Here is a 144179-nt window from a genome sequence, read left to right as displayed (position 1 = left end):
TAAATAAGTGTTAAGATCATAAAGCATGACCATTCATGGCATTACGATAAGCGGCGGCGGTTGGTTTGGGGGCTGGAAAACCCTTTTCCTGATCGTCCTGTGTGTCCGTTCACAGAGTCTCTCGCGATTCACGATGCCATGCAACTTCATTGACAGCAGTTATGAGAAACGTGGCCAAATGTAATTCTACCTTGGAGTATAAATATTCTCTTGAACATTCATGAACAGGTCAGCCCAGTTTAATTACTCGACGCAGCGCAATCAGACACAACATTGTGGAGCTGTGTATTGCGACGTTGTCAATACATTTGTGACATATTCCCTATCCGGTTGTTGTTGAACATTGAATTCTGTTTGAACGGGATAAACCTCCTGTTCTATGAACACGGGAACAACATCCCGATATTAATACTATTTACTGTATTATTGACCAGCGAAATGTTTGATCCTGTCCTGGGGCTTGTAATTTACTAATTTAAAATTAATGCATCTTATTTTATTGCTATGAAATTACTGTACGCCTTCGCATATGTTAGTATTATACAATATAGGATTATGTCACTCCTCGTGTAGCGTAAAAGACTAAGCTGAGATTCCAGGCAAGAATTTAGGTTTATAGCTACATGTTAAAAAATGTCATAACTGTAGGTAAGTGTCATACTATTGTACTCAGTTTATGTTAGAATTGATTTATTCTGTTGTTTTTAATTAGTCTTATGGTTACCCATATGACTGATGAAACATATTCACAAATACTCAGTCAAATTCCATTGCACCACTTGCACCATCATCGAACTCTTTGTTACGATTAATTCGTTCTTAAGAAATATCGTGTACATAAATTAAAATTTTCTAGTCCCTCGAGTTATATACTTAAAAAACGCTCATCCAATGAATTGTACAGAACATTGAGGAAATAAACAGTCGGTGTGTATTCTTGTTATTTGTTTGAGTTTTAAGAGTACAAGGAATTGTGTGGACACAATTTATAAATAAGGCAAGAGTTACAAAGAATGTTGCTTTACATTATAAATATGTAAATTTTTGCAACCTCATAAGATCACGTCCTATAATTAAGATTTGCAATCTGGAGGTGTTGCAGGTCCAGTCCAAGCCAAGCTTTGTAGCCGCCTTGGGAAATATACATGCAAATGTCTCGTGTTGGAGAAGAGACTACCCGAGCTTTAAGTTTCGAATTTGGGTGAAGTAGAACACAATCCTCAACTTATCGTGGTTTATTTATAACTGTTCCTTTTACTTAATTAGGCTTCTGTAAATAATAGTGAGACATAGTTGTAATTAACTTCTAAAATGTAAAAATGTGAATTATCTATAATTTGAGTTCGAATTAGTAACTATTTGTTATATTAACGCTTTTACGAATGTTAAAAGAAGATTCTTATTATTTATATTTATAAATATAAAGTTAGGTCCATGCTGGTTAAAATTCATCATTTTGTTATATTCACGAGACTTTATATAAATTAATAATGAAAATATCTGTTTATTGAACGTAAATATAATTTGAATACTTAGAAGAAGTTGTATTTCCAATTATTTTGTTACATTTTTATGGATCTTTAGTGTCACACACTTTACAGACTCAAATATCAAACTTTTATTATCTGACCCAAAAGAAATCCTTATTCGCTGAAGGGTGGAAAACTAGAATTTTACATCCATATCCAGTTGTTTTTTTCTATTATGCCTTCGTACTCAGGCGATGATGTCCAAGTGCATCTATTAGCTATAATCAGTTGTACAACGTTACCGTGTTGTAGTCAACGAAAGTCTCAAGAAGTACATTGGAGACTAAAAATATTGATGGACTGAAAATGGATACAAAATATGAATTAAATATATAATTTTTAAATTGATGTTTATAACTATATATTGTAAAGGTGTATTTAGGACTTTGGAATGGGGAGGGTCAAAAACATGTATTGGTTTGGGTTTAGAACATTTTTATCGCAATAATGGAGAATATAGGGAAATTATTTTTTAAAGAATATAATTTATATTCTTTACAAATAATAGCTTTCCATACTTATTAGTTCAATTGGGAATGGTTTTTGTAGTTACTTGTATTTGCATACATTTTTAATGATATATAACAAATTCTGTGGGTTACCTGATGACTTATGAGTCGTTTCTTTCTGTGAACAAGCGAAGATTCACTGAAATGCCTGAACAATAATCAGGCAATCTAATATACAATGAGCACATTTTGTAACGTACTTTAAACGCTAAGTATTTTATTTATACGCATTTCAAACCAAACAATTAAAATTAGTCAATGCCGATTTCAATAATGGTTTCATCAACAGAATTAGAAGCCACTAACTATTGCAGGTGGCCGATGCTCTCTTAAAGGGCATTATGGGACAACGTGTCATGTTTAACACCTGAGCGTCCAATAATGTGGTCTCTGTGTCCATCATCCGCACTGCACCAAGTTCATATCCATGTAACTGTACTTCTGTTCTACACTGACTATACCTTAATAGTTTTTATCAACAAGGCATTAGCAGTTCTAATCACAACCTGACATTTGTATTTACAAACATCAGTAGATCTCTTCATAATTGACATTATTCAGTATATGATTTGACTTTCTTTGTAAATGTTGTTAACATAATGTGGCTAGGGAGCTGGGCAAAAAGTTGAATTTTACTCTACACCATGTGACAGAATGTTACGAATGCTGGGATTTCTTACAACATTAGATGCACGTCAGACTTCGGACTGAGCGTGAGACTTGGTCCGAGAGTAACTCCCAATGGTTTGATGTTTCCAATTTTCAATTTTGACTATAGTGAAGTGTCAAACCCAATTTCAACTCTTCAATGTAACTAATTCAAATTTTGTTATGTATATAGATACACCACAAACATAAACATAGGAATTTAACTTCATAACATGGAAAGTGAGACTACGCTAAATGCTCAATCAATTAAACCTTGCGGTTATTAATTTTAAATACAGTTTATTAATGCATTTTAAAGATCCAATCTTAGTTTTTAATTATTCTATACACATGTAGACACAGATTTTTACGTACGTCTGCAAACCCGTAATAATAAATAAAACCATGTTGATTTTTAAATGGCAAAATGTATTCCTTTTATTTTATGGGCACTAAATTAGGAATACGTGATAACTTATAAAAGTATATAAGAGCATTTACTATGTAAGCTGTTCATTACAGACTAAAAACTGCCGTGAAGTTCTGAGATGTCTTACAAATTCAAGGGTTCAGGAGCTCGCAGAGTTAATGTAACATTAGTAACATATTTGTATTTAACAGTTACACAAGATGGTAACGTATAGAAATTTTGGAACTACAATATATGAGATCCATGTTCCTTAACCCTATTTTTTCATAACTGATCCCAGGCAACATAACAAAGTATAAAACTCTTTACTGTACAGATTTTTTATGAAAATTATTTGCGGGTTAAGCGTATAAATAATTACGTTAAAGCGTATAGACAGACAATACGTTACAGGAATTTTAAAATACCTTATATTCTACCACATAACTGTGAGTTTAAAGCTTTAATTATTATCAAAGTGGAGCTACAGATAGTATTATCTATAAAGTGAAAACTTAATGATTGCATCACCATTAACACGAACTTCATTGTGAAATGACAAATTGTGGGTTAAAATGGTGAACCTACAGTTTTCTTAAACGCTAATTCATTGAGTAAATTTAAAGATAACAACGTCACAGCCATTATTTCAAGAAACATAATAAACATTTTTAAAGTAATCCACAAATATAAAAAATAAAACAATACAGGAAGTGACGGTTTTATAACATCAGTTAAATTTACACGCAGCCACTGTACAATACGAGTATATAAAACTCCCCTGATTGGTCAGTTTCCGAGAAGCTGTCCCTCATTGGCGGAAGAGTAAACAATCAGTTGCCGTTTTATGGCTACTGGTGTTGTAAAACCTCGGTTCTGACGTGGTCATGAAAACAAAGCGCCACTTATGATAAACCTGCATCTTGCCATGCCATAAAACTTAAGTGCAGTTCTGCCGATATTGCATAACATTAGCCTTCGTCTACACTGTCTCATGTCAAGCCGCTGTTCATAATTGTAACTTTTAAATAATTATAATGTTTTCTACTGACTTTACCAATACTTCATTTATTATTTTACATTATATGTCAATAGGAATAAAAAGTGGATTTAGCAGGATTTAAAATTATATAACTCGCGACTAATATTTATAGAATAACTACTGATAAATAAAAAGCATCGTTCAAAGGTGATTTCTAAAAGGACTTACTTTTTTAATAGGTTACTTCTATTCTAATGAAAATTTTAGTTTAGGTGTATTAATATTAAAAAAGAAAAAAACTTTCTAAAAATATTTTAAAAATTTGTATTTGGTACCTCCTGTTTATAGTTCATTAGGAGCATCTATGTCACCTTGGATAAATGGAGGTCAGCTTTGTTCTATCCTCAATATTCATATAAAGAAATTTAACAATATGTAAAAAATATAATCTATGTTTAATTTTATTTTCTCAATTTATTTTTAGTAAAGCCAAATACTGCGTACATGTCTTTGTTAATATTTAATAAAAACAATAATCATAAAATCAATGTCAATCATTTTTTAACCACAGAAGCCGATGATCCTGTTGGCCACACTATGGAGCCGTATTGTTCACATAATTGGACACTCAGGTGTTTAATAAATGTGCCTTTGTCCCTGATTACTACCTGCAATTTAATGTTAGTGCACTCCGCTGATTAGACCATACTGTACATCATTTACGGTGCAGCTCTCAATAACTCAATGTGTTTATTGACAGGACATGTAATAGGCAGGTACATTTACACATTTATTTTGCTAAAAGGAAACATTTTCTTGCGTTTAAATAATGCATAGATGTGGTCGTGTAGTAAATATCACAATACGTTTTTTACTGTCATTATAAATATTTTTACAAATTATTGACCTAACTGTAAAGCTATCAATTTCCACAGATGTACCAAACATTTATTTTTAATTACTGGTATAAATTGTAATCAATTTGATTTAAATAAAGAAAACTATTTTTGTTACTTGATAACTTTACAGTGTTTATGTTCCATTACTATGGGAAGATTAAGTTCTAATCTTGACACCTACAGCGCACTTATTTATGTAATTGGTCGTAATCCTCAGAATTTTCTGCAAAATCTGTTGATACGAAAAGACAACAGTGATATTTAGTTTCTGTTTTGATGTCTTCTCGATTAATATACATAAACATTATTGTTTTGTTTGTATCAAACACTTAATGTGGTTTTATTACATCTTACATGTACTGATAAATCGCGACTAATATTTATAGAAAAACTACAGATAAATACAAAGTGTTAAGTAAAAAAATACACTTCATAAAAGTGTGTTTATGACGTACAAACTATAACCTAACCAAACAAATACATTAATTAATAATCTATTTATTTATTTAAGTTTACACACCTTTTGTGATGTCTACTTGAATTTCAAAAGTAATATGTAAATCTTAAAACACTGTTTCTCGACAAGTATTTTCTCGACATAATTCTGTGCTAGACAAGTTGTCCTGGATACTGCTAAATATTATAAACGAAATCTGGGTAAGCTGCACATCGGTGTACGTTACGGTGCATTAAGGCTGGAGTTTATTTTCACTTACTATTATTAGCTTACTGATCACTAATAAATATAATAAACTGAATCATTAAATTATCTGAACATTGAATGTAATTAGAATTTATTTATTTGTACATTTTGTCAGCCTATGAGGCTAAATAGGAATATAGGAAAGGAATAGTTTTCTGAGATAAGGAACCATTAGGCAATTAGGATAATAGTTCCTACGTTTCCATTTTTCTTCATCACTTAAGTAAGTAAGAATAACTTCTGTAATACGTGTAAAACTTGTCTATATGCCGTTGTAGTCATATGATGACTGCGATACTAGGCAGTGTACAAGAGTGTTTATTCCTTATGTTTCAACCACGAGATATACAACACACAGAAATCTTATTGGATAACAGTCGACAGTACGAAACTATAGCCAGACCTAGTAAATACCCCTTACTCGATGCAAAATTAGCAAATTCTGTTTATTGACCCTAATATAAACTTGAGTGAGGCATTGAGGTTTGATTGCCATATTTGTACAATAATGCGTGGATGTAATTGATTTCAATTGTAAGTAATATTTTTTATAGATATAGACTCAACCAGATATTAAAATTATACCAGATGACATTTAAACACTGTATATTAAATAAGCATTCGAACTCCCAGTTTCTAGGCTAGGACAACCACACTAGTATAACAGCTGAGCATTGTAACTCATTAACAGCTTGTGACGTAATATTACAACCATAGCGATTGCGTGAAAGTTTGCTACTGACGTGATATTACGTATTCTTACGTTGTTTTTGTTTTATTCCATTCTGCTGCATACTGCGCGTCACACAAGTAGTTCTAGAGACTTATACTAGATGTCAGCACTTCCATGTGTTTTTGCATCTTGAATCTCACCCTTTATACGCACAGTGCAGACAGCTACCGCGTTTTGTTGCACGTCACCTGTCCTGGATTATTTTATGGTTTCATTCCTTGTATTTATTGTGCCATGGAAATATCCAACGTAAAAATAGGCGTTTTGCTTCGTTTACGTAATGATTACACGGGTAGTCAAAATGAGTTAGAGAACAAAATGTTCAAAGTAACACAAATTAAAAGAAATACACCAAATTAAATTTTTTGATACAAAAGTACGTATCTAAACTCCAAAAACCTGACTTTAAGGTAAAATACACAATTGTTAAGGTGTTAGAAATATGGCAGTGAATTAATTTTCCCCGTTGTTAGTTTGTTTTTCTTATTGTTACTTAAAGTAAACTAACTTTAACCACATGAGATGAGTAGAAATTCGTGTTTTCGTGAGTAATTGCCTCGGAGTGGTGTTATACAACCAATAGTAACAGAACAGGAAGTTTATCTCATTTCGGACTGAATTCAATGTTCATTAATTACAGAGGCCATGACACAAATGTATTATCTGTCTATTACCACAACGTCACAATACACAATTGTGTATCATCTGATCACTGTAGCTCGAGTTATTAACTAGACTGCACTCTCCATGATTGCGCTGAAACGGTATGGTTATAGATCCCTCATCTCTATATTTTAGCCATTAATAAAAGAAAACTAAAGACAATTATTTAATAACCAAATACACAATTTAATTGAATTGAGGACTGTTGAAGCTTTATAATTGTAAAATTACCATAATAAAATGACATGGATACCGATGGAAAATGGTGATTTTTAAACATTGTTATTACTTTCCTAAATCGTAAGGCAAATTATTAAGACCCGTAATTTGAGTGAGAAGTTGGATTTTGTTCCTGCTTGAATAGTAGTTATAATTTTACTGCACAAAATGTGATCAGGTAACGCAATGAAATGAAAATGATTTTCACTAATGTGTTTTACTTGCTATAATAAGACTTGATGACGACATATATCAATAATAAACATTTTTTTAAAAGAAAAATAGGTGAGCCATAAAGAGCACTCGGTGACAAGTGAAATGTTTGAGAACACGGGGTAAAATTCCAAACTTGGCCACAGATAGCGTTTCTTTTTTTTATAGTACAATATTGGAAACTCAAGTGTCCTCTGCAACACTGTATCACATTATATCCTTTAACTATGTATTGCCTAGGCTAAACATGCAGTTCTCTAAATGTAAGGATTAAAGTTGGCCATATGATCGACTCATATAGAGTACAATATTGGAAACTCAGGTGTCCTCTGCAACACTGTATCACATTATATCCTTTAACTATGTATTGACTAGGCTAAACATGCAGTTCTCTAAATGTAAGGATTAAAGTTGGCCATATGATCGACTCATATAGAGTACAATATTGGAAACTCAGGTGTCCTCTGCAAAACTGTATCACATTATATCCTTTAACTTATGTATTGACTAGGCTAAAGATGCAGTTCTCTAAATTTAAGGATTAAAGTTTGCCGTATTATCAAATCATATAGAGTACAATATTGGAAAACTCGGGTGTCCTCTGCAAAACTGTATCACGTTATACCCTTTAACTATGTATTGACTAGGCTAAACATGCAGTTCTCTAAATGTAAGGATTTTTTTTTTTTTTTTTTTTTTTTTTTTTTGCTTTGGGGTATTGGGGTGGATTCACAGATCCTCACACGTCAACCTGAGCTTATTGTGTGCCCCTTTGATGTTAGAGGGGTAAGCCTATCTTTGTGCCCTTAATTAGGCTAAGAAGCTTTTCCCCGATACTAGCATCTGGTTCGTCGCCTGGTTGTTTATCACCGAAAAGAGCCCTTCTCCTTGCTCCCAGTCTCTCACAGTCCAGTATTATGTGTTTTGCAGTCTCTTCAGACTTATTGCAGAGTCTGCACTCCAAGTCCTCATGTCATAAACCTAGAGTGTTTTAGGTGTTTCCTGAAGTGGCCGTGTCCAGTGATCAAGGCAATCACTTGCTTAACCCGATCCCTGCCCAGCCCCATCAGCCATCTGGTGAAGCCGGAGCTAGAATCAGCAAGCAGTCTTTTGCCGAGTGCTTGTCCTTGGTGACTCTGCCACCGCAAGCGGTGTGTCTTCCTGGACCATTTGTTTATACTTTGGTAAGCGGCTGACTTGCTTATACCACAACTCGGTTCTGGACCGGTGTATGGCATGCTTGCTCCGCTTTTGGCAAGCCTGTCGGCGCATTCGTTACCACCTATGCCTGTGTGGCCCGGTACCCAACCAAGACGCACAAAGTTGCGTGATCCAAGCTTGCAGAGAGTGTTAAAGCACTCCCACACAAGCATGGATGAGATGCTGTTGGAGTCAAGAGCTTTAAGAGCTGCCTGACTGTCTGACATTATACAGATGTTCATTCCCTGGTACCCTCTAGTGAGGCCTAGGTTGGCACAGGCTAGGATACCATAGTTTTCGGCTTGAAATATGGAGCAGTTCCGACCCAAACTGCCGCAAAGGGCAGTTCTAGGGATTGATTAAACACTCCATATCCAGTTCTACCCTTAATAAGCGAGCCATCCGTGTACCAGACAAAGCTCTTTCTTATTGTTGGGATGTTATCTTGCGATTTCCACTCATCTCTGGAGTAGAAGTCAACAGAGAATGGCTTATTAAATACGAACTCCGTTCTCATTATGTCGGAGACCATTTCGAGAATAGCGCTTGGGTTTACAGCTTCAGTGATGGCGCCATGGCTCGCGTTAGACGCGCCATTCCTCCACAAGCCAGCAACCACCAGCCGATAAGCTGACTTACGCGCTTCAGCTTTTATATGGACATCAAGAGGTAGAAGTCCTAAAGCCACCTCGAGGGTCGCTGAGGGACTGCTCCTGAATGCTCCGGTTGCAAAGATTGTACCAAGCCTTTGTAAGCTTTCAAGCTTGGCTTTGGCAGTTACCTGATTCACCTTTGTCCACCAGACTAATGAACCATAAGTGATTTGAGGCCTTACAACTGCTTTGTAAAGCCATAGTGCTATATGGGGTTTTACGCCCCATGAGATTCCTGCAAGTCTCCTGGACGTCATGAGCGCCCACTTTGCTTTGTGCAGGATATTGTTAAGATGATCATTCCACGTAAGCTTATGGTCTAGAGTCAGTCCTAAATATTTGACTGTCTTTGACCACTCAAGCTGTGTGGATGCGAGTTTCAGCCTAGAAAGAGACTCTAGTTTCTTTTTCCTAGTGAATGGTACAACTACTGTCTTAGAGGGATTTATTTTCAGTCCCTCTCCCTGACACCAGTTGTATACATGTTGAAGATTGGTATTCATGATATCAACAACAACATTTGTATATTTTCCCTGTACCATAAGGACTATGTCGTCTGCATATCCTTGGACATAGATTCCATTGTTAGTAAGGCCCTCAAGTAGACCATCTACTACTAGATTCCACAGTAGAGGTGACAGGATGCCTCCTTGAGGACATCCCCTTGTGGGTGCGATCACGAGCGATTCTTCATTGAGATCGGCCCTGATCCGTCTGGAGCACAGCATGGCCCTAAGCCACCGGCACAGAGCTGGCTCGAGGCCACGTCGCTGTGCTCCACTTACCATTGCAGTGAATTTAGCATTGTCAAAAGCTCCTTCAATGTCTATGAAGGTGCACAATGCCAATTCCTTGGCGGACAGGCTATCCTCAATCCTACTGACTAGTTGGTGCAGTGCTGATTCACAGGATTTGCCTGGCTGGTATGCATGTTGGTTGCGATGAAGGGGAGTGTCTGAGAGAACTCCCTTTCTCAGGTGCCTCTCCACCAGTCTTTCTAATGTTTTCAGTAGAAACGAAGATAAACTGATGGGACGAAAAGATTTAGGGACAGAATAGTCCGCTCTCCCTTTTTTTAGGGATGAAGACCACCCTGTTGAGACGCCAGGCTTGTGGTATGTACCCATAAGCTAGGCTCGCCCTGAATAGTTCACATAGAAGGGTAAGGAGATTCTCCGGCCCTTGTTGAAGCAGGGCCGGAAAGATTCCATCCCCTCCTGCAGATTTCAAAGGGGCAAATTTAGAAATTGCCCATTTGGCTTTAGAGAGAGTGACAATCCTTCTGGCAATGGCCCAGCTACCACGATAAGCTCTTGGTCGTGAGCCTGCCTCATGGTTACCTGACGTTCCAGTGTTGTCATTCTCAAAGATACAATCAGGGAAGTGAGTCTCAAGGAGAAGTTTGAGGCTATCACTAGACCCGGAAGTGTGTTGACCTCCCTGGGACCTTAAAGATCCCAAGTGACCGGTTGGACCTGAGGCTAGTAAACGTTGCAGTCTAGCTGCCGCGCTTAACTCATTTACCTTCTGTGTAAACTGCCTCCAGGAACTTTGTTTTGCCTTTTTAATTGCTAGGCTGTATTCTGTTAGAGCTCTATGATAGGACTCCCAGATACGGCTCCTTTTGCATTGATTGTACAGCTTCCTAACATTAGCCCTTTTGCGAGCGAGGTCCGCAGTCCACCACTTAGTATTGGTTCGACTCTTCCCCCGTCGCAATGGACAATTGTCGTGGAAGCTATTGATTATAGCATTCTGCAGGTCAGAAGCTATCTGATCTATATTTGTGAAGCATCGCACCCTTCCGCCTACCGATCCCAACTGTGACTGAAGGTCAGACTTATATCCCAACCAGTCAGTCCTCCTGGGATTGCGATAGAGGACCTCTGCAGCCTCATCTTGCAAGTTGAAGCGGATATACCTGTGATCCGATAATGAGGCCTCTTCGCTTACGTGCCACTTATCAACCATTCCAAGTATACCTTGTGTGCAGATTGTTATATCAATAACTTCTTGTCTAGTTCGTGTTGCGAACGTGGGGCGGTTACCTTTATTACATATAAATAGGTCCCTGCTTAGAAGAAATTGTAAAAGTGCCTCACCTCTGGGGTTAGTGTTGGTGCTGCCCCATCCAGCAGAGTGATGGGCGTTGGCGTCACAACCTAGAAGAAGTTGTTGACGTCTAGCTTGTGCTTCTTCCACCAGGAGCTCTAGGTCTCTTGATGGAGGGAGTTCCCTGGCATCATATGGCAAGTATACGGAGCCTACAATTGTGCTCTGTACTATGCCTCCATTCTTCCAGGTCAGTGTGCCCACAGTGAGATCTCTGGAGCAGAATTCGTTGAGGGTTAGAAAATCCAAGCCTCTCTTCAACAGGATGCAGGTCCTGACATTCCTTAGAGAGGTACAGTAAATTAACTTACATTTGGTTTCATTTAGGCCCGCCACTCTCCCTTGGTGAAGCCATGGTTCTTGAATCAATGCCAGATCGAATCCCTCCTGGAGGAAGAACTGGCAGAAGGCTGCCGAAGCAGCCCTACTGTGCTGGAGGTTGATTTGTAGAACTCGTGGCATTGTCCTTGACTGTCGAGGAGACAATTGAGACCTGCCAGAGTCCTAGGTTGGCTCTACAGTTGGAAGCCTTCACAGCCTTGTAGCAGACCTCGTCCAGGAAACAGACGTAACCTTTCGGATCTGGCTTGGATGGAAGGATTTTCCACTCGTTTACATTTAGGTTGGGATTCTGCTTTTTGAACATTTCAAGTACCTTTTCAGGTGTCTTCTTCAGAAGCTTCGGGTGAGCTCTGAAAAACACCCTAGTGGACCTCAAGATGTCCTTACGCAGACCCACTCTCAGAGAGATGTCATCTCCCAGAGGTTTTATTCTTTGAATAACTTCTTCCAGCCAACGTTTGGTGTGCTCGTTGATGCAGGAAGCAATTAAAACACCTTTCTCTAGGTAGGTGCCCGCAAACGATGGAACGGAACCATCCTCCAGGGGTTGGAATTCTTCCATAATTGCGTCCTCGATGGCTTCTCCTTGCTCTGCACTAAGCTTCGCCTCTGGGTAGCCTTCGAGGGCTATGGCTATTTTGATCGCCGCGACCTCTCTGTAGGTAGCCTTGGGTGTGCTACCAGAGGCCTCGGGATCGTGGGTTTCGGGCTTTTGGGTTTCCCTCCTAGCCTTCTTTGCGGGCCCCTCAGCGGAGGGTGGGGTGACCGAGGTGCCTCTGGGGCGTTTGGCCGACCCCTCCCCCGCCTTGGTACCCGCAGTTGGGCCCGGAGTTGAGACCTCCTGCCGTTCTGGGTTCTTTTTCTTCTTTTTCCCCCTCCTCCACTTGGAAGGGTCAAAAGCTTCACCCTTTTCAAGAAGTTTAGCCTTTAGTGCTTCTCTCCTTTGAGCAGTGGTGAGATTAGGCCTCTTCATTCTGAGGTTGCCGAGTTGCTCTGTGGCATCATCCAGCGTACCTGTAGACATGGGAGTGCTTGGGCTGTTGAGGAGCTGATCTTCTACATCTTGAAGGGCTTTTGCTTCCTCAGCGCTTGTACTACCTTCCTCAGATAAAGCCTTGCCATGTATGGGAGCTTCAGTGTGCAATGGAACCTCCTGTGTTCCTAAGGCACTTTGTTGAGGAGAAGGTAGGGATGTTGGCATAACAACCTCTTGAGTTGTTTTACCAGGTGATGGTGTGTGCGAGGTAGCTTCAGGAGCTAACTCAGCAGGAAGAGGTAGGTTAGAAACAGCTTCAGGAACTGTTTCAAGGGTTGGTTGGTTTTGGTTTTTGTTTTTGTTTTTTTTTTCCATGATGTTCCCACGAGTAGCTAGGGAATGGAAGGTCGACCCAGACAGAGCCCCGCATGCCTGGGTAATCTGCTTTTAAACTGGAGGGTCGCCGGTGTCCAGAGTCCGCATAGTAAAGACTGGTTTGCCACCAGCCATTCAGCCCTGGCCTATGCTGTTCCACCGTGGCTTGGCCCCTAGTGGGAGAAATGAAAGGAAAACTAAATCGAAGGGTTGAGGAAGTTTACCTCAAATAGAAGAGAGTGAAGAAGAGAGATAGGCTGACACATAGAAAAGTGTGCCAGCCATAGGCCTCCAGAACAAGAAGAGAAGGGATCTGGAGCATTAGCTAGGGTACCTCGGGGTCGCCACTACCCGTACGGCCTCGAAAGTTAGACCGCCCCAATATTGGAAACTCAGGTGTCCTCTGCAACACTGTATCACATTATATCCTTTAACTATGTATGGACTAGGCTAAAGATGCAGTTCTCTAAATTTAGGGATTAAAGTTTGCCGTATTATCAAATCATATAGACATAGAGTACAATATTGGAAACTCAGGTGCCCTCTGCAAAACTGTATCACATTATATCCTTTAACTATGTATTCACTAGGCTAAAGATGCAGTTCTCTAAATTTAAGGATTAAAGTTTGCCGTATTATCTAATCATATAGAGTACAATATTGGAAACTCAGGTGTCCTCTGCAAAACTGTATCACATTATATCCTTTAACTATGTATTGACTAGGCTAATATGCAGTTCTCTAAATGTAAGGATTAAAGATGTCCATATTATCGTCTCATATAGAGTACAATTTTGGAAACTCAGGTGTCCTCTGCAACACTGTATCACATTATATCCTTTAACTGTGTATTGACTAGGCTAAACCTGCAGTTCTCTAAATTTAAGGATTAAAGTTGGCCATATGATCGACTCATATAGAGTACAATATTGGAAACTCAGGTGTCCTCTGCAACAATGTATCACATTATATCCTTTAACTATGCATTGACTAGGCTAAAGATGCAGTTCTCTAAATTTAAGGATTAAAGTTTGCCGTATTATCAAATCATATAGAGTACAATATTGGAAACTCAGGTGTCCTCTGCAACACTGTATCACATTATATCGTTTAACTATGTATTGACTAGGCTAAACATGCAGTTCTCTAAATGTAAGGATTAAAGTTAGCCATATGATTGACTCATATAGAGTACAATATTGGAAACTCAGGTGTCCTCTGCAAAATTGTATCACATTATATCCTTTAACTATGTATTGACTAGGCTAATATGCAGTTCTCTAAATGTAAGGATTAAAGTTGGCCATATTATCGACTCATATAGATTACAATATCGGAAACTCAGGTGTCCTCTGCAACACTGTATCACATTATATCCTTTAACTATGTATTGACTAGGCTAAACATGCAGTTCTATAAATTTAAGGATTAAAGTTTGCCGTATTATCAAATCATATAGAGTACAATATTGGAAACTCAGGTGTCCTCTGCAACACTGTATCACATTATATCCTTTAACTGTGTATTGACTAGGCTAAACATGCAGTTCTCTAAATTTAAGGATTAAAGTTGGCCATATGATCGACTCATATAGAGTACAATATTGGAAACTCAGGTGTCCTCTGCAACACTGTATCACATTATATCCTTTAACTATGTATTGACTAGGCTAAAGATGCAGTTCTCTAAATTTAAGGATTAAAGTTTGCCGTATTATCAAATCATATAGAGTACAATATTGGAAACTCAGGTGTCCTCTGCAACACTGTATCACATTATATCCTTTAACTATGTATTGACTAGGCTAAACATGCAGTTCTCTAAATGTAAGGATTAAAGTTGGCCATATGATTGACTCATATAGAGTAGAATATTGGAAACTCAGGTGTCCTCTGCAAAACTGTATCACATTATATCCTTTAACTATGTATTGACTAGGCTAATATGCAGTTCTCTAAATGTAAGGATTAAAGTTGGCCATATTATCGACTCATATAGATTACAATATCGGAAACTCAGGTGTCCTCTGCAACACTGTATCACATTATATCCTTTAACTATGTATTGACTAGGCTAAACATGCAGTTCTCTAAATTTAAGGATTAAAGTTTGCCGTATTATCAAATCATATAGAGTACAATATTGGAAACTCAGGTGTCCTCTGCAACACTGTATCACATTATATCCTTTAACTGTGTATTGACTAGGCTAAACATGCAGTTCTCTAAATTTAAGGATTAAAGTTGGCCATATGATCGACTCATATAGAGTAGAATATTGGAAACTCAGGTGTCCTCTGCAAAACTGTATCACAGTATATCCTTTAACTATGTATTGACTAGGCTAATATGCAGTTCTCTAAATGTAAGGATTAAAGTTGGCCATATGATCGACTCATATAGAGTACAATATTGGAAACTCAGGTGTCCTCTGCAAAACTGTATCACATTATATCCTTTAACTATGTATTGACTAGGCTAAACATGCAGTTCTCTAAATGTAAGGATTAAAGTTGGCCATATGATTGACTCATATAGAGTACAATATTGGAAACTCAGGTGTCCTCTGCAAAACTGTATCACATTATATCCTTTAACTATGTATTGACTAGGCTAATATGCAGTTCTCTAAATGTAAGGATTAAAGTTGGCCATATTATCGACTCATATAGAGTACAATATCGGAAACTCAGGTGTCCTCTGCAACACTGTATCACATTATATCCTTTAACTATGTATTGACTAGGCTAAACATGCAGTTCTCTAAATTTAAGGATTAAAGTTTGCCGTATTATCAAATCATATAGAGTACAATATTGGAAACTCAGGTGTCCTCTGCAACACTGTCTCACATTATATCCTTTAACTGTGTATTGACTAGGCTAAACATGCAGTTCTCTAAATTTAAGGATTAAAGTTGGCCATATGATCGACTCATATAGAGTACAATATTGGAAACTCAGGTGTCCTCTGCAACACTGTATCACATTATATCCTTTAACTATGTATTGACTAGGCTAAGGATGCAGTTCTCTAAATTTAAGGATTAAAGTTTGCCGTATTATCAAATCATATAGAGTACAATATTGGAAACTCAGGTGTCCTCTGCAACACTGTATCACATTATATCCTTTAACTATGTATTGACTAGGCTAAACATGCAGTTCTATAAATTTAAGGATTAAAGTTTGCCGTATTATCAAATCATATAGAGTACAATATTGGAAACTCAGGTGTCCTCTGCAACACTGTATCACATTATATCCTTTAACTGTGTATTGACTAGGCTAAACATGCAGTTCTCTAAATTTAAGGATTAAAGTTGGCCATATGATCGACTCATATAGAGTACAATATTGGAAACTCAGGTGTCCTCTGCAACACTGTATCACATTATATCCTTTAACTATGTATTGACTAGGCTAAAGATGCAGTTTCTCTAAATTTAAGGATTAAAGTTTGCCGTATTATCAAATCATATAGAGTACAATATTGGAAACTCAGGTGTCCTCTGCAACACTGTATCACATTATATCCTTTAACTATGTATTGACTAGGCTAAACATGCATGTTCTCTAAATTTAAGGATTTAAAGTTGGCCATAATGGAATCGACTCATATAGAGTAACAATATTGGAAACTCAGTTGTCCCTCTGCAACACTGGTATCACATTATATCCGCTTTTTTATTTTTTTTTTTTTATTTTTTTAACTATTTAATTGACTAGGCTTACAAAGAATAGCAGTTCTCTAAATTTAAGGATTAAAGTTTGCCGTATTATCAAATCATATAGAGTACAATATTGGAAACTCAGGTGTCCTCTGCAACACTGTATCACATTATATCCTTTAACTATGTATTGACTAGGCTAAACATGCAGTTCTCTAAATGTAAGGATTAAAGTTGGCCATATGATTGACTCATATAGAGTAGAATATTGGAAACTCAGGTGTCCTCTGCAAAACTGTATCACATTATATCCTTTAACTATGTATTGACTAGGCTAATATGCAGTTCTCTAAATGTAAGGATTAAAGTTGGCCATATGATCGACTCATATAGAGTACAATATTGGAAACTCAGGTGTCCTCTGCAAAACTGTATCACATTATATCCTTCAACTATGTATTGACTAGGCTAAACATGCAGTTCTCTAAATGTAAGGATTAAAGTTGGCCATATGATTGACTCATATAGAGTACAATATTGGAAACTCAGGTGTCCTCTGCAAAACTGTATCACATTATATCCTTTAACTATGTATTGACTAGGCTAATATGCAGTTCTCTAAATGTAAGGATTAAAGTTGGCCATATTATCGACTCATATAGAGTACAATATCGGAAACTCAGGTGTCCTCTGCAACACTGTATCACATTATATCCTTTAACTATGTATTGACTAGGCTAAACATGCAGTTCTCTAAATTTAAGGATTAAAGTTTGCCGTATTATCAAATCATATAGAGTACAATATTGGAAACTCAGGTGTCCTCTGCAACACTGTCTCACATTATATCCTTTAACTGTGTATTGACTAGGCTAAACATGCAGTTCTCTAAATTTAAGGATTAAAGTTGGCCATATGATCGACTCATATAGAGTACAATATTGGAAACTCAGGTGTCCTCTGCAACACTGTATCACATTATATCCTTTAACTATGTATTGACTAGGCTAAGGATGCAGTTCTCTAAATTTAAGGATTAAAGTTTGCCGTATTATCAAATCATATAGAGTACAATATTGGAAACTCAGGTGTCCTCTGCAACACTGTATCACATTATATCCTTTAACTATGTATTGACTAGGCTAAACATGCAGTTCTCTAAATGTAAGGATTAAAGTTGGCCATATGATTGACTCATATAGAGTACAATATTGGAAACTCAGGTGTCCTCTGCAAAACTGTATCACATTATATCCTTTAACTATGTATTGACTAGGCTAAACATGCAGTTCTCTAAATGTAAGGATTAAAGCTAGCCATATGATAGCCTCATAGAGAGCACAATACTGGAAACTCAGGTGTCCTCTGCAACACTGTATCACATTATATCCTTTAACTATGTATTGACTAGGCTAAACATGCAGTTCTCTAAATTTAAGGATTAAAGTTTGCCGTATTATCAAATCATATAGAGTACAATATTGGAAACTCAGGTGTCCTCTGCAACACTGTATCACATTATATCCTTTAACTATGTATTGACTAGGCTAAACATGCAGTTCTCTAAATGTAAGGATTAAAGTTGGCCATATGATTGACTCATATAGAGTAGAATATTGGAAACTCAGGTGTCCTCTGCAAAACTGTATCACAGTATATCCTTTAACTATGTATTGACTAGGCTAATATGCAGTTCTCTAAATGTAAGGATTAAAGTTGGCCATATGATCGACTCATATAGAGTACAATATTGGAAACTCAGGTGTCCTCTGCAAAACTGTATCACATTATATCCTTTAACTATGTATTGACTAGGCTAAACATGCAGTTCTCTAAATGTAAGGATTAAAGTTGGCCATATGATTGACTCATATAGAGTACAATATTGGAAACTCAGGTGTCCTCTGCAAAACTGTATCACATTATATCCTTTAACTATGTATTGACTAGGCTAATATGCAGTTCTCTAAATGTAAGGATTAAAGTTGGCCATATTATCGACTCATATAGAGTACAATATCGGAAACTCAGGTGTCCTCTGCAACACTGTATCACATTATATCCTTTAACTATGTATTGACTAGGCTAAACATGCAGTTCTCTAAATTTAAGGATTAAAGTTTGCCGTATTATCAAATCATATAGAGTACAATATTGGAAACTCAGGTGTCCTCTGCAACACTGTATCACTTTATATCCTTTAACTGTGTATTGACTAGGCTAAACATGCAGTTCTCTAAATTTATGGATTAAAGTTGGCCATATGATCGACTCATATAGAGTACAATATTGGAAACTCAGGTGTCCTCTGCAACACTGTATCACATTATATCCTTTAACTATGTATTGACTAGGCTAAAGATGCAGTTCTCTAAATTTAAGGATTAAAGTTTGCCGTATTATCAAATCATATAGAGTACAATATTGGAAACTCAGGTGTCCTCTGCAACACTGTATCACATTATATCCTTTAACTATGTATTGACTAGGCTAAACATGCAGTTCTCTAAATGTAAGAATTAAAGTTGGCCATATGATTGACTCATATAGAGTACAATATTGGAAACTCAGGTGTCCTCTGCAAAATTGTATCACATTATATCCATTAACTATGTATTGACTAGGCTAATATGCAGTTCTCTAAATGTAAGGATTAAAGTTGGCCATATTATCGACTCATATAGAGTACAATATTGGAAACTCAGGTGTCCTCTGCAACACTGTATCACATTATATCCGTTTAACTATGTATTTACCAGGCTAGAGATGCAGTTCTCTAAATGTAAGGATTAAAACCGGCCATATGATGGCCTCATAGAGAGCACAATGTTGAAACTCAGGTGTCCTCTGCAACACTGTATCATATTATATCCTTTAAATATGTATTGACTAGGCTAAAGATGCAGTTCTCTAAATTTAAGGATTAAATTTGGAAATATGATCGACTCATATAAAGTACAATATTGGAAACTCAGGTGTCCTCTGCAACACTGTATCATATTATATCCGTTTAACTATGTATTTACCAGGCTAGAGATGCAGTTCTCTAAATGTAAGGATTAAAACCGGCCATATGATGGCCTCATAGAGAGCACAATGTTGAAACTCAGGTGTCCTCTGCAACACTGTATCATATTATATCCTTTAAATATGTATTGACTAGGCTAAAGATGCAGTTCTCTAAATTTAAGGTTTAAATTTGGAAATATGATCGACTCATATAAAGTACAATATTGGAAACTCAGGTGTCCTCTGCAACACTGTATCATATTATATCCGTTTAACTATGTATTTACCAGGCTAGAGATACAGTTCTCTAAATGTAAAGATTAAAGCTGGCCAAATGATGATTCACACAGGGCACAATATTGAAACTCAGGTATCTTCTGCTACACTGCATTCCATATTGTACGTTAACAGCGTATTGTCTGACAGTTTGATAATAGTAGTACTCTCTGTGTATTGTACCAGAGTGTACATAACTCATTAAATTGATCAAAACGCATATCAGAACCAACAAAATGTAATGATCTTGTTTAAAAATAAACAACATATTCAAATTATTTCTTATAATATTTTACAACTTTTGATACTATACATAAGTAGTGAAGTTATGATTTAAGTCTACAAAACATTTTATCGATTCACAAAAAGTTCTGGTTTGGTATAGCCAATTATTTTTTATCAAAACGTTTAAGCTCGTTTAATTGAAAAATATTTCTTCTGCCGTATTATTAATCTTTGTATAGGTTTGTTTGTGAAAGCAAAAGCTTCAAACAAAACAAAACGATGCAGTTATGAAGTTCTGATAACTAATTAATGCATGTATTTATTCCGGAGTTGTTGATGTACATCCAGGTATAATCAGCAGAGAGCACTAACATTAACTGCAGGTGGTCGATACTCAGTTAATGGGCATTATGGGACATTGCGTCGATGTAAAACACCTGAGTGGCTAATAAAGTGGTGGATACAGTCCATCATCCTTATCGCATTTGTTTTATGAGTTTTATCCTTACCAATTAGCTAGATAACCGTGCTAAACCCCTTTGCGCAATTTAACACATAAAGTGTAAACAACTGTTACCATACCATAAATTCATACTATTAGCATAACTATAAAAGCCGATGATGCATATTTTTTTGAATTATCACACTTAAATATATTCTTCTTTACATAACCATAATTCTACGTGTGAGAATGATTATAGGAAATGCCAAAACTGTTATTCCTGTCCAATTTTACTATATAAGAGTTAAAACAAGGTTTTTATTTGCCTGTCATTTAGTTAATTAAGTCTCAGAGTTACACTGCATAGTTTAATTTAATAATTGAATGATTTTTACCAATAAAACATGTAATATTATAACATATTTAAGTTTATTTTTCTACTAATATTCTACTAACGCTCTTCTGTTGAGCACTAATTTTAATTCCACGGTAATCGATTTTCTACTTTGGTTTTCTTGTTTTATATATAATGCAGGAACTATTAGATTAATGCTGGAAAACAAGTTTAAGGATTTTATGTATCTTTTACAAAATATATTATTAATATTAATGATACAATATATAATATAATACTATTTGTATATATGATATGTTTAAAGTTCTATTTATAAAAAGATAACCTTTGTAAATTCACTTAATACGTATTGAATATGATTAGTAGAAATTTATTCCTCAGTTATACGTAAACCCTAAAAATATGATATGATTACTAATGATGTTGAAATCTAAAACATTCTACCGATAATTAGGTTCTGTAATGATAATTCGATTTCATTACAAACAAATTAGAAACAGTTGTGTGAAAATGATTATTTACTCAGTGTTTTACATCATAATGGTATTACTTGAACTATTGGAAGCCCTGGGTATTCATTGACATATTAAATTACCTTCGTTTAATTCGATAAGCGTGTTAATGATGGATGGCCTGGAAAGTGGCATTGAGCAGTTTCAAGAGCGTGCTCTAAAATGCAGCTGAAATGTTGTCTCTTTCTAATAATCATACAAAAATTAAATTATGAGCACAAGATGATTAACTGCCCGAGTCATGTGCTCAGAGAACAAGGGCATTGTGCAATGCAATTAATGTTCTGAGAATACTCACGCAATTAATTATAAAGAACTCTTGTTCACAATTCTGAGGTCAATCATAGAGACTGTACTGTAAAATTAAGTGATGAGCTGAAAATATAATTCTGAAATATATGGATATTAAATAGTATAACATGCAATGTGAGTTTTTTATTCTTTATTACTTTTCTGTACATACTATGGGTTTTTTGTTTAAATTAACTTGAAGGTCTTAGACTCTATACTCAGCAAAGTAAAACGATGTAGGTAGGACTTTGAATAAATGGCAATTGTTAAAAAGAAAATTATTTGTTTTGTTTTATCAAATTAATTTAAAACTCTGTTTAACAACATATGTTTTATAGCTTATATCGTAAAATTTATGTCAAAAATACCCCTTCGTCTATGGATCACATAATGACGTTTTTCCAGAGTTTATTTTCAATGTACAGCATAGTAATTTTACTCAATAGTTGATGAAGTTAGTTAACCAGCTGATTGTAGCTCATGTGCTTCGTGCTACACAACAGGATATTACATGGCTGTGACAAACAAGTTGTAGATAAAGGCTATAAACAATAGACCACGCCGTATGAGGAACACTATGTATTGTAGTTCATGTGCTTCGTGCTACACAACAGGATATTACATGGATGTGACAAACAAGTTGTAGATAAAGGCTATAAACAATAGACCACGCCGTATGAGGAACACTATGTATTGTAGTTCATGTGCTTCGTGCTACACAACAGGATATTACATGGCTGTGACAAACAAGTTGTAGATAAAGGCTATAAACAATAGACCACACCGTATGAGGAACACTATGTATTGTAGTTCATGTGCTTCGTGCTACACAACAGGATATTACATGGCTGTGACAAACAAGTTGTAGGTAAAGGCTATAAGCAATAGACCACGCCGTATGAGGAACACTATGTATTGTAGTTTTGAACAAAATTAAACAACACCTGTATTTGTGCTTGTTGTTTAGGTTACATTATAACATAGGTTTGTTCTGCCAGTTGTCACAGAGAATTCCAATTATCATTGTAAACTATTGAATTAAACTATAATAAACTGTTAAACTGTTAACGTAAAGAGCTTTAGTAGACGATAAAGTGGACTATTAATTGTACATGTTAGAAATTGCGGGATTTTTTCGTTCTGAAATCTGGAAAAAATATTACAGAACTGTAGGTGATATAATTAGTTTATTACCATTATTTACTTCTTTCTTACCTTTTTTTAAGAAAGAATATTGATAAATAATTAATTTAATTACAATTACTACCTACTAACTATAGTTAAACATAAATTATTCATATGTCCATTAAATAAATAATCAATACCAAATTAAAGTTTGTTGTACACTAACTTATAGATTCGTTATTTATAGTATATTTTATTTTAATTTAGATATAAATTTAACTTCAATCATTTTTTAAGGTACATATTAATTTAACTTTATAACTTACATTATTGCTTACTGTTTATCATAACTATTAATTCAAACTTCTTTCTTTATTTGCTTAAGAAAGAAGGTTGATACATTAATAATTAAATTATAATTACTTCTATTTTTAAATAGCACATTATCACATAGGTTAACTGGAGAAAGCTTTTCCAAAGCCATAGATATGCACATTTTTTATTCGGAAATTAATAATGTATTAGTACCTGGTAGGATGTTTGATTTAAATAAAAAAAACTCTATTTTCATTTCACAAATATATATATATATATATATATATATATATATATATATATATATATATATATATATGTACCAAGATAGCAAACATACAAGGCTTTAAATGTGGTTGCATAGAGCAATATGGTAAAAAATATTACTTTAATCTTGATAGATATAGAATTTTAGAATAAAATACTTTATCGACGAACCGGAAGGGGAAAATAATTCAGCAATACATGCAGAATAATGTAATGTTGTGTAATAAGTTACTACAAAAATATCGTCCTTAGGACAACTATGTAATGCTCTAGCCTAACGCGTTCAACTTACAACAAGTACTATACTTGCACACAAAGTGGTACAATAATAAAAATTAGTCAGTATTATGGGTATAACTGTGTAAGTAAGGTATAAGCATGCCTTAACTTCTCAATATGGTAATTAAGTTACTATAACTAAGTAAGAAGAAAATTTCAAACAACAGAGGTTCAAATTCAGATGCTGCATTGATTTTCGTCCCAGCATCTTCTCCATCACTTTTCCTCACAGATTGAACTTTCAAGTAACATGAATCACTACCTCCTTGCTTGAATTTAATGTTAATTTATTCAACAGAAAATTGATTAACTAAATTTTTATATAATTTATATACTTTTTTTAAACTAAATTTCATTACAACCATATTAAAATCTGTTTGTCGAGTTTTCATTTTATATTATTCTTGAAAAGGTAACTAACTTAGATATTGCTACTGGTTGACACGTCTACCCGTTTCTTATTCAGATGTAAAGAAAAACGAATATCCCTTCCGGCTTAGTCGTGGGAATAGTAGATTTCACACAACTAAGACGTGGGGCAAAAACCCTCATTGTTGGCACATTGATATAACTTCAACACTCAAATATTCGGCAACTCTATCATCTTAAACCTTATAAAAGAAAACTTTTTATGAGGATATGAAAAAGTTGTGAGCACTTTTGAAACCTTACGCGTAAGGAAAGTGGGTAAGAAGAATAAATATTACTAGCAAGGTTCATAAAAGGTTCAACTTTGATTTATACTTTACAATACCTGAGAGAAAAATTGTGCATAAACGTGAATATCCGCCACCTTCTAAACAATTATTGTTTCAGACTAGCTAAATTAACGAACTTATTCGAGGAATGTATAAGTACTGCCTGAGTACCAAGTTGAGATTTAATCGGCTGGAAACTACGGTAGTTAAAGTGTTTGCCCTTGTTTCCACATTGCTACCAATGTGTTTCCCTAACGCCAAGTGTGGGCGTTGTGTGAATTATAAAGGGTCTGTATATTGGTAACACCAGCATTTGTATTGTTTAATTTATTTCCGATTATTCCACTAGTTTCCATTTATATTTCAGAAAATTTAATAACCTTGGTAAATCATGAGTTATATGAGTGATAAATTAGATCCTACTAAACTGTATGCAATGGTCCATTAATGATTAAGCTAAATGTGATGTTTTAGTTATCATCACACATATTTATCGAAAGAAGGGGCTGAATTGGAACACACCACATGTCACGTAACGGGCTTTGCTTAAGTTACATGAACAATTTCAAGTCTATTATCTCAATTCATTCTTGAGATGTCCTGCAGAAAAACGGAAAGTCAATTATACAGAAAATATATCTCTACATCCCCCTGTAGGCAAAATTAAAATCGTGTAAGCCTGCTGAGTTATTTTCTCCAATAACGCTCAACCAAATCCCATGGATTGCATCATCATAACACTCATCATATTTTCAGCTATGTAGACAAGACATTTCATGCACAAATTAAAGTCTAGAGATAATATCTTTCTTGAGATATCTTGCTGGCAGTTAGACTGCATTTGTTACTGTGTCATATGTTAAATCGTCATATGAGTTTACTCTGTTTGTGTAAACATTTATGCATTCTACAATTTGAAAAAAATGTTCGCTAAACTCTCAGTTTCATCCCATGAAGTGACATTTATAAGGCAATGAATTATTTCTGGACTGGAGGCGAAGTTAGAAAGTTGGTCACAGGCAGCGCTGCGGTCGCCTATTGTGTTAACGAATTATTCTGTATTACGTAAATCTTTTACCTCATACATCGCTCTGTAATCGCCAAACTTTCATTAATCACAGAGTATTAGAAATAAATTCTAATAAAACAAACAGAGATAAACTATCATTTGTGGGGCTGGAAATATTTCATTGCCATCTATCTACCTCATATATAGCAAACGAAGTCACCTTTAGACTGTTAATTTCCATGAAGCTTCGTTTCTATATTGGGAGTTCGACTACGATGAATGTCACTCAAAAGAAATTGGCTGACAATTAGGAATTTCTTATATGAAGTAGATCTTAAAGTGTATTGATTCATGATAAGTGAATGAAAATATACATATTAATATGGCATTTCTAATAATATAAACTTTATAGTTTCCATTTTTCCTAACAGGAATCACTCAACTATACAAATATAACAAAGTAATTTCAAAGAGCACCTTATATAAGTCTTCATAGTTAAATTTGTTTAATTATATTAAGTTATGTTTAATGCGCTTGAAGTATAAATACTTTAATTACGGTTAATACAAATTTATTTTTACTACTGTCACACAACAAAATTTTTGAAATGCAGATAATCGGATAAATTGTAATGTAATATTGGTTAATGGAAAGTAATAATTACATTAACGAGACCTATGTTTCTTTTTTGTACCCATTCAAAACTGTTTGATTCCATCATAACAAAAGCAGTTATACAGTTATAAATACTGCACGATAAACATAAGATCGTCATTTACTCCACCCAGGTTCGAGACTTAAAGCTCGGGTAGTCTCTACTCCAACACGAGACATTTGCATGTTTATTTCCCAAGGCGGCTACAGAGCGTGGCTTGGACTTCACCTACAACACCTGCATTTATAATCCTAACTATAGAACCTGATGTTTGAAGATAAGTTCAAAGTAGAAAATCTTATAGCTAATTTACTACCTTTTTCAGTTTTTTCAACGGTTTTCTTAATGGATAATAATACTTATACAAATACCTTGTTACTGATAAAATAATAATTTTTATGTGGTACTAAAACTACTAGGAGTAAACGCAATGTATTTGTTTTTTGTTTCGTGTGTTTTACCACAAAGGCGACAGGAATAGATTATCTAGCTAATAACAATATATTTTTAAACGTTGAAATTCAAATTGTTATTGTTATGTGAATATTGAACCTTAATAATAAATTATAACACAAATAACTGATAATATAGCCTTGAACCGCCTTGGGACCATCTTCATTGGCGAGCTCCTTAACCGCTGCCTGGATGGCTGTCAACCGTGTTTTATAACAGCTGTTGACCGTTCAAAGGTTCATGGCTAATACCCTTTATTGTTTTACTAGCCATGATAAATTGCGAAAATCAAAACAAAATTTATGTAGGAATTATAACACAACAAGCTTATAGAATAGAAATCAATTGAACGTACAATAAGGGGGGCGAGCACGATTTACAAAAATTGATATAATATGTATCTACTTATCAATTATTAAGTGTGTCGAAATTTGGATCCAATTATACTAAATAGAGAGCCGATAGTTAACCAAAGAAAACAATAGACATTATTTAGTCTTAAACAAAATTACAGGAGTTGACAAATTAAGTGTGTACAATTTATTAAAGCGATTTGAAACAACGCGTTAACATGTATTATTACCGTTTAAATAAGAGAATTAAATTTGATATGAGAAATGTTATTGAAGCAATGAATAGAACAAATTAATAGATTGTAGTAAACCAATTATACATCAAAACTGTTCAGTATAAACTGTTTGCTTTTGATGCGATTAGTGTCAACAATACAAGGGTCAATGCCCCGATAACCTGAGACAACAAGTATACGCCGTTTTAAAATTCCAATTCGAGTTCAGGGGTAACTAAATCTATTCCTTGTGAGGAATGCCACTGCCGACTCTAGACGGCTCGCTTGAGGCGGATTGTAGCGCCCTTGTTATTGAGATTTAACTAATAGTCTATTACTAATTACTTATTAAAGAAAGTGCATACTAACATACTGTTCAAACAATAAGTTTGTGAGAGAAAGAGAAAACGAAAGGAAGAGAGCAATAGCACATTATAGTCATATATTAACATTACATTACATTAGTTACATTATAGTCAGCTTATGTGAGTGACAATAAAATGACCTTACATCCTTAGCGGACTGGTATCGTTTTATAGTAGCTGTCAGAGACTCGATCCTATTCATTACAACAAGTAAATGTAAAACTTATTACATCACAATGAACTTGGAAAATGAACTTGGATAAGAATAAATCCAGATCCTGATTCTATGGCACCCGGCTGGGAGTTCTAAGCAATGTCATATGAGAGATTGCAATAATATTAAAAACTAAAGATACTCCGGAGGACTAAACGATGACGTTTAGAGAAAAAATAAAATGAGGACCAGGCAGAGTCTCCAGCTTCCGACTATTTTAAAGGCTACAATTTGAATAAGATTGAATGTGCAAAAGAAGTCACTCACCAAGAGAAGTTGTCTTCCCTGAGCACCACCACTAGAGGAGCAAGAGGGGCCCTTGGACCAGGTGCACGATATCACAGGTAGGCAAAACTAGAGAGAGTTCCGGGGGTTCCAGAGGTCCTCACTGACGGATAGCCCACATTTGCAGGAGAACGTACATTTTAGCATGCATAACGGGGCTCGTAAGTGGTAAACAAGAGATACAAAAATAGGTCAAATAATAAAGGACAATGGGGAGCTAGAGATGGTGACAAAGACCATACTAGTACAAGGGATGCAGCCCCACTGGGCCGAGCTATGCGGACACAGGGAGGTTCGACCGTGATAATTAAGATTAGGTATTTGAGGTACAGAAGCTGATCTTTCTCGCTCACTCGCTCATTGATTACACTTAACTAAATAACAATACTTTAAATAAATAATTAAAACTAAACTACACCAATATATTATATGTATTGACAATTTATTCTAGTAATGATTTATTTTTATTTTTCCTAGAACTCCACACGGGATAAATTAATATTAAAATCACTTTCGTCTAACTAATATTAAAAATTAACAAATTTACTTTCTGTTATTGCTTTCGTGCTGTGTCTGATAAATATAGCTTTTCTATCGATAGGCCTCACAAATAAAAATGTATCGGTTGATGTGGTTCTCAATGTAATGATTGAATTAAAATATCAATTGAAGTAATAAAATTAATTATGTATATATTGTAACCACCTTTGGACTTGACGCACTCACCTCGAAGCGTGTACTTTTTAGATTCTAAGTTCTTCTACATCCCTGCCGTAGTCTCCTGAATGCTTGCTTCCGTGTCCATTTCTGGAGTGATGACGTCAGTTGCTGTCCACAACCAAGGGTAATGTTCTTACTTAGCTGTAAGATATATGTTTCTTCATATTCGCTGTAATTCTGGTTTTTCCTCTTTCTTGGCTTGGTTCATGAAACCCTTTACAATATTTTTTGTTATTGTTTATAAATAATATTTCTGCAAAAAAGGTTGTTAAGTTTCATTAACCATGTGTTACTTTCAGCGAAGACAAAGTATAACAAAGCCGGGAAATTTTTACATTTAATGTCACAACACCTAGAAGTGATAATTGATCAATTTTCATCTTATAGCAGCATTTGGGAAATAATGTATAAAAATTTCACAACTCCAAACAATTGGAACAGGTGAGTATAATTTAATTACTCTATGCAGCGTTATCAGATACAACATGGCGGGGCTGTGTATTTCGACGTTGTATTGCTGAGGGAATACACTGGCAATACATTTGTGACATGGTATCCGACCGGTGGTTAGTGAACAGCGAATTCAGTTTCAGCGAGACAACCCGTCCATTTTTATATAATCACGTAGGCAGCATACACGAGTAAATACTCTGTGGGTGAATATCGACCCTCAAAATGAGTGTCCCTGTTGGGTGAATAATTAATGTCAAAATAACAGTTTTTTTCCAGCTTCACTTGATTTTTATTTCTTCCATGAAAACCTGGAAGATATTAGTCCAGAATCCGAGAGCCATTTTGAAATCGATAGACAAATTCGCTTCAAGGAAAAATCGACCGTCAGCTGCACTAATATTTACTGAAATAAAAATGGGAGTGTATCATAATGTTTTAAATTATAAAATAAAATATGTTTCTCAAATTAAACGTATTTTCTTACATTTACACAATTAAAACCAAATGTCACAAATTAAAACCCGAGTTATATAACTACATATATAGAACCCTGAAAGAGCTGAGCTTATTCGATGGTATACTATTTCCATTTTAGACGGTTGATTGTATGTGCCTTAAGCTATGCAATTTTTATAATATGAGATATATTCTTGTAATATGAGAAAATTATCATTTCACATTTTTTTACACTTTTGAAACCCACATATTTCGACTTTTACCAAAATCACCGTCGCTGATTAACCAAAACCGGGTTGTAATAGTGTACATTAGCTCTCGGTTCCTAAATTAAAAGTTATGAGCGAGTAATATATAAAATATGTATCAAAAGTCGTATCAACGTCAACAAATCATTTGCAGACCGACTATTGGGTTGAAAATGAAGAATATAAGATTTAGGAATTTTGTTATATGTTTATTTTCTTTTTGACAACCAAAAAATGAGTGGTTAATAAAAAGTTGGCAATTATTAGAATGCCGTGTGAGATGAAAAAACGAGATAAAACAGAATAACTTCATAAATCGTGATACGGTTGGCAACCGAAACGCTGTCTGTGGCCAAGTTTGGAATTTCACCCCGTGTTCTCAAACATTTCACTTGTCACCGAGTGCCCTTTATGGCTCTCTTAATATAATTTTCAAAAATTTATTATTTATATATAATAGTAAAAATATTATTTTCATTTCATTACGCCACTTGGTCACATTTAATCGAGTAACTTTTGAGTTAAAAATTAACAACCTCACATAGTACAAAAATCCAGATTCTCACCCAAATTACGAATCTTACTGTGTTTTACGTTTTTTTAAAAGTAATTACAGTTTAAAAATCACCACTTTCCATAGGTAATTTCATTTTCATATGTTCATGTTACAATTATAAAAGTTCAACAGCTCTCAAACCAATTTTATTATATATTTGGTTATTATTTAATTGTTTTTACTTTCCTTTTTTATTGAGTAACATATAGAGATGAGGGACCTATAATCATACCGTTCAGCGCAATCATGGAAAGCACAGTCCAATTACAGTGATCACGTGACATAAACTTTGTATTGCGATGTTGTGGTAATGGACAGATAATACATTTGTGACATTGCCTCTGTAATTAATGAACACTGAATTCAATCCAAATGAGATAACCTTCCTGTTCTGTTACTATTGTATGAGTAACACCACTCAGAGGCAATTACTCACTCTAAACACGAATTTCTACTCATCTAATGTGGGTAACGTTAGTTTACGTTAAGTAACATTAAGAAAACAAACACGAACAACGGGGAAAGTAATTCACTGCCATAATTTAACACCTGAACAGTTTTGTTTTATTTACCTTAAAGTCACGTTTGTGGAGTTTAGATACATATAAAAAAAGTTAATTTGATGGATTTTTTTTTAATTTGTGTTACTTTGATCATTTTGACCTCTAACTCATTTTCACTATTTGTTTCATCATTACGCAAAGCAAAGCGCCTATTTGTACGTCGGATATTTCCATGGCACAATAAACACAAGGAATGAAACCATAAAATACTCCAGGACAGGTGACGTGCAACAAAACACGGTAGCTGTCTGCACTGTGCGTATAAAGGGTGAGATTCAAGATGCAAAAACACAAGGAAGTGCTGACATCTAGTAAAGTCTCTAGAACTACTTGTGTGACGCGCAGTATGCAGCAGAATGGAATAAAACAAAAACAATATAAGAATACGTAATATCACGTCAGTAGCAAACTTTCACGCAATCGCTATGAATGTAATATTACGTCACAAGCTGTTAAGGGATTACTAGGCTCAGCTGTTATACTAGTGTGGTTGTTCTAGCCCAGCCTCCTCCAACATCTATAGCGATTATCTTTTTTCAAGTAATGGAATTAATGTGACTACCTCAGAGAACTCTAGTAGTAATTCTCACAAGCAACCAAAATGTGAGATTCTGACTTTGCCCTCAGAGAAGACCAGATTGCACGATTGATCGTGCACGACAAAAACGATGTTTTTTAAAATGAACAAGTTACGTTCTTTTGTTGCCGTGTGAGCCAAGCATGACTTTTACTAAGAAACAGAAAATGTTTATTTGATTTTTAGAGACATAGATTAAGCATGGCCTTACAGGTAAACGAGATTTTACAATTAATTAAGGCCTTTATGTTCCGTATTTATCAAATTTAAGATACAATAAACTGCCTAAAAGTGTTTATAACTGCCGCAAGAAAAATAACTTATATTAAACATTCGATTTTTTTTATTGTAAGTCTGCAAGACGATCATGCAAACACCTACTCAAGGAATAGATGCCACACCTGCTTAGAAGGAAAAAGCTTAGAAAAATCATTTTAAAGATTTTGGAATTATAAAACTTTATAAAATCATTATTTTAATTAACGACTTATGTGAAATATATATCTATATAATTTTCCACTCGGAACTAAATAATATTAAGAATACGAGTAATTTTGTTAGTTTCTAATCGTATTCTAAGAATTTTAGAGGAATTTGTGTGTGTGTGTGTTTCTTAAATGCAATTTTTTATACATTCATAATTATACATTTTAGTTAATTGCCTCATATATATATATATATATATATATATATATATATATATATATATATATATATGTTTCTCTATTAATTAGTAACCAATATAATAAAACATTTTGTAAAATCTTAATATTATTTCCATTAGCCTAAAATGTCAAGATAATATTGTCATTATATAAAAAATATTTGTAAAATAGATGATTTAAAGTCTTCAATATATTAGTCTTTTATGTATATTTAAACATTGTATGTATTTAAACAATGTAGCAAAATAATATTTACTATAGTTTAAATTAATTAAGTTGTGCTCTTATCAACGTTAATGTATTTTTTTTAAGGTTAATTTTAGTTAAATGTAGTGAGACACTTTCAATATTACCGCAGTGATCTGCACATAAACCCTTTTTAGAGAAGACCGGACTGTTATCAGACCTTTCCTTGTCTATTGTTTAGTTTGATCTAACCACGAAACTTGTTAATGTGGTTAAATTATATTCCATAATAATCTTGTTTGTAAAGTCTATATTTTTTCGGAATAAATCTTATTATCTCATTTAGCCGAAAATTTTGAGGATCTTCCAAGTTCTAATCAAGATTAGAACTTAATCTTCCAATACTAATGGAACATAAACACCGTAAAGTTATCAAGAAACAAAAATAGTTTTTTTTTAATTAAATCAAATTGATTACAATTTATACCAGTCATTAAAAACAAATTTTTGGTACATCTATGAAAATTGATAGCTTTACAGCTAGCTAGGTCAATAATTTGTAAAAATATGTATAACGACAGTAAAAAAGTATTGTGTATTGTTGTATTTACTACACGACCACATCTATGCATTATTTAAACGCAAGAAACTTTTTCCTTTTAGCAAAATAAATGTGTAAATGTACCTGGTTATTAGATGTCGTGTCAATAAACACATTGAGTTATTGAGAGCCGAACCGTAAATGATGTACAGTCAGCACTAATCAGCGGAGTGCACTAACATTAAATTGCAGGTAGTAATCAGGTACAAAGGCATATTTATTAAACACCTGAGTGTCCAATTATGTGATCAATACGGCTCCATAGTGTGGCCAACAGGATCATCGGCTTCTGTGGTTATAAATTGGTGACTTTAATTTTATGATTATTGTTTATATTACATATTAACAAAGATTTGTACGCAACCATTTGGTTTTACTAAAAAACAAATCAATAAAATAAAATAAACAATCGGTTATATTTTCTCAATAATGTTAAATTTGTTTTATGTGAATATTGAGGATAGAACAAAGCTAACCTCCATTTACCCAAGGTGACATGAATGTACCTAATGAACTCTCAACACGAGGGACATCACGGATATTAAATACAAATATTTAAAAAGTTTTTAGAACGTTTTGTCTTTTTTAAGATGAATACACCTAAACTAAAAATGTTTATTAGAGTAGAAGAAACCTCTTAAAAAGGTAAATCCTTTTAGAAAGTAAATCACTTTTGGACGGCTTTGTATTAATCAGTAGTTATCCTATGGACTTAAGTAACGATTTATGCAATTTTTAAATCCTGCTAAATCCACTTTTTATTCCTATCAACATATAATGTAAGATGATAAATAAAGTATTGGAAAAGGCAACAGAAAACATTATATATATGCATGTGAAGTAAAGTTACAATAATTATGAACAGCGGCTTGACATGAGACAGTGTAGATGAAGGCTAATGTTATGCAATATCGGCAGAACTGCACTTAAGTTTTATGGCATGGCAAGATGCAGGTTTATCATAAGTGGCGCTTTGTTTTTCATGACCACGTCAGAACCGAGATTTTACAACGCCAGTAGCCATAAAACGGCAACTGATTGTTTACTCTTCCGTCAATGAGGGACGGCTTCTCGGAAACTGACCAATCAGGGGAGTTTTATATATTTTGTAGTGGCCGCGTGTAAATTTAACTGATGTTATAAAACCGTCACTTCCTGTATTGTATTATTTTTAATTTGTGGATTACTTTAAAATGTTTATTATGTTTCTTGAAATTACGACCGTGACGTTGTTAACTTTAATTTACTCAATGAATTAGCGTTTGAGAAAACTGTGGGTTCACCATTTCAACCCGCAATTTGTCATTTCATAATGAAGTTCGTGTTAATGGTGATGCAATCATTAAGTTTTCACTTTATAGATAATACTCTCCATTGAGTTATAAATGCGCTTTCTATATTAACCTTGGTAAGAATACGAATGATTTTTACTTTTATAAACCGCACTTAAATTAAAGTTAAAAAGACCAAGTGTACCAAGTGAAACACCAGTACCCACTATTAGGATTCCATTGTAAAGTAGCTGCACTTTGATTGTAATTAAAGCTTTAAACTCACAGTTATGTGGTAGAATATGAGGTATTTTTCAATCCCTGTAACATATTGTCTGTCTGTACGCTTAAACGTAATTATTTATACGCTTAACCCACAAATAATTTTCAAAAAAAGCTGAACAGTAAAGAGTTTTATACTTTGTTATGTTGCCTGGGATCAGTTATGAAAAATAGGGTTAAAGGAACATGAATCTCATATATTGTAGTTCCAAAATGTCTATACCTTACCTTCTTTTCTAACTACTAAATACAAATATGTTATCAATGTTAAATTAACTCTGCGAGCTCCTTGTATCTCCCTTGAATTGGTAAGACAATACAGAATTTCACGACAGTTTGTTAATCTGTAATGACCAGCTTTACATAGTAAATGCTCTTATATACTTATATAAGTTATCACGTATTCCTAGTCTAGTGCCCATAAAATAAAGGGAATAACTTTTGCCATTTTAAAATCAACGTGGTTTCATTTATTTTTATGGGTTTAACGTAAGTGAACTTAATTTGTGTGCACATGTGTATAGAATAATAAACATCTAGGATTGGGTCCTTAAAATGCATTAATAAAACTGTATTTAAATTAATAACCGCAAGGTTTAATTGATTAACAATTTTGCGTAGTCTCACTTTCCAAGTTATTAGTAAAGTAAAATTCCTGTCTTTGTGTTTGTGGTGTATCGTCGGGCCAAGTCTCACGCTCAGTCCGAAGTCTGGCGTGCATCTAATCTTGTAAGAAACCCCAGTGTTTGTAACATTCTGTCACATGGTCTAGAGTAAAATTCAACTTTTTGCACAGCTATCTCGCCACATTGTGCTTACAACATTTACAAAGAAAGTCAAGTCATATACTGAATAATGTCAATTATGAAGAGATCTTATTGATGGTTCTAAATACAAGACAAATGTGAGGTTGCGGTTATAGCTGCTACAGCGATAAAATAATTCAGCTGCTAATACCTTGTGGAAAGAAACAATAAGGGTATAGTCAGTGTAGAACAGAAGTACAGTTAAATGGATATGAACTTGGTGCAGTGCGGTTGATGGACACAGAGACCACATTATTGGACGCTCAGGTGTTAAACATGACACATTGTCCCATAATGTCCTTTAACAGAGCATCGACCACCTGCAATTGTTAGTGGCTTCTAATTCTGTTGATGAAATCATAATTGAAATCGGAATTGACTCATTTTAATTGTTTGGTTTGAAATTCGTATAAATAAAATACGTAGCGTTTAAAGTACGTTACAAAATGTGCTCATTGTATTTTAGATTGCCTGATTATTGTTCAGGTTTTTCAGTGACTCTTCGCTTGTTCACAGAAATGACTCATGAGTCATCAGGTAAGCCGCAGAATTTGTTATACATCATTAATAAGCGTGATTCAAAATGTATGCAAATACAAGTAACTAAAAAACCCATTCCCAATTGAACTAATAAATAAGGAAGGCTTTTATTTGTAAACATTATAAATTCTATTTCTTAAAATATAATTTCCCTATATTCTCCATTATTGCGATAAAAATGTTCTAAACCCAAACCAATACATGTTTTTTGATCCTCCCCATTCCAAAGTCCTAAATACACCTTTACAATATATAGTTATAAACCTCAATTTAAAAATTAAATGTTTAATTCATATTTGGTATCCATTTTCATAATAATGTTTGATTTCATTTATTGTTTACAACAATTATAACACTTAATTAACATTATAGTGTTTAATTTACGTTAGCTTATGAATCCAAACAGACTGTTCTCCCCAGTAGCTGAAAAATTAGTGGTTTAGAAATGTTCTTTGCCAGAAGTTATTTAATAAGTTATACAATAATGAGAAACAGAAACAAACATGGAATGTCGTAATTTAAAGTTTCTATTTATGATCTTCAGGTTATAAAATAATAAACAACAGTGTATGATTGTATTTAGTAATTTTAAGTTTCGAGTTGTTTGGCATACGCTATACGTTATAAACGGTAGAAATATGAGTACGTTTACTACTAACAAGTGTCATGTTTGAATTGATGTTCTAAATTTTGTATCGACTAAAAATTGTGTCGCTAGGCAACATTTGCGATCTAAAATACTTCCGAATGGTGTAAGAAATATTTATTGTCTTTATCTAAATCTCCATCTTTTTAGTCACTATTGAGGAAGTAATCAATTTAAAATAGCACTTTTTTGGTAATTATTACCTCTTAGTGATACACAATTTTTCCTTATTGCGAGTTACTTGAGTTACTTAAGTATTTATGTTATTTCCTATTGTCCGATGTTTTAGTTTATATTTTTTTAGATAACCACTTCCGGTTAAAGACAACATGGGTTCATGACGAGTTAAACTATACACGTGCAGTTGGCAGTGTAATACATAATATTAATACGTGTCCGAGTTATTAATTAACAGTTCAAACATTAGTATGGCAGAGATAATGTTGGTTCTGCAGTCTGCTCTTGTCAGTTACAACCATATTGTCCACGTTTACCTGCAATACGTGGACGGTCCCAAACTGTCTATATAGATTCTGAATGTAGTCATTAACTCTTCCTTATCTTAGTCAGAATCATAATGAGTTAAAATCTTTATATAATTAAACCATTGCTGTCTTGGAAGATTTTATTTCACACATTTTATTTTTAAAAGCGCACCAAGATGCTGTTTTGTGTTAAACGACTCATCCCTAATACAAAGAGGAAAGAATGAGACAGTAATAATTACTCGTATAAAAGGAAGAAAAGAAGGTGAGCATCTTCGTCGCTGATATTTTACCTCTTTAAACAGACTTGGACTCAGGATTCTTAAATGTGTTTGAGAAGTTGTTTACGGGTAACGTTATTTAACTGGATTCTCCGCTCATTAACCACGTAATCTCAAGGGAAAATCAACGTCAGAAATGTATTATCTGTGTATTCACACCAACTCAATACAGGAGAACACTTTTCTTTATTTAATTAATGTTTATTAAGGTCTTACGCATAGTACCTAATTCACAATTATAGTTAGAAAGTGTAGAGACATTTTCGTCATTATTTCATATATTTTACAATTCTGGCTATTTGGCTATAGTGGCTATTATCCTGACAACACTGCACTGTATTCAGTGATTAACAACTACAAGGCACAATATTATAAGCATAAAGCTCAGCCGTCTACATTAATTTGTAGTGTTTCAGGACAGGATACGAAGTTTCAAGCTTAGCCACAGACAGCTCTGCGGTCACCAATTTGTCACGAGTTATTTTGTACTCTCTTGTTCATTAACCCTAACAACCGTTCACTTTATCGCCAGGTCTTTTATAAATCGCTTTAAAATATTTCTTATCTGTTGAAAATTGTATAAGTCTGGACATGTCAAATATTAATACGCAAAACCCCTATGCAAAGGGTAGATTAAATTGTAAATACATCTAAGTCCGAATAAAACGTATAGTACATTTCTATCCGAAAAACATAGTCTGCAATATTTATATGCTTAGTTTATGATAAAAATGCAAGTATTTAAATACCTTAGTTGCTATAATGATTATAATATAGTATTTTATTTCATTGCAGTATAGGTCAGTTCTTCCCAAATATTAAAGATTATCTCGGACTGATGCTCGTTTGGTCTGATTAACTTATCCTTCTTTTTATGTATTTGTGGGCTGTTTTAAAGAAGTCGGTCGGCGTATTTTCCCTCCGTTTTCGGATGATAATTGGTCACTGAAGCCAATGGGTACGCAAGCCACGTGGAACCTGGCTGCTGCTTGGATGGATGATCGCTGAGCGATCGTGTCCTTGCAAGCAGCTCGTCTGTTGGTGAATGGATACTTAACTGTTGAGTCTGTGAGAGAGGCTTCTTAGTCCTAACTTCGTCTGGTAAAATAAAATTCTTTATTTTGCTTTTACTGATCTTTACTTTACTTTATTTTTTATGGATATAGTATCGTGGCTCGGAGACGAGTTTCTAACTTTAAAGTGAACTAGTTTTCTTTTCATTCACACTAACTTCTGAAAACAATTCAAAACTTTTATACAGTGATTTCTCTTTTAGTAAGTTGTTGTTAATTATAATAAAAGTAAAATAAAATTATAATAAAATATGCTTACAGAATCCTGTGGTATTACGGAATGCAATATTAAAATGGCATATAAATCTCGGGTAAAGTAGTAAAATCAGATCTCAATAAATCAAAATTTGGGTATATTACAGTTAATTCACTGTTTTTTCAAAGTTATTGAGGTATGTAAAAAATGTTACCAATGTTTCACCTTTCAAATACATTATTTTTTACCTAAGTAGCACACAAACTCAGTTTTTAGTCTTTTATGTAAAGTGCATAATACCGGGTACGGCATTTTCATGTATTTTAAACTTTTTTATGAACGCCTGCCAAAAATTCTACATAATTTTTAATTAATTATGTCAGAATCTTCCATTAATTTGTTAGTCTCCAATGTACTTCTTGAGCCTTTCGCTGACTACAACACAGTGACGTTGTACAACTGATTATAGCTAATAGATGCACTTGGACATCATCGCCTGAGTACGAAGGCATAAGAGAAAAAACAACTGGATATGGATGTAAACTTCTAGTTCCCACCCTCCAGCGGATAAGGATTTCTTTTGGGTAAGATAATACACGTTTTATATTTTTCTCAAGTATGTAGAGTGTGTGAAACTACAGATCCATAAAAATGTAACAAAATAATTGTAAATACAACTTCTTTTAAGAATTCAATTTATATTTACGTTCGATAAACAGATATTTTCATTATTAATTTATATAAAGTCTCGTGAATATAACAAAATGATAAATTTTAACCAGCATGGACCTAACTTTATATTTATAAATATAAATAATAAAAATCTTGCCTTACACATCCGTAAAAGCGTTAATATAACAAATAGTTACTAATTCGAACTCATATTATAGATTATTCAATTTTTTTTATTTTAGAAGTTAATTAAAACTATGTCTCACTATTATTTACAGAAGCCTAATTAAGTAAAAGTAACAGTTATAAATAAACCACGATAAGTTGAGGATTGCGTTCTACTTCACGCAAATTCGAAACTTAAAGCTCGGGTAGTCTCTTCTCCAACACGAGACATTTGCATGTATATTTCCCAAGGCGGCTACAAAGCGTGGCTTGGACTTGACCTACAACACCTGCAAATTGCAAATCTTAATTATATAGGACATGAACTTCTGAAGGTGCAAAATTTACATATTTATAATGTAAAGCAACATTCTTTGTAACTCTTGCCTTATTTATAAATTGTGTCCACACAATTCTTTATACTCTTAAAACTCAAAAAAGTAACAAGAATACACACCGACTGTTTATTCCCTCTATGTTCTGTATAATTCATTGGATGAGCGTTTTTGAAGTCTATAAGTCGAGGGACTGTAAAAATTTAATTTATTTACAAGATATTTCTTAAAAACGAACTAATCGCAACAACGAGTTCGATGATGGTGCAAGTCGTTCAATGGAATTTGACTGAATATTAGTGAATATGTTTCATCGGTTATATGGGTAACCATAAGGCTAATTAAAAACAACAGAATAAATAAATTATAACATAAACTGAGTACAATAGTATGACACTTACCTACATGTTTATGACATTTTTAACATGTAGCTATGGACTTAAAATTTTGCCTGGAATCTCAGCGTAACCTTTTACGCTACATGAGGAGTGACATAATCCTATCTCGTATAATACTAACACATGTCAAGGCGTACAGTAATTTCATAGTAATAAAATAAGACGCAATTATTTGAAACTAGTAAATTACTAGCCCCAGGACAGGAGCAATCAATTCGTTGGTCAATAATACACTCAATAGTATTAATATCGGGATGTTGTTCCCATGTTCATAGAAGAACAGGAGGTTTATCCCGTTCAAACAGAATTCAATGTTCAACAACAACCGGGTAGGGAACATGTCACAAATGTATTGCCTGTGTATTTCCCCCACAATACAACGTCGCAATACACAGCTCCACAATGTTGTGTCTGATTGCGCTGCGTCGAGTAATTAAACTGGGCCGGACTGTTCTTGATTGTTTAAGCGAATTTTTATGCTCCAAGGTAGAATTACATTTGGCCACGTTTCGCATAACTGCTGTCAATGAAGTTGCATGTCATCGTGAATCACAAAAGAAACTGTGAACAGACACACAGGACGATCAGGAAAAAGTTTTTCCAGCCCCCAAACCAACCGCCGCGGCGCCGCCGCTTATCGTAATGCCATGAATGGTCATGCTTTATGATCAAACTAAATATTTCTTATATAGACATTAAGTTTTATGCAAACATTAAATTTACATATCAAATCATCCACAAAATATTCTGTAGGTAGTTAATTAACCTACTCTAACGCTCAGACATCCCCTCCATTGATAAACATCGTAGAGGGAGGTTAAAGGGAAGTTCTGTGCACCCAAATAAAACAGTTACAGTTATTGGAAACAGCCTACAGTTACAGTTATAGAATCAGGATCTGGATTTGTACTTATTTTCCAAGTTTATTGTGATGTAATAAGTTTTACATTTACTTGTTGTAATGAATAGGACCGAGTCTCTGACAGCTACTATAAAACGATACCAGTCCGCTAAGGATGTAAGGTCATTTTATTGTCACTCACATAAGTTAATATATGACTCTATTGTGCTATTGGCCTCTCCCTTTCGTTTTCTATCGCTCTCTCACACTCATTGTTTGAACAGTATGTTAGTATGCACTCTCTATAATAAGTAATTAGTAATAGACTATTAGTTAAATCTCGGTAACAAGGGCGCTACAATCGGCCTCAAGCGAGCCGTCTATAGTCGGTAGTGGCATTCCTCGCTAGGGATAGATTTAACTACCCTTGCACCCATCATTAAAGTTTACATATCAAATCATCCACAAGATATTCTAGATAGTTAACCTACTCTAACACTCAGACATCCCCTTCATTGATAACCATCGTAGAGGGGGGTTAAAGGGAAGTTCTGAGCACCCAAATAAATAAATAGTTACAGTTATTGAAAACAGCCACATCGATAAATGCAAACGGTAAACATAGGTCCACTGGGAATCGTTCTCCGCGCCATAATTTTGTCCGCTGTGGGGCGAACACAAAGCCTCCCACGGTGACCCGAATTCTGGCGTGCGTTTGAACACAAAAAGTAAAGAGTTGATTCTATATATATATATATATATATATGATCCCTTCATGCAAAAATGAAAATAATAAACCAAATATTGGTAAAGCTCTTCAGACGTGACATTAAATATTGTGTAAATATTTCCAAAATTAAATTATTAAACTAACTAAATTATATAAACAATAAAAAAGAACTGAAATATAATAATAAACAGGGGGAAAATACCTCACAGCTGATGTTTCAAACAGTAAAAATACCTAATTTTAGATTTAACGAATGTTCAAACCTAAAAGAAATTTTGATTTTAAAACAAGTTGATGAGCAGTTTCGCCCCTTCTCAAATTAATCCTATTTATATTTTCATTAGCATGCAATGGAACATTATTAATGCCTTTTAATTTATAACAGTTTTCAATTTTGTGCTGATTATGTTCCCTGGAATGTACAGCGAGCGGCTTGTCATCTCCATGAACAATACTGTAACGGTGACCTGTCATTCTGATACGAAGAGGGTTAGAGGTTTGGCCAATACATTGTTTATTACAAAAATTACAATTTAGCTGATATATTATATTACTTGAATTACAATCAATAGTTCCTTTAATTGGATACGATTTATTGGTTATGTTACTGCTAAAATTTTGACTAGAGGGCATAATTTTGCAAGTACCACAACGTGGTTTTTGACAGGATGTCAACGGTTATACGTTTTCGCCCGATTTTGGTTTTTAAGATTGGTTTGGAGTAGCATATATTTAAGACTATTCACACTAATTTTTAGAAGTTTGTCGGGATAATTTAAATTTTTGAATGTGTTTGTTAATTTGTTAATATAATTTGTAAAATCAGACTCTTTGCTACATAAATGGCTAAACTGTTTGGAAAACTTTTTTTTACACGTGTAGGATGGCAACTAGTATAATTTAAGTATTTCATAGTGTTGGTATCTTTAACGTGAATTTTTGTTTTAAGAAAGCCTTCTTCTAAAAACACATCAACATCTAGAAAGGTACTGATTGTGTGGGAATACTTCCAAGTGAAATTTAATGTTGTAAATTTGTTTAGGTAAATTAATAATGTGTATGAGTTAGTTTTAATTTATTTATTTATTACTAACAGTTATTTATTACCCGTGGCTTTGCACGCAATTTCGTAGGCTTTTCACGGGAATAAGTACTTCCCGTTTAAGTAAATGAAATTTCCGATGAACGTTTAATTTGCCTTGTTGCCACGATCGAAAAGATATTCATGCATACACTGCTCTGAGAAGCGTACTTCTGTCAAGAGACATCAAAGATGGGTTTTATAACAATCTTTAAATAAAATAAAATTTAAATAAAAACTTTGTCTATTACATCTGCATTACAGTACTAACCAAGCTTTGTACTTAACATTTGCTAAAATGTAAAGTTAAAAGTATATTTTCAGCACAAATTTTCATTTTTTTTCTATGGAAATTTCTTACTCTGTGCTCAACAGCTGTTACAAAAATGTTGAAAAAGAAGTATTGTTACTATCAAGCTTACTCTATGCTTTCAAGACTATAAATGTAAACAAATTTAATATAGTGCTTAAATTAATAAAACATATGACTGTACTGTTATACCATGATTTTTACACAGAAAATTTGATTATATTCAACAGGCTTTATCGATTGTTACTTCATATTTGTTTACTGTAATACAAATTTGAAAACCAAGATGGGACTTTTCGCAAATTTAGAGACCAATGAGTTTTATCCTTGAGGGACAATATAATTGTCAATAAATCTATATGTTAATTAGTAACCCTAAGAATGTCCATGTTTTCAGTATAGTCAGTCTATTAGTTTTTACGTGATTAAGAAAAAACACACAGACGCGCGCGCGTGTTTATCTTCTTAATATTACTTTTTCTTAATCAGGTGGTTTTTAGATGCCTATGGTCAGATCTATGAAGTATTTTATTAGACTACTGTACGCAATTGTAAGAATACAACTGTCCAGTTTTTTTCAGATAACTATTTTTACAAAAGCAACATAGATCGATGACGAATTACACCACACGAGTGCATGTGACAGCGTAAGACCTGATGTATGACAGAGATAATGTTGGTCTGCAGTCTACTCATGTCAGTTACATAATTATCGGACATTTACATCCACAATACGATCGCAAATAGTGAGATTATGTATTTATGAACTGTTCCAATATGTTTTCCCATCCTTATCATATGCCTTTCAACAGTAATAGCTTCTAACGTTCGTTAAAACATATAAAATAAATCACAAATATCGATTTCCACATGTATACACTGGTTGAAATAATTTTTAAACTGGCTGATCTAAACCAATACAAATAAATTTGGACCAATATATTACAAATAAATTAACTAGGTGGTAACATATATTAAATAAGAGGACACCGGCGTCTATTTCATGGACCAACCCCTAGTCCAAGTAAAAGTAACTCGTATGCTCTAATGACTCACGCGTCTGGTGACAGACGTATAATCAAGATCAATTCAAACCACTTTGAAATTATTTTGGTTGAAATTTTTTTAACTGACGATACCTCCACAGAGACCCTGAATTATTAATTTATGGATTAAAAATTACGTTAGCCATTATTTGACGTGTTTTAAACAGGAAACCTTTTCTGATAAAATAAATCTTATTAACCTACTACTATCTATGTGCGACACTCGGTATGGTCTATTTACTGTCTTTAGCCATCATGGTCAAAATACTCTACAGGTAATAGTAAGTTAGTCTCAATTGAAACAAAGTAAACGCAGCAGAAGTATTTTGATAGTAACTATGATTTATTTATTGTTTAAAATACCACACTCAAAAACATATTTAGAGTCGCAATTCACACTGCCATCCTTGGTAATAATGTGGCAGCGAAGCTATGAAAATACAATTTTATAATAAGAAATGAAAAAGACGAGTACAGTCTAAAACAGCATTTGCCGTCAAATCCTCGTAAATAATAATGATTTATTTCCTATAAACTTACAAAATTGAATTACCTTAACAATGATAGGAAAAATACACTGACCTCTTTTACAAGTAGTGAGGTCAGCGAGAGAAAAAAAATAAAAATTTAAAATATATACAACAATTAATATCCTATTTACAGGTTTAAAACAAAATAAATTTCTATGTCTAGCTTCTTAAAACATATCTAAAAATATGAGCTTCTGCAGCGTCCACAATCATTCTGCGAACCTAAATCAATTATTATATTATACTAATAGTTAATTATTTACACTAATTTTACTTATTTTCTTATTAAAATATATTAAATTATACAGTTATTAACATGTCAAAAATTTACTGATATAGTTATGATAGTATTCTAAATAAACAACTTAATTCTGGTTTTCTAAAAAGCCACTTTTTTACTTGTGCACAGAATGCCATAAAGTTCTGCTTAATGTGCAAAGGCAACTGATTAAATATTTTTGGACCAGTGTAGGAAAAGGATTGTCTGAATTGTGATTTATTGACTTTTGGTAACCTAAATAATAGTTTAAGTTCCTCGGTAGATTTTTCCACCATAAACCGTATAGATTTCCACAAAATAACCATAATTATCTAAAATTTCAACTAAACTTATTATTTTTAAAACATTCTAAATAGATAAAAGGTTGATTGATGTTTGATTTTCAAGTTTTACTGATAATCCATTTTAATATATTGGTACTATTAGCTTAACAATAGCTTTTAAAAACTAATTATATGTGGAAAAGTCTCTATGCTCTTAACCAAAATGACATTAAAATGACCTGATGAAATTTTATAATGATAGAAGACCGTACTGTTATTTTTTCCCAAGGTCATTTTTCACAAAACTGTGTTGTGTTAAATTTTAATCCATGTAAAACGTTTAATGTTTAATTGATATTTATTATCTATAAAGTAAGAGTTAATTATTAATTACATGCTATTGACACCACATTTACTGTGTCTTAGCATATTTTGTAGTATTTATTCGACAATAGTAACACTAATGTAGAAGTTTTATAACAAAAGATTTTTTTAAATTGATATGTGTAGTCAATGTAATATTACATAGAAACTGAAGGAATATACCAGCCATTAAACGGTATGTACATGCAGCAACTATAAACTATAATCAGTTCTTCTGACTGGTCAGTTTGGAGAACCTTTCCCTCAATGGCGGAAGAGTAAACAATCAGTTGCCGTTTTATGGCTACTGGCGTTGTAAAATCTCGGTTCTGACGTGATAATGAAAAACAAAGCGCCACTTATGATAAAATCTGCATCTTGCCTTGCCATAAAACTTAAGTGCAGTTCAGCCGATATCGGATAACAACATTAGCCTTTGTCTACACTGTCTCATGCCTAGGCTTCGTTCATAGTTGTGTTGTTCTTTTCTAAGCAAAAGAATTTATCTTTTACTTTCTTATTACGGATCTAACAGTGTCTTATTGAAATCTTGTAGTTGTCCGTCCGTCTATGTGATAAGTCTTAATTGATACATAGGTTCCTCATTGTTCAAAAAAAGAGCTGTATTTATTTATTTGTTGATAACTTAAAAAGGTTAAAGTACATATTATCTGTTTAATTTCACTAGATGACGGTTTAGTGATTGATGTATTTTTTCTGGACCAGATATCTTCATTTTTGCCCAGAAAATGGGTAAAACATTCTGACATGTTGTTTCACACACATACACACATATTTTGCTCTACCTCCTAAAATATGCATCCAGTCATTTTTTTGATAATTTTTATCACAGTTTTAGGGGTCGCCACCATGTTTTAAAAATTAAAGTTTTAGATTAAACAGTTGAAACTCAGAATTTTTGTAGAAGCAAAATTTTAATATACTGTAAATAATCTCATCTCTATCGGCTTTCTTATACGTTAAAGCAATTTGCTGAATTACATTATGTTATTGGTCCTTTTAATCTTAAATATATTTGGGAAACATACATTTTTTCCAAGAACGCATCTTTATTTAGTAACAACATTTCTATATAGATCAAAGATTTCTTTATTTTTTATTTTTTTAAGTTTTTTACTAGTTAATTATTTTAGTTTTTAAAACATTTGACTTGAAAAATTCGAAATGGAAAATTTGGAACTACAACATTAGCAATGTTTATTTTATGCGATCGGGAAACATTTACTTGAGTCTTTAACCACTGGAATCAAGCAGAGCGTATATTTGATTAAATATCTCTTACTTCCCAAAAGCATTGCCGGAAAAATAAAAACAGACGATATCAATTATAATATCGGTAACTACCACCAACGAGCATATGTACAATATATTGTTTTTGTTTCCTTCACATGTGAAATGAAATTTTGCCGCTTCAAAATACAAACACAAAGAATAAATGTCTCAGTAGAGTGTATGCATACTAAGAAATATTCTTCGCGCTCAAACACAAACCTTCAACCTTAATAATGAGTATTAATACAGTACACCACACGAGTGCAGGTGGCAGCATAATGCCTGATGAATGTAGGACAGAGATAATGTCGCCCTGCAGTCTACTCATGTCTGTTACAGACATATCATTCATATACTATACACAATACTCGTACATGCAAAATCAACCGATCTAAGTCGAATATACTTTGGAAGTAATACTGAATAATTTATCAACCTATAGTTTTAGTTGGAATAGAGATAAAAGATTTAGTGTCTTTTAAATAAATGACTTTATACCCTTAACCTGTGGATAAAGGAAATCCTTTTAAAAACTTAATTGAGCGTGTTATTTTAAAGTACGCATGAATGACAAAATCTCTAACTGAAAACATACAAAGCTGAAGGATAATCAATAAAATATTTATCAGATGGAAATAACCTATAATTTATCACACGTTTATGAATACGTTAGAATTACATGTCTTGATTAATAACATATCAAACAATGCGAATAAAATTATTGTTATGAAAATAAATGTTTGTTCATATCAAACACATTAAATTATCACACATGTTATTTATGTATGATAATTTAATTACTGATTCTATTTACTTTTAAAATTGATACGTTTAGTATATCAAGTTACACCATTCGCCGCATGTAAAATATCTTTCTGTAATAATTAAATCCCATTGAAATACACAACCACAGTGTAACAAAGCTGACAATTCCAGTGAACTGTTTATGTAATTAAACTACAACCAACTAGTAACTGATGACGACAGTGTGATTATTCCATTACGACTTTGTTTCTTTTCTGTATACCTCAAAGGGTAAAAATATACTTTGTTAATATTAAAGAAATATTAACGAAACTTAATGTCATACATTGTACAAATATATAATTCTCGTAACAGTTACATGTAATATGTGTGCGATAAATATAAACTATATGCAAGTATGACGGAATATGTGTTAAAAATCTAAAGAAATTCTTTGATTTCGTCTATAAAAACATTTACAGACTTTAAATAGGGACTTCACTTGATAATAAAACCCCCATTTCGAGACACTGTTACAAAGCCATGCCGACATAGAGGTCGAGGTTACAAACACTACAGTAAACCTCATGTGGAACGATATGTAGTTAGAAACAATATGGAACAAGCGCCCATGTGTCTCGGGTCTCGCCTCAGACATATTGTTGTTTCAGTTGGTTTCAGTTAGATAAAGTCTAGGCAATGATATCTGTATATTATGTGGCTTACAATGTCTCATCTGACATTGCTAACGTAAACTAGTTTTAATCTATTTTTAGCTGAGCGTTAGCGAAGATGTGGAAACATTTCATTTCAGTTTGACAGCACGTTTATCACGACTTGACAAGTAGTTCATTCCATGGCGTATTACTACTATGGAGATGTTAATATATATTAATTATTAAAGCAACATAACAAAAATCAATAAAATATACAAGATGGAGGTAACATGTCATTGTATAAAACGAAAGGAAACATGTTCAAAGTTGTATCCATATCAAACAATACGGTTATATTGTTATAACCATGAAATTCTTTCACAAGAACTTAGTTAATTCCTATGTGCTCATGGTATTACCTCAAGTCTAACAAGATCATACAACTTAAGAGGTCAGGTAGAGATATATGTCGGAATTTTATGGAGGTCAGTTGATAAATAACCTTTATATACATACAGTGCCTAAGAAGTAAAACCTCTTTAAATTTATAAATGGTGGAGTGTTTTATCAAGAGGCTTCACACTTCCTAAATATATCTTATGTGTACGTCAACTAATACTACACTACATGGAAGAATGTTTAATTTCACACGAAGTACAAATAATGGAATGACAGAAAATTCCTAATTGATGAACCCTGACAGTGCTATTTACAATTCAAAATTTACGAATTGTTCGTAATTTAAAATTTGATCCTTAATTAGAGGAAATATTTGTGTTACAGGAGAACCCTGAATATTCTTTTGTGAGACTGGCTGATGGGAGAAAAACTAGGTTTCTAGCTTCCAAACACATTCAGGTACATTGTTATTAGAAGTACAATCTTAGAGACATGTTTAGAAAATCCGGTTCCAGAACCAGTACACAAACCTGTAGAGAATCTCCTACCTGCTCCAACATTAAGTCACAAAGATAAAGTTCACCCCCTCTCACCCCATCATCAACTACAAGAGAGAACTAAACAAGCAACTATGTCGAGGGGCACCACGTCTAATCTTAAGATGAAGCGAGCGTATACATCATCCACAATCTTACCTAAAGGACTTCATCTCTTCTTAGGGAAGGCGAATGTCATATATGTCAGTTTAAAAAAATGTTATTATTGTTTTTAACACTCTTTTATGATGTTAATATTCATTCTTATTTGTTGTTTATTAATTATAACTAAGTTAAGTGGAATAAAGACTAATATTGAAGGTTTATTTGTTGATTTTCAATATCTATAACAATCCCATGAAGAGTTTCCATTTATATGAAAAGAACATATAAAATATGTCAATTAATTCAATTACTTATGCGTTATAAACAACTCCTGTATTTTTATGCGAGTATTCAGCCTTGTATTCCCCGGGGCCTGTAATAACACACTGATGATGGACTGGTATCATCCATTTAATTAACTATTGTAGACTCAATCGTGATTACTGTTTGTTTATCTGATTATTCCTAAACAGTTAAAGTATAATATCCCAGAACATTTTTTAAATAATACTCCTCGTAATACCGTAACTTTATTGCTGCTGTATTACACAAGTAACGTTAAGGTTTTAATTATTTTTCAATTCTAGATCTCACCCACATTAGCGTTGAAGTAATACTTCATTTTATACATAGCCAAAAGTTTATAAATAATTCTTGCAATAAAACAAAACTCACAACAGTTTGGCCTTAAAACCTTTTTATTCCTTTCTGTAAGAACTCCTCAAATTGGCCAACTTCACAATGTCTCTCTCTGTAAAACTTGACTACCATAAAACTACGTGGAACCAATTTTTAGTGGATTGAAGTTAAATTTCTGAAAATAAAAACAACTATGTTGAGATCATAAAAGTCTTGAAGTTTTATTTTTATTGTACACATTCTTCAAGAAGTTGAGTTCGAAGTTTGAAGGCCATTAAAAATAAAAGGATGAATAAGAAGAAGAAGAGTGACCCGAACGAAAGCTGCATATTGTCGCTTCGACTTTTACACACTTCACTTCACGTGTGTGTCTGGGTATACCATGCAGAAAATCAAATTTTAATGTTATACATTTCTGTGTGAGGAAAAACGGAGGCTCAACAAAGTTCCTGGGAATACATCTAGACAGTGGTTTGACCTGGAACGATCTTATTGCCATTGTATTTTGTGACATACTTGAGGAATTTATAACAAAATTTTGTACCCCTCGAGTTTTGAAGATGGCCTACATTTGTCTTATATACCCATATTTGGCTAATGAGGTAATACTTTGCGGAAAGTGAACTAAATACAATCTTGGGAGAGTAATAGCCGTGTCTCTACATTATTACATTGCTTCTGTTTTGTGAATAAACGTTTTCTATGATTCGGGTAAATTACGTTCACACATTCATGACGGGAATGAAAAAAACTTCAGAATTCAACACATTACAAATGCTTTCGAGCAATTGTTCACACACATTAATGTTGGACTTACTAATAAATAGCCTTAACTCATCGTTGTGCTTGGAAATATATTTAAATTCTTGTTTCAAAATGTCGTGGTCCCCTCCCACTAACACCTCCCCTGACACCAATAACTATTTTTCTCCACTTTGTGTGGCTCACCTGTGTGCATCTAGTATTTTTTTAATACTCCGGAACAAGTTATCTAACAAGAATTACATATCCTTACAATTCCTGAAATTTATAATTTTCTATACACAATTTCAGCAACACTTGTACCATTCTCTGATTCAAACTGTATTTCAATATTTGCTCATATGGTCTGTGTAACCTGTAGCAGGTAGTGTGAACCGTAAAAGAAGTATATTTTAATTATCTGATCGTTAGTGAATCAAATTCGAGGGGATTTAAAATATTTTTTTTCTGTTCAAGGGAACATTGTTACATTGGTCTTATGAGTAACCATAAATACAATGAGAAAATTTATTTATACATGACTAGCGGACCCGGCGCGCTTCGCTGCGCATTTCAATAAGTTTCCCGCGGCTTCGCACGCAATTTCCCGTTGAAAACAGTACACTATATTCACTTATTCATTTTCTATCACATTCTAAACATTGCTGAGATAATTGATAGTCGTTCCTTCGTGAGCTTCTTGGGCGCATTATGAAGGTATGTACCACATTCCTGATACTTCTGTCAAAAAAAAACAACTAAGGTTGATTTTATAACATTCTTTATATTTGTAGCCAACGTAAGATAGTAATTATGATATCTGCATTGCTCTTCTGATCAAGCATGAGCATGGTTTATATTAAATAAATATTGCAGTTAAAGGTGAATTTTTACGTCAAATTTGAATTGTATTATCTGGATAGTAAAGTCTATGTTTAACAGTGATTGCAGAAACAGTTTAAACAAAATTTGTCGTTTTCTCTTAAGCTTACTCTATGCTTTAAAACTATAAGTGTAGTAATTAAATTATATATAAATATATTTTTTGTCGCATTATATATGTTTACAAAGAACAGCTGATTAAAAATTTGAAAAGACTCTTTCACTTAATAACATATGTTTGCTGCAATGCATTTCTTACGGGTATTTCTGTAACCAGTGGGGCGGAATCCTGAATCGGGAAAGGGATAAAAAGTATCCTATAACCTTCTACAGATCAAGACGAACAAATTAAAAAAAAAATTAGGTGAATCCGTCCAGCCGTTTGTGAGTGATGCTGTTACACACGAACAGTTTCATTTTTATATAATAGATAAGAATGAGTTTTATGATCCATGGGATTTGCCTGAGCGACATTAAAGCCTATCTGTCAGTAGGCTAACGCAATTTCGCTTTTGACTGCCGGGGGTATAAATATTATCTCCCATCTCTTTGTACGCACGACATCTAAAGAATAAAACTAGGTATATTTTTTAAATTTTACATGCAACCCCAGCGAAGCCGTACATACTACCTTGTTCATACAGAATATTACTAATACTTCAAAAATAATATGTAAGAGTGTTCCAGGAACCACTATCTGCGTATATGAGTGGATAGATGCAAAAATCACTCATCTTATCTATTATACTTATCAATAGAAAATAAACAGACAGATCATTAAAAGTGGAATAGTTATTTTCACCTTGAAACATATTTTCATGTAGGACGCGTAAAAAAATATTTTAGCCTAGTTAACTTATCATAAATGTGCTGGGCAATAACGAACATTACTTCTAGCTAAATGAAAAATCAATAGTGGTAGACAAATCTACTTGTAGTAACTGTAGATAACCTTATGATAAAATAAAAAGTCCCTATTTGTGTACTTAACTATTTTGTTTCCTTTCAGTGCATCTGTATAATATTTATTACAAAATTAAATTCTATAGACATGTATTATTTTTAGACAACTTATTTCTCTTGAAAAATTACAAGTATAATACAAAAAGACATTTGAGCAATTACAGTATATTCCTTGCATTTCTTTGTAAAGCAATAACTGTAATACTTCTACAACTCGTATATGTAAAAATATACTTTTATGTCTTTAGAAATTATACAGCAAATTCCAAAATTATTCCTTTTGGAGAAGAGGCTTACCACTAAACCAAGTTATGTAAACATAAAGCTACAGTGCAATAGGTTCAAATGTTAATAATGAATTCATAAAATATAAAAAACCTTACTTTCATTAGTGAGTAATCTTAGAAGAAGTATGTGCTACTGGTTCTTAAGATATATTATACAAAACTTATATTAAACAAAAGATTGCTTAGTTATTTTTTAACTTTTAACATATGTGTTGCAAAATCACGATATGTTACAAAACTATATAAATTATTAAACTATAACAATTGAAATGATTCTTCTTACCATCCGAACGAGGTCATCAATTATGAATCATTATATTGATGACTATTATGAGGCCATCGTAATAGGCATCAAAATTATTCACAATATAACATTACTATTTCTGACTAAACAGTCTCTTGAGAGACTTGCTCTGGTCATGTTATAGCCTCGTATTTCAATGATATGCTTGTCATTGTTACAGTGACTACTTACTGTAACAGTCATTGTTCAGCTGATTAGAAACATGTCCATAACACATAACAAAGACGACTGCTGTGTTTGCAGTCAACAATGGTGATGTCAATAACCACTGACGTCAATGTTCTCGTGGGGATGTGTGTATGTAATCTCCTTGACGCTAGAATGGGTACGGTACAATATTCATTACGCTAAGGTATAACTTGTTGATAACACAAGCCAAACAAAAAATCTCGATGTATCGCTGTGTAATAAGAACCTTTATATTTCGTTTTGTTCATCCTAACTTTACCTCTATTATAGCCAAGTTTAATTTCTGATTTATTACAAAACCATTACCCATAGTTATATAGTTTAAGTTTCCCATTACTAAAAATTTAACTTATACTTAATATATATGAACTAAAAATGTATCTTTCCAAAATCTTTGTAATAAATATGTCTAAATTTTAGTGAACAGTCAAATAAAAATTAAATATCATTAATCGCTAATAATAATGCATTTATTTTACAGATTTATTCTAAATTTTTTCCGGCAAACATGATACCAATCATATTCTATGTCCTCCACTACTGTGAATCTTGATATTAGTTACAATTTATAAAACCATAGAAAAATTTTCAAAAAGCTACTCAGAATTCTCCTAATTACTGAAAGGAAATCATATAATTACAATGTAGTATCTAAACTTCCAAATAACATTTCCTATAAAAAAACTCTAAATATTAAGTTGGAATATTTGAAGATTTGAAAACCCCTGGAACACAATCAAAAAAGCTACGCAGAATTCTTCTAATTATTCGAAGGAAATCATATAATTACAATGTAATATTTAAACTTCCAAATAAAATTTCCTATAAAAAACTCCAAATATTAAGTTGGAATATTTGAAAATTTGAAAACCCCTGGAACACAATCAAAAAAGCTACGCAGAATTCTCCTAATTATTTGAAGGAAATCATATAATTACAATGTAATAGTTAAACTTCCAAATAACATTTCCTATAAAAAACTCCAAATATTAAGTTGGAATATTTGAAAATTGAAAACCCCTGGAACACAACCAAAATATATGAGGTTGTAAACTATAATATATCTGATACTAAATCAATCTCTACTTACTCAGCTATCTCGCGACATTCGTACTATGTATTCACCGGACCCACACCTCCGAGTCCAAGTCTTTACAAAGTGGTCTAGTCGGATTCTCCTTTCCTGGAACTAAAATCCCCTTCTAATTCCCCTGCAGATTAAGTGATACCCCTGTCCTCTGCTTCACGGTTATTGGTTCATCATCCATCCTTTTTGGGCAAGTTTCCTTGCCCGTATAATTATTTATTAACAGTATTACTTAGGGATGATAAGAATAGATTAACCAACGTTGGGTTGTCGCTTTAGTCCAAGAAGTGTCACTGTATTCTACACGCCCATCCTAACTCAATATTAAAATCAAAGAATAAAGAAAGACTTTAGAAAGTGTCTTTCATGTCAGAGTCTAAGTAAATGTTGCAGTAGTTAGTTCTTAAGGCTGAATGAAGAACTTTTTGACCACAACAGAGCTTTGAAAATCTTATATAATATATACATTATGCACTCAAACATTCGATATATATAAAATGCTAAAGTAAAAGTATACTATTTCGGGGTGGGTGTCAGTATCAAATGGGCTGTCTTATTTATAATCAATTTTATTAGCTGAGGAAAATATAAAATAAGCCTTGATGAAACTCATGATTCAGCTATACCTGAGTAAAATTATTGGATCAGAATGAAAAGATCTAATTGGAATTGGTCTTTAGACTTGGATACTCTGATGGTCAATCAATATTACAAGTCTCGTATTACGGAGAACGATATTTATAAGTTATAATTAACTGAATTTATAGATAAGATTTTTAAAAAGGGATTAAAATAACTAAAACTAGTAAAATTAGTCTTCAGTTCATTTAACATTGAGATGAAACACCTATTTCTCATCACCAATCAATACTTAACGATCTCGGCTATTAAAAAATTTCTATTTATTCATCTTTTATCAACCCTGATGATGAAGTTACTACTCATTAGGCCTAGTTTTAATTTTAGGTACTTATAATTCTTGATGTTCACATTAGAGTATTAAAAAGCACCATCAGAACTTGAACCCTTCTGACAAGTAAATCAGTGCATTGGTACCTTGTTAATGCTACCATTATCTACAATTCTTGGAGTACTTCCAACAGTTTTGGCTTGCCTGAATCTACTCATGAATGTTTTAATGAATGGTTGGAAAGTCTCGGATTGACAAGAGTTCTTTGAAAGGGACTATTTCAGCTTAAGAACTAAGGCTTCCAGTTCAGTGTTTCTCTAAATAACCTTGATATAACAGATCATAATGCTCTTCAGCTCCTCAATAAAGTACCACTGGCATCAAAATGCTCTTACATTTGTACTTTTGAAAGCATTTTAGCACAATTTTCAGGACTAATAAAAATTAATTTAGAGGTTTCAGCCATATTACAAACTAATTTCGTGTTACGAACTGGAGTCTCCTAATACCAACATCTTAAACGCGGTGAGCATTTAACATGTATGTGCATGTTACATAACACACGCGCGCGCACGCACATACACACACAGTTGAGTTTGGTTTTGTTGTCCCGATCAAGAAGATATATACGTACATATGCAGATCTGAGAAGCCTACTTCTGTCAAATAATCAACTAAATTTAAATTACATTCTGTAGTAAAGTTTAAGTAGTGACTTTGTCTGACCAAGCACTGCAACCAATTAACATATGCAAAAATGGATAGTTAAAAGTACATTTCTACTAAAACTTAGTTTTATTTTCAAGGAAAATATAGGTTAATCTGCATTATTTGCTATATATTGAAATATGGAGAAAAGCGTGTTAAAGATGAGTCTGGAAAAAATTGCTCAGTTGGACTTTTTCTACACATTTCAATAATTGTACCCGTTAAATGCATGAAAGGTGGCATATTTTACTCTATGAATCACATAAATGATTACTACAGTTATCAATAAGGCCAATATTAAAAATATATGATGTTTATTATACTGAGATAGTACTGAATATATCAAAACATCAATGCCTTAATTTTTCTATTTATCATAATTTGTGTGAGTTGTAAATCTTATTTAGATTTAAATACGTAAAAATAGAAGAATTTTTACATTAGTCAGTCTGGGTATTTGAATATGCTGACGCTATAAATTTCATTAACTTTTGAAGTTACTTATAGTGCCTCTTAAAACTTGAAACAAAAAAATAACTCCTCCTCACTTTTTCTTTCAAATAATCACCAGAACATCATTATTCCTCATTAAAACATTATTCTCATCCTTGTTTTCCCATCACTGCGATGATTGGTGAATCGCCATGAAGTAAGAAGATGAGAAACTTTAAATCTATTTATCTAAACATAAGTTGACATAAACTTGTTATGGAAAGGATACTTTATTTTATCACTGTTACCAACAATACTTTTGCGTTGACTTTGAATTTTCCGAAACAGTAATTTATATTTAAATGCCCTATAAAAAAAGTCTAAAATAAGCAACAATGTATCTAAAAATTTAATTCATGATAACAAATTTTGATAGAATATTACTATCATAACATTAATTACGCCTCGAAATTTTAAAATAATAGCTACAGTTGCGCGTGTTTATGTACTAAAAACTATATACTTTTGTATTTCATTGATACCTTCGCATTAAAAAATACAAGACGAACTTATAAACTTTAAACTCAATAATCCCTCATAAACCTAATGGGTTTGCTATTACGTGTCTACCCAAATCCGTATATCTGTACTTTTCTTGAAATCAATATAGAAAATTTCCCTATGAATTAATCATTAGACGGGCTGGTTTTGTTGCAGGTCAATATAAGAGATTAGCAAAAAGTTTTAAAATATTAAATAATGATTTTTTTCCTAACATTGTGTGTTTCATACACCTTCATACACTTACAACCAGGTTGTGTGCTCATGCCGTGCATGTTGGCTCTGTGGTGGGGGTAAATAACAATGTACTTACCTCCATTGTACTAAGTTGTTTGTAGTAAGCTCGCAGTCTGTTTCTTGTTCGGTGGTCAGGATTTTGTAATACAGACTGAAAAGAACCGTTTTTATGTAAATGGGTTATATTCCGTGGACTAATAACTACTGGAAACTCGGGCAACAACACTAACCATTACATCACACGCACCTTGTATACTTAAACTATTTTGTATTTTATTGCTTTCTTAAAAACCAAAAACCGATTTCGAACAAAATTAAAATACTTACTTCGATGGTGGTTGTAACGTCTGAATCCCCCCTCAACACCCTACGCCTAACTGTGTTGCCAGTTTTACATGTATGGAAAATCACTTATCTGTCTCAAGATCTGTGGCAATAAGCAATCATCTTTGGCTGTTACCGTAACAATATGCGTACATTTTATTTCATTCTACTGTTGTGCAGACAGCGTTTGAATCAAGCAGAGAACATAATGATAATCACGTCATCACGGAAACAGACGGTGGGCACCAGCGATATGGCAATACAATCTCAAATATTTTCGGAATATTTTTGGGCGGGTTACAATAGTATCCTCTAATTATCTTTTTTATGACGTTGGAGTAGGAAACACAATATCACTGAATCATAAGCAGTGAGAACTTTATGATATAATAGACTAGTTATAATTCTCGCGCTAATAAATCCAATCTTGCTTTTTAGGTAATACAAATGAATATTTGTACACGACCTCATTTTTAACAGTTCCTCATTGCGCTGAAGAAGCAATGAGATGATTAACGAGGCATATGCCTATACTCAGAACATATGATACCATCACTAATAGGTTTACCATTACTATGGCCATAATTCACGTACCGTACTGTGCATATTGTATTGACAAACCTAATTCTCCCTCTTTCATAGCTACAATATTGTCCTTTCTCTGATAATAATACGATCAATCGGATAATTTTATTTTCCTTAGTTATGTTTTGTATTTATTTCGTCTTTTTGATTTGGAAAATTCACATAGAACTCTGATATTTTAATATATAAAAAATAAGTCAAAATACAACAGGAGTAGTTTAAGCATTTCTTGATAGTGGGAGGGGAGTATGAGAGTGTATTGGGTTATAATTTGGTGATGACGGGCAGTACTGTTTTAAAAGTATTAAATAGAAAAATAATTTTAGGAGGTTTATAAAAAATGCATTTTAAATTCGTAGAGAAGCATTTCTAAATGTAATTTTTATTTTAGTTGAGTAATTACTTTTGAGGAATACGTAATAAATTACACAGTTTTGCTTGATACCTTAACTTGCCATAGATTTCCAATCTTCTCTCAGATTTTATTTTTCATCGCATTAAAAACAAGGGTACATACGATAAAACCACATTTAATCATAGTTATAATAGCAGAAACGCATTTTTGAAATATTAAAATTATTAATTGCTGTATAGCTCATTAATTACCTACAAGACAGGAGTTTTTTTTTAAATGTTGAGTTTTCCTAATACAGCACCAAACTAATTAAATCTCAAACACTTTCAGATTTCAATATTTGATTGTAGGATTAAGCATACAACATTTTTTTATTTCTTCGATATAGGTAATTCATAAAAGAACTCAATATGTTTCATTTCATTGCTTAAATATTATTTATACTTTACAAGAAAAACGCAAAACTTTATAACGAAGGGACGAAAAACATGTAATTTGAGGTGTCTGAAATTATAGTAATAAATACTCTAGGCTACAGAGTTTTCATGCAAGTTTAATTATGACAAGAAACTTAAAAGCACCACTTCTATAAATTAAATGAAAATGTAACTTTGCCACGTTGCTAACAAAATACAGTAAGAATTAACCAAAATCGTATCTGACGGTGGGGCTAATTGTTTCAGTTTTCTTTGAAATATTGATATTAAAATGGATCAGGACAATTAATACCTTCCAACGACTATCTGGAGTGTTTAGAATTTAAATTAAAAAGACTATTGCTCAGTCATGGGAAACTGCTTATAATCAATATTTAGAACTAATTGTCATTTAGGAAAACAATACTAAAAACTTTATGAAATAAGTATTTTTCTAAAATATTAAAGCCACTTATGTTAAAAACAGTTTCGTATTTATTATAATATTTATATTATTATTATATTTATTAAAAATTGTATAATTGACTTGAATATTTATTTTTGGTACACACATCGTAACATTAGGTATAATATTGATTTACTATTCCCTGCACTTTTGTTACTGTTTTAATAAAATACCTGAATCAAAATATTCTCGGGCACATCATATCAGTTACTGTGGTTACTGATTAACTAAGACTAGTAACATCTACATCAACCTTTCACTACATCCACACAGCGGTCTGCTTTATATATCTCTGTTAATCAGATCTCTCAACAATCTCAGGTACGGGAGACAGTGTTTAGAGTAAGAGTGAAACAAACAAAACAACAGTCACAGAATTTCCTGACTTAGGAGTACAGCGAGGTTACAACAAATGGCTCAAACTTGAGATTACACTTCTTATGTAAATCAGCAGCGCTTTGTTCCAGCTGAATAAGCACTATATCTGTAAAGATACAATCTAGCTCTAGTTGTAAAGACTGCTTGTTCTAGAAAGGAAAATTATTCATGGAAAGTGACCTCGGGATGAAACCTCTTGCATATCTTATACTGAGATTTTGAATAGAAGTTTCCATTTCGTTGTTGGCCCAGATAAAATGAAATGTTATATTTTGAGTTTAGCAGAAACATTAATTGCATGATTTATTTCCCAGAAAGTAATCCATTTGTAGTTTTTCATTAGCGATGAAGTATTTGATTACTGAAAGATAGTTGCTATAGATATGTGGTGTTACTTTTCGTTGTAGAAATGCAACACAATGTTTCGAAATTAGTAAGTTCTCTCTTTTTCAGCATACAAACGTTGCGGGTGCAATGGGCTGAGTGTTCTAGTCAGGATTTTTGGTTTCACTAGGTATCAGAAATTGACTGAAAAGGTCAAGACATAAACTATTACATCTGACACAGTGCAATGGGTAGATGTCCTGTGACCTTATAGCCCTTGTAAGCACCTGAGGAGACCTTGTGGACAGCTTCTCATCATGGGCAGTTGGTATATTCTAATACTCTTTCAATACTTTAGGTTGTGCAATTTAATATTACGTCTTATTTTAATGTACCGGGTTAAGTTCTTTTCATGAGCTAGGTGATACCCATAAAACGGTAAACCTCTAGGTACGGCCGAGATTTAAAACAACAACTCAAACAAAGATAAGAACGCCTTCGTGTCTAACTCACAATTTGGTGGAATTAATAGTATAATCCAGCACAATTTTAAAATCTTCACTGTACGTAACATTATTATGTGAAAGGAAATTGTATTATCTTTGCCACTCGAAAATAGAAACCAATAAATATCCTTGGATTTAACGGTGGTTGTTCGTATAATAAAAGCTCATAGTCCAGACGGTGAGATCACTTCTGCACTTTATAAGCACACAAGCAGAGTTTTCTTGAAATATATGAATAAAACTGCCCTAAGAAAGAAATCAATTGTCCGCTGCACTAGTTTTAATGGAGGTTCGAGCTGGAAGGGTATCAACAAAGTTACAAATATGATATCACTTTCTTTAGTTTAACACACTTGTACCAACCACACGTAAATAAACGTTTAAACAGGATCAGATAACAATATACAGACCCTTAAATTAATAGTATTTAGTATCTTTGTTTCGAAGTTTTTGAAGATCATATAACTATAATTAAAATTTCTGATGGTCGGTTTATTCCAAATCATAGTTTCATACGTTTAACCTTTTTGATACCCTTCCATATAGTCCTCCACCAAAACTCGTGCGGCTGATGATCGATTTCTTACTTAGAACAATTACAACTACCGATTTCAAGATAAACCAGGTTTATGCGCTTATACATTGAAAATTGACTCTTCGTGATAAAAATGTAATCAGACAAATGATAATTGTAAGACTTTCATATTAGCTCAGTATTGCTTTTTTCGTCCTCCCGACTGGTTAGCAGGACGAATTAGTGCTAGCATGACCCACTCTTGATTGCGTTGACAGCTCTGCCTCTAGGAGCTGATTCAAACCTGCAGAATATTGGTATAAAAATATGACTTGGAAATCTCATAGGGGTCCGCCCAATTGTGTAATTAATACATATGATTATAGTAAATTAATAGAATGTCATCGACAAGTGAACTGCTTACTCAATATTCGCCATCCTGACCACAGTTAGTAAGTACTTTTTATATTTGGTCAGAGTAGTATCTGGTTGAACAGGTTAGTGCTCATACCTCCCTTTGTATGTATTGATAAACATCAATAAAACTGGTCTAGTTTTCCTTTTAATTTTATACCAAAGGCAATTAAGTTATCGTAACTTAATGATGACATTACAAGAACTAATAAGCCCAAAACAATTTTGCAGTCATAAAGATTGAAAAACACGCTGTGTAGTTCATTTCATAGTACTCACACTACTTGTATATTTAGGCACAAACCCCATAAGAGCAATAAAGCAATAAAGTTTATTGCTTTTATGGGGTTTGTGCCTATGTATATAAATATATATATATATATATATATATATATATATATATATATATATATATATATATATATATACATATATAATAATGTAAACATTGTGACAGAATACAGAAAATCCATCTATGTCTTTGGCAAACCTTCCCCTAACAAACGCTCTCAGATAAAATCAACAATATTCTCTGTGGCCCCCTATTTCATATAGACATTATCTTACTAGTTTCATTTCATGTTTATACGAAATTTATCTGGTAAACAAAGAACTAACTTCGTTTTGGTTACAGCATACTAATACAAGATAATAACACATTATCAACATTATCATTTTATTTGCATGAATATTATTTTAAATTGGGGGATTTAATGAAAAGTTTATATATTTATTATTAATTGTTTTGAAAACATATTTGAGTATGTGATGAACCAGGCTAGCGATGCAGTTCTATAAATTTAAGGGTTAAAGCCGGCCATATTATGGGCTCATATAAAGCACATATTGGTTACTCAGATGTCCTCTACTTCACTGTATCTCATAATATCCGTTACCAGCCTATTGAACCAAGCTAGTGATGCAGTTCTATAAATGTAAGGGTTAAAGCCGGCCATATTATGGGCTCATATAAAGCACATATTGGATACCCAGATGTCCTCTACTTCACTGTATCTCATAATATCCGTTACCAGCCTATTGACCAGGCTAGTGATGCAGTTCTATAAATTTAAGGGTTAAAGCCGGCCATATTATGGGCTCATATAAAGCACATATTGGTTACTCAGATGTTCTCTACTTCACTGTATCTCATAATATCCATTACCAGCCTATTGACCAGGCTAGTGATGCAGTTCTATAAATTTAAGGGTTAAGCCGGCCATATTATGGGCTCATATAAAGCACATATTGGATACCCAGATGTCCTCTACTTCACTGTATCTCATAATATCCGTTAACAGCGTATTGACCAGGCTAGTGATGCAGTTCTCTAAATGTATTAATTAAGCCGGCCATATGATGGATTCATATAGAGCATATTATTGGATACTCATTGTCCTCTGCAACACTGTATCCCATAATACACGTTAACAGTATATTGACCAGGCTAGTAAAGCAATTTTTTAAATTTAACGATTAAAACTTGCCATATGATGGATTCATATAGAGCATATTATTGGATACTCAGATACTGCATCTCATAATGAACGTTAACAGAGACAAAGATAGTGATGAAGTTCTATAAATTTAAGGATTAAAGCCGGCTATTGATGGATTCATATAGAGCATATTATTGGATACTCAATTGTTCCTCTGCAACACTGTATCCCATATTACACGTTAACAGTACATTGGACCAGGCTAGTGATGCAATTCTCTAAATTTAAGGATTAAAGCTGTCCATATGATGGACTCATATAGAACATATTATTGGATACTCAGATGTCCTCTGCAACACTGTATCCCATAATATCCGTTAACAGTACATTGACGAGGCTAGTGATGCAATTCTCTAAATTTAAGGATTAAAGCTGTCCATATGTCGGACTCATATAGAACATATTATTGGATACTCAGATACTGCATCTCATAATGAACGTTAACAGAGACAAAGATAGTGATGAAGTTCTATAAAGGATTAAAGCCGGCTATTGATGGATTCATATAGAGCATATTATTGGATACTCAATTGTTCCCTGCAACACTGTATCTCATAATGAACGTTAACAGCGTATTGACCAACAACAGTTTAATGATAGTAGTACTCTCGATGTATTAGACCTGAGTGTAAAGTACCTCAGTGCAAAACATAATCAGTGTGGTTATGGTTCGGAAACCAAATGGTAAATTAGTTCCCAATAATCTTTTAGTTTGTGATAACTAATTATTCCTATCAAAAAGTTAAAGAATCTGTAATCGTTAAAAAAACATAAAAGTGCAATAAAGACTTTATTACCCGTCCTTAAATATGGCATAGGAAATGGGATAAATTTGGTTTGATTAGAATTTGTCAAGTGTATCTGTACGAAAGGGCTGCCGGCAGGTTACCGAGCTGTTTAAGACGTCGAACTTTGGCTCTGCACTAGAGGCATCGCAGGTTCAAAACATGTCTGCTACCGTCACGCTGTTATCAATACCATCGACATTATAATGCATCGACTCTCTGTAATATCCACTCATTGTAATGTAACCCTTACTCTGTTTGATAAGATCCTCGCACAGTCTGGTGTCCCATGAGGACGGGCAGACTAAGGCTTGAAAAAGGTCATCCCTCATTATACACCAAAACCTTAGCACCAAGTACCATAGCAACGTGAGGCATAATACTAAACATTAAAAAAAACTCAAATATCTTTATTGCAGTTACAATAATATCTATTGCATTAAAATCGTCGGGGTTACTAATTAATAATTTTGACAAGCTCCCCACAGGTTCTCCATACAAACATCCAAATATACATTCACTTTCCAATACGTATTTCTTTTTTTATTCACCCCCAGACCCATCTTCTAAGTCAGTCAGCCAAATTGTCGGTTTCCCAGGCAAATACCAGAAACTCACTGATATTTTAAAATGCATGTAACACTAAACAGCGTTTTAGACGAGTTCAAATCTCGTCCCTGGCGGTAATCCTTGAGCGTGGGGGCATTCTTGACTGAGCCTGGACATATGATAATAAAGTGAACACTAGCCTGTGAGAGTAAGTGTGATAAATCACCGGTCTGTACTTGTGTATGTCTTGGCCTCTCGTTAAGGCACATTTAAACGTACATTGCTGATTCCCAAATATATAGACTAGGCAGCGTCAACAGTTGAAGAGTTCTGAAAGCCTCTTTACACGAATCTCTGGGTTTCAGTTTTCAATTATTCAAACAGCGTTTTATTTAAGCCTGACAGTTCTCATATAGTCTGTGATTGCACATGATCCCCAAAGATCTCTATTCCGTAGGATAGATTTGGGTAAATTAAGCCAAAATATGCCATCATCAGAACCATCATCAGAATACACGCCTGAGGATAATTTGACAGATATGAATCATTCATGTGATCATTCCATATCAACCCCTCATCCAGGTGTATTCCAGGGGATTTTGTTGTATAGACTTCATCCAATAAGGTGTTTTCTAACATCACGGTAGTGTAACTACCGTGAGTCTGAAGAGCAAAGGAAAAAATTCACAACCCAATATTGAGATTGATATGTCTGTAATTTTGGATCTAACTGTCGAAGTTCTACATTTGGCTTCGTTTTTGTGTTAGACAGAGAGTCGTGTCATCAGCATACTGTACGATTCACTAGTACAGTAGTGATGATCCTATGCTATTGACATATATCAAGAAAAGGATTGGACTGATAATAGATCCTTGAGGGACTCCGTAACTCAGATCAATTGAATGTGACAATTGGGTTGAATTTTGGACATTTTGCGTTTTCACCTGTGAAAAATTCCTCGAATGCCAAGGGATAACAGTTTGTATAGCAATATACTGTGGTTAACACAGTTGAATGCTTTCAATAATTCGAAAAACACATGGGACTCCGTCATTCTAATAAGTCTAAAGCCATATCTACCAGACTCACCACTGCGTCCACGGTAGATTTACAACCCTTTCTTAATCTAAACTGTTCATTCGAGAGCTGGTTTGTTTTATTTAAAAATCTAAGCATTCTTACCATAAACAGTGTTTTAAATATCTTGCTAAAAGTTGGCGAGATTGAGACAGGCCGGTAATTATTGGCACAAAAATGATTTTTTTATTGGTATTACTTTGGAGACTACTGGAGAGAGAGGGAGGGAAAACTCCTGTATGGAAGACAGATAGACTAATTTTGTTAATGGTCTTACAATATGCTTTGAACATATTTTGATATGCCATACTGATATTAAATTGAGGTCGGTTAATTTTTGGCAAAGAGCTGCTGAATAATTAGTTCGATCTCTCCCTCTATCCCCGGTTCCTGTGCCATTGAGGCTAATGGAATCAGTCTACGCTTGAAATCAATTTGAGAACTAGGCAGCCGCGGGTCTTTCCCACAAGCAACTGATGCTAAGAATCTATTGAACTCATTAGCAACCCCGGTCGCATCTTACCGACCACAGACTTTAACCTTAGAGGAATAATAAATGACGATTTTTGTGTAAAATACTCTCCCATTTCATAGAACATAGGCGTGTTATAGAATCCTTATTTGCACTGAGTAAATGAGTAAATGAGAGAACAATGATACAAATTATATTTATTTTAAGTGATTCTTCCGTAGTAATCATTTTATAGGTTTGTTTAAGAAACCACTAGCTTTAAACAAAATATAACTGTCTAACTGTCAAATCTTGATAACTGCTTTACCCGGTATGGATTCCGGAGTTGTTGATGTGCATCCAGATATAATCGGCAAAGAGCTCTAACATTAACTGCAGGTGGTCGATACTCATTTAATGGGCATTATGGGACATTGTGTCACTGTAAACACCTGAGTGTCTAATAACGTGGACCATACAGTCAATCATCTATATTGCATCTGTTAAAAGACCATAATGCGATGTTTGAAAATAAAAGAATTAAAAAGCAAAAATGTTATTTTGGTAATTTTTACTTGGTAGAAGTGAAAATTAAATGTATGTTTAGGTTTTATATAGCTAGTTAAGCTTTATAGTTTGGCGCACAACATAATCTATGTTACTATTTAGATATTTGAAACCTATAGTAAATTTCATATTATAAAGTATTAATATTTTTAATTTTGGAGTAATATTCTAAAAACGTTCTCTTGATGAGCTGCTTTTCAAGAATTTCAAGTTCATGGTAATTTATTTCCTAATTTGGTTTCTTGTTTTGTAGATAATACAGCAAATTTTAATTTTAGAGCTTAATGTAATTTTGAAAACAGAAATAAATTAATTTATAATACAACATGTTTTGAATGTATATATATTTCAAAGTTATGATTAGAAAAAAGATCATATTTTTGTAAACTAAGTTGAAACCATGGTAATAATTTTATTATTAACATATATTGCTAAGTTATTTCTCAGTTAATAATTTCTCAGTTATTTTTGAACTCTCAACTGTTTGTATGACTATTGGTGATGTAGATGTAAAACCTTCTACTGATGATTCGGTTTTACAATGATAATTGAATTTCATATTTCACTGAAGAACGCCGAAGCAAATAGCTTCTGTAAGCTTTCTGTAAGCTAATTACAAACAGCTGTGTAAAAATTATAATTTACTCAGTGTTTTACATCTTAATTCAATTACTATTGGAGGCACTGGGTATTCATCGACATATTTAATTACCTGGAAAGCGTAAATTAGCATATTGAAGAACATGCTCTACATGCAGCAGAATTGTTTGTCTTATTTGAATAGTCGAGAAAATTAAATAAATTGAATTATTACCACAGGATGATTAACTGACCGATTCATCTGCTCAGAGAACAAGAGCCATTGCGCAATGTAATTAATGTTCTGAGAAAAGTTTTAGTCTATACATGGAGCGTACTCAATAGTGACAGATAATGTTTATTTGCACGTGAACAGTAAAATTAAATACTAAGTTTCTGAGTAGGTATCAATTCGAAATACTTTATGTGGTGGGTAGAAGAACGGCGTTATAAATAATTAAAATTATTCAAACATTTCTGTCGTTTTTCTGGTGTCTCTTGACAATCTATTTTGGGCAATGAGAAGTTTTTTATTTAAAATAGCGGATTTAATATGTATTTTATACCCTTATCACTGGAAGATTACCTGTGATCAGTGTCACATACGAGAGACACTATCGTAACTGTCTAAGAGTATTATGTCTATAATTACAACGTAATCATATACAAAATGTTTATAATTTAAAATACGTGATAAGACACAATTACGAGATGCAAAGTATAAATTTAGGCAGTCCATAACAACAATAAGCATTATCACGTTAAATGCTAACAAGGTTCTGGCATATAATCAGGAAGTGACGTAATTAACAGTTTAAAGACCATATCAAATAATTGAGAAAACATGACCACAGTTGGAAAGTAATATGTAAGTTACGTTTTAAGGTAGACTATATACAAGGTGTTTGAAAAGTATGGGTACGGCTTAATATTTTAAAAACTATAGGAGATAACATCTATAAACTTTGCACAGTGTCATATGGCTATGTAAACTATTTTTTCTTGCTATTACCATGACATGCCAACCATGGGGGGACGGCCCACAGAGGAAAACATGGAAATCTTAAATGAAAGCATGGGTCGAGTGATACCTCATTTGAAAGAGCTCACTTAGTAGAGTTGAATGCCGCAAACTGCATCTCAAAAGGTTTATCCAATCAGAAATGGCGGGTTGTTTTAGGTACACGTTGTGAAGTACATTATGCGCTGCCATTTCTGACTGGATCGTCGTATTCTGATGCGGTAAGCGGCGTTTCACTCTACTAACTAATGGTTTCACTGATTAGTATTTATAAAAATAAACAAAAAATTTAATTCAAAAATTAAGTGGTAAGTTAACTATTGCACCAACAAAGAACAATGGTAGAACTTAATTAATTCATAAACATAAAGACGACGAATTCATTTTAGTTTTATTTATTGTGTTATAAATTTATGAACATAACTTGCTAATTAAAAAAAGTCAGTGAAAACACATCGGTTAGTAGAGTGAAACGCCGCGTACCGCATCAGAATATGACGATCCAGTCAGAAATGGCAGCGCATAACGTACTTCACAATGTGTACCTAAAACAACCCGCCATTTCAGAATGGTTATAAACCTTTTGAGATGCGGTTTGCGGCATTCAACTCTACTAAGTGAGATCTTTCAAATGAGGTATCACTCGACCCATGCATTCCATTTAAGATTTCCATGTTTTCCTCTGTGGGCCGTCCCCCCATGGTTGGCATGTCATGGTAATAGCAAGGAAAAATAGTTTACATAGACATATGACACTGTGCAAAGTTTATAGATGTTATCTCCTATGGTTTTTAAAATATTAAGCCCGTACCCATACTTTTCAAACACCTTGTATATGAAAACACATGGAAAATTATAACGTATAATTTATCATTTCTGTTAAGTTCTAAATAACCAGAGTGAGGGCTATTTCTTATCCTTTAATATAAAATTACAAGCGCTTGCGTAGTTTGATACGTAAATTACAATATATAATATTTACAAGTCCAAGAAAAAAACTATAACTGATAGTATAAATACTGAAACCTATAAACCCTGAGTTCAGATAGAAAAGTGACTAAGTAAAGGTGTATATTGAAATGGCAACAACCGGTCTGTAAGGAACATTTGCTGTGGCCAATTCAGAAAAAACCGGTTTATAAGTAGGCAAAGCATATCGGAGTTAGGAATATGCTTAAACTTTTATAATTTACTTTTGTTCGCTTTTACCGGTCTCATACTCCAATTCGCGACGTGACGTATTGTCTGATGTATCCCGGTAAATCTTTGTATATGACATTTTAATACAGTACCCAATTGCACACTATGTGAACGAGGAATTATACAGCTTTGGAAATAAATCCCGTGCACTTAATAAAGCTATTTCCTTTCTCTTTTCCGTCCTAATAACCAACTGGTAGACATGTTAGTCAGTAGCTATAACTAAATTATCTACCGTACATCTCTTATTAACGATACGACATGGAGATTCGACAGACACATTTTAATTTTTTTCCTATCAAATGTAATTATAAAATAACATTATGTTTGAAGTTCGAAAAAGAATCATGAAATTAAAATGTATCCATTATCTATTGAATAAATTAACATTACAATCGAGCAAGGAGGTAGACATGGTTATCAATTGAAAGTACATTATTTGAGAAATGTGAACTTTATTTATTTTGGTACATACTTTATTGAATTATAATTCTAGATATAAAAATCAAAGGTAAGATCAGAGCAATATTAATAAAGGAAGAATATAAGATGGAAGGAAGAAAAACATTGCAGGATCTGAAGATCTGGCGTTTACCTATTACTTCTAGTTAAATATTAAGAAGTTATAATTATTATTATTATAGAATTATAATATAATCGTACCCATATTGTTGATAAATATTAGATATTGTATCACTTGCGAACAAGTAGTATTAGGCGAGCATATACGCTTGCACTATATAACCGTCCTAGAGACAATTTTTATGAGTAGCTATACAAGATGTCATGATGTCATTGACAGTTCTGTATAGTTTTGTTTTGATATTTCAGAACGAATAAATCCCACATTTTCTAATACCTCAATTAATAGTCCACTTTACTGCCCAACTCTGTTCATCGTTAGGAGTCTATGATAGTTATAATTAATTAGTTTACAATGTTACTAAAATATGGTACTATACCGTATCAAACTGAAAAAATATTGTAGATTTCCATTACATACTTCAGAACAATCGTTCCATCATCAGGCGGTTAAACATTTTTTTAAATACTTCACATAGGATGTCAGAGTTTACAACAACATGAAATACAATCAACATGTTGGGAAATTTTTAATTTTTTATCAACCTAATGATGGAACATTTGTTCTGAAATATGAAATGGATATCTATTATATTTTGGAACTGTTTGACAAGGTACAGTACTATATTTGATTAGTTATTTACACAATTCCGTGGCTATAGGCCATTAATTTTTATTACAATGTTAATTGGAATTTTTCATAAGATAAAGTATAAATGTGAACAACTGCATGAACAAGCGTATGCTAGAATACAAACGAAACAACAAACTAGCTGTGCAGGAACCGATACAACCACGGGCGTTGTGTCATATTGTTCAAAACTACAATACATAATGTTCCACATACGGCGCCGATTATTGTTTATAGCCTTTATCTACAACTGGTTTGTCACGGCCATATTAGAGCCTGTTGTGTAGTGCCAAGCACATGAGCTAATACAGCTGTTCAACTTAATAGTTGATTATGGCAGTAATTATGAAGTTGTTGAAAATATATTTACTCTAGAATACATACTATAATCCATATAAAGGGAAAATTATGAATTCGATATTGTGATAGTGATTACAAACGTATATTGTTAAATAAATGCCTTTAAATTCTTTGGCTTCTACAAACATCGAGTAAAAATTGATGCCTTGAACGTTGTTAATTCTTTATTTTAGGTTTTTTATATTTCACACTGTCTACCAACGTTAGTTTACTTTACTGTTAAGTTAAGTTTTCTATGTCAAAAGTGGTGTAAACAGTGATTATTCGAGAATGAGCCACAAAGCTATCTTTTTTATGATAGCTTTCCGTGATCTCTTACTAGAGATACTCAATAGGTTTTATGATATTTATGAAACAATGTGGAATTAGTATAGCTAAGCGCAAGGACACACACAAACATATATATACATTTATATATACATTTGCCTGCTTTCACTAAAAGTATGTGATGTTTTCAGTATAACTTAGGAGAACAAAAGTATTTGAAAGAACCAAGCTATTTGGTATTATGAAACGTGACCAGAGTGAAATCATGAAAAAGTTTGATTTTTTTTAAATCGTTCAAATATGACTCTATGCTCGAAAGAAGAAATTCCATAACTAAGAAACCTCTTCAATTCAATTTTTTAATGGATTAGTATTTTCTCAGTTAGAACACTTTCGATAAAAGTGTAGTACAACTAGAAAAAATTACATTAAACAGTTAAATGTATATCGTATACATCTTTACACAACAAGAAAAAGTGTTAGAGCAATACTGTAACAGGTTTAGTCAAATAAAAGTGTACCTGAGTGTCAAGAAAATCTTTTTACTAGGGGCAAAAATTTTCTTACATGTCGCGTTGCGTCACAAAAATAGTCCAGCACCATACTCTGCAGCTGTTTCTTCTTCCTTAAGGACCTATAAATTTAAGGACCTTCTTCGTCAAAATTAAGGACCTATAAAAGATCACTCCATGATCTAATCATATCAATGACAATGTTTATAGCTTAATGATATCATGAGTTTGTCACGATCAAATACAATGAACACGTAAAAATTTTAATTAGTCGGTTGTATGAGTTGTGTTATTTGTTAATTGTCATTGTTAAATTATACTTTAAAAATGTTTTCTGCCCTACGGGCAACCGAACAGTATCTGAAAACTATGCTCTATGATATTTATATAATATTGATCTTCTACAGAGGTTTGACACGCATTCTCGAATACATGTTCCGTTCTTAACTCTGCACAAACATGACAACAGCAGAGGAAGTGGCTTACGCTGATGGTTATTGTCTTTTCTTCAACCAGTGACATCGTAAATTCACTTGCACTAACGATTATCGCAAGTGAATCCACGTGCTCCCAAGAACAGCAACCAACTCGAACATTGTCCAATCAGATCCAAGAGCAGGTTGAGAAAGTCAGATGGAAACAGCCAAAAGATTTCAAGAGCCAAAATTCCAGAAGGCTTAGCCGGAAGAATCAAGAATAGTAAGACAATCGGCCCAAAATACAATGTAAAATACAGTAATCTTAAGAACAATTTGTTACATGACACTAAACTTTTTTAAATTTGTATGTTGAGTTGGAGTCCACGGTAGAATTATCGTTGTTTTATTCATTAATTGCTTTGAACTGCACAGTTGCTTTGAAGATGTCCAGTCGTCGATAGGTTGCATTTCTAGAAAAAAACCCTTTCTACGTCGTCCAAAGATTTAATACTAATTTCAATAATAGCAATTTTTATTAACTCAAGACAATATTGGAACATTCTTTTACGAAAAAGTTTGATTATTTTATTTAAATTTTGAACGTATGTAAAAGTTATAGTACGTTAATGAAAAGTTGATTTCAAATATCTTAATTAAATAAAAGCACTAAAGTTAATGCACGAAGTCAAGGATTCATGACCAGATAAAACTGATAATATAACTTATACATAATTAGAATTTGTATTTGATTTAGGAATTTTAGTTTTATAAGTATACAAATTTTTAGTTTCAAATACACTAACAATAAATTGTACGTATTATAAAATGTGAATGAGTACCAATTACATCAGTGAGAGCTGTTAAATTGAGCTGCCTGCGCACTCTAGCGGCAAACTCGAGATCATTGCTCTCCTGGGAATTTGCGCTGCAGAAATGATGTTTAATTTGAGCTATCTTGTAGCAACATCGTGAAACTAATTGCAAATCCAATTTTTTGAATAGACTAATATTTGTAAGTCGTAGTGAAAATATATAATTTAAAAAAATTCTAAAAATCAATACTTATTCTATTAAACATATTACAATACATATTATTTGTTAGGTTCAAATAACTAAGAAACGTTATAAAGTATCAATAGTCCTACCTTGTTAGTTTACCATTTAAAGTTTAAGTTCACATTATGATCAATTTTTAATGTAATTAAGTAAAACCTTTTTAAGGATACAAATATTAATTCTGGTTTCAAAATGTCGCCCATCCAAACGTTCAAAATGTACTAACTATAAAATGAAAGGTTTAATGAATATTAAACTATGTATTGGTATTAAACGAACGTTATATTTTTAAATTTGTTTTGCTGTGACGAATAGTAACGGGATGATAACGGTTTTACTGAACACCATCCCTCAATTAAATACACTTATCGAGTTATTAATATTGGTTAACTTCTGAATAATAATGTACCGAATAAAACTTAACAAAAACAAAATCATTACTTTTATATAACAAAATTATTCAGTACAACTATTGAATAGTGGACTTTCATTTTAATCTAATTTCAATGTGAATGAATTGGGAGTGATAGTCCAGTGCTTTGGTAATGAAGTGCAAGATAACTTTTGGTTCAGAGTTTTCATTAGTTTGCTAATCAATATAGTGTCGTGCAGTGTATGGATGACAGCATATGTTCGCTGTGAACATTCACCGGTACACCGGTACACCGGTGATAACGTCATCATGAGTACACACCGGTACACACCTGTTAGCTCCAGGCTCAACTCTCATCGATTGTTTACTGTTTAGCTTGAAGACGATCCTCGTCATATTAGGTGGACTAATCAAACCTTTGTATTCATATTTACAAAGATGTATACAATCCATCTAAATTTCTCCGTTTTGTCGAGGTAGGATGATAACCGATCTGATCAAGATATCTTTTAGAAATGAGGTAGAACTTATATGGTTAAAAATTATTATGTAATAACTAACAATGGACAGAAATGTAGTAATATGAGTACAAAGAAAGTTAAATCAAGTTCAAATAATGTTTTTACTATGAGCAAACATTTTCTAGTACCAAATTTAAAAATTCCCTTTTTGAATAGTTAATTACCCTGTAATACAACATAAACGTCTTTTATTCCTCCTAATTTTTAAATATTTGACAGAAAAAGTAGAACATGCCGATATCTACTTCTAATATAATAAGCCATTTATTGCTACTAAGAGACAAGTTTTGCGTGGTAATAAAATTTCATAGGATCATTAATAACGATAATATTTTTAATGATACGGATATTTGGAAACCTATAAAATTAAAATAGGCTATAACAAACAAAACAAACTTGAAAGGATAAAAAGATTTCACGTATATGCCATCTTTATACGCTACAAAACTTGAAAACTATGTTATGAAGATTTGCAGCCTATTCCCTTCATCAGGTGTCAAAGGTCAGCATGCACAGCCATTTTTAACTAAAATAATGTATCGATCAAACGCCCTGAATGCATTATGGCCTATACAAAATAATTGTAATTATCATACTGAATTGCAAGATGTATTAGTTTAGCTATTGCATAACATGATCAAATATTTACAACGTAGTGTGGGCTGACAAAAATGTCAAATATGTGATCTGGATGTTTCATTCGTGTATAATGGACATTTCCTTGTATACAGTATACCAATTTGGATATTCAGCAAGCCATTCGATAGTAAAACTATAACCAAACTTTCCTTAACTTAGCCACAGCTCCTATAGCAGTTATAATGCAGTTATTCAATTTGACAACTGTACAGTACCTAAAGGATGAGGTAAGTATACATAAACGGAACATTGTTTTAAATTCTACTATAGTATTGGATTCATAAGATATCTTAGTAATATATTTGTATCTAGTAATATGCGAGTATTTGATCAAGACCTAGTATTTTTCTATTTATTCCTCAAATTTGAATAACCATCATCTATTGAAGATAGATCGAAATGACAGGAGATGCATATGACATATCCATATACGATGTAGGTCAGGCCTTCATGTTGCTCATGTATATTCAAGTTCTCGTTGGACTCACCACATCACCTTAATTTGATTTAGTTATAGTTTATCTCTTTAAACACTTACAGTTAAAGGGCTGAATAAATTACAACGATTACAACTATAAGCAAACCTTAATAATCCTAATCCTAATAATATAATACATGTAAAAGTGTACAAGTGTCTTTGTTTGTTTGTTTTCTTTCATGCGTAAACTTCTTAACTGAATGTACTGAAATTTTACACGGTCATTCTTATGGTCCCTGGGATGTATATATGTTTATTCTTACTTCGCAAATCCCTCCGGGGCTACGCCTCAGTGGTCTTAAAGGTAGCGGAAAATGCCATCTTTGTCTCTAAAGTTGTGAAATATTAATTAGTAGATCATGTCTAATGTAATCAACTGTTCTGTGTAAACATTGTTTATTATTTTTTAATTCTTTTACGATTTTACAGTTAGTACATTCTGTATGGAATAAAGTTAATTTTTATGACGTTTTAGATTTCTGCGATTAGGGAAGTACTTATCTACCTTAGAAAACATCCTAAGATGGTCAGAATTTGACTCCGAAGAGTTCCTTTGATGCAGTAGGCAAGAACTATGCTAGATTAAAGTTCGCTGGGCTGTGCTTTTGAACTAATGCACCAATTTCAGTTCTATATGTTCCGTATTACCATTATTTCTCAGGTCATAAATAAATAAACGCGTAGCGTCATTATTAATGTACATTTAACTGTACATGTTAGTTAAATAAGAAGTATTAGATATGAAAGACGATTTAATACTTAATGAGTACCATATAACTTTTACTACAAATTTCAAGACTGATATAAAAGCCATCTTAGTTCATTTTTGACAAAAGTAGGCTTCTCTGATCTTTTATATATATTTTCTTGATCGGGAATCAAGTATGAAGTATCTAGTATGGAGCAAAACATACTAAGAATAAAGTAAATTACAATGGCTATAAATATACGTTTTATGAATTTTCTCGATCGTAACAAGGCAACCTCGAATTGGGGTCAGAATTATAATTTACTTCAACCAGAAGTTTTCATACTCGTAAATGAACAGATTGCTGTATTTTCTGCAATTTAGATAGAAAGTATTGAAGAAAAATAATAATGTTAATGGACCCACAATTATGATGTATTTTGTATCCCTTGCAAAGACATCTTTTTTAATATTTTTTAATAGTAAAAGGAATATTTTTAGGTTTATGCCTAATAGCCTTCAAAATTATGGTCAGTGTAACCTGTACGATTCTAGTTATCATGTTTTATCGGCTTCTCTTGAAATATCCACCAGAGAAGCAAGAATCATTGGTATAAATGTAGCGTTGCACTTTATGTTGTATGTTGATGTGAAGGTTTAGGTTTTTATAAGTTAAACCCAGTAAAGATTATTTAATCAGCCTGGAATACTTTTATATCCTGTGTACAATTCCTGATGATACCGAGTATTATTATTACTTCATTCTGATTATTGTTATATTCACCCACCTCCACTGAAATTAAATTCTGAGAATGCCTTTGCACTTATACATCTCCATGTTTCTATATACGGTAAATTCGTGTCTAATGAAGTGTGGGAAGAGCATAAACGTAGTTGAGAAGTGAACGTGTTCAAGGAGAGATAGCAATGATTTATGCTCAAAGTTATGATGTCAGCCATCTAGTAATTTCATAGCCATAACTCATTATTACACTTCAATAACAACACATGGCGAACTACGTATCTTTAGGAACACATCATTTTAATCTATTTATTAAACAATTTTACAAATAAATAAACTCAATAGTATGACTTTGGGTATTGAAATATACTGTTAACATGTACATCTCTTTTCAGAAAAAACATTAAAATTTTTATCTGCGATCAACCTCTGATATCTATGTGCACTTTATAATATAATAGAAAGGTTTAAACCGCTTATTTGATGGCAGGAGTCGTTGCAGGGGCGCAGCTTGAAATTATTTCGAGGAGGCAGAGCAGTATGTTCGTATATAATCTATCGGGATACAGATGGCCAAGCAGTCTAAGACATCAAACTTTGGATCTCAGTTAACGCAGGTTCAAATCTTGTCTGTGATCCTAGCACTTTCTATCACTTCGATCGCCTTGTACTATATCGACTCGTCTCCTTATTGTGTTTTATGATATCCTCGCATACGCCGGTGGCGTAATTGGACGGACAGAATAACCTTATCGGTCTCTTCACTTTATTAAACAAAATCCTTATTAAATCCAGTAGTATCTAGTATACAGTAGGCTATATTAACTAAACGTAAGTAATAATATACAGTGTGAGTTAAAAGTATGGATACACTCTGTTTAGTTTTTGATAAATATATAAGGGGAGGGATGGAACTCGGAACACCTTTCTTGAAAACAGAAATGAACTTATTAGTCACTGTTAAACTTTGCATTTTTCCCAAAAATGGTATTTTGGGGGGCTGGTCAAATTTTTAAATGTAAAACCAATAAAATTTATGATGCATAGTTCACTGCTAAGGTCAGATAATACACTACATTTGTGCAATGGAACAAGCATAAGCAGAAGGAACATGGTTTTTGGAATCTGGAGATGTTTATCAAGTTCTGAAACGGTGGAATCCCTTGATGATGGAGGGACTACCAATGAAGAAAAGAGAATGCTCCAGGACTGGCGACTTGGCATGGAGAGTGTGTTCACAACTCTTTTCTCACTAATCACACCCCTAGTGCTAATTCTTCTACTTTAGATTACTTCTATGATAATTACTTCTACTAAAGAAAAAAACTGTCTTCAATGAATTCTTAAATGTGTACACCAGAAATAGGTTTATATTCCTTCTTCCCAATCCCAATAGTAGATAAGTAAATATATTTGAGGACCAAACATTAATGATAATGTTTACACTAAACACGTTATAAACAAACTTTTCCCAACATAATGGGATTTGGGGGTGGGGCTCAAAATATTTCAATGTAAAGTCCAATTAAGTGGGTTAGTAAGTTTTATTCCTTAATTTTTAAGTGCCTCCCAAAGAGCCCATTTTGGGAAAATGCTCCGCTTTTGTTTCCAAGAAGGGTGCCCTAAGTTTCATTTTTCTATCTTTGTCCATTGAAGGTTGAGCAGGATCATTCATCCATGCTTTAACTTAATTAATTTCAATGAGCTGCCATTTTTGTCGTCCAGGTTTGTTACGGTCTTTAACTGCCTGTTTCCTGGACAAACGTTGATACAGGGTCCTCCTGATTTATATACAGGGTTTCGATTAACTGGAGAAGTGTCATTAAATAGGTTCCTTAGTTAATCATAAGATCTCACCCGCGTAGCCTCACATCATCAGGATCTTAACACTCTCTTGTTCTTGTTCACTTAAACACTCCATTTCAACGCAAGGTATCACAAAAATGTGACTTAACTTTATTAATTTCAACCAGAAGAGTATTGATTTTGTAAGGAACGTGGTTTCCACTGTTCTCCTTTTATCAAGATCTTTCAAATGAGGTATGTATCTTAAAGCCTTCATATTTAAAATTTTTTAGCCGTTCCCAAACCACCCCCCCCCCCCCCCAATCCCATTTTGGGAAAATGGGCAAAGTTGTAACAGTGACTAAAAATTTCACTTCTAGTTCTTAGAAAGGTGCCCCGAGTTCCATCCCTTTATCCATAAAAAACTAAAAAGAGTATATCCATACTTTAAACTCACACTGTATACACACTCTCCAATATTGTATTTTCTGTGCCAGGAGACATTTTCAAATCAATCATTGCATTATCCAGCAATTTCACAAATAAATACTAACTTATTTTTAAAATAATATAAAAATACTGAGAAATATTCTTGTATCGTAGTAATTGCTGGAATTATAAATATGTAAGTTAAACTTTTCGTTAATTTAATGTCGTTAGTGAGTTAGGGATAAGGAAAAACGTGTCTATTCTCAGGTTAGAAACCATTAACAGATATAATTTTATTAATATCTTTATTATTAAGTTGATAAAGCTAAGTAACGTTAGTGAAGCACATTAGTAGAAGGCATTAGGATTTATGCAATACATTTATTTCGCAAAATAAATCAACGCATTTCAACTTTAGTTATATCAGTTACATTATAGGGACACACAGTAGACATAAATATACTTTACGTAATGTGTTTATTTATATTAGTGAAGAACTTCAGCCATTGCTGTTGCATTCAAAATTTCTATCTCGTTTCCATCAGGATCCTTAATAAAGGCTACCCCTTTCGTTCTTCCTGTAAATAAACAAGCATACGAATATATTTAAAGTATGTAAGTATATATGTTTCTATTCCTTATTTTATCCTCGTTATTTTTAAGATCTATTAAACAATGATGTTTATTTCGTACTGGATTTGTTTGCTAAAAACCAAAAATGTACGAAAGAAATGAACTATTAATTTAATTAAGTACCTAAATCCAAAAAACTAAACTATATCAATAACTAACGGTTTTAAATGGCTTCGCATGCAATTTCATATCGTAAAATAGGGATACGGTGAGCTTATTCTTGTTAATTTGCATTTCAAACAATCCTGAGATAAGTGATAGTCACTGAAAGATTTTCCGATCTCTTGATCCATTTTAGGTTTAAGTTTCAAGATGGAGCCCTGAAATCAGAGTGTGAACCTTTTTTTATAAGTACCTCTAACATTCCTCGGATTTCCCCCCAGCATATATATTTTATTGAATGGCTCTAACGATTTCACCAACAATTGAACTATTTTAGCCAGTGTGGAGAAATCTAAATTCAAAGAAAGACTAAAGTCGAAGACTAGCTTTTCAGTTAACACACTTGTGATGTAACAAATGATGACATTTTACTGTACTTCATTACAATCCTAATAAAAACAAACCCACACAAAGAAAAGCTTATGCACGTAACATGATATTTGTGAAATGTAACTGGTTTTTACAGACAAATGACAAAAATCTACTATCACTTGTTCAAATGTATATAAATTATTATACCTGCTCCATAATTTACATGTCTTACAGTCCATTTTAAAATGTGTTTGTAAAATGAAAACTAATGGTCTTCTATGTATTACATGTTATTTTTGTATTGATTAATGGGGACTCTTACCAGCGGTTCATAGGCACCTGTTGAAACACTGGTCTTAGATTAATATAATGAGACTATTTGTATGTTTTTATTAGCAAACCATCGATATTGGATTTAGCCATAATATTTACTTCATCAGAGGGTTCTCTATAGGTACATTGTGTGATGAAGCTGATGCCAAACATTACTTTATCTTTCAAAAGTAACCCTCTACCTCCAGTTTCTTCCGAAACGCATGCCTCCTTATATATGTAGCCCACCAAATCTTAAACTCAAGGATGATTGTGATTTCGACCTCTTTTATAGTGAATTTACTTGTAGAATCAGAATTTATAACTTTGATTAGTGTTGGACCAGAATTGATCGCGCATTCTCATACTTCTCTTTATTATGGAAAAATCGCGATCAGAATGGAAAGGTAAATAACTTCGAATGGGAAAGTATTGTTCAATTTTTTATCTCTCAGAATCAGTCAGAGCCAGAGTAACTATCCTATCAGCATGTTTTTGTTTTGGTCCCCGCAGTTATATTTTATCATAGTTATGTACTTCATTATTATATATGTTAGATTCTCGAAAGCTTGCTATAAACAAACAACAAACCAAAACAAAGTTGAATAATACAATACAGAAATGCCATTTTCTAGGGTGAATATCAATATCAGATGGCACATCTTCATGCAGGAACGCTGTGTCCTGTGTGGGGAATTCATAACGTTAGTTGATCACTTACGTTGGACTAGTAAGCCCTATGCATGAAAACGTATATCTACCTCCAAGAAAAGTATTTTCGACTAAAAATATGTACTTAAAATAATTTTATTAAAAAGATGTTGCACGAAATTACTCTAATGTATTCAAGACGCATTTAATTTACTAATGCATTTAATTTACTTTCTGATATATTAAATAAACATTACACTTTCATTGCAGAAACCAAAAACAGATTTCCGTTTATTGAAAATGAGTAGTGGTCACGTTTATAAAATATGGTAACATTCTTGTTCTAAATATTGGCAAAGCACTTACAATTCACTCTAGGTATCTAAGCAGTTACTAGTAAATTACGTACCAATACTATTATTGTAAAATTGTTTGTTATTGACAAATCACCGTAGACATACAAGGGGGTACCCAAAAGAAACCGGAATAGTATTGCCGTGGGCGGAACTTGTGTAATGCCCTGTATTGACAATCTGGCTTGTTCCGTTCATCTGCAGTGATTGTTTTTGCTAGTGCTGTTTTGTTCGTGTTTCGTTTTTTGTTATGGCAAGTTTAAGTGAACAACGTGCAGTTTTGAAATTTTGTTTTTTACTCGGTAAAAATGCTGCTGAAACTGTTTTATTGTTGTAAGCAGCTCACCAAGATGACGCTATGGGAAAAAACTCGAAAAAACTATTGTACGATTTGTTTGTTTGATTTAAAAATGGCGAAATGTCGATTGATGAAAGACATGTTCTGGACGTCCATCAACTGCCAGAATCGATGAAAATATTGAACAAATATAAGACAGCTTGTGCTCACAGACCGTCTACAGACAAATGATGAACTGTTAGAGATTAGTGGGTTATCTTGTTATCTTGGGTTATCTTGTTCAGCGAATTTTAACGGAAGATTTGGGATTGAAAAGGGTTGTTGCCAAGTTTGTTCCTCGGCTTCTGACCGATAACGAAAATAAACATCAGGAAAACATTTTTTGGAAACATTTTTGGAAAAAATGGCATGTTTCCTCTGTCCCACGCACCTTAATCGCCTGACCTGATATCGTGCGACTTTATTTCCACGCATGAAAAGAACAAGCGAAAAAACACACGCACGTGGTTTGGTGTGTGTGAAAGGACACCGATTTGACAAAATCAAAGAGGTCAAGTAAAAAACGAGAAGAAACTGTCATCCATTTCTAAAGATGAGTACAACAAAATGTTTTGAAGGGTGAAAACACCAATGGGATAAATTTAATAGTTGTAATGGAGAGTATTTTGAAAGAGATAAGGTTTGTTTGTTAAATAAAATTGAAAATATAAAGCTTTATAAAAAATAATTCCAGTTTCTTTTGGGTACCCCCTCGTAATAGGCTAAATTTGAATTTGAATGGTGGATTAACCATTGTTTATTGTAGGTGACCGGTCAACATGCGTGCATGCGTAAACGAAAGATCCCTTGGCGGAAATGTATAATCGTCGTACAGCGAATGCATACTTCACACTCTTGACAAACAGCCTGTCGCTGAGTTCTAGTTGGAGAGTTTCATTCTGCCTCTGAACCATTCACTTCTATTATATCAGACATAAGTGTACAGAACATGTAAACCCACCATCCTCAGGTCTCTTCTTGAACGACACGCCTAGCTTCTCGAACCTGGCACACGCGGCATCCACATCAGGGACGTTCAAGCCGATGTGTCCTGTAGGTACAACAATATTGTTACATCACTATGAACATTCATTTGCTCTAGTTTCAGTTCTAATGTTTAGTTTCAATAGAGTAAGTTAATATTAAGTTCTTGTCAGACTGGAAGTGTCCTGTTATGACATCTGCTGCTCGTATATAGCAACCCGACCAACATTTATAGATGTAACTGAAATTAAAATTAGAACAGAACTTTCACATTTTAGTTGAGACCTATGTTGATATTTAAAGAGCTATTAAGGAAACAGAGTTCAATAAATACAAAATATTTCAGTGAATACCCATATTCATAATAGCGTAATTCTCGTGGTAAACTGCTATTAGACGCAGAGAAAGCAAGACACGAAGAAAGTGTAGCCTTACTTGACGCAATGCTTTCTGAGGTTTCCTTCCATTAGCATACATTTCTTAATACTTAAACTATTAAATAAAAAAATTTCAAATTTGTTCTATGAACAACCAATGATACCATTTCTTTTTTCTATTTTCCCGCATATAGTCTATGAGAAAATGCATGGTGTGAAAATATAAAATATTGATGTGATTTATTTTTAAATGGTTAATATGAAGCCCACTGTAGAGAAAACATGTTAAGATAACTAGGCCTGTGAATTATGTTTTTCCAAATAAAATGCACTAGTAAAATTATAGTTTTATACTAAACCCACAATCTTTTAGTAAAGATTCAACTGTAAAAATTGACTTCATAAACACATTAAATCCTATTTAGACCCTGTGCTGTAGGAAAAATTAAGACTCTTTGCTAAGCTTAAAGCTGTTGCTTCAAGTCTTCCGATAAAGAAGTAGCAATCGTAAACAGAGTAATCGTTATTCTGTAGTTGAAAAGTGTACAAATGAAACTTCTTACTGTAATATTTTATTTAGTACGTAATATATTTAACATAAACGTCGGAATAGTCAATATTTCAGGGACGATTTATTAAATATTAATTTATGCTTTAAGACATATTTCAGTTTTTTTATACAAAGAGGACAATATTATTCTGTGCGAAAAACAATTTAATTTATTCCATCTGTAAAACATTACGTTATCTTGAAGTTTTGTATTGTTGGATATTCAAAGAAACTTGTTATTGTGAATATTCTGATGGTTTCTCATGCCTGATTATCCTGATGCGTAAATAAATGATATCACAGAATTGGTTTTCTCTGAAAGAGTGTTCTCTTTTAAATACTTCTTGGAAATGTGTAAGTATTTGTTTAACATAAATAAGGACTAATTTTCATAAACTCAATAGTGTCATTAGGTTCAACAAATTAATTAGAAAGCCAGGCTTTGACTCTTCGGTGTGAGGCACTCCAGTGCTTACCGCAGTTATAACATTAACATACGTACTTCTTCCTCGGAGGATTGTGAGCCCAACCAAATTATGCCAGAAAATAAGTACATTTACTTACAATGGAAATAGTAAAATGATAACTTACCAAATCCATTAAACTGGTCTTTACTGTCATTGTACTTCAAATCAGGGTTGTTTTCTGTCCCCCAGTTGCTGAAACAGTGTGTGTGATTAAATAGTTAATAAATTTAAGTTTGCCAAGAACCATGCACTTCCAAAATAATCTACTTTTAATTATATTTATTGCGTATAAATTAATTATTGAAATCTAATAAAAATCTAAACCACAAGGTTTTTCATAATAATGGAATTAAATAATCTTATAGCTACAAATTATAAAAAAACTGAAAAATCTATGACAAATTAACCTGCAAGTTGTCTTTATCTACTGTAATGTATAGTGATAATTTGTGATGCAGGGCTAAGCCCTTAGTTGGTATCGGACTTACTGTATCAACTCAAGCGTGGCTTTACGAGAAAGAGTCCACTCCGTCCGTTCTTTATCGCCGGAAGGAATCTCACTCTCGTTCTCGTAACCCACAAAGTACGCTGAGAGCCTGTACTCTGGGAGGTCCAGCTTTTGGAGTAGCCTCATTCCCAATACCTTTGTGTAGAAGGGCAAAGACTTCCTTGGATCTTTCATGTGAAACATGATCTGCTGCACGATGAAATCCTACAAATACAAGGTGTTGTAGAAAGTGTTACAAAGTCAAGAATTGCAACATAATGATAATAGCATTTATAGCAAAGCACGCTTACCTAATAACTAGCAGTAAGATACGACTTTGCTATTTCCTATTGAAATAACTAAGGTACGTCCAAGCTATATCCTTTTAAAATGATACAACAAACACTCCTGAAAATAAGTTATGACCAATTGAAAATATTCCAACCTTCCTGATCCACTACTGAATAATTGGAATGGTTGGGCCTTGAAGTTGGAGAGTGAAACAGTTTTTATGAATACCAATGAAATACATAAGTTTCTTTGCAACATTCCATTAATATTTTAATGAATATTTCCGACAATTTAAGCAACACTTGAACTATTTAGACAGAGGGGGGAAATACTAAGTACGTAGTAATCTTAACGAGAGCACTTAGCCTATGATGTACACACACACACACACACACACACACATTTATTTATTTATTTATATACTTATTTATTAAAAAATAAAAAGGTAATGAAACAACAGTACATAGTATATCATTATTTTTTCATTGGATTCAACTTCTTATAGTTCCATTTTATTCTCCTATTCACACTGAATTCCAAGAACATATAATAGACCTACATTAAGCAAGTGCATTACCAAAAATACATTTTTGAACAATATTTAATTAAAACATGTGCACCTAATACAAAACCACTCCTGCAAACCTGTACAGCTCATCAGAATTGATTTATCCATAATTGAAAATATCAACAACTAATTTCGTTATGAGACACAATTCCAGTAGTTTAGTAAATGACGACAAATGAAAGGCACATCACTGTTCCATTGAGTCATTACGTGTGATATTCATGGCTGTGTAAACTGTAATTATTCAAAGTGTTCGGCCTTCTGCAAAGAAAAAACTTTTTTTCTCAGCTAAATAGAAAATAACTTACACATATTCACTCTGCCTTAGTTTCTGAGAATATATATCCTGCAGCATATTTATGTTATTTATGTCAATATCAAATTATCTGTAGTTTAGAGCCAGCTGTAGTAAAACTGGTTTGAGTTTTTGTCCATAAGAACAATTTTACCTTCATGTAGTTTTACGTTCTAATATTGTTGATTGTAGTGTTGTGGGAGATATTTAACTTTAAAGATGTAACAATTTATACGCGTCCAAACGCTTTTAAGGTTGTTTTTTTTAAGTACGGTACATATACTTTTACAATATTTAAACGAAATATACAAAGAAGTTAGTGATTTTATCGGAATAACCCAAAAATATTGAGAAATACTAAAAAAGCGTTTAAAAGCGTCTTTAAAATTATACATCTCCCATAATTCTACGACTAAAAATAAGTGCATACAACTGAATGTCATGTTTACCAAATGAACAAAATGTTATTTAAAGAATTCTATTCGCCTTAAAGGAAAAAAACTAACAGAAAATATCTAAATTTAGATTTTTTTATTGTAGCTTGCTGTGGTTTCATCAAGTGATGTTAAGATTTGTGTAATACAATGGATGCCTTTTCTTTCCATTCTCTTTCAAACAACAATAGAATTAACAAAACTGGTTTACAGTAATGTAAATCCTCCCATTTACAAGGATGTCCTCTGAATCAATATTTTGCAAGGGTTCTTAGTTTTTGTTTTTGTATATTTAACATACATTTATTTTAAATTCCCCCTTTAAGTGTAAATTGGATATATGATTTAAAAAATATTACAAGTCTTTCGGAGACGAGGCTTAAAATCTTCTTACTGGAAGCTCTTAGACAAATAATTTCGAGAAATCGTTAGATGAACCACGTCTCTTCATAAAACAATTACCCTATCATTAAAATCTGTTAATAATTAACTGAGGTTATTATTTTTATTCATGATTAAATTTTCTTTGTATATAAGAAGTGAACTAATTTTTCGTACAATAAATAGACGAATTCTCTCTAAGTAATAAATAAAACATGTGGCCTAGTTTAGTTGGAGGTTAAAATGAGAAAGTATCAACAGATTTTAGTGCAAACTAATACATCTTTCATGGTTTTTTTAATATTTGTACACACTTATAACCAACTAACACCTAAAATATAATAATTATACACTACCAGCGTCAGGCAATGTGATATAGAAATGGTAACTTCATTTTCATTATCTTATCGGACGACACTGATTTAATTTTTATTTACTTATCTAATTAAGTGTATCAAGCTAAAATATGTGCTACAAAAGGTTGTCATTGACATTTGACATTTTGACTCCTTTCTTTTCAAACACCACCAAAAACTAGCATCTGATGGAGATTTTAGTGAAAATCCTCTATCGAGTTGATGAAAAATTGGGTTTTGTGTTTATATTATGTGTGAACATGAAGTAAATTAGTCACCTGCCCATGATCTGTATTTTTACAAGACAATCGTAGCTTTGTTTATTTGTAAAATATGCATCTTTAATAAAATTCAATCACACTTTGCATTTAAACAAAAAAGAAAAATATACAAAAGTTCCTAAAGTCAAAAGTCATAGTCCACATGTTTCCTGCAAGTACATTAATGTCATGTAAAGCAATTAAAACGCTATCTTTCAAAATATAAAAATTAAAAAAACAATAAACAATAAACATCACGATGAATAGAATTATGTTGGAAACCATGCTATGTAACAAAATAGATTTTGTTTATTTGATACCTTGTTTTTATCTGTTGAAATAATTTGAATGTTTCAATTATAGAAAACGTTGTTCGTTCAAAATTACCTTAGTATCAGCATCTGGATCTTGACAAAGTGCCTTGACCTCAGCATCTGATAATCCTGATGGAGAACTCATCGTAGATGGTAGGTTTGTACTACCAAGAGCAGAATACTGCCAATTAAGCATGCTTTCAGCACTTGCAATACCTTCACATTGATGCAACACTGTTTTTGACAGATAAAAAAGATACTGTTATCTTCGCTGTTGCACTTAATGGAGCAATTTTGTCGATAAATGTTGAGTAAACCGTGCAACTATGACATACTGATTACTAATGTTCCAACAATAACTCATTTTACGACTACACTTCTCTTCTTGTGGAAATTAGGCCTTGCCTGTACTTATTGTTTAAGGGAAGACGACTCATTTGGCTTATTTTGAACAAACTATATTTTGTAAATTTTAAGTTTCGATTTGGATGCCAAATACATTAAAAATATACATTTATTGTATATTAAATACATTTAATGTATATTATATTTAATGTATATTATGTACATAAAATTGTATTAACATATCTTTTAATACACTTAATTAAATGATGACCGCAACTTTATAATATTGATTTCAGAATTATTATAATAAATAAAATGTTTTTCTCAGATATTTTACAATATTTAAGTTTTTTTAAGTTATTGATATATTTGTCAAACATTTAAGAAAGACATATTTTTGTTGTAAAAATTCTAAAATAATATTACAGAGTTGTGGTCATCATGTAAGCGTATTAAAAGATCTATTAATACAATTTCATATACATTATGTGTATTTGTATTAAAATATTTGAAATAAATTAAGATTTTTAGAGGTTGTCAACAAAATATTGCTAAATAAATATTTATTAGTATTTACTCAAATTCTATTTAGCACCCAAATCGAAACTCAAAATTTACAAAATATAGTTTGTTCAAAATATGCCAGATGAAGACAATTCAGATGTGTTTGATGTTTAAAAACGTAACATGAAATAACATTTTAAATGTATTACGGTTTTAAATACCCGAGATTTAAGAGGTGATTTTTTAAATCAAATTGGAGAATTTAAGTAAAGTTTGAAATTGGTGCAGAAAACTTTTTAAAATTTAATGATTAATGTTTACAAAAATATATTGAATCTTAAATGCGTTATTATTTGTTTTCAAACAGGTAGACAAAATAAAAATAATCAAGAAAAAATCATTCAAAATTCAACAGATTGAATCTCTTAAAAACATTAGAGTAACCCTAAATTGTGTTTACATCCAGATAAATTACAAATTTTAAAAATTTCCTGAGGTAGTTTTAGAATTATGTATCAGATGTATCAAGAAGAGATGCATCATTTTAAGAAAGTTTATTCTAAAATTATGGAAATTTATTGTAATCCAAAAGATTTATAGCTAATCAACCAATTTAGGTTATTGACACAATCATAGTTTCACGAATATTTTTGGTTCAAAGAATGATACAACTATCAATATGCATTTTCAAAATGCTGTAACAGAGATCAAAGTAATTTTTTACTACTATATGTATATAAAATTTGATAGAAATGGGTTTAGTAGTTTTTGAGTTACGAGTTTTGACAGAAATAATGATATTAATTGAATATATACATTATGAATAACATCACTTGGAGGGAATTGAGTAATTTCATTTTAACGTATTGTTAATACTGTTTATAATACACTTAATTTTCCTAGTAGACGAAACAGGGCTTAACAGGCGGCCTTTGGTATTATGTTTGGGCATAAAATTCAAGAAGAAAGATTATATTCGAATTATTAAACTGATAATTATTACCTACATTAAGAAACATTAACAAAACTTATAAAGCAAGAAGATTGTGTTAAAAGTGAAGTGAATTTGTTTGAACATTCTATTATGTGATTAAATTATGAAATATTCAATTGTAGGCTATTACAGAGTTTTCTTACAGTGATTTCGTTGTGAAACTGTGTTAAATCATAAGTGTTGTGATGTTTTATGATAGATTTTATAAGTTAAATGATTAGAAAATATTCATAAACTCTTACTGAATTATGAGCATTGTCAAAGACGCGGCCTTTAGCCTAAGGAACGCGAACACCATCTTGTTACTATGTAAAAGGACAAGAGTCGGTACTAAGGCACGCTAGAGGTCAAGCGTTGATGGTACTTGATTGTAGTAGACACACCTGTGTCACAAAATACGATGTGCATTTCTGTTAAAAGTTCAAGGCCGCAACCTTTAAGGAACGCGAACACCACGTTGTGTATTATTATATTGACGGGGTCTCAAGGACACGGTCTTTATGTAACTCCGACGTCACAGATTTAGAGTTGTTTTAAATAAAGCATGATTCCATTCTTCTTACTCTCCTACTCCAAATTTTTCAGCAAAATCAAAGCAGCGTAGAGATGATAAAAAGGTGTGTTTATGGTAAAGAAGAAATAGTTACAGTTTTGATGTAGAAAAAAGAGGTTGATCATGACTCTAGGGAGTCAACTGGATTAAGATAACACCATTCATCCTGTCATTGAACCGCTAAGGGTAAAGTTCCACCCCATTACCTTCACCCATCCCATGTCATTGCGCCACAACCAGAACCTTAAGATCTCTAAAAAAAGGCAGGGGCGTCTTTTAGAATTGGAATCCTTTAAAATTGACTTCCCTTCACATTGATGTCAACTCACAAGCGCGGATATCAGCATCTTGGCTCGACATTGCTGCTGTAGTCGGAAAAGGTGAAGATTAGTAAACTAGAAGTCTAAAAGCACTCAAAGTTGTAATAAGAGACTCGAAGTTAAAATCAGAGACTCAAAGTTGAAATAAGAGAGTCTAAGTTGAACTCGCCTAAAACAAAATCACAACGGTGTTAGCCATTTATCGAGACAACTTTAGATTCATGACAACGTGGTCTCGTCAGAACATCGCCACACTATTATCAATATTAATCTTCCAAATAAAACGTCAACCAGGTTAAGTTGTAACTTTACTACTTACAACTTTACTTTATATTACATTCAAAATTCGATGTTTCGCATGAAAGAACTAATTTATAATACGAAAATATAAATTTTACTTACGGACATGGCGCGCGAGATAAAGTTCACAAGAGAAAAAATAATACAGGTGCCAATTAGGTTATTAATCCGCCAAGAGTTTAGTTCCTTGAACATCGGATGTACCTTATATTAACCAGTAACGAGTGACAGAGTTGCGAAAATATGCATTTATATAAAATACAACTAAATAACGGTACAAATATTTTCTTCATATATATATTTCTTTACTATTGGGATTAGGAAGAAAGAATATAAACATACTTCTGAAGTTCATCTTAAAGCATTAATTGAAAACAGTTTTTTGTCTTTTCAAGCAGAAGATCTAGCACTAGGGGTGTGAATAATGAGAAAAGAGTTGTGACCATACCCTCCATATCAGGTCGCCAGTCCTGGACCATTCTCTTTTCTTCATTTGGTCCCTCTATCATCAAGGGATTCCACCGCTTCAGAACTTGATAAACATTTCCAGATTCTAAAACCATGTTCCTTCTTTTCGATTCAATTGTAGCATATTATCTGACCTTATCCGTAAACTATGCAACATCACCTTTATTAACATGTTCAATACTACAGCTTACACAAACTTACAGTTCCTGAGATTGCCACCTTAATCACTAGGCCACTCAATAGTCAAAGTGTTAATTGACACAGCTTAAATTCAAAACCAATTTAAAGTACAGTAATAGCAAACTGTTTGAATTTATCTTCAAAATGTTTTAAGACAAATATTTATTTAACAAACTCTTGTTATAAAATTTATAAAACAAATTATAATTATAATTTTTAAACTGCTAAAATTAGTTCTTCAAATGTTTTTTTTTATTGTCAGTGTGAAAGGTTCAGTTAAAAGTGTCACTTGTTTGCCGATTTTGTATTTGAAGTGCAACACTACATAAATCAATAGTTACTATGTTTTTATTTTTCTGTTATTGTTATTAAGAGTAAATTAAGCTTTGAAACAAAACCAAAAATTAACATACTCTTTGATACAGTCAAATGTGTCATCTAGAATAAAATATACATCAATCCTCAATGTACAGAATAGTTAAAATCTAATTATTTGAGTTTTCAGGATGGTAAAAATAAAGATTTACAGTTAAAAACAAGTGTTTATTTTTATTTTGTTTTACCATTTCACCGCTCACCTAGCTTGTTACAACCTGTTATTTTCATTTCAATTTTCAAATGAGTAATATTTATGATAGCCAAATATTGTTTTGAAGCTAGTAATATTTTCATGCTAACAGCAAGTTTTTTACAACAAAAATATACTATACAAACCATTCTTCGTGGCAAAATTTTCAAAGTGGTAATAATAAAATTAAATAGAGGCGTTTCCAGTTTTATTCACATCTTTTAAACATGTATCCTGCAAAACAAAATACAATTTAGTACCTATGTAAAATTTACAATGTATGTTTCTAGCAATAAAATGCATTACAATGTTTTTAAAGTATTGTTCTAATATAAGATACTGTAAGTAGTCTTTTCATTTGCAGTCTAGAATTAAATCTTCTATGTGAAGAAAGAAATGGAAACATAGACTTCAATGGAAACACACTTAATGGCTACTTAGCCAGCTACTTACTCCATAAAAGAAAATAGAACTTGGAGAAATAATTGACAAACGTGGTGAATTATTAGATTTTATATTGTTTTGCAGCGTCACAATGTATTTTTATTTTTTAAATGTAGCTTTTGATAAATAATATTTTTAAGACTCATTAATTCTTGTTGTATTTTATATTTTGTATTCAACAACCAATTAACTACACAATTATCAGTCTAGTGGCTTTCATACAACTTATATCTTATTAAACCTGTAATACATGTACATTAAGTAAACTACAGAGGCTGGGCGTCAGAGGTGAAGCTCATGATTGGATAGCATCGTATCTTTGCGGTCGATCTCAGCGAGTTGAAATCAGCTTTGTGGACAGCCAGGGTATTTTAAGAAGAAAGTGTTCAAATGATCTGGTCATTAAAATGGGAGTCCCCCAAGGGTCCGTGTTAGGTCCTCTTCTCTTCTTGGTATTTATTAACGATATTAGACATTGCACCAAAAAGTCAGATATTTGTATTTTTGCCGATGATACATCTCTTTTGGTCACAGCTCACAATCAAGTGGATTTAGAGATCAATGGTTTTGTTGAATCCAATGCTCTTCTTCAATGGTTTACCTCAAATGGCATGATTGTGAACACAGACAAGACCCATATTCTGAATTTCACACTTAGACGTAGTTTTGTGGACAACTTACAGGTAATGCTAGGGGAGTGCATGGTATCATGTGTGGACTCAGTGAGCTTCTTAGGTCTTCAACTTGACTGCAACCTGACATTTGAATTGCATATCAATAAAATAGTAAAAAAACTAAGTTCGTGTTTGTTTGCATTGAGAAAATTGGCTTCTTTCGCTAATTCACAACTACTACTAACTTTGTACTATGGCTGCTTTTATTCTCATCTTGTTTACGCAGTTCCCATTTGGGGAAGGAACTGCAGAACCAATTTCATTTTTAAATTGCAGAAGCAAGCTTTGCGGATTATTTTTGGGCTAAGTAGGCATCAATCTTGTAGAAATGTATTTAAAAACAACAACATTCTTACTTTCCCATGCATATTTATTTATGAATCTTTGGTTTTTTTAAAAAAGAATGAATACTTTATGACACTAGCTAACACAAATTCAGATTATTCACTTAGAACCCGGCTTAACATTCCAGTTCCAAAACATTCTACTTCTTTTTTTCAAAAACACGTAACTTACAACTGCATTAAACTTTTCAACTCACTTCCAGATGCTTTAAAGGTGGATTGTTCTTTAACCTTGTTCAAAAATAACTTAAAACAGTTCCTCATCGACGGTTCCTTTTACAGTGTCCAGGATTTTTTTGCATAAATTGTAAATAGTAGACTAAATATAGTTTTGTTTTTTTTCTTTGATGTATACTTAGCATAACATGTAACACTGTATAAGTTAGTTAAGCTAGCCCTGTGTGTATACTTTAATGACGTTGCTAATGCATGAAAATGTTATTTTGAGCAATAAAGGATTTTGATTGATTGATTGATTGATTGATTAATTAACACTTTCATACAGCTCTATAGTGAGTGATGCTCGGTATCCCATCCAGTATGCACTAAGGCATATGCCGCAGTCAATGTGTTAATGTGCTAGATTTCAACATAATTATTTTCTTTTGGTAGGTGAACTTTCATCTTGAATAGTTTAAATTGGAAAATTAATTTACAGGTATGTAAATATTCTAATCCATATGCTGTCTATTTGAATTATCAATAATCCTAATAATATTATAAATGTAAGTATCTTTGTTTTATTGTTTTATTTTCACGCGTAAACTATTTAACCAATTGTATTGAAATTTTACATGATGGACATCCTTATGGTCCCAGGCCTATTCTTATTTCTAAAACCCCTTCGGGCCACGCCCCACTGGTCTTTAAAATAGCAAAAAATCCCCCATCTTGGGTCCTGAAAGTTGCGAAATATTTATTGAAAATGCCTGCTAAATGTAATTAACTGCTCTGTGTAAGCATTGTTTCATGACAGCACAACCATATGTTTAATTAATTTAACCACTGTTTTCAATTTGTTTACATTAAAGTTGTAAATTCAGTAAGGAGCAACCATTAGTTTTTTTATCAGCGATTAGATAAGTACTGTACCTTATAAATTTACCTTAGAAAATGTCCTAAAACATGATACGGTGAGAACTTGAGTCTAAGTCTATCTTTGAATCAATCGGCAGGAATTATGCTAGATGAAAGTTCGCTGGACTGTGCCTTAGAACTAATGTACAACTTCCAGCTCTAAATGTTCTAAGATATTAAACATATTTTTCGTTTTATAAAGGAGCAAACATGTAAATAGTGTCATTGTTAGTGTACTTTTAACTGTACATTTCTTAAGAATTAAACATAAAATACAGTTACTATCTATCTTTTTCTATAAATTTAAAGACAGTTATAAAACTCATCTTAGTTATCTTCTAGCAGAAGTCATGTCACATCTGTGTATGTATAAATTTTTTATCGCAAAAAAACCAAAATCAAATATGGTACAAAAATACTAAGACCAGAGTAAATTACAATAGCCATCAGTATACACTTTTGACATATTTTCTTATCGCAGTAAAAAGGTAAACATTAGCGTTGGAAATAGAATTCACTCTAACCAGCAGTGCTCTTACATGTTCAAAGCGAACGAAATTGTGTGCAAAGAAGTGGGTAACTGCTAATACTCATATTTCGATACTAGATTAACGTACACTCTACCCATGACATTATCACCATCAACCTGACATAGCATACTTGATATAACTTTTAACTTAAAAACTGCACACTCTTTACACTGTAGTAGGTTTTGAACAATTTCCATCATTTGCCAGCTATTAGTACATCTTCTCTATATCCTAAGATGTGTCAATTTAATTGTGTAGTAGTAATATTAATGGTCATAAATAATGACTAAGATGTATTGGATAATATTTTTAATAAAAAGGAGAGGGCGAAAAAATGGAAGAGTATTACACATGAAAAAGTTATTTAAAAAAAGAGAGGGCGTACCCTTTTAAGCCTAATTCTGCCCGTCCTAATGAGCCAATCAATGCCCTATGCGGACCTTATCAAACAGGGTAAGAGGGAGAATAGATAAGTGCAAGATTGAAGGTATTGATAAAAAGTAGTGTGGTCACAGACAGGATTTGAACCTGCACTATCTCTAACTCAGCTCTAAAGTTCTACGTTTTAGACCGCTCGGCCTTGGTCTATTATAATATAGAGTATATTGCTCTATAGAGCTCAGCCTTGGATAGAGTATATTGTTCAAATGAAACTGAATGAATTGATCCCAAACACAGTTTTACTGCCTTCAGACAGTTCTGTTTTTGTTACTTATTTAGGACAAGAAAAAGAGAAACCTCTCATTCATTTAGTCCTAAAGGTCTTTTACGTGCTTTCAGAGTGACAGGATATGCAGGATGTATGAAGTTGGAGGTTGGAGTCATATCATACATCCTGATGAAAAATATAACATTTATGGGATTGTTACATCCACTATAAGAGATATCAGGCTCATCTCAAAATTTGAAAACTAGGGGAGACTCTTGCAGCCTCTTCCAGTCAAATGGAGGATGGAAACGACACTCTAATGTAGTAATGTTTACTGCGCAATTTCAGTAATATTTCCAATAACCTAGCCACAAGATTCTATTCTACTTGTACTTACTTATCCAACCCTGGTTAAGTGGACAATTTCAGCGACATCCTTCGCATTAAATAGTTCAATCCAATTACCATCAGGATCTTTAATCATAGCAACCCTTTTGTTCGTCTTAAAAAAGAAGTCTTTTAGTTTCATATGACTATACCTTTATTTGCCAACGAATTGATATTAAAAACTATATTTTTATAGATATGGATAATTTTTGATAGATGAAATAGTACTATTTAAATGTTTCTACATAGCTGTTATAAAATATAAAAACTATAGCTGTGTACAATCAAATACAATATATTTTTGGTTAAGGCTAACTTTGGAGTTCATGTATATAGTAATTACCATATTTATCTTTCTGTTAATATACACAACAAAGGATTGTAGTTCTATGAGTGACAGATTTGTACCATCTAGGCTAACTTAACTTTATTACTTAGAACTCATCTTTTAAATAATATTCCTCATAATATACCAGCTGTATTAGTTGAATCATAAGTGTATACAGTTTGTATTTGGACAGTATGGGCAATAGGCATAAAACCTTGATAAATTTTATTTCATCAAAACTAATCAAAAGCTCATGAAATTTTTCACTGATCAAATCACTTTTTCTGATATTGTGAGAATATTTAAATCTTTTAAAAAGTTACCCATTTAACCAGAGCAATACCCAGCTTACCCAGAGACATTATAAGTATAGATCTATATTTTTCAAAAGACAATTTCTAAAACAAAATTCCAGGCAGAGCATTCCTACCATCTCTGAGCATCCTCTCATATGGTACACCAAAATTTGTCGAGTCTGGCATAAGATTCCTCCATAATCTGGCACCATCAAACCAATATGACCTGAAATTAATGCTAGTACAGTAGAACCCCTCATATCCGGCTACCACGGACCGAGCCCCTGGCCGGATAAACCAACCTATTGTAAAAACGATAATTTATACCTAATAATAATATGTAATTAATAAATATAGTCAAAAGTATTGTTTAAGTCTCTTTTGGGATTATTTTTTATAAAAATACACACGTTTTGGTAAAATGAAAAAAAAATTTATTGTATAAGAAAAAGTGGTTAAATAGTTGACATAAAAATACAGTACATATTGTGAATTCAAATATACATAAATTAATGTTAAATAAAGATGGAGATATAAAAATTACTCACAATAAATTTGTTTTGAAGATTACATTAGACCTTATAATAGTCCGTAATTTTCTGCTGAACTTTGTTGTCCATAGTTTTTTTTGAAGGCATAGTCTCTCTCCACTTTTTGAATAACATAACGTCAAACAGCTGTTGAGCGTCCTGTTGCTCTATGTAGGCTAGTGATGTCTGAAGTGCTTTTATCGCCTCCTCATGGCTTATTTTATCTTATTACGAAGTGTCATCATCTAATTTTTCTTCTTCTTCATTTTCATACTCTTCTTTCTACAACACTGCACGATTTGTTCATCACTTTGATATTTGTTTTCCAAATCGTCATCACCAGTTACCCATTCCTGAACCTCTTAATTTAAGATTTCTTCACCGCCAGTTAATGCTAACTTCGTCAGGTCATTTTATAAGTTCTGCATTACAATTCTCTTGCTGTTCATCTGCTTACCTGGATCAAATCTTCATTGACTGTGCCATTGACCAATTTCTCAATATCTGGCCAGGCCTTCCGCCAAGACTTGACAAATCTTGTACTGGGGATTTCATCATATGATTCGGCACTCATGTAGATACCATCCTATTATGTTAATTTGCTTCAGAGCCGAGACGAGATCCACACCGTCAGTGTCCATTTTTCCTAAAATCTCAGAAAGAAGTTTGCGCCGATAATCGCCTTTTCGTACATTCGATTACACCCTGGTCCATAGGTTGGATAAGACTTGTGACATTGGCAGGTACAAAAAGCAATTTTTATTCCGGGAGCATCTTCACACTCTAGTTCATGGGGATGGGTTTTCCAGCGTTATCAAGCACCAAAAATAGCTTTTTCTGGCAACTTATGCTTCTTTAAGAATTTTTTTTGACTTTAGGAATGAAATTCGTTTATGAACCAGTCAATACAGATGTATGAGTCCGTCCACGCTGATTTCTGGACAAGATAAACCACAGGAAGAGAAGAAACATTAATGTGTTTGAAGGCTCTGGGTTTCTTGGATTTATCGATGACCAAAAGTTGGAGTTTATGCTCCCTAGATGCATTTGAACACAGGGCAACAGTTATATACGCTCTTTTGTTTAGTTTAAACCGTGAAGCTTGAACTTGAATCCCCCAACAGAGAATGTCTTTTGTGGCAACCGTTTTAAATTCAGCCCGTTTCGTCGATGTTATACACCTGATCTGGGACAAGCTTCTCTTGTTGTATCGTCTTTTCCAGTTTGACCATAAATTCCACCTCGCCGATGGTGCATCTGCTGACATTTTCTCCGCCGCAAATATTTACAAATGTAACACCATGTCTTTTTTTTTCCCAGCGGTCTAGCCAGCCATTACTGGCTACGAACTCAGTGTTTACCCTCCCAATTTTGTATGTAAAATCATAGCCTTTTCCATTTTAAAACTGGTCCTGAAATAGGAGTGCCCCTTCTCTCTTGTGAAAACCAAAGCCACAAAGCATCATCAACCATCTCATTGGAAGTTTTCCTCAAATACCGCCGTTCGGATAAAACCTTTTCACTCTCTATTTGTGTACAATAGTCCCATTAGAGTTTTTCGATTACGACACCAGTCATTAACCGTGCTCTTTCCCACGTTTAGTTCACTACATAATTTTGGCCACTGATTCGCCTTTATCAATTCGTTCGATCGCGTTAAGTTTTTTGTTCCACTGTCACCCACGTTACGTTTCGTATTGACGCACTCATTTTTCCTTTTTCAATACTGTACATAAAAACGACACTGCAACACAATACACAACACTTGACGAAACAAAACAATTGTACTGTACTGTACTAAACCACACTGAAAATAATCAGCGAACTGCAACTGCGCGTCTGTTAAGCCGTGGGAAATAAATTTCGATACTGGCTTCGGGGAAGTGGCCGGATAAACCGAGGTGTGGTAAAACCGAGGCCGGATATGAGGGGTAACTATATCAAATCTTCATTAGTTTAATTTTGTGTTAAAATATAAAATATCTAACAAACTTTTAGTACCTTCTAATTATTGTTTTATCATTCAAAATTTTTTTAATAAACTATGCCTGTCTTTGTTTAAAGTTTGTTATTGACAATGGAAGGGTTGAAAGGATAACAGGATTTCAGACATCCTTTTATAACCTATAACGATGGCAAATGTCCAAAATCCTGCTATCCTTATTCCTGTCTGTCAATCTACACAATATCTCGAGAATGAACTAACTTATAGACTACTTTGCACAAAGCTTCATTTCTGTATAAGCAGGATCAAGTTCAAGTTTGAGTTGCATGGGATTTGGTTGAATGTTAGTGAACATTTTTTCATTGTCTTATGGGTAATCATGACAGCAAGAGAAAATTTCAGAGTAAATAAGATTGTTAACAAACTGAGTAGGTACCATTATAACTGTGATATTTTAACATGTGACTTAGTAGCGTACGTAGCCTAATGAAACTATATAGACTTAAAATTTTGCATACAATCTCAGTGAAGCTTGTTATGCGACATGTGTTATGATATATTCATATATTGTTAGTTACAGATAGAAACTTCTCTAGTATAGTTTTATTAATTAGTATTTATAATTACGTTTGTACTCATATTTCTGTAGATTATAACTTCTAAAGGTTTAATTATATTGCCCCCCACATAATTTTTAAAGGCTTCAATAATCTTTCATTCTTTTATGAACACCTAAATCTGATATGCAACAATCTCTACACGTACACTTTTAATGGAAAAGACATTTTTTAGATACTTCCACATTAAATTTAATAAAAAATTTTATTAAATTTAATGTGGAAGTATCTAAAAAATGTCTTTTCCATTAAAACCCACCTACTTCCACCAAGGATACAAAGCAGAAAACGTACACTTTTGTTAAGTGTTTATTGAAAAAAATCAATAATCTTGATTTTACTTGTTCAATCTTCTGAAATTAAGAAATAACTATTATAACAGCCATCTTGAATTTCGACAACCTTCTATTCCATACAAAAATCACTACTAAATTTTAAACCAATATGCTTCTTTATTTTTCATGATACATCGTGCTGCTCCATAATGTTACTTTATATTGTAGTTAGTGGGAGGGGCACGCATTAGTAATTTCTTACCTCATCAAAGGAGAAAATAGTATATGAGAAGTAACATACATAAGAAATCAGTTCTCATATTCTTAATCACGTATCTAAAAAAAAATGTAATTAGTTGACATGTCCTTTCCAACCTCATTCACAAAAAAGGATTGTTTAATTTTACAATACTTCCTTCCAAACCACATTGGATGTGAGCCGAACTTGAGGTTTAATTTCTACTTTAACATGTTTGAACGCTTTTCCTGCACGATAGGGCCACATACAACTGGCAATGCCTGAACACTGGCTCAGGTAAGTATAGTCAGACTCAGTTGATTGTTTGTCTCTGCGCCTGGTTAATTGCCATGCAGAATGCCACTTTAATAGCGAATTGTCTTTGCTTTAATAAAATTGGAACAGTAGTGTCAGATGGTGATAAGACAATGCGAGATAATAATACCCGTTGTCCAACTTCTCTACCAGTAATAATTTCCAAATGGAAGCAGTTCTCATACATTTTTTTGAAAATTAGTCTTGTGCCATTTAGTAATCCTGTCATAGCATTAAGGTTTCTCAGGAGCACTACACCTTCCTTCAAAGTCAACTCATGGAATGGTAAGCCAGTCATTTCAAGGCTATTCAGTAGAAAATTGTAGCAGTTCACTCTTTTATGTATCAGCTATATTGTTTTTATACTCATGTAAGTTCTGGATGAACCAGGAAGGAGATCTAAAACCCTTTCATTGATCTCATTTTAGTGCTCATTCTTAGATGCCAGAATTGCATGGCTTGAAAGGTAGGAAGAATCAAGAGAGAATGATGAATTTTGATCATATATTTCACTGACAAAATCTGAGTCGTAAATCACTAAACCGTGATTATTGGTGAGGTATTGGCCGTTAATAATTTTAAGCAGGAAGTTAGCAAATTCACTTTTATTGTTAGCCCTCATATTTTTGGTCAGTTTTAAAACTTTGAAAAGAGACCAAAGAGTTGAAAATTTAATTGAGTTCTGTACTGCAGTAACTCTAGATGCATGAAGTACAACTGTCAATGCTTGCTGGAAATTTCCTCCGAAGATGATGATTTTCCCACCAAATGGTACATTGTTATCCATTATATATTTCAATTGTAAATTAATACACATTAAGGAATGTTTAGTTAGCCATTGGTTGCTCATCCCAGATTATTAACTTTGCAGAATGAATTATAGTATCTTCTTTACTATTAAATTTTAAACTGGATACCGATACAGTAACTCTAGGTGCATGAAGTACAACTGTCAATGCTTGCTGGAAATTTCCTCCAAAGATGATGATTTTCCCACCAAATGGTACATTGTTATCCATTATATATTTAAATTGTAAATTAATACACATTAAGGAATGTTTAGTTAGCCATTGGTTGCTCATCCCAGATTATTAACTTTGCAGAATGAATTATAGTATCTTCTTTACTATTAAATTTTAAACTGGATACCGAATGTTCATGTATATTTTATGGTAATTGAATTTGCTGTGAATTGTACAGCCATGTGGAAGTAACATAGCATCAATTCCAGTCCATGCTACAGATATAACTTGCATGCCTAAATTGATAGGACTCTACATTAATCATCTGTACACACATTTTTCCAATACTAACTGGCCCATGTATAAAATATGCCCTGCAAACACTTGCAAAATTGTAGAGTAAGTTGAGAGCTTTGTCTATAACAAATCGTTGTTCTTCATTTACTGAAGTCATCATTTGCATTAGTTCATCAACTTGAGTCTCCTCTTTAGTTGCCTCCATAGTTTGAGGTAAATCTTCAATAGTAGGTAAATTAAAGGATGACAGATATGTCATTAATATCATGTAAATTTAGCGTTTCTGAAATGTTTTGCAAAGCTAATTGATAGGCTACATTGGCCGTGTAAGAGACAAGGAAATCATGAGATATTACCTCTCTGAAGAGATTCTATAAATTTAAGGCATTTGATGGACTCTGAAATATACATATAAACATGAGGGAGTGTGTGTTCCCTTCCCCGTTTAATTGGAAGAGGCAGGAACAGAGCAAGAGTTCTCTTCTTCTAGGCAAATAACTGTCTAAATTCATATGGCATTTGAAAGGAAGAAGCCTCTTCTAAAGCACACTGCCATTCTACATCATCCAATATCAATCCTCAGGTAGTAGCAGCTGCTTTAAAAGTAGAGTAAGTCACATTTTTAAAGGTTCTCATATCTTCAAAGCTTGTAGTCCCTACTACATGAAGCAATAGATATAGAATGTTCCGTTCTAAATCAGAACATGAGGCAATGTACATTTAACGTATTTTTCTTGAATAAGGTTTACATTTATGCCATTGATTTTTACTCCATATGTCAAGTGGACTGGCGTTTCAGGATAAATGTAAGGACTTCTTGTAGTAGGATTGCTGTTCAACTTGAACCATGCCATTAACTGTTTATTACGTAACTCTGCTTGGATTAATGCTTCCTCAGGAGCATCATTTATGAAATAAACATTTTGAGAAGTAAGCAAATGAACTGGTAACCTAACTACAGTATGCGATTTATCATGCATGCCATATGCAAACATTCTCCAAGCAGCTTCCCTTGGTCCAACACATGGAGCGTATAAGAATACATTAATTTCATCATGATTGAGCATATCATTTTCAGCAGCTACTTCACGTTACAGCAATTATGACCTTTATAGAGATACTTGTAGATATATTTGATAGAGTGAACACTTGAATAAATCACCACATTGATATTACGCAGAAATACAGCAAGAGGAATTTATTACATGGTACAATGAACTGATTAATAACATAACAAACTCTCCATTAATGCGTTTAATTATGGTTGTGCTATTATCTCAGCCTATAAAGTGGATACCCATTTACATTTTCGTTTGTTACCTCAATGAAGGATTTTGGAAAATCTTTCTTATATTTTCCCCCTAGCATGCAAACACACAAAGGATTGAGATGATCACAAGGGCCATGTACCATGTGAGTTTTTACTAATTCATAGAGTTATTTACTTTAAGGGTTGGGAATTTCAGCAGATACAACTTTGTCTCTATTGGTACTCATCATCATCATCATCTGACGTTTCCGTTATCACGGGTCGTCGTATTTGTTGTATCTATTGGTACTATTATGTACTATTGGTTCCTAAACTTAAAATTATCTTGCAATGTTAAAAGTAAGTGAATGTGGAACAGTCCACGTTTTTGGAATTCCACAGTGTACAAAAACCCCCAATCAGTTCTTCCAAGAATGAATAATATCAGATATTTCTGACCATGTAGGATTGCAAGTAAATGTTATGAAGATGTCTGGTTTGCCAAACTTTCTCACTAATGCCAATAGCATCTTGGTAATTCTGGATAATATTTTTTGGACTCCCAATTTTTATAAAAGATAAAGACAGAACTACAATCCAACCTTCTCTCAAATTTCATGCTCAGCCCTCACACAAATAGCATGTGTTAAGCCTGTGTATGTTTCTACATGCCATTTAGTTTGTTCCCTTCAGATGTGCTTCAGTCTATCTCCTTCAATATGACAGTAATAGTCCTCAAAAAATTGCTGAGTAATTTTTCCAGCAATTTTATTACTGGATTGAAGTCACCTACAGGATCATTTTTTCGGACTGTAATTCTATATAAAATGTATTCTCGCATATTAATAGTTTTTCGTATTTTAGTTTAACGCACACCTTGAATTGGCATATCAATGTGCCAACCAGTTTCACCACAAGGGCAAATCAAAGCATAGCACCTAGGATCACAATGAATACTATCATAAACTATATATATATATATATATATATATATATATATATATATATATACTTTGATATAGAGGGTGGTTTTGGGCTCTGGTGGCCATGTTCTGTGAAGTTATCAAGATATTTTTGCATAATTTTACCTCCAAAGTGCTACTACAGGAGGACAGTTATACAAAATCTACTTGAAATACACTCTTTGATGGGGGCAAGTATCATATCCAAACTATTATGTGATAATTAGGTAGTTTGACTCAATTTAATTGTCAGAAAACGTTTTGATCATCGCCATAGCCCATGAGAGTGAAGCAAAGTGGGAAATAAATTAACAAAATTCTTACTCCTATAATAAAAATTACATTTAAGTTACCGGAGATATGTTCTAATGGTAGTTCTATATATTGTTATATATTATTGTATCTAGATTACAGAAATTATTTAAGTTTCTTAATAAATATATTCTTGATCCGTGACTGCTGTCACTATCTTTCAAATTACTATTGTTTTTCACTCCCTCATTTGCTGGAAAATGTAACATATAGAAGAGAATTGAAACAATTAGGCAGTCCTACATTCTCTTATGGCAGAGGACCAGTGGATCACTAGCATAATGTATTGTAATTCATTGGGATTTGTGGTGAGCTACTATAATCTAGCTAATTGGATTCAGACCATGTTTCAAGACTAGGATGTATTGTAACTATATTTCCTTTGCCAATTGAACAATAAATTGCAGTAGTCCATTACGACCATTCCCCATGTTCAGCTCTCCCTTAACTGTAAACAACAATGTGGAAAAAGAACCTATCAATACAGCCAGAAATGAAATTGCTATGATTTACGCTCCTCTTAAAACACCCATCCTTTTCTTTTCGTAGTTCTCATACCCTAAACATCTGCTCATGCAGTCAGAATAACCCATATTTTGTGATGTATTGCAAATTTTATTTGGTTCAGAAAAGGTTGTGGAGTTGCCCATGAATAAAGATGTATTTCTGGTTTCATGATTCATTCTAATTTCTCTATCATTACAACTATGCCCCTTCCACTAATATGCCAACTAATCAAATTTTCATTTATTTCAAAGTTAAAGTTAGATAAACTTTAATTTAATATTTGTACGTCATTTATCAACTCGAGTTTAATTTTTAACATTGTGTAAAAGGCAGAAAAAATTCAAAATAGGTTTAATTCATCATCTGTATTTATAATAATAAGTTATGACAACGAGTAAAATTATTATTAAACAACTCTTATCACTACATCTTACAATAATGCTCATTCATTTGCGTTCACTCAGAAACTCTGATTATATATCAATTTTAACAAAAGAAGATGACATAAATACAATACAAGCCGAACTATGTCACTGTCAAAACATTTTGTTTCATTTTTAACATTGTGCTCACTGATTTCTTACAATTAAAACAATTTCTCATTTTGATTTATGTGATATCACTTATCTATCAGCTTATGCAACAAACAGAACAATCTTCATTTACCTTATTCTTGTTTTGTATTTCATATTAATCAAAATCAAATAAGAAAAGTTTTGAAATTACATGCTTTTAAGTTGACACCTCTTAACAAAAGGTCTAATAGATATTATAATTTTACTTTCACTCAAATGTTAACTTCTTAGATATGTGGTAGAAATTTGAATAGTTTTGTCTTTTGTATAGGTATTCTGTATTGCTTTTCAAGTGTTGTTTTATTACTGTATCTTATCTAGACCTTCAATTTGTATTATTACTGTACGGGTTGTCCCATTTACAATTTTGAAGTTACCACAAAGACCCATTTAGGGGGAGATGGAATAGTTTTGAAATTCATAAAAACATCCACAGCTGATGTTATTATATATACCTAAAGGGAATTTTAAAGTAATTCTCAAATGATCAAAATTTTAGGGGGAGAGATGGTACTTTAGTTGGACTCAGTATTTACTGTGCAAAATAGTGAGGTGAAATACTTAATATATTACAAGTGCTTACAAAGCAACAATGATAATGTTTATTGTTTCTGAATTGTTTTTTTACTTTTATTTTGTTTTTGAGTATTTTTTAGATTTTAAAAATTTGATGCACTAGTAATACATCTTTTTTATTGTTATTTTACACAAAAGCATTGACTAAGGGATATGTATGTATAAAGGACAGAGTCTAAATGATTCTATAGTACATATATGACAAAGTGACAAATCAAAATATATTACCAATGTCACAATACTTTAATATAAAATAAAAAATCTAAAAATTATTATTTTTTGTTTATGAAAAACTCTGCCAAATCATAAAACGTGGTTTTAACCGTTAGTCTTAAAAATTCCTTTGCAGTGAAAATACTTAGTTATTTCAAATATTCTCTGTTAAAGTTTGTGCTGTATTCACTTTTTGTTGAAAATATGTCGCAATTCTGTTTTATTTACACTAAAATTTTATCTTCAAGTGAATGTGTTACTGTTGATTGTAGCATGAAGACATTAATTAACACGAGTATTCAAAGGGGGGGATCAATTTACTGATTACTTGAAGAACGTAAATTCAGTGACAATTCATGTGCAGTGTCTTAAACAATACACTTCGAAAGAGTACAATTTCAGCAGCAAAACAACAACATGAAGAGGAATCAGCTAGTAACTCTCAAAAAGTCCTCCTCGTACTAGAGCATGTGTAAGTGAGTCATATTTTTCTTTTAAAAATTGTTGTTTATTTCGCGGCGATGAATGAGAATACGAAAAGAAACAAGCACAGAAATCTCGTAAAATTTGTAACGTTACAACTCTTTCATTTAAAGACTCAGTTATGAAATCAGCTTAGTCCCGTTCTGATGACACCGAAAAACTATTGTTGCTCGCATCGGGTTTGAACACGATTTAGTTGCTGCTGAAGCAACCTCAATGATACCATAATGATTGCTTTGTTTCATTTTTAAACCCGACCACTGGACGTCAAGTCAGTCGTCCTCAAGATGAAGCATTGAATCTCGCCATGGAGGAAATATTTTCATATATTGGAAGTAGTGAAGACCACCAGTTTACATAAGAGGAATTAAACAATATTTGTACAAATTTAAGTGTTGATAACAACAGAACAATTAAATTACGATTGAAGCTAAATTATAGTAATAGAGTCATTATTACTGAGAAACAAGGACAATTAATATTTGTATGTTTTCTTAGTAATTATTAAAATATATCAATCAAGCTTGGAGTGAAAAGAAAAAACCCTAAAGGCAAAGAAGAATGATTGAAGGCCCTAGCAACTGCGGCAGCAATTAATTATTCGAGAAGATATTCAATCTGTTCAATCAAATACTGTTTTTACATCCTATGACTGGCTGTGATACATCAGCAATGTTTCGAAGGAGCAAAACAACAATTTTTAAATTGTTTGAAAAAGAAAATTTTATTACTTGCGCACAAGCTTTCGAAGATATCAACTCTTTATCAGAAACTCTAATCACCAACGGAATTTGCTTTCTTCTGTCTGTATATGGAGTTCAAAAAAATTACTTCCACAGACAAATTACGTTACTTATCTTTTCCAAAATAAACACGTAATAAAACACGTATGAAATTAGTTTGCCTCCCTCCAACCGCGGCTTCTGCTCACTAACATTTTTATCGTGTATATTACCAGGTTCAGGTTTGGCTTGGTAATCAACTAGACCCAGAACAATGGGGTTGGAAGCAAGTCAATAATGTATTGGAACCATCCCACTCGCTTCTTCCACCTGCACCAGAAAACAGGAAGAAGAAGAAATAATTAATGATGATGATGAATAAAATGTATTTACAAACAAGTATAACGGAACTTGTCACTCGAGCTGTACCTGATCGACAACGACCACTCTGACAAGAGTGCAACGACTGAAAAGAAGAATAGCCAAACATTCATTAAATTTTACTGCAATAGACTGTGGAATAGACCTACCGGGGAAACCACATTAAAAAACGTGCTAGTACACTACCTCATATGGAAACGTGTACATATTATAGGCAATACAGCGTAAGAAAATTTTGTAATTGCTTTTTCTCAAAAATGGTTAGTGTTATGAAAAAAAGCGTAAGAACAATTTTTGTAAATAATTGAATAATCTATAATTTTTGTCTGACATATTTTATCACAAAACTAACTGTTTCGCTGAAAAATTTAAAAAAAAAAACCCATTTTTACAAAATTTAACCTTGAATAAAAACTTTTGCACAGACATGGGATTGATGGGGACTTTTCACAAATTCATAACAATGGTTTCCCAAACATCTATACAAATTTTCAGCTTTCTTGGAATTTTTGCAAGGGTCAATGTCTAAATTGACTGGACTATACTGTTAATCATGCAGACAGATGGTAAAACTAAAGTATTCCTGAAGAGTTAAATGCCAATGGCATTTTTTAAATTGTGTACCGAATGTTAGTAAGGGAAAACCAATTCACAAATTTTTTATTGACCATCCCAGACTTGGATCCATGACCTCAGAAAACTGCTGCCTTACTACTTACTAAGGCTACAGTGAACATCAGTTTTATACGGTACAAAAATGCCCATCCGTAGAGTGTAAGTAGTGTAAGTTTTTATGAGATTTTCGCCATTACATGGTTAAAATTGGCACAAACTCAACCAGTATGAAAGTACAGTGACGTCTTGAGATTAGTTAAGCTACGTATCTTTATAGGAGTCAATGTGTTAACATATTTTAGTTTCTTATAAGAAATTCGATTAAATCCAAGTAAACCCAAATAATGTCCCAAGCTAGACTATCCACAATAAAAAAACTGATATTTTGTAGAACGCTAAAATTATATTTCTAGTATGTAAAATGTAAAAGTTTGTATCCATGATTACGATGCTTTTATGAGTCACATTCAAATTACACATTTCAACAGGTAATCCTACCTTAGTGTCAACATTAGGTTCTTGGCAAAGATTCTGGATGTCAGTATCAGATAAATCTACAGACTCGCATATAATAGGTATACTATATTTCTTAATAACAAACAAGCTTTCATAGTGGTATGAAAGAGTTTGAAATAATTATTTTAAAACCAAAATCAAAACAGAAATTTAGTCATTCCAAACCTAAGCCTGTAGAGTTTGTGCACACCTTCAGCTGTTTATTTGTATGTATAATTAAAATGTTACCACTGAAGATAAAATGGTCTTGTTAGTAAATATAAGGAATAAATGAGGTTATTTGTTGCTTAATAAAACAAAAGCATGTAGACATGTTTCCTGCTAGTACAGCTTCTTCTATTTCTTAATGTTGAATATAATCTTTTCTGTCTAATTTCAATTTTACTTATGGATAATATTACAAAATAGTTTTATTTTAATATTACAATTGCAAATCCAAATGTTTTAAAAACTGTAGAGTTAAATCGCTAATTTTTAGAGGAAAAGTCTCACATCTCTAGCTTAAAAACATTTCTAATGGAGTAAAGGGTAAAATAAGTTCCAATGTAGAAAATATAAACTGTTTAATAACATATTATACCAACATTTGCAGAGTACAAATAACAGAAAAATAATGAAAATGACACTTAATTTTTTATATTACTCTATATATTATGTTCCATAAATAATACATTTTTAGTCAATAGCATTTCGATGTTTCAATATAAAAATTTATTCCGGGGTAACTACGTAATAGAATTATATTTAATCTTATACAACTTTTACTATTTTAAAATAGTTTTTTTCTAAATTTGTGGGATTCAATTATACAATTCCAGTTTAAATCTAGATATTACATACCTATTGATAAGTACAGCATTTCAAAAGACTAACGTAGCTAGTATCACAATATTTTATTACATCTTAAAATGTTTATGTCAAAAACACTGTTAGTACTATTCAAGTCTGGGCAAGATGTTATTGAAAATAGTAGCAAGGATTACACTGTAATACAAAATACAGTACCTTTAAACAATAATATAATAAACATTCAAATACTGTGAACATTAACATGGCACTGAAGTAGCAAATAATGCTCACGATTGTAAATATACATAAAATTGTTATGTAATATACTCAAGACTAATTATACAACATCAAATGTGATTTAGTGTATAGCATTAACAAATCTAATGTTAATGTAAACCTATTTTTATAAATTAAAATACTGAAACTAATTCTCAACTGCTGGAAGTGAAAAGAAGCAAAATAACAAACTTTTTCTCAAATTAATGTATAAGACACTTTTTAAGTGTCTTATACATTAAAATATATTATACATAATTTAAATTAAATTATGTATAATATAATTTAAATTTATAATTTCATTAAATTTTTCTTGCTATAGTAGTAGTTATATTTAATGCTAAATAAAACAATTTTTACTAACTAAAATTTGTCGTGCAATTTGATACAGATATCTTTTACAATGAATCAGTAGTGTACATTCACCTGCTTTCAGTCTCTTCTTTGAGCATGTGCACCTACAAAATTTACAAAATATAGTTATTAACACTCTTACTTTTACACTAATAACTTTAAAAGAAAATACATTAATTAATTTAAAAATTGTTTAAACACGGTTTTAAAATGTATTAGATGGAGTACTTATACTTATACCTCGGATATACATACTTTCAGATAAATACTTAGGAATCTGTATCAAATTCAGAATCAAGACCACAATATTGGTTAATGGTATCAGAATCAGAATAGAATTTTCTTAGTATCAGCCAATCTCTAATTTTTACATTTCTTTATTCAGTAAATTCAATTGGATTCATGTAAAAATATTAGATATGATTGTTTTAACATTGAGTTTTAACTCTTGATTTTAACAAAAGAACAACAAACTACAGTACTTCAGAACTACACTAACCACAATGTACTACAAATAGAAGACGCCAACTCATTATTTAATCAACTCTCAATGAAATCTGCCCTTTAACAATAAACAAAGTAAAGCAACACGCACACACACAAGCATGGGATTTGGAATGTACAAGGCTAAATAACCTGCATATCCAAGACCTAAAGACAATGCAGAGACAGCATCCGCAAAAAAGTATTACAACCTTCAAGCTCTTAGAAAGGAAGAATAACGGGTCAAATTAACAGGTCCAATAATTAGTCCAAGACTATTTGGCATATACTAAACAATGAAAGAAAAGCTACCTACCTACAACTCAGACAAACAAGTAATTTCTGAAATTAAATCGCACTACCATTAAAAATCCCATAGAAATAGTAAATTATTTTAACTTCATTTTCTCTACATTTGCACAGAAAACCCTTCAAAACAACCAAATGAACACCACCACATATGCTCTACCCCCACAACCAATAACAAATAGTTTTCAATTTAACCCTTTCAGTGCCAGACATTCTCCCTTGTGCGCGTGGAAGAAATGCCAGGCATAGTGCCATATACTCATGCAAGAAGAGCCAGGCTATATATGTGATTGCCATAATTGCCTATAATTGCCAATTTTTTTGCAGTTTGCAAAAACTGTCACAGTTTTGTTATTTATTGATGAAAATTGTTACTTTTTGTTTTGTTTTGCTCTAAACAATGTGCTTTAAATTAATACTGAAAAATAAATTTACTACAACATGCATTAAAAATATAAAACCAGAAAAACTTTTACTTACATAAAATTTTATGATGAATTTTTCAGTTTGGTGTAAATATAAGGCCTGTAAAAAAATCCTTGTTCCATAAATTGAGTATGTATTTAAACCTCCACATATTTTTGAACACATACACAAAAAATGTTACATCTATCTTCAAAAATAAAGTTTTTATCATTGTTTTTCAATAATAACACGTATTTGGATTTTTGGCACATCTTGCGGTACTTTGGGATTATACCGACCACACCAGTATGAAGAACACAAAAATATAAATTTATAGAAATAAACATTATATAACGAAAAAAACAACTCTTTAATTACAAAATGACAAACTTACAACGATTATCAATTGTTAATGGGGTCAGATTCCGTTATATGCCCCCAACGCTTAAACATTTTTCAATGAACTTAGAACGTTATAAAACGATGTAATTGAGTAACAGAACTAACATTCCATCAATCAACAAGCATTTCCAGGTATTGTGATCGGTATTGTTGTCGCTGTTATCTTATCTCTCTCGAGAATCCCGATTACGGCAGGCCGAGCGGCATCACATGATTATTTAAGTTTTTTGCACGGTACATAATTGCCTTTCCATTACAATTCAATTTATATTTCTGATCAGCCCCTCTAGAATTTTATATTTTACTGATAGGTACTATCTCGAGGGATGTTTTTCTTTCGTTGACATCAGCGCGGGCTTCGACAGCACCTTCGGCTGGACGCACAGGCATTTTGGGTGGCGGAGTGTGATCAAGAATAAAAACAAGTTTTGTGTGTATTTTTTTCAATAAAGAGTTCAGTTTTTGTTTGGTAATGTTTGTTTTTGTTGAATTTTTGTGTTTGGAGAAATGTAGGGGTAAAACACGGAAGTACAACAAAGCGACGCACCAGCTGATTGGGCGACGAGACTCTGCAATCACGTTATCTACTAGACCGCTCGACTTTGACCCTGTCTGAGGATGGGGAGGGGTTTGCGATAAGACAATTCCTGTTTTAAATTGACGAAATATTATTCTAAGCTAATCTAGTAATCAGTAGAAGCAAAATGTCAAATAACGATTCATGTCTGGGTGTGGTCGGTATAATCCCAAAGTACCCATCTTGCTAAACACTCTCCGTTTCACTGTCACTCACAACAACATTACTATCGTCTTTGTGGTGTACATATCTGAATCCAATATAAATAGTCAGCTATCTAAAATATATTTGTTAAGATAGGAATGTTGATTGTCAATCTGGCCGTTGGCGGTTACATGTATGTGACGTCATATGAGACCATACTTTGTGAAATAGATCCTATTGGCTACTGAGGTCACGCCACTTCTCCCCGCCAACGTTCCTTACCGTTCCAGCAGCGAGTGTTCTCTCCCAGTCCAGTTTTACCCACGGTCCGTGAAACCCGCGTCCTCCCGACCAAGATGTAGTCCAATAGTTTTCCTTAATTGGTGTAATTTTATTACCCAGTTTTATTACCACCGGCCACGAACATCACAAATGGCGACGAGGATGGGATTCGAACCCACGCGTGCAAAGCTTAACGTTTGAGGTTGATACAGGGGCTTCTGTGAGTGTTTGCAGTGAGGAATATTACAATTCTCATTTCCAGATGTGTAAATTAGAACCTAGTGAGTGGACACTCAGCTCTTATACCGATCAACCTATCACACTTGTAGGCAAGATCGAAGTTGAAGTTAATTATAACAAAGTAAACAAAGTAATGGACTTGTATGTCATCAAGTCTGGTGCTCATCCACTTATAGGTAGGGAATGGTTAAGTGCTCTAGGGGTTGAAATTTCGTTTAAAAATAATGACAGGTTATTTGAGATAAGTAAAACCGATGCTGATAGTTGTCTTGAACTTAAGAACAAGTTGTTCAAAGAATTTCCTAAGGTATTCAGTGACGAGATAGGTTGTTTTAAAGGCGAGCCTGTAAAGTTAACAGTAAAAGAAAACACGGTTCCTAAATATTTCAAACCTAGGCCAATACCTTTTTCCCTGAAAGCCAAGGTTGAAAACGAACTAGCTAGGCTAGTAGATGAGAAAGTGTTAATACCTGTAAGTAGCTCAGATTGGGGTACGCCCATAGTTCCTGTATTAAAGAAATGTGGTTCAGTCAGGATTTGCGGTGATTTTAAAGTAACCTTGAACCCTTGTTTAGAAGTAGAAAAATTTCCGTTACCAAGAATAGATGAGTTGTGTGCAAACCTGCAAAAGGGCGAGAAGTTTAGTAAGATCGATTTGTGTCGAGCATATACCCAATTAGAGTTAGATCCAGAGTCTCAGAAACTGTGTACCATAAGTACACCCAAAGGTTTATTTTGTTATTCCCGTGTCCCTTTTGGCATAACTTCAGCAAGTGCTATTTTTCAAAAGAAAATAGAGCAGACTCTCCAGGGTATAGATCAAATTGCAATATTTTTAGATGATATTCTAATAACCGCTGAAAATGATAAGGCTCATTATGAGAAGTTAAGAGAAGTGTGTAAGAGGTTGAATGAGAAAGGCTTAACTGTCAAAAAGAGTAAATGTACTTTCTTTGCTGACCAAGTAGAGTATTTGGGGTTTGTCATTGACAAACACGGTTTGCACACCGATCCCAAGAAAGTAGAAGCAATCAAGAACGCACCTATCCCAAAGAATGTCACAGAAATTAAATCGCTAATTGGGCTAATTAACTATTATTCTAAATTTCTTCCAAATTTGTCAAGCATTTTAAGCCCATTGTACAATTTATTAAAGAAAGACGTTCCATTTGATTTCAACAGGCAATGTGTTCAGACATTTGATAGAGTAAAAGAACTGCTAAGTAATGAGACTGTCTTAGCGCACTATGACGGCAAACTTCCGTTGAAGCTGGCGGTAGACGCGAGTTCTTTTGGACTAGGTGCGGTCCTGAGTGTTGTCACACCAGAAGGTATTGAAAAACCATTAGCATACCAGTCTAGAACGCTAACTAATGCTGAAAAGAACTACTCCCAGATCGATCGAGAGGCTGTAGCAATTGTCTGGGGCGTGAAGAAATTTAACCAATATCTGTATGGTAGGGAATTTACTTTATGTACGGACCACAAACCGCTTCTATCAATATTTGGTCCTCATAAGGGTTTGTCAGTGTTTAGCGCCAGCAGGTTGCAGCGATATAGTTTATTTTTGTCAGGGTACAAGTTTAATATAAAATATATAAAATCAGCTGATCACGGTAATGCCGACGCGTTCAGCAGGCTACCACTGACAATGAAAGAGCCGGAAGTGAGCGACGATGACCACTGGAAGGGCAGTTATTTGCATTGTCTTTTGGAAAGCTCTGTGCCTTTAACTTTTGAAAATGTACAAGCAGAAACGCTAAAAGATCCAGTTTTATGCAAAGTTATTGGTTATGTAAGGCACGGGTGGCCCAATAGCATCCCTGGGGATGACAAGGAGTTGTTGCCATATTTTGCAAGGAGGGAGGAGTTGTCTATAGTAAATAATATATTGGTTTGGGGTTACAAAGTTGTCGTGCCGAGCAAAATGAGAAAATATGTGCTGGACGAGCTTCACTCATCCCACATGGGTATAGTCAAAATGAAATCGATAGCTCGTAGTTATGTTTGGTGGCCTAATATTGATGATCAAATTGTGTCCTTGGCAAATAATTGTTTTTCCTGTTTAATGGAGAGAAATAACCCTAGCAAGTGTCAGCTGCATACGTGGCATTATCCCTCAAGTCCATGGCAAAGGCTTCACATGGATTATTTAGGTCCGATTAATGGAAAAATGTATCTACTAATTGTTGATGCGCACAGCAAGTGGCTGGAAGTGTTTCCTGTAGCTTCCACTTCAGCCAATGTAGCCATAAATCATTTAAGAGATTTGTTCAGTAGGTTTGGCCTGCCAGAGACTGTCCACAGTGACAATGGTCCACCATTTTCCTCATTTGAATTTCATAATTTTATGTCAAACAATGGTATCAGACATACTTTGAGTCCTCCATACCATCCCATGAGCAACGGTTTGGCAGAGAACTCTGTCAAATATGCTAAGAATAAGATCAAATGTGCTTTACGTGATAAGAAAGATGTAAATATAGCTTTAAGTAGAATATTGTTTGATTATCGAAATGCTGTTCATGCTACCACCAATGAGACCCCAGCAAAGTTGATGTTTAATAGGCAATTAAGGACTAGGTTAGATTTATTAAGGCCTAACCTGTCAATGACAGTTAGTAAAAGACAAGACAAGCAAAAGGAGTATTTCTCTGGAACTAAAGTTAGACTATTTTATCCTGGTCAAAATGTAATTGTTAGGGACTATCGCACCCGCGACAAATGGGTTAGTGCTACGGTAATTAAGCAGATCAGCAATGTTATATACGAAGTTGAATTGACGTCTGGCATTGTGTTCAGACGGCATATTGATCAGATTGTAGCCGTGCAGGGAGAGCCAGCTGATGTAAACAAACAGGTAGAATCAGCTGACGCTTTCGATGACAGTTCCTCTTCCCCCCCGGTCATGACGCCGGTGGTGGGGCGAGAACCAATAGCGGTGAGTCCCCACTCTCCGCCGAGCGGCCGTGTGGCTCGCTCCCCTCCCCTCTCAGTGTCGTGCCGTTCTAACGGTAAACAAACAGCTGATCGTGGCAACACGTCACCGGCTGCGACGGCAGTGTTCCCAAACAACAACAATGATAGACGCTATCCTGTGCGGGTTAGAAATCCCGTGGATAGGATGAACTTGTAAATTATATTGTTTTGTTCTATTTTAGTTTGTTTCATTATGTTGTTTTATTTGTCTTAGTTGTGATAACCAAAGCGTTCATACCATTTTGCTTTATTGTAGTTTAAGGAAAATTTATTGATGTTACTGTATTAATGTGTTAATTGAATTTCAACAATGTTTTTTTTTTTTTTTTGTTAAACTATGTAGTGTGTTATTTTGCAGTGTTTTTCAACTTTGGAAGGGAGGAAATGTGGTGTACATATCTGAATCCAATATAAATAGTCAGCTATCTAAAATATATTTGTTAAGATAGGAATGTTGATTGTCAATCTGGCCGTTGGCGGTTACATGTATGTGACGTCATATGAGACCATACTTTGTGAAATAGATCCTATTGGCTACTGAGGTCACGCCACTTCTCCCCGCCAACGTTCCTTACCGTTCCAGCAGCGAGTGTTCTCTCCCAGTCCAGTTTTACCCACGGTCCGTGAAACCCGCGTCCTCCCGACCAAGATGTAGTCCAATAGTTTTCCTTAATTGGTGTAATTTTATTACCCAGTTTTATTACCACCGGCCACGAACATCACAGTCTTCTAACACTCTCCGTACAGTGTTTTCACCAACAGGTGATGCACTACGCTTCATTTTGTAAACATTTTACAACAATTATAAACGAAACAACAAGTTAGCTCGGCGCAATCGACGAAACTGCGTAGTTGGTTAGTAAACAACAGACGACAGCTGACTCAGACTAGCGACATCCACAGCCACTTGCATTTTGTTTTATTTATAACACTAATGTAATGGAAATACATTCAACTGAATGTTTTTTTATTACTTTATATCTTTATAAATACAATTACAGTAGAGTCCCGCCGATCCGAACCCCGCCAATCCGAAAATCCGCCTAATCCGAACACGGCTAGGAGAAAATATAAAATTGCTAAAAAGGCAGGAAAATAAATTAAAACCAGTTATTATAGTAAAACGTAAGTTTTTATTTCTCAAAGCATTTACTTACTGACATATAGAAACTGAAATTACATTTGAAACGTTAGATGATACATACATTGTACGGAATTTATACTGTTAATAAATGAAACATTAGTACTGTACTGTACTGTATTTATAATGTACAAACCCCTACGCAAGGCTTAGCAAATAATTTTGTACTTTAACTTGGACCACAATAAGGGATAAAAACGTAAAACAAAACACTGCAAAACCCAACACTTTCTTAAGACCTAAAGTCAGTGATCTTCTTTTGACGCAACACACTAAAACGACTGGACGATGCAATGTTTCGCCAACGCCGAATGAACATTACGTCATTGGGAGTAGCAGCGGCATGTTGCTCGACGTAGCGTAGAAGCGAGGTCAAAGGGCACTTGCAGCTGCGCTGTGTGGAACAATATCGGTAGTTTGGGCGTCTCCCTCATCCTCACTGCTACATGAGTCATCAGCTGGGACTCCTTGCACCTGTGCCACGATGTCTTCGTCTGTGTACTCCTCGAAGCCTTTGTCATCTACAGCCGTCCACTCATCAACACACTCCTTCTCTACATTTCGGCATCCCGGTATTTTTTTTACAAGAGGAAGAAGAAGTTCGCATTCATTTACCGGTGGAACAACCTCTTCATACAAACTGCAGCAGATCAGGCCAAAGATTTTTCCAAGATTTCTGCAGAGCTCCTACGCTTGTGTTCTCCCAAGCCTCTGCCACCCAGAAAATTACATCTTTGATCGTGATTTTCTTAAGCTTTTGGAGAATTGTGAGGTCTTCATTTTCCTCAAGCAGGCTTCGGAGCAGCTTTTTCGATAATTTTGCTTCAACACTTGTAGAACTCCTTGGTCCATTGGTTGTATGATCGAAGTAACGTTCGGTGGTAGAAAAAATGGCTTTTATATCACCAATAACCAGCTCTAAGTCATCCGGATGGGACGGAGCGTTATCTATGAGTAACAACGCTCTATCAGGCAGTCCATTTTCTTCATTGTAGGCTCTCACGTTGGGCACAAAATTGTTTTCTCAAACCATTCTTGAAAACAAAGCACGATCCATCCAAGCTTTCTTTTGGTTTTTATAGTAAACCGGCAGAGCGTTCATATTCATGTTTTTAAAACATCGAGTTTTTTTTGGATTTACCGATAACCATCAAAGGTATCTTATTGGTGGCGGAAGCGTTGCTGTATGCTAATACGGTTAGTCGTTGCTTATCCATTTTAAATCCAGGAGCGGACTTTTCTTCTCTTGAAGCTAGGCTCTTTGTTGGCAACGCTTTGAAATTTAGCCCCGTTTCATCAGCGTTGTACACTTGCTGGGGTGAGTAGGAGGATGTAATTTCTTTGAACTCCTGAAGATACTCTGCGGCTGCGTTGCTGTCTGCAGACATCTTTTCGCCAGTTACTAGTCAGTCAGTTGCCTGATACCGTGCCTTTTTTTCCACCGATCTAAAAAAACCGCAACTAGCCGAAAATGACGGATCGCCTCCCATAAGGATGTTTAGTAGAAGCGCCTTTTTCTTTAATAAGAGGGCCGGTAATGGGAATGCCTTTTTGTCTCTCTTGAGAAAACCACAAGTAAAGTGCTTCATCGAGTTTGTCATACGATGACACAGTAGTAGTTTGACGTTTTTTCTAGAGTGTGTTTTCACTTGTAACAGAGCAAAATTGTTCGATTTTTTGCCCGCTTCTTTTTCCAGTCACTGATCGTCGCTTTACCGACACCAAATTCAATTGAAAGTTGAGTAGCACTTTCACCATTGTCTAGTCTTTTGAGAACTTCGAGTTTTTCTTTTAACGTACACGAGTTGTGTTTACGTTTACTAGCCATAATGATATCGGATATACGCACAGAGCAGAACAAAGAACAAACAAAACTGCAAACCACAAAACTACAGAATACACAGTAAGAGCACATGCTGCGCGTATGGAAGATTGCACTAAACTGTCGTCTCGCCACTCGTCACCGGGGTGGGTGGTGGAGGGGATAGGGGTGAGGTAGTGGCAGTCCAATAGTTTTGCGCGCCACACTGTTTCAAGGTCACCGACCAACTCGCCCCGCCCACACACAGACAGGTGGCTTCTACTAGATTCATTACGCACAAACAATGGCACTCAGTTTTCGACCACGCGATGTTACCGTACAAAGACAGGAAGCTGTAATATTATTATTACGTTTAATACGTACTTACTATTGTTTATTGCATTTGATTATTTGTATGCATTTAATTGTTTTAAAACCACGTAAATTGCACTTGAAAGTTGATAAATGGTACTATTTAACAAAAATCCGCCTAGTCCGAATTTCCCGTCAATCCGAACAAGGTTCGGTCCCAATTAGTTCGGATTGGCGGGACTCTACTGTATAACAAAATTTGGATTGTTTAGATATTTTTTGTATTTTTTACGAATATTTTAAAACACGTCCGTGTAGTCGGACGCTGGCTCTTCTTGCACAATTTACATGCGTCCTTGTAGTCGGACGCTGGCTCTTCTTGCACATTTTATGTACGTCCGTGTAGTCGGACGTTGGCACTGAAAGGGTTAAACTTGTAACAAAGAAAGATGTAAAAATAGCAAAAGTTTGCCCAAAACGCAAATGTGGACAATCTACAAATACAAGCAGCTACTGGCCCATCTCCCTCACCTTTACCTTCCTAAAATTATAGAAAAAACAGCACTTGAAAGGCTCCTTCATCACCTGGAACACCACAATCTGCTCACAAGCCAAGAACACGGGTTCATAAAGGGAAGATCTACAGCCAGCGCCCTGATACAGCTAATGGACTACATAATTGACCGACTAAAAGAGGGCTGTATTGTAACTAGCTTGTTCCTGGACTTAAATAAGGCTTTTTATTGCCTAAATTACAACCACTTACTACAAAAGCTTTAAAAATTAGACATAGAAGGAACAGAAACAGAATGGTTCTGGAGCAATCTAAATGACAGGAGGCAACTGGTTGAAGTTCAGTAAACCGAGGACTAATGCCAAAGCCTCAATCACGGCTTGATGATGTGCAAAGAGGAGTACCACAAGGATCACTCTTGGGACCAATTATGTTTCTTCTGCTCACCAACGACCTTCCCAACCAATTTCAACAGACTTGCTACACAGTAATATATGCAGACTATACAGTTACTACCTTATCAGGCAAATCAACCAAACAACTCTCAGAAAACATAAATACCCACTTTAAACATGATTAAAAAATATTATTCCTCAAATTACTTAGTTCTGAATGAAAATTAAAATGTACAATTAATTAACCTTTTCTGCAAATATAAAGACATAAATCTGACAGAAACTGACATATCAGCTAAAAAGGAAACAAAACGTCTTAGGATTGTAGTGGACTCAAGTCTAACTTGGAAACCCCATACTGATCAGCTATGCAAAAAGTTATGTTCAGACACCTATGTGATACAAAGAATAAAACAAGTGAGTGGTATACACATAGCTAAGATAGCCTACTTTTCATTTTTTGAATCACACCTACAATATGGGATGGTGCTTTGGGAAGGAGCTACAAACAACAATTTGGAAAGGATACTCATACAACAAAAGAGAGCCCTAAAATGCCTAGCAGGACTTCAATTTCAGGAGAGCTGCAAAGAAACTTTAAAAAAATGTAACATCCTCACTGTTGTAACTCTTAATATCCGAGAAGTAATCTTCCATGTAGTCACCTCAGAACAGACCAGGCACAGAGATCGACATCTAAACAACAACCCCGTAATGCCATTAAATTCACTCTACCACCTCATCATTTAAGTCTTTTTGAGAAAAAAAAACCATCCTACAAAGGAGCACTTTACTTCAACCACCTTCCGAAATACCTGCATAAAGAGCCTCCACCTCACTTTAAAAGGATGCTGACACAATGGCTGCAAGCAAGACACTTTTACACTGAAAAAAATTTCTCAACCCATAAAAAAGATATTCACTATAATAAATAAATCTATTTTATTTTTAAAGTGATGCAATATACTGTTCTCCAAGATTATATCAATAAGGAATATTGTCTATTGTCTATTGAAATCCCATTATTGCAAAAATTACGACTTAGTATCAGTAAGTTTTCGCATAATCTAAGAAATTCACCAGAATTTTTAATACTGGGTTTCGGTGGCCACCCCTCGAGCTTGTTCAATCTAATGTTTTAATGGTTGAACACACAAAGTATAAAACAAATATCAGTTATCAAACCAACATGATAAAGTTTTACTCCAACATCAATCAATAAATAATATGAAAAATGTCTATAGTTGTGTTTTTATTTATTTATGCTGTGTGTATCTACATTTTTGTTCCAACAAAACATATAAGATTCATATTGTATGTACATAACGGTTCCAATAGAGTAAAATTCAAAGTATTTGGCAGCTAATAACTCACAATTTTATATATAATGTGCCAAAACAGTGACTTATTCATGAAATCAAAATCTATTTGCTGATAAAAGCTATATACTCTATAACATATACTAATTACTTACATTGACTTACTTAATTGTTCACTATTTCAGTGACTCCTTTTGCATTGAAAATCTCAATCCAGTAGCCGTCAGGATCTTGTATAAAAGCAATTCCCTTCATCTTACCTAAAAGTAAACATATTTATTTATTTACCATGTTTTGACATGTTTGTCATAATATAAACATGGAATTCAATGTTTATGTTGAGTCTAGGCTAAAAAATTGACTCAAGGAAATTATTTTATAGCCCATTACAACCTAATCCAACATGTTTTGGGGGCAAAGTATTGAGCTAAGTCAGCAAGCAGAAATGTTAATATTTAATAAATTATTGATTTGTTTGGAAATTGTGAATCTATGCTGGCAAGGTGATCTTGGCACCTTCACATGTTACCATTTCATGATTACAGAACTTTCTTTTGCGTTCAAAAAATCATTTACTGACTTAAATCAATTTCTACCTATCTGTCTCATATCTTTGTTTAAAGATTACATAGCGCTCGTTTGAAATTTTTCAGAATTTTGCTATAAAAATTACTCTGATTCCAATTTTAGACTGATGAGAATGTGCCAGAAAACTTTTTCAATTTTTGTTTACTCAATGTTTAAGACAATAACGAAATTCCATCAGCCCTTAGAAATAGAGTACAAAAATACAGTTATACTGTACAAGGCATCAAATTAGTTGTATAGTAAACTTTCAGAGGCACTTTATTTAGAAAAAGGTCACATAAATAACCCTAATATTATACCATGCCTGTCTGACCTTGTCATTAACATTTTTAAACACTTTTCATATGTGTCTGATCAATTCAACACCCCTTCACAGTATACAGTATATGTAGACATGTTATCACAACAATCTATACTTAACAATAAATAAAACACTAATATAACAATATACTGTCAAAAAATATGTTAACTAATTAGACACTACTTAAAATGCAGAAAAATAAGTGTGGTAAATACATAATACAAAAATTTAATTTAATTTTTACTATATAATAACCAAATGCCATACTCCGTTCAACCAAAAATCATTTCAAATTCATAGGATTGATTAAAATAGATATCATACCATCATTAGGCCTCTTCTTGAATGTGACGCCGAGCTTCTCGAATCTGGCGCAAGCTGCATCCACATTAGGCACCATCAAACCAATATGGCCTGTAATATGACCAACCACAAATTAGTATAACACGTATTTTGTGGTACAGAATTGTTTTGTTTGATACAAATCTCAGATGTTATAGAATTTACAATTCATGCCATAAAATATGTATGCCAATAATTTAATTCACCTATTAAAGAAGAAGTGTTCCTTCAGATTTGAGAACAAAAAATATTTTTTTTTTAATTCGAGTGAAGCGCATTTGTCCTTCTCTTCAAAAACCATTTGATACTACAAACATATCTGACGCATTTTGTGCATTTTTTTGTCATGATGGCAATCAAATTTTAATTTTTTGTTAACGAAAATCCCTTAATTCAGACAGTATCTAATATTCACAATCAAACACTGGATCAATATAGAAATACAAAATATTTTTGATTTTAAAATGGTTTGTTGCAGGATATTTTTATAAGAAGACTACAAAGTTGTGGATATATAACCTAGCTTTTCCTTCTTCATAATTACAAATATGTCTAGAAGAGACAACTTTATATTAGAGAAATGCTGACCCCACTCTACTGCAGTATTAACATCCTATGTTAAGGTTATTCTGGTCATTTTAGACATGCAGATCTATTTGACAAAAATGATCAAATATTAGGATAGATTCTGTGCTACTACAGATCACCACTTTCCTAAAATGAATGATACATCGTTATCACTGTATATCGGGTTATATGTTTGTGAATATATGGATGTAATTGATTTCGCTGGTTAACATTTAATAATTAATATAATGCACAATGAAGTTATAGTTGTAGTTCTGTACAAAGATCTACTAGCATTTAGTATTTTATCTGTCTTTTTACATATTTATCTTAATCAGAAAATTATATTTAAAGTTTATTAATTAAGGGGGTTCGGTATGCCCTATCCTTCCCATGTTAATTTGGCCAATTTTATGTACCTTTTTCTCAGAAACTTTTAAAGCTATCATCATCAAACTTTAGGACACTACTATTTAGACCTTTTTTAACATTTAGAGCGGAAGACATTATAAAAATCTATTTTAAATTTTTATTAAAAAAATTATAATTATAAATTATTTTACAAAAAATTAATAAATTTTTTTATTTACAACAAATTAAATAAAAACTTCTTTTTCTTAACTTTGTTCCGCTCTAAATGTTAACAAAGGTCTAAATAGTAGTGTCCTAAAGTTTGATGATGATAACTTTAAAGGTTTCTGAGAAAAAGGTACATAAAATTGGCCAAATTAACATGGGAAGGATAGGGCATACCGAACCCTCTTAAAGTAAACAATCATCAACATTATTTCTAAACATTTTTAAACACCAATTAAAATACATTTACTGTTATTAAACGCACCGATCTCACTCCTGGTGCCGCCATCTCCGATTGGAGACCTTCAGTCATTGTTGCAATATACGCTTAGTTTGCCTCCATCATTTCAGCTGGAGAATTGGCTTTTTTCATAGCGTGTTAGTAACCTGATATTGTTATATTTAAATCAGAAGCTAAATAGCTTCATTTTCAGTAACTGTGCATTGCATTTGTTTAGTGTCACACAAGTCTGTGTGCTCCATGTGGTTCGCAATGGCGAGGTCAAGTGCAATTTCAGATAGCAAATTTATAACACCTTTTGTTTGCTAGTGACTTAAAACCAAATGATGCGAGTGTGTACTTGCCTGCTTTGACAAGTGGCAAACCCCCATGAGAAAATTCAGAGGGTGGTGGAAACTATGTTGTAAATAGTGTAAATGGAAATTACATGAAAATTTAATTGAGTAAAATGGGACTTTTAGGATAATAAAAAATGTTAAGTTTCCAATCAATATTTGTTGCTGTGTGCTCTTGTCTCTGATAGGAGGCTTGTCACTGCTATGTGCTGCCGTTTCTGATCGGAGACACATCGAAAGACGTTACATTTCCAAGGAATTTGGTGTATAACATTTTTGTTGTTGCACTCCTGTCCGTGAATGTCGAATGATTTGGGCTATAGGAAAGTATCGTTTTCAGTCTTGGTGGACATTTTAAAATTATAAATAAATATAAGACATGAAAAAAAACATAAAAATAAATATCTAATTTTTGGGAAAAGAAATTATTAATAAAATATTAAATTAACCATTTTCACTATTCGGCCCTGGCGGATTCGGTGCTAACGGACTCCACCTGCCTAATCAGTTTCAATATTTTCTGAAGCAGTGAATGTGTTAAGTGTTCATCATAATATACAAATGTATAATAATAAGTTTTACAATATACATATAACCATATGATACTACAGAAAATTTGGATTACTGAGAAATTTCCCGATCAATGGACTAAAGCTATAATTCACCCTTTGCACAAGAAAGGTGACAGATGTAATCCGGATAACTATAGAGGTATATCACTCCTCGATTGTACTTATAAGATTTTTTCAAAGATTCTCTACAACAGGATTAAGGACCAACTAGATCAAGAACTTGGAGAATACCAAGGAGGATTCAGGCCTTGGAGAAGTTGTACAGAGCAAATAATTACACTAAAGTTAATTATGGCATATTATAGAAAACAAAATAAACAACTCTCGATAACATTTGTTGATTTCAAGAAAGCCTATAATTCCATTCATAGAATATCACTATTAAAAATACTGAGACATTTTGGACTTCACCCCAAATTAATTAAATTAATAGAACTAACATTAACTAATACAAAGTCTAAAATAAAGTTTAGAGGAGAACTTTCAGAACCATTTCAGATAAAGACTGGCTTAAGACAAGGTGATGGATTATCACCGCTTCTTTTTAACTGTGCATTAGAGTACGTCATGAGGGAATGGGAAAGAAATAACCAAAAAAACATAAAGATTGGATATCAAAGGGACAACATTAATCTGAACTGTCTGGGGTTTGCTGATGACTTAGCTCTTTTGGCCAATGACATTCAGGAAACAAAACAGCAAATTAAATCTTTACAAGATATAGCTCAGAAAATTGGTTTAAAGATATCGTTTGAAAAAACAGAAGTTTTATTAACGCAGCCTCCACTTGCAAATAAAATAAGGCTGGACAACCACAATATAAAAATTGTGCAGAAATTTAAATACTTAGGAGAAGTAATCACTTATAACCTGAATGAAAAACCATCTTGGCAAAGTAAAATAGACAAACTAACTAAGATTAAACATGCTACTAAGAATACGTATAATAAAAAATGTCTTTCAATAAATACAAAATTAAGACACTACAAAACAGTTGCTCTGCCACAAATTACATACGCAAGTGAAACAATATTTAAAACAACAAATACTATTGCAATAGATAAGGTTCTTAAGATGGAGAGAAGAATAGTCAGAACTTGCTTAAACAAAAACTATCAAGTAGACGGAGTTTGGAGACTAGCTTCCAATGAAACAGTCTACAAAAATATAGAACCCATTACAAGTATAATTAAAAAGAAACGAATATCATTCCTGGGGCATTTGTTAAGAACACCTGAAAATAGAATTAGCAGGAAAATAGTAGAAAAACTGTGGTATAGTAAAAGTGACATTAAATGGATCACAGAATTAAAAGAAGATATGAGAGAGTTACAAATTACAGTAGAGGATTTAAAACACAAGACAAACACATTGAAGATATTGAATGACAAACACTCTACACTACAGCTGAAAAAAAAACAAACAACGAATAGGAAGAGTGGTTCCGGAGGAGGAAAGGAAATTACGCTCGGAAAGGATGAAGAAATATTGGGTGGATAAAAAAAGAAAGACTAGAAAATATAAAGTGACTAAAGTGGTCCAATGTAGGCCATAAAATTATAAATAAATAAATACATATAACAAATGAATGTTTGAAAAACAATAAACAGAAACAATTTACGTATCAAACAACAACGCATTTGGCCTCTAAGTGCTTTGATTAATCTCACCAACCAGACAGCAATGTTCTTTATCTAAAAGAACCTCTGATAACACAATATAAATCTGTCATAAAAAAAACAAACCAGCTGATAATTTTAAAACCAATGAACTCGCTAGTTTATGAGTATTGTAAGATATATTTTGGGTGTAGCGGTTATTATGTAACTTGAGCATGACGGTTAAAGGGATAAATTTTATCCAGATGTGAACAGTGTGTTTAGCTCTGTTTCACCTTCAACATAGTGCAGCATCTAACATCTGACAGTCATGAATCTGGAGTCCATGTCTGTCTGAAGGTAGCCAGCAAGGCAAAACAGTGGAGTACCTTGGCTTTACTACTAAGTACCTGTCAGAATTTTAATATCCTTGAACCCACCAGCCTCACCATAGGGGCCAACCTAGCCATTTGGTGACGAAGATGTTCAAAAAAATAATTCTAGGCAAAACAAAGAGTTCTTAGTTGTGTTTGTGTTTTCAACATCAGAGGCACCAAGGCAACAAAAGAGGTCTGTCTGGTTACCTAGCAGCCATCCCCTGTAATCTAGTTGCTGAAATGTTCTCATTGTATCATCAGGTGTAAACAACGTCTGATTTCAAACACGTCACTACGCATACAGTAAAATGGAGTTAAACTCAACATTCACATTGAATCAACCCTTTCCACCAAAACTGTAGTGTTATGTGTGTCTGTAGAAGGTACACATTAATTTATATATGTGAACTTGAATTTATGATCACTTCATTTGATTACATAACTATTCTTATAATGTACTTGATTGTGTTATGTACAGTCTTTATTTAACAATATGTGTATTTATATTAAAGCTAATACAAATTCTTCATAATACTATCCATAAAACACAATGATTACGGTACACTAAATAATAAAGAAATAAATAATAGTAGACAGTACCAACATTACTCGTGAGTTTATATAATTACATAATATTCAGAACCACATCAGAACAAGCCACTCTTATCAGCATTTTCTTAAAATAAAAATGTGATGTAATTTTCAAGTCGGTTGTGTGTACAATTACTTCCATCATACCCATTTCAATGATATGTTACTTTATCTTCTTTAAGATTTATTTCAATATTTTCAGATAATAATGTAGCTAGAATATGACTGAATTTTGTTAAAGTAAACTACTTTTTTATATAAACTGAAGTCTACCACGATAGTAGTATATAAAAAGTTAACTTTCTCTCTACCTTCAGTCAAAAATAAGAATGTGGACAATTACTTCAGACAGTCCACTAACGAGTCCATGATTTGGTAGTTGCAGAATATGGATAACACTATAAAAGATGTTGGGTGTAGAGTTTCCCCTTGAAACATTTTTTTTTAATTGGATTCTAAATGAGGAGAAGACTATTATACATTTTTGCTAAGACATAACGAGTGGTTTGGATTATTACACCATTAATAATTTTTATTATATTTAATTATATTGTTGTATCTACTCTACAATAACATGTCTGATAATTTTCAGTTGGAAACTGGACAGTTTACTTATTTTGTTCATTAAATTTTAGTAAGTTACTGACATATTTTTACTATGTTTAATAGTTTTGTATCACTTAAAGTTCATACATCTAATCTGTCTTGGTTTTTCTCCAAATCTTCTAAGAATATTCTGCATAGAACCATCACTGAGATTAAGACAAAACAACAACTTAACAAAGATCATCAGTATGATGTTTCATTTTGAACCAATATTGATACAAAAGCAGAGGACTTGTCTTTTGGGAGTAGACTTAAGAGGTCGCAGTACCCTTCGACGATTGTGACTTGCATAGTCTCATATATGCAACGTTAATTTCAAACGATCCTCCTGACGTACCTAAACGAGATAATTTGACGTAACAAAAAATATGTTCAGGCTTATGTATGTAAAAAGGAAATCCAGTGATAAAACTTTTGATGATAGAATTAACTAAAAACACAATCACATAATTACATTTAATACATTTTTTATGTTTTTAGGTAAAGTAAACACTGGATTTACAGGACGAGTGAAATAAATAAAATTATCATATAAATCGTACAAATCCAATTAAAAATACGATTAGGCTGACGTTTGAAATTAACAGTGGGTATAAGGGGCTAGACAATGGGTACTGCACCCTCTTAACACATTCACTGAGGGTGACAAGCATGCTCGTCATGCGAAAATGGCGTGCTGGGCGATGGACAAGCAAGCTCGGCACACGGCAGCTGCTTTCATATTGTCTCAGTGTGAGCTGAGCAATTGCCCGGGAAGTCTGTAACACTCATAGCGAGGTGTGCCTGTTTTGATGAGTCAGTTGGTGCGATTCGTCGCCGGTTTGCCATTTTCATTTGTTGTGTATGCTTTGCGATATTGTGTGAGTGAATTATAGTGTCTGTTGACTGTGTAAGTGTATGTACTCATAATGGAGGAAGACAATAATGTTATTGACGATAATTTTTCATCTGATGAAGACAATGAGTCGAGTTCGAACAGTTCCAGGGACGGTGAAGGCGGCGTCCCCCACCCCCAATGGGCCGGCACGGCTAGCGACATGGCTGGTTTACGTAACATGCCATGCACTGGTCAACCTGGCTTGCTCGTTCCCATTCCAGGTGACAATAAACCAATTGACTGGTTTAGCGAACTATGCCCAAAGTGTCATGATTGGAAAATTGAGGAATAAGCGGACGGTGACCTACATCTCCACACAATATGACAACGAGATGGTCCAAACCACCAACAGGAGAAACCAAAAACGAACGCTACCAAAACCAATCATTTACCTGAGGTGCCGCTTTTGCTACCAAGAAGGCAAGCGTAAGGAAACAGTGTACTATTGTGCAGTGTGCCCTGACAAACCAGGTCTGTGTGAACTCAGTTGCTTTGATAAGTATCACGAGGACAAATAAGTAGTTTTTAGTATTTGGCGGTGGGTGGAGATGTATATAGTTTTTTTCTAATTTTTACTTTTTATTTCGGGAGGGGGGAGTGTTAACTGTTTTTGATGTTGTATATTTTTCAAACTAATATTTAATATATACGTGTAATTGATGTACTATCTACGTGTCATTCATGTACTATATACGTGTAATCCACGAGTGTTTGTGCCAAAACCTAGTGCGCTGCGAGCACATACAACACGGGGACCGGCACCCGGTGCGGATGACGAGCAGACTCGGCACGGACATGAAGTCACCCGTTCCGGCCAACGAAGCTTCAGGGATACCTTGGACAACCCTTTCGGCTATCCTGACTCTGTTTTGGATAAGTAAAAAAACAAAACAATTCCCGCATTTTCTGTCGCCGGTAATTTTGTCATATACAGTGAATGTGTTAACAAGTAAGCTTACTACAGACTAGCAGGATAGCTTTTGACAACCTTTATCTGTAATCTAGGAGAGCATCATGCTACTGAATTTTCCCTAGTACAACAGTCCTTTGTCAATAGCATGGCTGAAATTAAAGAGTCACCTAATACAAAAAGAATTTAAATCTATAATTACTAGGTTTTTCTCCAATCAAATTGTTAGTACTTTGGGTCATGACGTATCCCTGATTTTCTATCATGTACCAAATAATGACAATACTATAGATCACCAACATAGGACTTAAACTTGGTAGTTATCACATGACAAACCGTGTGACACGTGTCAGTTACCGGGACATACACTTCACATTTAGTAACTGCATAAAAACAAACTCGGAACATGCTAATCAGATTATAATGGCCTCTAAATATGACAGCTAATATTGAAAAACTAAGAATAATTTAAGAAAAAGTGATGACAAAAGTAGGCCAGCATTTTTAGTATCTATAAAACTAACTGTTACAAAAATACACACTTAAAATTAGAAAATAAAACCAATTAGAGACTTACCAAATCCTTTTGGTTCATCATTGCCGTTGTGGTATTTTGAATCGGGGTCACTCTCTGTTCCCCAGTTACTAGGAAAAAATGTAATATTATAAATTACATGAATCAAATGAACACTAACAGTTAATTACATGAATCCTTTTGTACTTCGCATTACACAGACTAAGTCTATTTTAAATATTGTAAGGACTATTATTTTTCAATATAACAGCAAAGGAAAATATCATGCTAGAAATCTTTGAAAGGAAAACTGTATGTTAGACAATTTTTAATGGATTGGTTTGTTACCTGATTGGTAGATAGGCTACATGACAAATTAAATCTAGGGTTACTCAAAAAGAAACTAAGGTTACAGTCCAAAAAGCATTATAATCATAAAATAAACATTTTTAAAACCATGTTTGGGCCGTATATGACTCAATTTTTTTTTTAATTGCTCTTAAAAATAGACTACAAGATTCCTAGTGAACAAAATTGTGAGAAAGACCTGGCCACCTATATTTTGTTAATGATTCAACAATTAATGAAAGTAAAACTCCCAGGCATCATACTTCTTTTCTGGGCTTTCAGGAATATATGCTTTGTTATGAAGAGCGTATGTAAAGCCTCCCTTCAATGAGAGCATAGCTCAGGTTCCATCTAATTTTAAATAACAAATAAAATAATACTGGTCAATACAAAGGTTTGGTTTCTCTGTGCTTTATGAGGGTAGAACCATGATTTGAAAAAATTTGTCTTGTAGTTCCGAAGCCCTTATTTGACTGAATTAAATTCTCAAACAAACATCGCATGTTAGACATGAGCCATATTGGTTTTGAAGAGACCTGTGCAACACGAGAAGCTGATAGAAATCTTATTCAGCTAATTCTCCATATATTCAGCAGCTGTTTTTGTTTTATTGTCACAAGTCTCATAGTATAGTTTCAAAAAATCTTTTCCTTAATAAACTAAAAAATTTCTTCTCTTAACATATTCACAACAATGTTTACTCCATCACATAAACACAACCTTTCAAAACTGCCATTGTGTACCCGATCGGGTAAATACCAGGCATTATTAAAGTGCGTTGTGTGCTCAATGGGGTACAAGTTGTATTTCCTTATTGTGTTTTCATTGTTTGCATGTGTTGGTGGTTCATGAAATTTGAACCCACACTTAAATAAATACCTCAGACTATCGTGTACCATGTAGGGCAAACGATTGCTTACTTTTTAAGGTAAATTAAATTTTTTATTACCCCTTGTATACACAGAGAAACATTGAAAAAACATATTTAAATAACTTTTTGTGCAAAATTGCAAAGCTCACATACTTTTCTCGTTACACTAACACGTTTAACATTAACAAATCACGGTTTTTTGCCATTATTATTGAAAAATTTTACAGCAAATAAAAAAGTCTGGAAATAAGTTGTTGTCATAAATGTGTTAATCAATTTTACAGGCTGCAAATTCACAAAATATAATCCAGAACATACGTACTTTACAACACCTGATGAAACTTTGTTTAAAATGAACCACAAGAGTGATCACATATTGTAATTTACGATGTAGGTGTCTTGAAAAAAAATAATACGGCAGTCATTGGCTGTGTGTTTTTTTTCAATGAGCATTAACATATTGAATTCAAATAAACCTAAAACTGAAACAATTTTTAAAGGTACATAAATCTAAAGATTAAAAATTTGTTTAATTTGGTTCAAGACTTTTTAACAGCTATTTTTGTAGGCCCAAAAACAAAAATATAATAAAGATTTAAAATACTTACTGTGTCAACTCAATGGTGGCTTTACGTGAGAATGTCCACTCTGTTCGCTCCTTGTTGTCAGATGGGATTTCGTTTGCATTCTCGTAGCCCATGAAGTACAACGAAAACTTCATTTCAGGGAAGTCTAACTTCTGAAGCAATCTCATTCCCAACACCTTAGTGTAAAATGGGAGTGACTTCCTCGGGTCTTTGATACGATACATAGTCTGCTGCATGATAAAGTCCTGCCAATAATTCATTTAAAGTTATGAACAAAACTCGCATTATCTATAGCATAATTCTTATTCAAAAGTGAATTTATAAAGGTAATAAATTACAGGTACTAACTACTTTCTAGTTGTTTTGAATAAGTATTTAGTTTTCTTAAATGCTTCAAAGAATAGAGCTTTAACTGTTTTGAACAAAAATTTTGTTAACACTCAATTCTGGACATAAAAGGTTACATGAAGGTAGATTACTCGCACTTAATATTTTGTAATGTAGTCTTTATAATAAAAGAAAAAACATCTTTATTACGTTTAAAAAAATAATATATGTGTAGTTCATAAATAGTTGGACAGAGTACAGAATATTATATAGATACTCCTATTGTATTACACTCTTGTCAGCAGTTTTGTTTTTTTTTTTTTGCATTGTCAAAGTGTACCATAGGCCTACTGGTGCAGCTCTAAGTAGCTAGAGTAAATACAGCACTTATTCAGAATTCTTGTTGTATATGCACTAAATAAACATTAATAATTTTAGTATTTTTCTTTACCATTTTCATTTGTATTGAGAACTGAATTCAGATATTAATTAGGCCTGAGATATTAAAACTAACTGTAATGAAAAATACTTTTCTATTTTTTATGTATATGAGCTAGCCTGTACTTCTTCGAAGTGACATAATTGGAATAGTGCCCGTTATCCCTCCTTATCTCGAAAAGAGGTGGCCCAAACCTGAATATCATATCCAGTAGTACAGAAACAGTGCAAAGGTCCTTTTAGGGGTAAAGTACAATAAGCGGGTCCGGTTTTTATCTCGCTTATTACAATCATCGATACTTTATATATCAAATAACAGAACAATGTATCTATAATGCTGAATTAAAGTCATATGTTTCAAATTAATAGAAACAGTTTAAGCAATTATGTAATGTCATAAATACTAAAGGGACCATAGCCATTAATCAAACGATAAAATTAAGACAGGTGACAGGAAAAATGTCATTTAAATAATAAAGAAAATGTAACAATAAAACAAACAACTTGAAACTGAGAAAAACACAGTAAATCATCTTTAAGTGTTATTTTGTTTAGTTTTCTAAAGTTAACTATCTTTTTCATTTAAAAGAAGTTACTTATAGATAAAAAGGTATTTAGAATATGAAGATGTGTATACAGTTGGTACAGATGATTTTTAATGAAAGTAGAACTGCAAAACTGCAACACTAAATATGTGTTATTTAGTAGACCTAGGCCTAGATAAGATAACAAATGATTAAAGCTAACAAGCATTTTTCTTCATTACAAAAACTTGTATAATGCTAATTAATAGATTTAAAATAATATAATATTTCTTATAAAATTGAAATAAAACCAGGATTAATTATTGAATTTCTTAGTTCAATGTTTTTTTTAACAAACCTTGGTATCAACTTCAGGCTCTAAGCAAAGCTCTTTCACCTCAACATTAGACAGTCCTGTAGTATCACCCATGACTATAAGTCTAAGTCCTAATATTTAAAAGGTTTCTCAATAATTAAAAGATTAAAACCGACAATGTAACCAACCCAACTTATGTAATTTCTAGTTTAGGTTAGGATGCGGTGGTTACAATACAACTAACTAACAGGTTATCTAGCCTACGAAAAATCCGCTTAACGTCGCCCTTGTGCCCACAGATGGCTTGTACTTAGTTTAGTTGAACTTGGAACGATAAGCAATAAGCATAAAAACCTAGCCAGTACTACCACCTTGATAACAAGGCATAGCAACTCTAGTCAATAATTCGTGACGTATACATTATATAGTCGAGGATTATTAACACAAGTTACATCAAATACAATAAAATCTACTGTTGATAGATAAATTTAAGAGAAAAGTGTTTTTGTTTTTAGCGGGAACAGATATTTTCACTGTTTTTGTTTTAACTCTTACAGCGTCAGAGTCTCGTCTAGACTGTTGTGAGAGACATCTAGATAGTGTGAAGAAGCGTGACACTTAGGCTATTTTGAGGAATGATAGTCCAAATACGGGGAGAAAAGCAATTAAATACGTAAAGAATTATAATGAAAAAGAACTGTCAACATTGATACTTTTCAAATTACAATTCTCGATTTCCTTTACACCAGCTATTTTAGCATTACATTAAATAGTTTATCTAATATTTAGATGACAAGTCAGTTAAATGTTGTAAATTATATTTATCTATATTAAATAACATAAACATCAACTTACTAAAAATATATTTGGCAGTGCTCTGATCATTGTATTTAATTTGCACTATCAAAACCCCAGCTCATTTTAATGTACGAATAGAAAATATTCTGGATCACCACCCGGGTGCGGCCTCATAGCGCCACAGCTCATAGCGCCACAACAAATTTGTGGCGCTGTGAGCGTGGATGCGATTATTTATTAGGTTGTGTTGGCACTGTGAGCACTCCGGCCAAATCTGTGGCGCTATGAGCACATGCACGTTGTGGCGCTGTGATCAGGTTCACGTTGTGGCGCTATGAGCTTAGGCACTATGAGCCACCACCCACCAACCCGTAGCAATTTTTACGAAATAAGTCAAATTTATGGTTGTTGGCCAATGCTTAAATACAATTTTTTTAATAGTAACAACAAACCACAGAAACAAAATTTGACACAATTAGAAATACAATTTCATATAGACAAAAAAAAGAAATGTCGAAATTAATAAACGTATAGTGCCTAAAAGAAAATAAAAGTTGGGAGATGATGATTGAGTATTGTTTTGGTAATCTATTTTTGTAATGTAATAAGTTTTTAAGAAATAATTTGGAACAAACTCTACTACCCTATAATGTGTACTTAGCTTCCAAAAGAAAATAAATCTCATCTAAATCAGGCAAAAAGACACATCTATGAGCAACACATTGAAACAGCTCCCACCGGATGCAAAGTAGCGTAGGAAATAATTAATAATGAGGATTCATCTGTCCAGACTTATGAAGAGACTCGACTTGAAATTAATTAATAATTTTAGACTCTGGCAGAGAAATTTCTGAAAGCTTTTCTCCCAGCATTAAAACTTGTTATGATTTTTTACTGGGTGCGGCAGAAAGAACGCCCTATTTTAGATGGCAATCAAATAAAATCTTATAAGACAAAAAATACATTTTAATAAAACGCAATACACAAAATGTCATTTACATTAAATTAAAGCTGTCGAGTGTGGGTTTAAAAAAATATTATTTTGATGCCGATCTTCCTTGTTGATGCATCATTAAGTCTTTCTCGGAAGGTATCTGTTACTCGGCGAGTCACCTCGAGTGGAAGGCAGCAACCTCGTTTGCCATCACTTCCTTTAGTCGAACATCTACGTCTCTGAGGTGATTCTGAAACGCTTTGAATTTGAGGTATCCCAATAGGAAGAAATCGCAAAGTGTCAAGTCGGGTGAGCGTGGATGCCACCTGATATGACCTTTTAGGAACAAATGTGTCCAGGAAACATGTCTCTTAGGATGTCAAGAGATCGACGAGATGTATGCGAAGTTGCACCATCTTGCTGAAACCAAACGTTGACTCCATGTTCATTGTTCGAAGAAAGTTATCCAAAATCGTACAATAACGATGACTGTTAACCGTAACTGTTTCACCGTCTTCTTAAAAAATATGGACCTAACACACCGCCATGATAAACTGCACACTAAACTTTTGGGCTACGAAGAGGACGTTGGTGAAGTTCTCTTGGGTTGTGTTTAGATCAATATCTAAAATTCAGTTTATTAACTGCACTTGACAGATTAAAATGGGCCTCGTCCGAAAAAAAGGATGACACCAGTGCAGCACATGTTTGTAAGAATGTCTTAACACAATCTTGTTCGGGTTTCGAAGTCTCTGTCAGTCAATTCTTGAGTCACCAAAACTTTGTATGGATCAGATCTCGGTAGGCAATTCTACGAACACTGTGGTCCGACAAGTGTAGGGCCGTCGCGTGTTTTCGCGCTAAGCGCCGTTGTGACTGCATTATTGATTCTCCTACTAAAGCAATATTTTCAGGTCCTGTTGCACTGCGAGTACGTCCATGCAATTTTCTTTTTAACGCAGAACTTGTTTCTCTAAAATGCCGAGTCCACGTGTAAATTGTTTTTATTTTCAGGAACGGGGTCATTCCGACTAAACGCAAAGTGGACGTGGAGCGATCGCTGCGTAGATATCGGCGAACCGCCATTTTTAACGAACTCCCTTGACCACGCATGCACGATGCACATCCGACGAAACCATTACTGGCACCTAACCACTCCGGGCTCGTAGCATATATCTCATATGGCTTAATTCTGTAGGGACAGTTGTTTAATAGGATCTTGTTGATTCAGACGATTTTAAAAACAATGTGTAGAACAGCACTTAAAAGATCACTGCAAACCATAGTTCATACACACTAAAACATAAGCCATCATCAATCTTTACATATACTATATATAAATGTTAACCCAGCAGGGATCTCTTCTGGCTGGTTTATACCTTCCAATTGAACCCACCACTGGGCACAACAAAAACCGATATGTCACTTCAATCTGGGCAACCATATGGATGCCCAGGAGCGGCACATCACTAACTGCAAATGTCGAGATTCTGGGATTCATGGGCAATTCTATAGGTCTAGTCTACTGTGGAAGATGACTGTTAGAGTTGATGGGGTTTGTTCCCTAACCTCAGAGGTTCTTGCTAGCCTCAACAAGGGTGTGGCACCCCCTGCCTACTTTGAACGGAGAGGCTGTTTCAGAGCTGGCCTCCCCTTCTTCCGGGGAGACATGACCTTGAGATGTAGTGCCCTAATTCTTCCTAATGATCTCGATAGGAGGCGGCCCCTACTCCCATCCTTACCCATCCTGAATATCCTGTCACATATATATGTTTGATAAAAGTAACTTGCACTTATTTTCCACCAGGATTGACTCCACAGACATTTTACCAGGCACAGGATTAAACTTTATCTTTCACAACATAGATTTGTAAATGTAGGATCATTACATCAGGTAAACTCAATAAAACTTTTCATTAAACTTTATCTAACCGCCAGAAGCTCTTCAGTGACAGTTTTAAGAAGGAATATATTCAATTGGCTACAAATTCATTTTATACATAAAAAGAATATTTACATTTTGCAGTGGAGATTGTTTTTACTGAGTGTAAGCTCTAAGCATACACAAAAGATTTTGTAGAATTATGTCTAAGCATTGACGTTTCCTATTTCATTTTGCCATGAGCAATGGAAATAAAAACCTTTGACTTTGATTAATGTTTTGCCCTTTATGTAGTACAATTTAATGGTTAGCACACAGAGACACACATGAATTAAGTAGCTGTGGTCATATGCATAATAGGTTACCGTATTATAAAGACTATGTGATGACAACATGAATATAAAAATTCTTTTAGCCATACTTGCAGGAACACTGTTCAATTGGCTGAGCAATTTGAGATCAGATAGTAAAGTGTTCCTTAGAAATTTTAATGTAGCAATATCCTGAGTATTGAAGTCCTAGGTACATCTCAATATCCTGAATGTTTTGCCCACTAAGACTTAATTTATTGGCACAATATAAACTATGAATAAACCTAGACATAATCTGCAGTTGAACTTCTAAATAGCTTTTTAAGAACTCAAGAGCCAAGTACTACGATAGTTTATCAACCAAGACACCATAACTTAGTTTTGAAGGCCTTAGATACGTCACATCAAAAAATAACTTTTTCTTTGGCCTCAAAGTGAAAGTAGTACACGTTACTAAGAAATAGATTATTTCCATAAAACCACAATTGGGCCTGGAGCCAAACTGGCTTTAAGATGATAATTTGTTAGTTTCCAATTTGTTCATGAATTGAAAGTGAACCAGAAAAATTCCTTTCTCTAAAAATATCGTATTTTGCTGCCAACCTCTGGAAATGTTAGCCACTCGAACGTTCCTGCCACAAAAAACATTTAGCATCTAGAAGATTCTGACCTCTAACATGTTCCACATGTATAACTTCAGATATTCTAGAAGTATCTGACCACTGGAAGCTCCTAGCATCTGAGATTCTACCCCAAGAAGTATTTAAACAAGAACTAAGTCCTGGTATTGGTACTAATAATTTTTAAATATTCAAACATAATTAATTTATAAAGAAAATATTTATTATTTATGAATTATGCAAGAAATAATTTCTTCATTGAAATTCACTTACCTTCAGTAGCTTCAATATTATTCAGCCTGAGTTCTATACTCTATAATGTTTTTATTTTATTGTTACTAATAATACAATCCTCTTTGGTGAAGCAGTTTTGTCTTCTCTGTAAATGTTGTAACTTGCAACTGCTGTAAGGTTTTCAGAATTAATTAAATGGATCTAAGCTAACTCTACATAGTATTTTACTAACAATGGTAGAATCATATTTTTCCTCTTTAGACCATTTGAATTCCACCTAAGGAGTTTGCAAAAATCAATACAATTATGTCCGATAGTTTCTGAACTTGGTGACTTTAGTAATTCAAAGTCCTGGCAGTGAAAAATTAACTTAGAATTATTTGTGAAAGTTGAGGTAGGATAGTCTTTTCTAGAAAATATAACATTTTGTTGTAATGTTGTTCATTTGTTTTTTTGACACAGAAATAATCACTTTCTCAGAAGAAAACATTATTTTTATAAATACTCATTAAAAGATATGTTAAATAAAATGAACAGATTAACAAAACACAACATGTAATCCAAACTACAGCCAGGTGAAGTCTTGAATTCATGATGGGTTCTGAAACATCACAATATTCTCTTATCTGAGATATCTGTGTTTGATATTTTGGTAGCACTATATCCCCTGAAGTTAATAGTATTTAACCCCCTATAAAACATTTATGAGTCCATTTTATAAATTCATTATGTTCAATGCTCTTATCATAATAACCTGAGGTCCACACATCGACACCCTTTGCAAAAAATTGAACACTGCCTTATATGTGTTGAAAAGAATAAAAAAACATAAGCAACAAGGAGACGGCAAAAATTGCCTATCATGATCTTATGGAAACCCAACTGAGATACTGTATGGGGTTGTTGTGTGGGGTGGTACCTCAACTTTAAATCTTAAGAGAGTATTAACAATCCAAAATTCAGCTGTGAGATGTTTAGCCAATCTGGATCATCGAGACAGCTGCAGGCCTGCGTTCAAACACCTCAGAATTAAGACTGTCACAGCAATCTATACTCGTATACAAGAACTCATACTCCTTGTGGACAAGTTAGGACTCCCTAGAGAAACCCGACTACACAACCACAACACCAGGAGCTCATTCATTATCCCACCAGTACGACATCGCACAGCACTACGTGAATGAAAACCAACGTGTCTGGGGGCATGTCTATTTAACCAGCTTCCAACAAACTACAGACAGATGACAGGGAAGGAATTGAAGGGGAAACTTGATGCCTGGTTGACTGAATATCCTGTGTATACTATTTAAAGAATTACTGAAGAGCTCCAGTTTCAACAAAGGCACTAGTTACAAACTACAATTGTTCAAACCTGTACTAAAATACTTTATATGACGCATAACTGTTCCCTATGTTCAAGTTAATAAACAAAATTCTATTCTATTCTATGATCATTATTAATGTTTGAATTTTTGCAAAGATAGTGAGATAGTGAGTGCCAAGGCATTGTTTTCCCATTAAGTTTGCAAGGAGTACATTATACTCTTCTGATGATCTGGAGTAAATTAGATAGTTCCTTTTTGAAATTCTCTCCATTGACAAGTTCTTTAAAAAGTAAGATTTATTAAAATAACGACTTTGATAAAAATATAGCAATATTCTAATATTTATGCTATTACCCTGTTTTTAATAGGGGTATCTTAATGAAAAAGTTATAATTGCATTTTAAATTTATTCCCTAGTTGAAATGATACTGGTTTTGCCAATTTTAGTATTTACATTTATTTCAGAAAAAGTTATAATTACCTGCAGCGTCATGAGCATCTGCCATCTTGCAAGAACAACACCAGTTGAACTAGTCCACAAGCTCCATATCAGGTTGTAGCATCAAACAAACCAATTTAATATGTTCAGTAGAACCTAAAAAATAGTGTAGGCTAGGCCCCACCAAGTAATACTTTCAGGATTCTGAGGAATAACATTATGAACAAACCTACAAAATATTGTGGTCAGAGCCTTAAAGGGAAAACAGATACCTCCTTTTGAGCTCCTTCAATAATTGTATAATGATAAATGACATCAAACAAATTGAGGAACCATAGATAAGGCTTTTTGATGTGATAGAAAGTAAGCTTTCAATGCAGGATACAATTGTAAATTCCTCTCAATTGCATGAAGAAAGTTAAGCCACCTAATTTTTATTTATTTTATCACCAATATAGTTGATTCTCAATATAGTTATAAAAATCCTTTAATTCTCCAGTACTTGTATGTGTACAGTGTGTGTATACTGAGGAATAATTATGAATATTACAATTGAATTAATGTCATAATGGAGAGTCACAACCAAGTTTTACTTTTGATCCCAATTTCAATTGTTATCAGCAAATTTTAGGGGTTAAAAGTAAACATAGTACAAGTGTTTAAGCAAATAAAAAGTTTATATGGTGAACTTGAGGAGAAGGCTCTTATACAATCTTATTTCGGGCTATTTCGCTGTCATTTAACTTTAGTTTGATTGCTTGGGACTCTTCTCCTTATGCAAATGAAGTACAGTACAATCGCGATTATCCGAGGCCCGATTAACCGAGGTAGTACAGTATTTGAACAGAAAAAAAATAATTTAGTAAGCATGAACGAGCGCGATGAAGTGAAAGTGCGTGCACTGGCTGATGGTACGCGAATAGATGAGTCACCAGCGAGTGTTATTGTTCTAGGCGGGATGTCTCTCTCAGCGATCACATAAGACCAATAGATGGAGCAGTGGGGTTGCCCGTTGAAGCCGACTCTGGCGCGCGATGTTACAACAATGGCGGCGACCTTGGGATGATTCACCCTAGTGGCGAGCGCTCAGACAGTGTTCGCTGCTGTCTGGCAGTGTGTAGCAGTGCGTTAGGCCCACGTTTTACATATCTTAATAAACACATTTTTTAAGTTTAGAAACTTTATTCTAAGAACATTTTGTAAAATAGGTCTAATTACAACTGCACAAAAGAAATCTTTATTAAATATTGTTTCCTTTTAGAGATATTAATTTTTGAAAACTTGAAATCAAAAAAGGGATCATGTCCGTATTATCTAATGTAAATAGTGATCTAAGTGCTAACAATTAATTTGGTTGTCTAAGTGCCATAAATGTATCAATGTATCAATCAATTTGATTTTTTGTATTAGGCCACGTAGTTAACATTATTTTTATTTACTTTAATGATAGATAAGACTTTATTTAAAAAAAAAACCTTAACTAGGCCTATACATTTTTTGGGTGGAGGATACCATACGTATTAGGCAGTGTCGAGTATTACAAAAGCAAAATAATAGAGTTTTAAACTTACTTTATTTACAAGAATTCATTAAATAAAATTTACACACTTTAAAATTGTAGTCTTGTTTAGTTTATGCCTACTTTATAGTGTTCATAAAAGTTTTTATGGCTAGGCTGAGTAAGAAACGGGATAACACTCTTTATATCTGATTTTATGTTTCTAATTTTCATTATTTTAATTTGCACTACATTAAATTTCATTATTTATAAAATAATGAATTACCCATTTGGGTAATTTGGTGCTGTGCCAGCATCTGGACTATTTCGCATGTAGCTATAGCTTTTTTAGAAATAGTCTTTTCATCATGCTCAATGATACTTAATTTATTTATTTTTTACGTTATTTTTTTCTAATAGTTTGGTGGTAAATTTAACTTATTTGTTTTGTACTTTTTTAATTAATTAATATTTGTTTCTAAAATTGCACTGCTAAATGAGATTGTACATTGTTAATTACCTGATTTCTTGTAAATGTATAGATTTTTCCAAGTAGATCTGCTACATCATTTCTTGTTGTTTGTTATTTTGCTCTAAATTTATCTTGTTAATTCTTAAATGTTTATCATTATTTTTCTTTTATCTTGTTGTTGTTGTTCTTGTTATTATACTCAAGTTATATTAGTTTTCGGGTTGGTTAGTGTTATTTATGATTTGTTATTTTTTGATACTTATTGCATAGTCAAAACTAACACACCATGTTTTATTATAAATTTGTTCGATTATGCTGTCTGTCTTGAATTAATTAATTTGCACTATTCTTATAAAAAATGGTTGTCCGTTGATAAATAAATAAGTCTATGTCTAGTGGTTTACTTTATTGTACCTTATATTGCCTCAAGTTTAGTTAATATTTAATTGCACTGAATGACAGTTTCTATTTACATGAAATGATAAGCGAATGCCTTATAAATGGGGTTTAAAAATGTTAAACATATTAAAAATAATTAATTACATTTAAATTAATTTTAAATTAACGATATGTTGAGTTTTAATTTAAGAGCCGAGAGCGGCCTGGAGTGTAGGCGATCTGTTGTAGGTCGGGCGATGCGGTCAGGGTTTTCGCCTATATTCTGCCGATAATATCAGGAAAACGACCTGGTCTTAGAAAATAAAGTTTCGAATGAAAAAAATAATTCAACTCTTTTATCTCAAACTTTCCCGCTTACAAAAACTTGCCTGTCCTAAAAAGAAAAAAATTCCTCACAGACCGACTTTTTCATGTTACGATTTCAAATGTGTATAAAACTTTTAAAGTTTTTTGCTCATTAAAATTATATAGAGAATCAAAACTGGTAATTTGAGTTGCACCATTGGAATCGGTGTTTTATGAGATATACGTACCACCAAATTTGAACATTTTGGCTTAATTCTAAGTGGGCTAGGTGGCGATTTATTTATGCGCGCGCACTGCAATTTTTAAGCTTTTTCTGGACGGCCCGTTTTGGCGTTTCTAGATGTTCTCAAGATGGCCGCCACTGGCTTCAACACCAGTAATGCTGTAGGAATAGGAGTGCTCCATCTATTGGTCTTATGTGATCGCTGGTCTCTCTCTACTGGCTGCTGTTTAGGTCGAGCCGGCCCCGGTCGGCCGGCGTTCGTCACCATGTCACCGTTCCGTCAGTTCAGTTCAGTTTGAGTCATCACTATCACTGCAACCTGTTCGTTTCGTCCCTCTTCTCGTTTCGTTATTGTGCCGTTGCTTAGTGTTGTTTTTACGATAAGTGCATCATGAGTTTTAAAACGTAAACGGGTAGTGGTTAGTTTAGAAACAAATTTAAGTGCAATAAAACGTTTTAGATAAGGGTGAGTCGTTTAAAGGTTGCCGCTGACCTAGGTGTTGCAGAAGTGACTGTTGGAGATTGGAGACGGAAGCGGAAAGATATTGAACAGTAGGTTAATAAAAGTGTAAGTGAGGGGGGAACATGAAGAAAGGGGGAGTACAAACAGACTTCTGAAGCGTTGTTTTTGTGGTTTTCTAATCTTCAAGGGTTGGGAAGTCCAATAAGTGGTCCCATGCTTCAAGCTAAAGCTGTTGAGTTTAACAAACGGGTTTTAAGGACGGTGAGGCTAATTTTTAGTGCAAGTGATGGTTGGCTTGACAAGGTGGAAGAAGAGGTATGGCATCCGACAATTAAATATTTCTGGTGAAAAAATTTTCTGCTGATTCGTCTGAAATTGAGTTGTTTAGCTTAAGAATGAAAGAACTTAT

The 144179-nt window shown here is 33.4% G+C and overlaps 3 protein-coding genes and 1 long non-coding RNA gene across 8 annotated transcripts; 1 reads left to right on the top strand and 3 right to left on the bottom strand.

Annotated features, from left to right (window-relative positions):
- Nucleotides 1-79251: 79251 nt before the first annotated feature.
- LOC124364538 (lactoylglutathione lyase-like) lies at nt 79252-87725 on the bottom strand. Its single transcript, XM_046820098.1, has 5 exons — nt 87561-87725; nt 84590-84813; nt 84226-84293; nt 82685-82774; nt 79252-79541 (listed from the first exon to the last, which is right to left on the bottom strand). Exons 1-5 carry the CDS (start codon nt 87681-87683, stop codon nt 79450-79452), a joined length of 597 nt encoding a protein of 198 aa, XP_046676054.1. The 5' UTR covers nt 87684-87725; the 3' UTR covers nt 79252-79449.
- A 17278-nt stretch (nt 87726-105003) lies between these two features.
- On the bottom strand, nt 105004-107620 carry LOC124364537. The gene is made up of 2 exons (XR_006922625.1): nt 107557-107620; nt 105004-105993 (listed from the first exon to the last, which is right to left on the bottom strand). It is a non-coding gene; the product is annotated as an uncharacterized LOC124364537 (long non-coding RNA).
- A 1786-nt stretch (nt 107621-109406) lies between these two features.
- On the bottom strand, nt 109407-134189 carry LOC124364536 (lactoylglutathione lyase). Of its 5 annotated transcripts, none has more exons than XR_006922624.1 (7): nt 133909-134189; nt 132283-132506; nt 130519-130586; nt 122674-122763; nt 121616-121720; nt 111430-111474; nt 109407-110261 (listed from the first exon to the last, which is right to left on the bottom strand). XR_006922624.1 is itself a non-coding variant. In XM_046820096.1 (7 exons), the coding sequence occupies exons 1-5, from the start codon at nt 133978-133980 to the stop codon at nt 121626-121628; spliced, it is 549 nt and encodes a 182-aa protein (XP_046676052.1). In that variant the 5' UTR covers nt 133981-134189; the 3' UTR covers nt 109407-110261; nt 111430-111474. The 5 variants fall into 5 exon arrangements, 4 of the variants coding, with proteins under 4 accessions (XP_046676052.1, XP_046676050.1, XP_046676051.1 ...); XM_046820096.1 differs by having other exon boundaries at nt 121626-121720; XM_046820094.1 differs by lacking the exon at nt 111430-111474.
- LOC124365460 (uncharacterized protein K02A2.6-like) lies at nt 115173-116135 on the top strand. The gene has a single exon (XM_046821443.1). The coding sequence runs from the start codon at nt 115173-115175 to the stop codon at nt 116133-116135; it is 963 nt and encodes a 320-aa protein (XP_046677399.1).
- Nucleotides 134190-144179: the final 9990 nt, after the last annotated feature.

This window comes from Homalodisca vitripennis, chromosome 6, assembly GCF_021130785.1.
Source record: "Homalodisca vitripennis isolate AUS2020 chromosome 6, UT_GWSS_2.1, whole genome shotgun sequence".
NCBI lineage: Eukaryota > Metazoa > Arthropoda > Insecta > Hemiptera > Cicadellidae > Homalodisca > Homalodisca vitripennis.
This window is presented reverse-complemented; position numbering and strand designations above follow the sequence as displayed.

Coding starts and splice junctions, on each gene's coding strand:
- LOC124364536 (XM_046820094.1), bottom strand. CDS start 133,980: ATGGGTGATACTACAGGACTGTCTAATGTTGAGGTGAAAGAGCTTTGC. Junction 130,587..132,282: donor GCCACCATTGAGTTGACACA/GTAAGTATTTTA, acceptor ATTTTTTCCTAG/TAACTGGGGAACAGAGAGTG. Junction 121,721..122,673: donor CAAGAAGAGGCCTAATGATG/GTATGATATCTA, acceptor GTTTACTTTTAG/GTAAGATGAAGGGAATTGCT.
- LOC124365460 (XM_046821443.1), top strand. CDS start 115,173: ATGTATCTACTAATTGTTGATGCGCACAGCAAGTGGCTGGAAGTGTTT.
- LOC124364538 (XM_046820098.1), bottom strand. CDS start 87,683: ATGCTTAATTGGCAGTATTCTGCTCTTGGTAGTACAAACCTACCATCT. Junction 84,814..87,560: donor ATCCAGATGCTGATACTAAG/GTAATTTTGAAC, acceptor TTGTATTTGTAG/GATTTCATCGTGCAGCAGAT. Junction 79,542..82,684: donor CAAGAAGAGACCTGAGGATG/GTGGGTTTACAT, acceptor GTTTATTTACAG/GAAGAACGAAAGGGGTAGCC.